Raw genomic sequence first — 109704 nt, forward strand, 5'->3', positions numbered from 1 at the left:
TCCAAGTAATTTATGACATCTTTCTCTTTAGTATTTTTCTTTCTACTTAATTGATTGTATCGGGCGATACATTGAGTAGGTACTTAAGTCGGTTTAAAGTTTTCTAGATGACATTTAAAGCTGCGCTTAACGGCAGATGAAATAAAACGTAAAACTATTTTCGTATTATTTCATAAATTAAGAGGTACAAGGAGATCACTCCTTTGCAGTAATTATGTAAACTTCCAAATTATTTTCTGTCTTTATCAATCTGGTATCACATTGATTCCGTTTATTATAGACTCAAAACTTTTTTTATCTAGTCTTGAATACATTAAGCCCTTAAGCGGTCAAGAAAGTGCAAGAGACACAAATTATGTGATTCTCTTGCCTTGTTGTAATATAATCATATATATCTGATCTGAATATCATGTAATAATCACAATGATACTGAAATATTAGACTTAAAAACTAAACACAGAAAGAATAGTATAAGAGGCACACTCAATAATTAAGAAAAACAAAGATGAATAGGTATATATTTATTTAAATACGTCGATATATTAAATTTAAAAATTTGTTTTCAAAATAGCAATTAATTTATAAGAGAAATACTTATAGGTAGTTCTGGTAGTGTAGAATATTTTTCATCTGAAATTATCTAAATATTAATAATAACTTTGAAAAAAACATACATACTATTAATAAATAATATAAAAAATAAGAAAGTAATTATTTTACACGGCCCAGTAGTATACGTTCAATTTAATAAGATTTAAATGAAAGAGTATTATGTTAGCTAATTTTCAGTGTAAGTTTACATCCAATACAGAAACCCTAAAATCATCATGCACGCTGCGCCTATGAATTATCGCAGAATTCCTCTGACAGATTTCCTAAAACCCTTGCTAACTTCACACTGGTGCTGTGTGGCTGTACTGTTGTGAATATAAAATATAACATTCACGATTTAAAACAAAACACAAAACGATTTCCGGAGTGGACCAGAGCACCTACTAGAGTATATATGGAGTGGACTGGAAATCGAAACGTCAAACATTAGTTATTTAAAAATGTAATTTTCTTTACAACCAATAGTTGTGGCTTAATTCCATATAAACTATAAACATAATATTTAAGACACGCCACACACAAGAAAGTAGGTAATTTCAGAACGTTAAAATTCACAATACTTACACCTAATGTGGGGGAGAGGCTTGGGCAGGATTTTTTTAGACAGGTATTACAAATACACTATTGAAGTTATATTTTTAAAATTTACACTGGGGCAGGTATAAACTATTGTAGTATGTAAAATCAAAATAACTGATTACATGAGTTGGTTTTCTTAAAAGAAAAAAAATTCCTGAACGCCTACAATTTGCCCAAGGTACAATACGTATTATACTTTGGGCCACCAAAGTTTGTACCTTGGGCCACTGGTAAACATAATTACCAAAACTTTTATTTTAATAATTAACAGACACGTTTAAATTTACATAGGAACAAAATCCTTTTAATATTTGTTTTAAGTTTTGTTTAGAATAAGGACCATTTTAAGCAAAACGAGTTACCAATAATATAAATCAATGATTTATTATTATTAAACATACGAACAAACAATTTAAATAACGTAAACTTAACTCATCCAAATACTTTTCAAAATCCAAGTTAAATCCTGTTGACGTTTTGAGGATCCATCTTTCTTGGGAACTTCCACGACTCTTTCAATGATGTCTTCCTTTTCAATTTCATATGCCGTTATATCAATCAGGCAGAAGTTTTCAAATAAGCGGATTCTCTTTAGGTAATTAACTATTATTGTTGGAGTTAAAGATACTATTTTAGCAACATAAAATCGTACGATTCTTGTTAGGTAGAATCTACCAGTTTCCAGTGTAAACTCTATTCGTGTGTCTGGTTTGTTATTTTTAGACATATGTCCTTCCCAATCTATGTCTGACTCATGCTCAGAAGACGGATCCGAACTATCATCGTAAGGGATGCTTTCGACGTCGTCGTTGTCAGAAGGTGATGAATTGTTGAGATCCTTCGATTGGGGAAGTACTGGTGTAGTCTTTTTAATTTTATTGCCTGTTAAATGATGCTTTCTCGGTTGGGTGTCCATAACTTTTCTTTTCACAGCTGTTTTCTTCATATTTTTGTTCATTCTTTCCTCGTGGTCGTTTTCTATTTCATTTTTCTCAGGTGTATCAGTTAAGACTCGACACTTGCCCCTTTTACGACTTTTTTGTATGTTTGTTCTTGGAGGTGCCTTAGGTAAAGGGCGGACTACCTCTAGTGACTTGTATGGTAGCTCAGGCTCTTCAGTCTCAGCAGTTATTTTATGATTATTAATAGGGGGTCTGAAATAAATTTCTTCATTGATATTGGCAGGATTATCTCTATTAGTGACCGAAAAACTATAGAACTCTATAGTGTTCTTGAAATACATTTTCATTCACTGGCCAGATCCGTGAAACTCTGAATCCAGATTCAATATTTGTGCGATTAAATGCTAGTTTATATGTCTGACCAGAAATTTCAGAGACATCGTAAATAGATATTGGTTTTCCTTGGTTTCTTATCATCCATTCGGTGCACGCGTTGTTATAATAAGTTTTATATGGGCCAAAAACACTGTGATCGAGGGGTTGGAGCTTATGGCTCGTATGAGGTGGAATAGTCAATATTACGATCCCATGTTCTTTAGCTAAGTTGATGATTTCGGGGGTAATATGACTTTCATGATTGTCTAATATTTTATCATCGACGGAATGCTTTGTGATATGTATAAAATGCCTTAAATATTAACCATTAGGATGAGCCGTTCCCACCGAATCAGCAGGTGCACCTTTCAGCATATAGGGCTTAAAATTCACTCTGGAGAATATGTACATAGGGGGGACAGCATTCCCTGAAGCACTTATAGCAGCGATAAATGTTTCATTAGTACCCCTTTCTCCACTTGTAGCGGAACCAACTTGTTTAATACCCTTGCAAGCTACAATTTTTCCAGGAACGTGAACATTAGTGTTACCACCCTCGTCAATATTGTATATTTTACTGGGTGTGAAATTATGCTTATTTATGACTTCTTTTAATTTTGAAAAAACAGATAATGAGACATTGTGTTTGTTGAAGCTGGTTCCGCGAGATAGGCTAGTGGCTTGTGGCTTTCTTAAACTAAGTTGCTTATGGCGACTCATAAAGTCAAGAAACCACTGTTTTCCGGCATGATAATTATTGTTCCATGACGGTGGGACTGGCTTATTGTTGGCTTTAGCGTATTCAAATGCTAAAGTTTGCAAAGAGCGACGTGAAAGTCCATAATGCATATGACTCGCTTGAGTTAAATACTGACATAAGTCGTTCTCCTCATCAGTGAAAAATACTTTTCGGACTGAGCAAGCACCATAAGAGAGAAAATTGTTGGGACCACGGATCAAAAATCTTTTAAGTGTCGTCCGTGACACATGGAATTCCTTTGCAGCTAATCGACCGATATTTGCTTTTATGAATTGCATTGTATGCTTTTAATAAGTTTTCATGATCTGTTGGAGCTCTTTTTACGCCGGTTTTGCTTCTAGGCATCTGTAAAGAAAAAGAACTGTTTTTACCTCTTTTTATTTATCCACCTACAAGAGATTGTACCTTGGGCCGCGGCCCAACGTACAAGACGTGATAGTGGTCCAAGGTACAAGACTCGGCCGAAAAGAAAACGAATATGAATTTAATCTAAAAAACTGTTTTGTTATATTTCTCACTATGTTGTTTAAGTACCTGTTAGAATAAGCATACACACCCAAAACAATATCAAATCAAACCAATAAATTACATAAAATGGAACTAAAAAAAGGACTCCGCAATTATACAGGGAGCTCAACTTTTTGACAAAGTTCGTTATATATGTGTTAATATAGGAGATAACAAAAAAGTTGTTCACAAAAATAAGAGGTAATTGTAAGCCTTACATCTTAAAATTAGTTACACCTAGACAGTGTATTCCATAATACTGTAACCACATCAAAGATGTGTTTTTTTCACGAAACACCCTGTATTTTATTTTAAATTTAAAATCCGCTTCACTTCCTCGTTGCAAAAATAGAAAGTGAATTTTTAAATGCATTTCTCTTTCTCAGTATTTTTGAATGCATCAGAAAGAGAAATGCAGAAAGAAATAAGACAAAAGGCAAAGGAAGAAAAAATGAAAGGGAATTTACTGAGAATTGGATTCAACAAACTAACTATAAGAAAGAAAGAATGGCAATGAAACAGTAACGAAGGAAAACTAAAAATATACATACATACATATATATAATACACTAATAGTAAATGATAGATTGGAATATAAGGTAATGAATGTGGCAATGAGTTATGAAAAAAGTACAATCAATGATAATGGACAGGAAAGAGAAGTGCTAAAAAGAATAGAAGAAAAAAACAAGGAGAATAGAATAGAAATATTCAAGTTGGTAACCTGGAATATTAGAAGTGTACAAGTCAAAGAGAAAAAACTGTAGATGGAGTTTGAAGAAACATGATATACTCAGAATAACTGAAACTAAGAAAAAAGGACAAGGAATGGTAAAAACAGAAAATGATCATGTATTTATATATAATGGAATACAAGAAAACAAGAGAGCAGCGACAGGGGTGGGGTGCATAATGTAACCAATGCATTGGTTAGTGATAGTGTAGCACTATCTTGCAGGCTCGGGAGACTGAGGCCTCGGAAGCCCTAAAGAAGACATCGAAGAGGACGTCGAAAGATCAGAGCAATGATAATCGACCCGGAAGACTGTTGAGTTTAATATTAATTTCTATAATAGTATTAATTTTTGTAAATGTATATATAAAATATATATAAAATATATATATATATATATATATATATATATATATATATATATATATATATATATATATATATATATATATAAAGCATCACCTTGTATTTCATATCACCATCGTAAACTTAAGTCAATGTAATTTAAATCCAGCTTCAGGCAATTTTTCTAGTTAAATTTCAAATTAATCTTTCCTAATGCAAATCCTACATATAAATAAGAATTTATGGACACTTCCTGGTGATAGACAATGGAACAAATGGACCAACCATGAGACTTGAGGTGCCTCCTTCGGCAATTTCAATAGCAGAAACATTTTCCAAACATTTAATCATCGAGAATTAATCGCTATAAAGATCTAGCGCTGTAGATCTAAGATTGATGTCTAAGCAGATTGTCATTGTATCATCATTTATTGATGATGCCATGGCTTTACTAAATCAAAGATTGTCAAAAATTACTGATTTGGGATTTTCAAAAATTCATTAAATAAATATTTAAATTTCGCACATTTAAAAATTTCGAGTATGTACGGCTAAAAAATGACACCAATTAGGCATACCAACTTAGGTCGTAGTACTAGCAATGCTGCAATTCAAAAATAGACACGAACAAGTTAATCCCTCTCAATATTCCCTCCCTATCACAAGAAATATTAAAATTTTTGGTTCCTTCCAGTATATCTTTTTCATCAACATATTCCAAAGCTTAAAAATCTATCCACCTTTTTCACATTTAATGAATAAAAGTATTTAATTCACTTCAAAAAAATTCTGCTACAAGACTTCATTGAATTTAATACGCTATGATTAAAAATCTGACCCGATTAGGTTCACTACTTTTATAACCAATATTCAGCAGATACTGAAGTACAGGTATTATTCACGTTGAATGTGGATTAACTCAATTGTTTAACCGCAACCGCCTAAAGATAAACTTATTAAATCTAACTATATCAATCAATACCGACTGACCAATTGATTCTTATTTAGTTGTTCTGGAATTTATGATAAAAAGATTATAGAGTGAATTATAGAAAATAAGGAAATCTTCAGCCCCTTACAGCTAGAGTTTTGAAGAGATAGAGGGTGTTATAAATGTCTTTGACTTGGATATCCCTTTAAAAAATATTAGATTAGTACCTACATAATATAGTGTGCTACATGTACTAATTTAAATCTAGAAGAAGAATCAGTACCTACTAGCAGAAAATAAAGATAACATTAAATGAAAGAGAGAAGAAAATACCATCGAAGGCGGATGGAATATCATCCAAACGACAATTTGGCATAGGTGATGCCTGATCAACAACACTTTTTAATCTAGCTTTGGAAGATATTATCAGAAAACTCGATATGATACAAGATCCTCTCAGATATGCACATATGCGGTTGATGTTGCCATAATAAGCCACTGCAGTTGGTCTAAATTTAAATGAAAGGAAAACAAAATATATCGCCACCAAAGTAGATGTCACTTCTGTACGCTAACCACTGTAGTGGTAAAGATTTGGGAGACATTCGTTGGACTTTCCAAATCTGAATTTGTATCAGTCCGAGTGTCTGACGAAGCAGGGATGCTGAAATGACGTCATACCACTTTATTGATACCGAATCGAGCACAGGAAGTTTAACGAATTTGTCCACCTAGGTCATATATTTGGCTATTGAATTTAACAAAGCGATAGCAGCTATTGCTAAAAGATTTAATCTGTTGCACATTTAGTATAGCCCAGAGGACAAAAAACGATATTATTAAATCATTTTCGTTCCTGGCCACCACAGTAGATGGTACCTCTGTACATTTTCCTACTTAGGCTCAATAATATTTTTTAACATCCCATTTATTTACAATCTGTAGTAATGATTACAATAAGTAAATTGTTTAATTAAATTACAAGAGACTTTTCATAATTTTAGTAACAAAATTATTTGTGACTCCTAATAAATTAAAAAAAATTTTGAAAATTTAAAATCTTATTGGTAGATCGCTTGGAGTGTGGCGCTTAAGCCTTCTGTTTAGACATATTGTCTGAAGTGGAATAAAAATGAAAATATTTAGATTATCTACATCGACATTAGAGACCGAAGGCGGGGTCAGCTGATTCAGAACATTACATCTCCGCGCAATGGAGGTTTATTTTATTGATGATATTTGTTTCTTATAGCTTTTACAAAATTCCAAATGTTTGAAAGGGGTGTAGAGTTGATTAAGAAAAGTTATCCAATTATTTTTTTGTTTTAAATTGAAGATGAGTTTAGCCTTTGCTGCAATATTGTAATAATACAGATTATTTGTAATATTTCCTTGTCACCTAAACAATTTAAGTACTTGGGAGCGACTTTTAACTATATCAGAACATTCTTCGTCCCACCAATAGGACCTTGGGATAGAAGGAATGAAAGGGTTTTATCAGGCGTGGATACAGATGCTGCTGAAGATATAACTTTAAATATTTTTTTTGTTAGTTGAACGGATCAGTTTACCAAGTCCGCCAAGAAAGGAGAGAAAAGAGTTAAATCAACTACAGAGTGGTTACCCTTGGGATTAACTCTAGCGGGCGATCCATCATTTAAAGTAATTAGTTCCAAAACATATAAAGCTTCTGTTAAAACCTTTCCCCCACTGATCTTCCGGAATAGGCCCCACCTGTAATGGTGTACAATTGTGTCCCTTTGTATTAAAATTACTATTAGACTTAAGCCAAGTTACGGAAAGTATGATAGTATTAACATGGTTTTTATTAAGGTAATTTAGTAAAGTATTTTTATTGGATATTATTGATCTACTATTCCACTGCAAAATGACTAATTGGTTTTTGATTGTTTGTTTATTATCCATTTTTGAAGTTTAATCAGTAAAATAGTTTTTCACTTGAATCTGATTCACTATAACTATAAGTATGTGTCCATAGCATCATTTGGATCACTTGGAACAAGGGCACTTTCTACAAAGTCCCTGATATTAGATTCCATGAGACTATTTGGTGCAAATTGAATTTTTTTTTAAATTTATTTATGAATTAACATTATAGTTTTCTCTTTATAGTCCATAAAATTTTTTCTATAGGTGTTAGAAATGGGTTTAGGTTTTTGACTAGGCTTATATGATTTTTTCACAGGCATCGTATCAGGTGTAGGAGAGGTTGAGTGTGTTCGTTTAATTGTATTATTATATTAAAAATTTTCGTTTGGATCTGAAGTCAAGAGAGTAGCACAGCTTTCTGCATGGTCTTATAGAGATGTTCATTTAGCCCCAGCTTTTCGATGTTTTCTAAGAGGTTCTTCGGAATAACTCCAGTACTAAAAAAATTATAGGTATCGTCTGGGAACTTTCCATTCTCCATTGTCTCCTAATTTGTATTTCTAGATCTCTGTACTTTGATCTTTTCGATGTATTTAACACGCAAATTATTGGTGTTAGGTATTGCCACATCAATAAGTGTTGTTTGCCTAGTAAGTTTATTGACTAGTATGAGATTTGGTCTATTATGTGCCACTGGTTGGTCTGTGAGTACAGTGCGGTCCCAGTATAGCTTGTAGTTGATATTTTCAAGCATTCTGTCAGGGACGTATTGATAATAAGAAAGATGGTCGGTTTGGAGGAGTCCCAGTTTGTCAGCTAGTTCTTGGTGGATAATATTTCCTACTGAGTCATGGCATTCTTTATAATCAGTTCCGACAAACGCCTGGCAGCCCCCGGTAAGATTTTGGATGATTTCTTGGGCTTGGCATTCATATCGGCATTTGTCATTTTGGATTTGAGGATCTTTAACAATATATTTCAGGTAATTTTTAGTTGGAATAATCTGATCCTGAATGGCAAGCAGAAAGCCCTCAATCTCGAGAAACATCTTTCCTGATGTCAACCAATAGTTCGACGCTGTATTGTCGACATATTCTTGGCTAATCTCGTTAAGATGTCGCCCATGCAGAGGTTTACTCATCCATTTTTTCTTGCTAGTCAGGTGGTTTATGCGCATTTCTTGTTACCTCATTTTAAGCGGCGTTGTATCATCTACTACGCAAATCGCTCGATGTAAGGTAGATGTCTCAGCTTACACCTGAAAATAAGTTCTTAAATTAGCAATCTGTTTATCCAGTTGCTTACCTATGTCCATAAGTCCTCTTCCCTCTTGATATCGCGGTAATTTTGTTCTCTCTACTACACTGCGTGGATGGTGTTTTTGCGCCTTTGTGAGAAGTGTTCTTACTTTCCACTGAAGACTCTCTATATCTGTTTTTGACCACTTTATAATACCAAATGAGTGCTCAGCGCGGAACAGGCGTACGTATTTAATGCCTTAAAAAAATTTTTACTATTAGGATATGACCGATTTAGTTGTCTTACTCTTCGTACGAACTCGGAAGTTAGTTCGGTTTTCATTTGTTTATGGTCATTGCCTTGATGCTTTGGCCATCTTGTATATCGAAACCTCCGGGCTGAACCTTTCCTCTGACTATATTTAGTATACGGCACTTGTCTAGTTCAAAATGCATACTGTAACAGAGTAAAACTCGCGACGGTCCTGTATACACTTTAAAAGACAATTTATCAGTTTTGTTTTTGTTTAAGTTAAGAAGTGCGAAATGATTCATTATTGAAGACGCATTATCGTTTTCGATAAAGAAATCAAATTAGTTAGTCTGAAATAAACCTTAATTGGAATAAGATGTCGGTTTTTAATTATTAGTTTATAGTTCAGGTGTGGGGTAATTCACGAGCTTTATATCGTTTTGAATTCCTAACACCGAAATACGTCGAAGAACTAAAGTAACCGACATCATGGAAAAAATAGCGACATTGAGCTGGCAATGGGTAGCACCTGTAGCAAGACAAGGCACCAACAGATGGTCTCATAAAGTGACATTCTGGAGACCTCGAGAAACAAAAAGAAGCGTAGGAAGACCCAAAAAGAGATGGATAGACGTAGCACAGCTGTAGCTGGAAAGCAGTGGATGAAAATTGCAAAAGATAGAAAAGCTTGGAAGCAATTGGAGGAGGCCTATGTTCAACAATGGATAAATGAAGGCTGAAGAAGATATCGTTTTGAATGCCGTTTATGGTTGTTTTTTTTGCGGTGATTGGATAAATATCTAGGCAGAAAATGTTTGTTTGTGTGACTATAAGGTGTTCTTACTATTTTAGTGTTATGTGTCTAGTTTAAATATAAAGTTTAAACTAGATATTCATTTATTTGTTAATTTAAAAATACGTTTTGAATTAACTAAATTATAGCTTGAATCAAAGGTTTAAGTTGTAACTTTACAAAGTTATACATATTGTGTTGTCTGGATACACGGTCTGGACTGGATACTCATTTTGGACAATCACGACACAGTAAATTTTTAATTTAAATTTACGGTTTAAATTGATTACATAATTAGTTCATGGTTTAAATAAAAGGTTTAACCTATAACTTTAGACATTAATACATATTGTGTTGTCTACTGAACATAGTTTAAATATACGGTTTAAACTATAACTTATAAGATATGGGTAGATCTAGAAGTAGGTCCAAAAGATCCTATTCATCAAGCAGTAGAGAAAGTTCTCATGAGAGATATCGCAATAGAAATACAATGCGAGACACTGTAGAGAAATCCTATATGCCTAAGAGAAAATCTGAATCTGAACACCCAAGACAAACTCGTGTGCGTTCCACAGTAAGATCTTCATCCTTTCGGCGAGAAACGGGACGATATTTACGAGATAACCCTGATCCTATACGAAGAATAGCCAAACTAGAGGCATTGGCGGAAAAACTTTCTAGAAAAAGTGATGTTGTTCAACGGAACACTCCTAGAGATACTGAATTTTCCCCCGACAATCCGAACTTGTCTGCTGCAAAATGGCTAGACAAAGTCGATCAATTCAGAGAGGTCAACGGATGGGATGAAGTATTCACCATATTCCATATGCAGTCAAGACTCGTCGGAATGGCAAACTCCTGGTACCATAGCCTCGCTGAGTACAACCACACATGGAATGGTTGGAAGAGACTTATTTTAAAATTCTTCTCGGATCATAATGATTACACTGCTTTGCTGAGGAAAATGTTGGATAGAAAGATACATAAATGTGAGACAATGACAGTGTACTACTTTGAAAAGATGGAACTCCTGTGGAGTTGTCGTATTCAAGGTAAAGAAGCTGTATCATGTCTTATTGATGGCTTGGATGAGAGCGTTATTCAAAATGGAGTATGTGCAGGACAATACGAGTCTCCGGAGTCACTGTATGAAGAGTATTTGTCGGCAATAAGAGAAGATTACCAGGTGTTTAGAAAAGAACCACCCAAAAACGAGTTTCCAAAGACCACAAAGCCAAGCCTGTCGTCTAAGGTTGTGGAAGTGAGAAAATAACAGCAAGGTACCACAACAGTACAGCATGGTCGTCAAGCGTTCAATCCAAGGTGTTTCAGTTGCGGTACCAGAGGCCATGTTGCAGCGAAATGTTTCCGAGAAAAAGTGAAATGCAAACACTGCCATTTTCTAGGACATGACATCTCCAATTGTTTCAAATTGAATTGAATTGAAATTGAAAAATGAAGCCAGGTAATTCCAAGACTACTGAGGGTGGGTACAAACCATATTTACCAGTTACTAAGAGAAATATGTATATGTAATATGTGTATGAATGAAAACAATTCTGCTCAGTCCAATGCCTGCTACTTTATTGATTGTAGTGTAAATGATCATGTATTTAGGGGTTATGTTGATTCGAGTAGCAGTGCTGTTACTTTACGTTATTCCAAAGCCAAAATGTTGAATTTAGACCTAAGATCTGTAAAAATAATGTAACGTAGTTACGGTGGTGGATGCGTTTTTGCAAACTCTGAGATTTGTATTGATTTACGTGTCGATTTAGCATTAGCCAGACTTACAGCTCAAGTGGTTTCGAATGTTTTACCACCAGTATTGAGCAATTGGATAAAAGTACAACCATGAAATTGGCTATAAAATTAGCCGACGACGCTCCTATAACATACAGACGACCCTATCGACTCTCCTACTTAGAACGAGGAAAAGTACGTAACGTAGTACAAGAACTTTTAGACAATGACATTATCCGTGAATCTAATTCACCATATGCCAGCCCGATACTACTAGTCAAAAAGAAAAAAGGGAGAAGCGAGGTTATGTGTTGACTACTGCGCATTAAATCGGAAAACAGTTAAGGACCGATATTCCCTACCTCGAATTGACGATCTTCTAGACCGCCTCAAGGGTTGTCATTGGTTTACTAGTTTGGATCTGGCAGCAGGATGCCATCAAATCGCAGTAGAAGAAGACTCTATTGCTAAGACAGCATGTATTACACCCGACGGTCATTATGAGTATCTACGCATGCCCTTTGGATTAGTCAATGCTCCAGCGATTTTCCAAAGGACAATGAACCAGATTCTGTTTATTTCGTGTTACTACTGCTCTTGCTTACCTAGATGATATTCTCATACCATCGGAAAATGTCGAAGATGGTCTTAAAGATTTAGAAACGGTGCTAGAACTGATTAAGAAGTCTGGCATGACATTAAGACTTCAAAAATGTCATTTTCTACAAAATATTATCTCATATTTGGGACACGAGATACCCGGAGATGGTATATAGCCCGGAAAGGAAAAGATAATGGCAGTGTCAAACTTTCCTACTCCCACCAACTTTCATCAGATCCGCCAATTTCTGGGTCCCAGCAGTTACTTTCAGCAAGTTTATCAGAAATTTCGCATCTATTGCAAACCACTTTCTAATCTGACGAAAAAGAATATCACATTTAACTGGTCAGCTGATGAACAACGTACAGTCGTTGATCTAAAAGCAAAACTAACGTCAAGGCCACTGCTGGCGATATACTATCGCGAGGCAGTTACGGAACTTCTCACAGATGCTAGTAAAATAGGAATCGGAGGCATCCTACTACAAGTACAACCAAACGGAGAGTTAAAATCGATCCAATATGTTAGCAGGTCAACAACTAAAGAAGAACAAAACTACCACTCCTACAAGGTGGAAACGCTAGCCGTAGTTAATTCGCTGAAAAAGTTCAGAGGATATTTGTTAGGCATTCGGTTTAAGATTGTCACCGATTGTAATGGGTTGCGTGCTACACTAACTAAACAAGATTTGATTACAACGATTGGTAGATGGTGGTTATCTACTCAAGACTTTGAATTTAAAATCGAATATCGTGCTGGCTCAAAAATGAACCATGTCGATGCCCAAAGCAGGAACCCTGTTGTGGTCAATGAAGAATATCATGAGGTGCCGATTTTACTTGTAAATGTAAGTGAGTATGACTGGGTGCTTTCTGCACGACCTACTGACAACCGCTGTAAAATACTACATAAAATCTTATCTGGAGTACCTACCCGTTAGTGCAGAAGAACGGAAGGTTCGTCAGAAGTATATTCTAAAAGACAATAGAATTTATAAAGAACACACCCAAAGGAAGGCGTTGGATGGTACCCAAGGCAGCAAGAAAGAATATTTTAACATACTACCATGATGGTGCATGCCATTTCTGGTTGGATAAGACCTTGGAGGCTATTTAGAAAAGATACTGGTTTACTGCAATGCGAAATTATACGAAGAATTATATCTCGTGTTGTTTAGGTTGCCTATATAATAAGAAACCATTTGGTAAACCGACTGGTAGTCCAAACCCAATAAAGAAAAGGGCAATACTAATGGGTACAATCCATTTGGATCATCTGGGCCCCTTTACGAAGAGCAAAAGAAAGAACAGCTATGTTATCGTGGCTGTGGATGGGTTCACGAAGTTCACCTTTATGAAAGCAGTGCCTGAATAAAATAATAGAGCTTTTTGATGTTCCACGGCGCATAATCTCGGATAGAGGCATATCATATACAAGCCAGACTTTCAAAAACTTTTACGCTAGCCTCGGAATAAAACTCGTGTTATGTGCCACCGCTACTCCAAGGGCAAACAGTCAAGTAGAGCGAATGAATCGCGTCATCCTTAATGCTGTGACTACAACAATCGAAATCGGAGCGCGTTGAGATGAAGTGGTTAGCAAGGTTTGGTGGGAATAAACTCAACAATTTGTTCTTCTATCGGCAAATCGCCTTACGAGGTGTTCCTGTAAACAGTAATAAACAGTAATAATAAAAAGGTTCCATTTTTTGGTATATGCCTGGTTAGAAATAACTGAGTCGATAATAAGTTGTTCTTTGCAACCCATGGAGCCCTTAGCACATCCTTTCTGTTGAGACTCTATAATATTGTTTAGAGCACAGTGTTGGTAGATACGCTGGGTTACACAGGATGTGACCAATTTGTACAAAGTTGAAAGACAAGTAATTGGGCGGTACTTGGCTGGATCTTGGGTGTTATTTTGTTCCTTCGGTATTAGATAAGTGGTTCCATGAGTAAGAAATTATGGTATTTCCTGTGAATTAGAAATAATATGATTAATTATTACTATTAAAAGCTCGTGAACACTCCAAAACTTCTTTCAGGAGATTTCCAGTTATGAAGCTCTTTGATGATGTTCGATACTTCTTCAGTGGTGAAAGGTTCATAAGGAATATTCCTGTAGTGTTGACAGTTGTTTGTTGTGTCTTCAATACATCCAGCATTGTTGTTATGTTTAGCTGGCGTCAAAAGTTAGTTTCCCCAAAACTCATGAATTTGTTCTTGGCTTGGATAGGATTTATTTACATTTTCTACAGTGGAATTCAGTTTCCTATAGAAAGCCTTCTATGCATGCTCAAAAAGTATATTGTCGCATTTCCGGTTGTTACTAACTTTGTATCTCTTTAGGTGACCTGAATAAAGGGAGAGTTTTTGTTATATTGTGTCTAGGCAGTTTTGAGCTGTGTTGTTTTCTGGATCATGTTGTGAGTGTCTTGGAGTGTTTATAATTATTTCTTCAGCTCTTTTAATTACTTGTCGACTTCTTACATACCTGTACATACATTCATATACATCATACATACCTGTTATCATTAGCATTACTATTATACATGTTTTTCATCGGGCGGCTTATCGCCTCCCGTTTCTTGTGAAATTGCTTATACCTTAAAATCCAATTATGCCCTCCGGAAATACAAATATCAAAAACATTAATTAATTATATTTATGTTTTACAAAAGTTTAATCGCCAGCTATTCACAAATCTATTCACTTTGACTAACGAAATCCAACAGCTTAAAGATCTACTGAAGTTAAACGCGGTAGTAGTACTCGCAAGCTCACTTTTCAAAACGGAAAGAAAACAAAGGAAATAAGAAAACGACTAATAAGAAAATACCAAAGAGTAATTTGACGGAGAACACTGAAAAAAGTGGGAATAAATATTGCAAAAAAATTCATCATATCGAAACCTCCAGAAGATCTTCAACCTGAGGACGATGTTTTGTGTTTCATATGCATTGTACTATACAGCCACTCCACGAGCTAGGAAGTGTGGAGTCAGTGCAATATTTGTTAGAATCTGGCTCATAAACTCTGCATTTTCTTTGATGGAGGAGTATTTATTTGCGATTTTTGTAAAGGAGATGTTCGAATTTGAAAAAATAAATTTCAACAACAAACATTTCCATTCATTGAATCATTACTTTCTGAGAAAGCAACAAAAATATTGGAGAAAACCAAACCAGTTAAAGAAAACGAATGGTTTGAGAAGGAGTGCCAAGAAACAACTGATAACAAAAACAGGGTATACCTAAAGACAAATCAAGCTGGATACACAAGAAGAGCAAAGGAAGAATACCGGACCCTAAGAAGAGAAGAAAAACGATTACATAGAAAAAAAAAGACAATTTGAGTAAAAGCAGTTGGAAAGCACAGAATGGCTAAGAAATCAAAATGAAACTCGAAAGTTCTACAGAAATCTAAACAAAATGCGCAAAGAGTTTAAGCCAAGAATAAGGAGCTGTAAGGATGTAGAAGGAAACATCCTAAATGATACGGCCTCAATCCTAAACAGATGGGTTGAATTTTTCGATGCAAAATTTCATGGCCATCATATCGAAGAAGCAGATAACACCCTAGCAAATCTAAATGATTGGAATCCTTTCAACCCAAACGAAAGACCACCTACCATCGAAAACGTTGCCCAAGCCATTAAAAAGCTTAAAAATAATAAATCACCAGGAATTGATCAAATTTGCAGTGAGCTCTACAAGAATGGTGGCGATGCCCTACTACAGACACTGCATAAGCTTTTACTTCTTGTTTGGCATAATGAGACCATGCCTTGTGAATGGTCTCAAGGCGTGATATGCCCGATACATAAAAAAGGTGACCAGCTCCAGTGTGACAACTATAGAGGTATAACCCTGTTAACAACTGCTTACAAAATACTAGCAAATATTCTTCACGAAAGGCTGCAAGTTTACACAGTGGGCATAGTTGGTAAATATCAAGCTGGATTCACTCCAGAAAAATCAACAATTGACCAGATTCATTCAATAAGACAGATTCTCGAGAAAACATTAGAATTCAATATTGAAACCCATCACCTATTCGTCGACTTCAAGGCCGCATACGACAGTGTCAAGAGAACAGTGCTATACCAATCAATGCATTAGTTTGGTATACCAGAGAAACTTATCCGACTAACGAGAATGACAATGTCTAACTTAAAAGCCACTGTTAGAATACAGGGAGAGAATTCTAGATCCTTTGAGATAAAGGATGGACTCAGACAAGGGGATGCTCTGGCTTGCCTCCTATTTAATATTGCCTTAGAAAAGGCAGTCCGAGATACACGAATTAGGGACGGCGGTACTATTTACAATAGATCGATACAAGTCTTAGCATATGCTGATGACATTGACATAATAGGGCGTAGCAAACGAGATGTTGAGCAATATCTCCTAGAATTGGAAACAGCGGCGAAACAGGTCGGTCTAGTCATCAACGAAGACAAAACCAAGTACATGTTGGTTACAAAGAATCCGATAGCAAATGAGGAACGAGAAACAGTCTTTGGAAGCCATACCTTTGGACGTGTTGACAACTTCACATACCTTGAGTCGCTATTGGAAGCCATACCTTTGGACGTGTTGACAACTTCACATACCTTGGGTCGCTATTGACTGCTACCAATAAAACAAGCGAAGAAATCAAAAGGCGAATAAATCTTACAAATAGGGCATACTATGGACTCCAAAAGCATTTCCACTCAAGAAACATTCAAAGAAGAACTAAAATTATTATATACAAAACATTGCTGAGGCCGGTCCTCACATATGGAGCAGAAACATGGACTCTAACGCAGAAAGATGAAAGACTTTTGGGAATATTTGAGCGTAAAATACTCCGCAAAATATTTGGAGCTATAAACGACCAAGGGCAGTGGCGCAGAAGATATAATTTTAAATTATATCAGCTCTTTGATGAGCCAGATGTCATAACGTTCATTAAAACACAGCGACTTAGATGGGATGGACACATAATACGAATGCCAGAAAATACGATTGCTAAAAAGCTAACCACAGGAACACCTGTAGGAAGAAGAAGCAAAGGCCGACCGCGAATTAGATGGTTAGATGGAGTTGAAACCGACTTACGGATATTAAAAATCAGAAGATGGCAACATGTTGCCAGAAACCGAACAGAATGGCGACGAATCTTAGAGCAAGCCAAGATCCACAGAGGATTGTCGAACCAAAGATGATTATGATGATGAATCATTACTTGCATTGACTTCTATCACAATCACAAAATACGTTTACTGCACCTATTTGTTTGTTACTTTCCACTTTGTAAGAAACTAATTTCCATTTTGCCTTCCTTATGAAGGGCAAAGTGGAAAATGCGTATGTTTGAGAAAATCGAATTTTTCTCCTTTTTGAAAGAACTAAACAGAACTATTCTTCTGTCTTATCATTAAACATACATTGCGAATTTGACAACCAGGTTTTTTGTACATCCCAAACTGCATTCTAATAACAAATACCTACTATAATTGAAGAAATATATATATATATATATATATATATATATATATATATATATATATATATTTCTTCAATTATAGTAGGTATTTGTTATTAGAATGCAGTTTGGGATGTACAAAAAACCTGGTTGTCAAATTCGCAATGTATGTTTAATGATAAGACAGAAGAATAGTTCTGTTTAGTTCTTTCAAAAAGGAGAAAAATTCGATTTTCTCAAACATACGCATTTTCCACTTTGCCCTTCATAAGGAAGGCAAAATGGAAATTAGTTTCTTACAAAGTGGAAAGTAACAAACAAATAGGTGCAGTAAACGTATTTTGTGATTGTGATAGAAGTCAATGCAAGTAATGATTCATCATCATAATCATCTTTGGTTCGACAATCCTCTGTGGATCTTGGCTTGCTCTAAGATTCGTCGCCATTCTGTTCGGTTTCTGGCAACATGTTGCCATCTTCTGATTTTTAATATCCGTAAGTCGGTTTCAACTCCATCTAACCATCTAATTCGCGGTCGGCCTTTGCTTCTTCTTCCTACAGGTGTTCCTGTGGTTAGCTTTTTAGCAATCGTATTTTCTGGCATTCGTATTATGTGTCCATCCCATCTAAGTCGCTGTGTTTTAATGAACGTTATGACATCTGGCTCATCAAAGAGCTGATATAATTTAAAATTATATCTTCTGCGCCACTGCCCTTGGTCGTTTATAGCTCCAAATATTTTGCGGAGTATTTTACGCTCAAATATTCCCAAAAGTCTTTCATCTTTCTGCGTTAGAGTCCATGTTTCTGCTCCATATGTGAGGACCGGCCTCAGCAATGTTTTGTATATAATAATTTTAGTTCTTCTTTGAATGTTTCTTGAGTGGAAATGCTTTTGGAGTCCATAGTATGCCCTATTTGTAAGATTTATTCGCCTTTTGATTTCTTCGCTTGTTTTATTGGTAGCAGTCAATAGCGACCCAAGGTATGTGAAGTTGTCAACACGTCCAAAGGTATGGCTTCCAATAGCGACTCAAGGTATGTGAAGTTGTCAACACGTCCAAAGGTATGGCTTCCAAAGACTGTTTCTCGTTCCTCATTTGCTATCGGATTCTTTGTAACCAACATGTACTTGGTTTTGTCTTCGTTGATGACTAGACCGACCTGTTTCGCCGCTGTTTCCAATTCTAGGAGATATTGCTCAACATCTCGTTTGCTACGCCCTATTATGTCAATGTCATCAGCATATGCTAAGACTTGTATCGATCTATTGTAAATAGTACCGCCGTCCCTAATTCGTGTATCTCGGACTGCCTTTTCTAAGGCAATATTAAATAGGAGGCAAGCCAGAGCATCCCCTTGTCTGAGTCCATCCTTTATCTCAAAGGATCTAGAATTCTCTCCCTGTATTCTAACAGTGGCTTTTAAGTTAGACATTGTCATTCTCGTTAGTCGGATAAGTTTCTCTGGTATACCAAACTAATGCATTGATTGGTATAGCACTGTTCTCTTGACACTGTCGTATGCGGCCTTGAAGTCGACGAATAGGTGATGGGTTTCAATATTGAATTCTAATGTTTTCTCGAGAATCTGTCTTATTGAATGAATCTGGTCAATTGTTGATTTTTCTGGAGTGAATCCAGCTTGATATTTACCAACTATGCCCACTGTGTAAACTTGCAGCCTTTCGTGAAGAATATTTGCTAGTATTTTGTAAGCAGTTGTTAACAGGGTTATACCTCTATAGTTGTCACACTGGAGCTGGTCACCTTTTTTATGTATCGGGCATATCACGCCTTGAGACCATTCACAAGGCATGGTCTCATTATGCCAAACAAGAAGTAAAAGCTTATGCAGTGTCTGTAGTAGGGCATCGCCACCATTCTTGTAGAGCTCACTGCAAATTTGATCAATTCCTGGTGATTTATTATTTTTAAGCTTTTTAATGGCTTGGGCAACGTTTTCGATGGTAGGTGGTCTTTCGTTTGGGTTGAAAGGATTCCAATCATTTAGATTTGCTAGGGTGTTATCTGCTTCTTCGATATGATGGCCATGAAATTTTGCATCGAAAAATTCAACCCATCTGTTTAGGATTGAGGCCGTATCATTTAGGATGTTTCCTTCTACATCCTTACAGCTCCTTATTCTTGGCTTAAACTCTTTGCGCATTTTGTTTAGATTTCTGTAGAACTTTCGAGTTTCATTTTGATTTCTTAGCCATTCTGTGCTTTCCAACTGCTTTTACTCAAATTGTCTTTTTTTTTCTATGTAATCGTTTTTCTTCTCTTCTTAGGGTCCGGTATTCTTCCTTTGCTCTTCTTGTGTATCCAGCTTGATTTGTCTTTAGGTATACCCTGTTTTTGTTATCAGTTGTTTCTTGGCACTCCTTCTCAAACCATTCGTTTTCTTTAACTGGTTTGGTTTTCTCCAATATTTTTGTTGCTTTCTCAGAAAGTAATGATTCAATGAATGGAAATGTTTGTTGTTGAAATTTATTTTTTCAAATTCGAACATCTCCTTTACAAAAATCGCAAATAAATACTCCTCCATCAAAGAAAATGCAGAGTTTATGAGCCAGATTCTAACAAATATTGCACTGACTCCACACTTCCTAGCTCGTGGAGTGGCTGTATAGTACAATGCATATGAAACACAAAACATCGTCCTCAGGTTGAAGATCTTCTGGAGGTTTCGATATGATGAATTTTTTTGCAATATTTATTCCCACTTTTTTCAGTGTTCTCCGTCAAATTACTCTTTGGTATTTTCTTATTAGTCGTTTTCTTATTTCCTTTGTTTTCTTTCCGTTTTGAAAAGTGAGCTTGCGAGTACTACTACCGCGTTTAACTTCAGTAGATCTTTAAGCTGTTGGATTTCGTTAGTCAAAGTGAATAGATTTGTGAATAGCTGGCGATTAAACTTTTGTAAAACATAAATATAATTAATTAATGTTTTTGATATTTGTATTTCCGGAGGGCATAATTGGATTTTAAGGTATAAGCAATTTCACAAGAAACGGGAGGCGATAAGCCGCCCGATGAAAAACATGTATAATAGTAATGCTAATGATAACAGGTATGTATGATGTATATGAATGTATGTACAGGTATGTAAGAAGTCGACAAGTAATTAAAAGAGCTGAAGAAATAATTATAAACACTCCAAGACACTCACAACATGATCCAGAAAACAACACAGCTCAAAACTGCCTAGACACAATATAACAAAAACTCTCCCTTTATTCAGGTCACCTAAAGAGATACAAAGTTAGTAACAACCGGAAATGCGACAATATACTTTTTGAGCATGCATAGAAGGCTTTCTATAGGAAACTGAATTCCACTGTAGAAAATGTAAATAAATCCTATCCAAGCCAAGAACAAATTCATGAGTTTTGGGGAAACTAACTTTTGACGCCAGCTAAACATAACAACAATGCTGGATGTATTGAAGACACAACAAACAACTGTCAACACTACAGGAATATTCCTTATGAACCTTTCACCACTGAAGAAGTATCGAACATCATCAAAGAGCTTCATAACTGGAAATCTCCTGAAAGAAGTTTTGGAGTGTTCACGAGCTTTTAATAGTAATAATTAATCATATTATTTCTAATTCACAGGAAATACCATAATTTCTTACTCATGGAACCACTTATCTAATACCGAAGGAACAAAATAACACCCAAGATCCAGCCAAGTACCGCCCAATTACTTGTCTTTCAACTTTGTACAAATTGGTCACATCCTGTGTAACCCAGCGTATCTACCAACACTGTGCTCTAAACAATATTATAGAGTCTCAACAGAAAGGATGTGCTAAGGGCTCCATGGGTTGCAAAGAACAACTTATTATCGACTCAGTTATTTCTAACCAGGCATATACCAAAAAATGGAACCTTTTTATTATTACTGTTTATTACTGTTTACAGGAACACCTCGTAAGGCGATTTGCCGATAGAAGAACAAATTGTTGAGTTTATTCCCACCAAACCTTGCTAACCACTTCATCTCAACGCGCTCCGATTTCGATTGTTGTAGTCACAGCATTAAGGATGACGCGATTCATTCGCTCTACTTGACTGTTTGCCCTTGGAGTAGCGGTGGCACATAACACGAGTTTTATTCCGAGGCTAGCGTAAAAGTTTTTGAAAGTCTGGCTTGTATATGATATGCCTCTATCCGAGATTATGCGCCGTGGAACATCAAAAAGCTCTATTATTTTATTCAGGCACTGCTTTCATAAAGGTGAACTTCGTGAACCCATCCACAGCCACGATAACATAGCTGTTCTTTCTTTTGCTCTTCGTAAAGGGGCCCAGATGATCCAAATGGATTGTACCCATTAGTATTGCCCTTTTCTTTATTGGGTTTGGACTACCAGTCGGTTTACCAAATGGTTTCTTATTATATAGGCAACCTAAACAACACGAGATATAATTCTTCGTATAATTTCGCATTGCAGTAAACCAGTATCTTTTCTAAATAGCCTCCAAGGTCTTATCCAACCAGAAATGGCATGCACCATCATGGTAGTATGTTAAAATATTCTTTCTTGCTGCCTTGGGTACCATCCAACGCCTTCCTTTGGGTGTGTTCTTTATAAATTCTATTGTCTTTTAGAATATACTTCTGACGAACCTTCCGTTCTTCTGCACTAACGGGTAGGTACTCCAGATAAGATTTTATGTAGTATTTTACAGCGGTTGTCAGTAGGTCGTGCAGAAAGCACCCAGTCATACTCACTTACATTTACAAGTAAAATCGGCACCTCATGATATTCTTCATTGACCACAACAGGGTTCCTGCTTTGGGCATCGACATGGTTCATTTTTGAGCCAGCACGATATTCGATTTTAAATTCAAAGTCTTGAGTAGATAACCACCATCTACCAATCGTTGTAATCAAATCTTGTTTAGTTAGTGTAGCACGCAACCCATTACAATCGGTGACAATCTTAAACCGAATGCCTAACAAATATCCTCTGAACTTTTTCAGCGAATTAACTACGGCTAGCGTTTCCACCTTGTAGGAGTGGTAGTTTTGTTCTTCTTTAGTTGTTGACCTGCTAACATATTGGATCGATTTTAACTCTCCGTTTGGTTGTACTTGTAGTAGGATGCCTCCGATTCCTATTTTACTAGCATCTGTGAGAAGTTCCGTAACTGCCTCGCGATAGTATATCGCCAGCAGTGGCCTTGACGTTAGTTTTGCTTTTAGATCAACGACTGTACGTTGTTCATCAGCTGACCAGTTAAATGTGATATTCTTTTTCGTCAGATTAGAAAGTGGTTTGCAATAGATGCGAAATTTCTACTACAATTGAAGAAATATATATATATATATATATATATATATATATATATATATATATATATATATATATATATATATATATATATATATATATATATATATATATATTGATATATACGAACATGTAGTTATTTTATAGATTCCCGTTAATTTTTTATTGTTCCTATATCTGAATTCAAAATAAACCCGACCTCATTTTCTAAAAATAGTTTTAATATTATAGCTACAGCACAACTAAAATTTTCTATAGAAACATCCTCCAGCCTCTCTAAATATAGTTAGCCACCCTCGTAGAAGTAAGTAAGGGTAATAGTTGTTAACTCCTCCCTCCATAAGTGATGAAAATTAAGTTTGACGATTTTCTTGTTGGCATGAAATTTCCTCTGATCCCAGATGAATAGCCTTGAAATATTAACGTGTTAGCTTACAAACTAAGTTAGGAAAATATTGTTTGGTCATTGATCAATGATTGCTAGGTTTTATGAAATTGGGAATTTTCAATAGTGCTACTTATGGTAGGTATTTATTTAGTTTCATTTAATGGAATGATTACTAGTGGGTAGAAAATTTTCCTCAATATTTTAAAACAGTGCATTGAACAATTATTTGTATGAAAACGGAAAGAACGATGGAAATTCGCTAAATACCAACTTGGTAGATCAGAGAAAGTTGCTAGAGTTTATAGTAGAACCAGTAAAAGAGATCTGAATGCAAGTAGTAATATTTATAATATTATTTTTTCATATGTTGAGAAAAAAGAGAACACAGATTTTTAGAAATGGAAGTTTTTAATTGTTAATTGCATTACATTAGATCCGCATTAAATGTGTGGTTAATTTGAATGGACCAGGAATTAGGAATAGATGATGATTATTCGTATAGTTTTTAAAAACAATTTTAGTATAACAAACGAACAAAATTATATTATGTTTAATCAATCACAAACTAAGGAGAACGTGCTAAAAATATTAAAAACAATAGAATTATTGTTAAGCAACTCCTACTCTAAAGCTGGAAGTGAAATGTGTGTTGCAGATATTCAGGAGTGCATTTATCTTTATTTTTTGAGCCTGTTTTAAAGAAACTATTAATCCACGCAATACTTAACTTATCCTATGATGTGCCATAAGAAAATTCAATTCAATAATTTAGTGTAGATATTTGTGGTATTTTTAGTATTATTTAGCATTAACATTGAACTTTTAAAAATAAGATCAAATATTTAGCTAACGATTCCAAATAGTATTTGTACGCTTCCATTAATGCAATTTGCAATTGGCTCAATCAGAATAATTACGTTACCGTCACGTTGTACAAGGAACCTACAATTTGTATTGAAAACCTAGCTTTAAATAGAGATGTAACTGGTCCAGTAGAACGAACACAACATTGTTACAAAAACTGTTATTGCTCCTTATCTTTAAATAAATTTGAGAGAAGTTATTGTCTAAGAATATTTAGAAGGACTAGAAATAACTTATAAGAACTGAAAATGGACAAATCAAAGTACTGAAAACAGAAAAAGTCATCCAAATCAGGCAGACATTTTAGAGTTATTAGTTAAAAATAGTCTACCTCATTGTTTTAAATAACTCTTATGGTTTTAATGCATTAATAAGACTTTTTAACTATTCTCTAGTGAACTTTTTCAACGAAAATTTTGCACTTCTCAGCATCTCTGTGCTATGCGAAAATTTATCTTGGTACTCCCAACTCATATTTATTGAGTTGGGAGTTGGGAGTACAAATAAAATTAAAAATCTTATACAACTTTTGTTTCTATTTTAATTATTAGATAGTTTTGATTTTGTATTAATTTGCGTATGATTTTTAATTAAGCATTTATTGTTACAAAATTACAAAAAAAAACGTTTCACGGAAAAGTTATAATAAGTTACGTATTCCGTTCCTTTGTCATAGTAACAACTCTACTAACAAGATTTAAGTACAGAAGGAAGTATATAGGGGGCGTAAGTGTCGTAGGCGATTGCGATTGGATTGTCGAATGTTGATTGATCAGTATACTCATGTTGTAGTGGGTTGTGTTTTTTGTCGTGCCATATTATTATTGTTATTATTATTTAAGTTATAGCCACTATAAATTTAAAGACTGTAGACTCTTAGTGATGTATTTTAGGATACAGAGGTTATTATTTTTAGCAGTCCTTATTGGATTTGCATCTACAGCACAGGTAAGGGAACATGTACTTACTTCATTTGTGAAAATTTTTATGATGTTTAACCTTTCAGAATTATTAGCTGCACGTAACATTGTTAGTTAGATTATACATTAAGTAGTTGTACATAACATGAAAAAGTAGGATATACCTCCTACATATTTTTCAATTGAAGATACTTAGTTGCAGATAATACCTCATTATTTACATTTTAGTGTATTTTAGACATAAATCAAATTTTTTATGCAGGAAATCATAAACATAACACGTTTTCGCGCTTTCCTTTTTATCTATTTAAGTTTTTTTATTAATAATGTAAACACAAGGTTCATAAAGTGTCAGATGCACTTGAATGTGTGTCACAAAAGATATTTTGTAATAGACATTGTAAGATTATCTGCAGATAGAACCTTTGTAGATGTTTTCCTTGTAAATAATTGATTGTTATATTTTATTTATGGAGAAATATGCTGATACCTGGTTTTTTTCTAATAAAAACATTAAAAAACATCCTTAATAAGACAGATAAAAGTTAGAGGATATAGCAATCTTTAAAAGACATAACATGAGTCAGGTGTGTGCTTCCTATTTTTAAACTTCTATGAATTGTTTATATGAATAATAATGTAAGCAAGTCTATCTGTTGTATTATTCATTTATTGGATAATATATCCTAACAAATATTGATTATTATTTTAGCTCAAATTGCTCAGTATCTATTTTTCTGAGTTTTGTCTTCTTTGCTGGCATTAACCATAGCCCATTATTGGTTTTATATGTTTCATATCATTTCCTTATGTTATTCCCTTGTTAAAAGTTCTACATCTTAAAGCTATGTATTTTTCAACATGTTCATCAATGTTTTCAATTCTCCCTCTTTCTGTAGGCCATTTTATCAATATTTTCCATGTGTATCACATGGCCAAGACAGTATTTGTCTGCTTTAATAATCTTATTCTATCAGCACCTTCTATAACAAGATCAAAGTTCATTCTGCATTTCTTCTAGTTTACATTATTCATTATGGATGTTTTTGTAAATTTTATGCATGAATATTTTAAGGCTTTTGATTACATATATAACTTAATTTTAGAGTTTTAATTTGTTGCCTTCAAGATTAGCATAATAGGGATACATACCTAATATGAATCTGACTTGAATGCTTATGAAAATCTATTTTTTTTTCTAACTCTTACCTTCTTTAGGACTGGCCATGGTTTTATTTTATGTCTATATATTAGGAGAATATCTTTGAAGTGAATATTGTTATATTGCTTTTAAGTGTGTCCCTCAAAATACACATTACCAAACATTTTTTTAACTTTGACATTGTATCTTAATACTATTAATATTTGACACAATTATTAAGTAAAAATATAATTTTTTACTAGAGGATAGGCAAGTAAAATAAAACAAATTCTTTATTAATCACACTGAATAGGTTATACAGATGTTTAATTTATTATTGCATCACGCTTGGTCTTGGGATTGATCACTAATTTAGTCAAGTTATCAAGAGGAACTCAGCAGGAACCTTCTAATACTATCACAAATTACATAGATGCTACTAAAGTATGAAGATCTTCATTTAAGCCATTGAACCATATTGTATATAATATATACTGATTGCTGATTTGTAAAACATAGTAAATTTGATGATTATTTTTCCTAAGTATTAATAGGGTTTTATAACTTCGATTGTTTTTTATCTGGTTTGGTGTTTCATTCTTTTTTAGACACTTTAATACTTCAAGTATATAAAGGGCAATTCAAACAATTAGAGGTGCATATCATAGATTTAATGACATTATAATTGACTGGTACAAACTTGACGGCAAACTAGTTCAACAAATGTTTCCTCATAAATTTTTTTAAAAATAAGTTTTTTCTCTACTCTCAAGTTTCGCTGGAAAGTGCTATTGCCAAATAAAAAACATAAATGTGTTTACCACAACAACCAACGGCTACACAGTTTCTCCTTGTCTTTAAGAGTTTGCAACAAAGATAACTATCTGTACTATAAGTGTCAAACCCATGTTGTCCTATAGAAGGTTACGTAAGATTCGTATTTATATATGTATTTATAGATGGTTTATAGTGGTGAAATTGGTTAAAATATAAAACTGTCTATTTAGACACCAAATTCTGTTACTTTGGTTTCTCAATTTATTTGGATTCAAATTGTTGGATATTTTAATTGAATTTGACCAGCCATTGCAATTAATTGCAAATTTAATTGAATATTTTGGGAGTGAAAAGAAAACGGTGGTTCATTATTACCACTAGAAGCCATTAGAATGAAAAAATACATTTTAAAGCACCTTTAATTATATCCTTTACTAGGTATAAATTTCAGAATGGAGTATCAAAATGTGGGCTCGTTGATGGAGTTTGGAAATAAATATAAGTAATTATCTAAATATAAATATAAAAAAAAATATAAATAACTTAAATGGTCAGTACAAATATATACTTGAAAAAACATAGAGTAAAAAACTCTAATAGGTTTTATTCACATTCTAGTTGCCCATAAATATTCCTACAATAAATAATGTTCAATGTGTAGAGTATATGCCATATAATGCTAAATACATCTACTGTAATATATATTGTTATTGTCTTCATATCATTCTGACTTTACAACCCTGCGTGGGTCCTAGCCTTCTCAAGAATTTCTCTTCAGTTGTCCCTATCCATCTTCTTCCTCCGCCAAGCACATATTTTCATATTTCCCATGTCTTCATCGATTGTCTTCATATTGTTTGTTTTCTAAATATACATATAAAATATAACTTTGATTTTCATTTTTAATCATTTTTATAAAAAGTAAAATGTATGTTTTATATAATTTTATTCCAAAAGAAGGCAAGAGGTCATAATTCAACATTTCATTTTGCTCCCATAGTTTCAATATTACTGTTTTTATGTTCACACATTTGCATTGTCAGCTTAAGAACACAGACCACAAACTAGGAGAAAAACTGCTTAAGAAATAAATGTCTATGTTGTATATGTTTAACTATGCTGTATATGTTTAACCTTGAAATTGATTCCAATATTATGACAGACGTCAGTTACAATTTCCAATCTCACCAAATCCAATAATGACATCATATAAACTTGTCATTAGTTATAGCTAATGAAATGATCGCTGTAATAGGAATGGCATGTCAAGAAAATCTAATTATTCCCTATATATTTTTTCAAATTTAAAATCTGGGAACAAGGGGAAAATTGCATCCAACTTTTATTGTTTGACTTTTCCTATATTTATAGTTATCATTCTGTACTTGTTTTCTAGTAGGAATATTATATTCTTGTATTTTTCTTGGTAATTGCATATTATTTTTACTTTCTTTTCTCATGTGGTGCGAAATTTTTTGAAACTACTTGTTATCTTCATGTTATAATATGTTTTACTTAGTTGTTTTTCTACTTGTCATAATTTTATTCACTTTTGTTGTGGTACTTTCCCACTTAACAGGTGAATACACCTGTCTGTTTTTAGATCAGTTAGGAACATTTATTAACATTGATCTTTTATTTCGTATATATACCTCAGGAGATTTTCTGCCATCATATCAGAACTATAGGATGTTGCAGTCAAGAATAGTTTTTTAAATTAAATTAGCTAACTGTGGGCCAAATAACCCGATGTTTCATAATTTGACCACCTTATAAGGTACCTATTGATATATCAATTTCTTGTAACTTTTTTTTCATTCTAATAGAATACAACACCATGGGTCATTTGACCCAGGACATATAACTCAATACTAAAATATGTAATAACAACTTTAGAAGATATGCTGCCAATTCTTATGGGTATACAAAGCATGGGGGTTTAAATTATGGTTGCGCCTTAGATTTATCACCCCTATCCCAGCCAAACTGTATGGCATTGCAAAACAATTAATCTACATAATGAGTTGAAACTTTTTGTATAAATGCCTTACTGTGTCAAATTACCGAAAATGGAGAAAAAGTTTTCTCAAAATAAAAAATTTTCCCTGCTTCTGGTACCAATATTTTTGTACAGCATTAGGTCACAGGTCAATATTTTTATATTCCCTACCTAAGTTATAAACCCTGTACAAAATTGTTAGGCTAAAAAAAACTTACCCCCTTGAGTGGTAAGTTTATCTTACCTGTGACTCACATGTACCTCTAAAAATTGACAGCATAGTTTCTAAAGTTGTTATTACATATTTTAGTATATAGACTATAATTTTGTAGTTTCTAAATCTTCATAAATGATGTTAACATATGCTCTTGTTTCCTCAAACATTAGTATACACACAAATTTTCTTTCTATAATTATATTGTCTTCATTTTATTTTGTTGCTAATGTTTTCAATTGTCAGTTGATATACACTTTTTAATAAAACATTATTATTGACATACAGTCATTCTGTATCATTCCCAAAAATAAGACAAGAAAAATGAAAATAGAAGCGAACCTTACTTAGAATATAATATCATACCAATGATGCTAATAGTAAATGCATGTGCTGGCTTCTTAATCAATTAGGAAGTTATTAAGCTGTGTTAATGTATCATACTGTGTTAATACAGTAGATTATACAATAAAATAGAGACTTAAGGGTTAAGAAGAATTTAATGAAAGCATTAAGAATCTGTCAAATGGACAGAATGGTGTGTCAATCTCAGTTGTTTTGTTTGTGTTGTTACATCTTTCTAAGAAGTAGATAATTCATATACAACTGAAGAAGCATAGATAATCAGAGCATCAATGTTTTATTGGAAGATTGATTCTTAACATGTTTAGCCCCAAAGCATTGACACACTCCTTTTCTTTCAAACCAAATGTAATGTGGTCATGTTTAAACACAATAATAGTGTGGGCCAAATTGGTATGCACTGTCCATAGTAAAAACATGCTTTGCTGTGAACCAGTTTATTGCACATGGAGCTGAATGATATTTTTTTGCTGATATAATTGTTATTCATTATTTAGGTATTTTTGTTTGTTATGCATAATCTTAGTCCATATTGATTAAATATTGTCAGTTAATTTGGGATTTCACATTAGTTATCTATGTTTGTCATTTTCATTGCATTTGATAGTGGGGCAGCACCAATAAATCTAATTTTTAAAACAAATTACACAGAATCCATAAATATGCAAGTAGTAACCAAATTTTATAAAGAATAATTCAACCAAAAAGCAATAGTTTAAATTAAGGGAAAAACAACAGAAGCAATAATGAAAGTAGGTTCCTCAAAAAACAAAAAGAAAAGAACTTAAATTTATAATTCATCTAATTTGTAGATTGTAGAAAGCTATAATATCCTAACAAGATAATTTGTACCCTAATATTTTTCATCTATTCGAACTAAACCAAATATGCCCTGTTGTCAATTTAATATATTTTTTAAGTACCAATTTCAAGAAGGCAGTTTGTTATTTCTGGGGAAAAATTTACAACTATTTTTTCCCTTTGTAAGTTGGTTAACTTCTGGTTAGTCTATCAAAGAGTTCAATTTCTTAATAGATTTTTTAAAGTCCCAAACCAGTTTGACTCAAAAGTAAAAAAACTTCAAACCATTTAAAGTCTCTTGGTTCTTGGTGTAATTCTGTACACAACACTTCACTTCGAATCTGCCTTGGAGCCTTCAGGTCAATGAACTTCCCTCTGGCTATGTCGCCGGCAACTCCTTTTAAAATATTCGTCTCAAATCTACTAAACCTCCATGGAATAAATTGAAAGCAGATTTTAATCTCTCGTTAACTAATTTTGATAAGCATCAGACAAATCCACACTTTCTAGGGCAAACCTTAAAGAATTAATTGCGAATAACAGATTTGACCAAATTGTATACACAGATGCTTCTAAAAGTCCTATAGCTGTTGGATGTGCTGTTACTTCAAACAAAGATTTACTCATATCTTGTAATCTCCCGCTCTTCTGCTGCATATATACCGCTTACTATCACCAGAATATAAAAAGTAGTAATATGTACAGACTCTTTAGCATCTATCTACTCTCTCAAATGTATGGGGTGGAGCCCTGGACCTTAAAGAAAGAGGTGAACGATCGACTTGAAGCATTCGAGATGTGGACCTACCGAAGAATATTAAAAATAAGTTGGGTAGACCGAATAACAAATGTTGAGGTCCTCAAAAAGATGACAAAGGAAATGGAAATCATGAATATGATTAAGATAAGAAAGTTAGAATATTTCGGCCACGTTATGAGAGGCGATAAATATGTGTTGCTACAAACCATAATGAAGGAAAAAATACAGGGAAAATGAAGTATTGGAAGAAGACGCATCTCCTGGCTCAACAATCTGAGAAAGTGGTATAATTGCAGTTCCGTCGACTTGTTCAGAGCTGCAATCTCAAAAGTGAAAATAGCTGTGATGATTACCAACCTCCCTAGAGGAGACGGTACCTAAAGAAGAAGAAGACTCTCAAAAGTATGTACATGGTACATCCTTTGGTTCAAGCCATGCAAAACTCTTTCGATAGTTTAATCTCACTGGGAGTATCCACAACCATGATCTGGATTCTGTCTCATGTAGGAATACCTGGTAACGGTCCCTGGAATCCTTCTAATATGGAGACTGAAAACATACAGATTTACAGTTGTATTTTAAAAATATCATCTAAATGTCTTGGCAAGATCACTGGAATAAAATCCCTTCCAAGCTTTGTGATCCATCCCAGCGTTAAAAAGCTTGAGTTTCCTTCTATTACACGAAAAAACAAAATCTTAATTCGCCGACTTTGAATCGGCCATACAAGACTAACTCATAAACATTTAATGACTTCCCAACATCCACCTACATATACACACTGTACATTTCAACAACAACAGACAAAAGAATCTTTTGAGTCAAAACCTACAAAATATTCTCAGCTCGCCAGACCAATTCCAAAACCTAACCTAACCTTAATAATTTCCTCTATGAAACCAGGCTTTTCCAGGAAATTTAGAAGAAGAAACGTAATTTAGAATTTGATAATTAATAATTGTACCAATATTTAATGTATTTCTTTATTGATTGTAATGTTACTGAATATTCTTGTAATTTAATGTAATAAAATTATACCTGTGTCAGTGACCTACGCTGTAGAGACACATAAAGCTAAATAAAAAAAATCTTCTGCCTGTGCCATATCCTCATTGGATGTTGGTGATCATTCAGCCAAGAGATTTGCCATCTACCTGGCCCTCTATATCCTTATAACTTGTAGATTGTGGTATTTATTATTTCTCATCACATGACCAAAATGTGATAGTTTTCTATATTTTACTATGCAGATCAGCTTTTGGCCTTGACCAATTCTTTGTAATACATTTTCATTGGTAAGTCGAAGTGTCCACAAGATACACATCATCCTTCAGTATTCATTTCGAATGGCGTTCTTACTGCATTTTCTTACTTGCTTGTTTCTGCTCCATATAGAATAGTTGAGAATACATAACAGTTAAGTACCATTATATTAAGGCCCAGATTGCTTAAAACAGTTTTTATTCTATAAAAGATACTACTGGCTTTCTCTATAAAGCATACTTTATCTAGCATACTAGGTATGTAAAATTTTGAACTCTTTCTAGTGGTATATCATTTATAAAGAAATGGTAGTTTACGTTGGGGTGTTTGCTGATTATCATCGTTACAACAGTGGATATCCTGAAAGAGTTTTTCGCACTCTGTTGTGTCCCTTTAATTCCCAGGACTAAGCATAAACCATTTTTTGTTCAAATTAATTCTACGTCTAAGAAAAATGTTAGGTCAACAATAAACATTCCCAAAGAGTTTGTGTTCAATCAGCTGTTGCACTTTCTGCATGTAAATTGTATGTAGGAACAAAATTATAAGTGACAGTTTCAAGAGTTATTCAGTATAATTACAAGAAACAGTATTTCTAGTAAGGTATATTCAATATCTTCTTGAATTGAAATAAATAAATCTGAATAACTGCTGCTACATTTCAAAGTGCTTAGCAAATGTTTTCTGAATTTATGAAAAATATTGAAAATCTTTTGGGTAAATAAAGTATTTACTCAGAGGTATAAAAAAATAGGGAAGGGAAATGAATATTAATTAAAAAAGACTGATATGTTTTTGTACACCCTTATGACAAATTAATGATGGAAACGATATTTTTGAAGTGTGTAAAATATTTAATTCCTACCTGAGCCCTTTCGTCTTACAAAGCCATCCTCAGAGCTATGGCCAAATTTATAAAGTACCACAACATAGAGAGCAAATTCTTAAAAAAAACATCCAAAAGACAGCACATTAGATTCCACAAAAACACATTAAATAGTTTTGTTCATGGTAGGGGTGTAAGTACTCAACTATCTAAATGGAGTTGAAGCAACAGACTGTGTGTGTTTTTTCTAGAGTCTAATATGCTGTTTTTTTGAAGAATTTTCGACGTTTTTTAAATAACAAAAAAATTTGTCTTTTCCAATGGGATCTATAAATTTGACCATAGCTCTGAGGATAGCTAGAGATTAAATATTTTACAAACTTCAAAATACTTTCCTCTTCCATTCATTCAAATGAATATTAGACATGGTGTGAGGGAAATGCACATTGACTTCTTAAAAATGTAATTTAGGTAATGATTGTGGGAAATTGTTACGTGATAGATGACAGAAATATTTAGGAGCCATGATCAAAAGAGTAGTTGATCTATTTCAGTTGTTAAAGTCATTTATTCTTTTGTATTTAAGACCAGAAATATGGCTATTCCACAAATAATGTACTCAAACAGAGAACAGCACTAAACGGACAACATATAATTGAAAATCACAAGCAGTTGCAAAATAAGGCAGAAAAAAATAAGGAAATATACATACAGTGAAGCTGGGAATAAAACACAAGGGATTTCAAAGCAAACATCTGCATTTGTGGGAAAAGTTTAGTAGCCAAATTGAAAAGATGTACACGAAAGACAAAAGTTATTGAAGAATAACAATGGATGCAACATTATGATAATCTATGGTATAAGTATAGCAGTTGTAAGGAAGAGGAGTTAAAAAAAAAACTTTATATGGAATTGACCAAATAGCAGGACAATAATTTATGCAAGTGATCACAATATCCAAGAATAGAAAAGTAAGAGAAGCAGACCAAATAAACAGTGAGCTTTGAAGATATGGATGTATCTTGATAGGCTAAAGAATGCCAGATGTGAAATCACATACATTTTGTTACTTATGCACAATTTTATCTTGTTTTAATTAGTAGGTATATACATATATATATATATATATATATATATATATATATATATATATATATATATATATATATATATATATATATATATGATGGAACCTAAAGTAGTTCACAGTTGAGACAAATTCACTATTTAAAATTATTTTTGAGTTTATTTTTTATCTGTTAATGTTGTTTGTTTATTTAAATCTTGTTATTACTGGATAAGTGTTTGTTTTAAATCCAAAACAAAATCATCAAAATTTTATTGAATAATCGGCGCCTTAATATTTTATTCAATTAAATGGAGGTTATTTTCAGAACACATTACACAGCTATATACTTACATATAATTTCTTATTTCACTCTATTTTTGCAAAATACTGATAACCTTTGTTATCCACAACCTTTATTAATAGTTTTAAGAAAATATAAGAATATTAATTTACTTAGTTTTTAAAATAATGTGTGGTATTTTCACTTATGTTTGTACCAGATGGATTACAAATTTGTTATCAGCTGTGATCCCTAATAGCCCATTTGGAACCATTGTCAGGATACATTCTGGTTTCTAGGCCACAATTTTTAATCTCAAGACACATAAACTGCTAAATCGAAATCGTACATCAGGATTCAATACAGTTAAATGTTCTTTAACAACGAGAAAACTATCGTCATATCTAATGGAATTAGCAGTTAACGCACAGGTAGAGAAACTATTTAAAAACATTAGATGAGACAATAATAGGAATAGTTCAAGTAAAATTTACTCATGCTCGATTCGGTAATGTATGATAGCAAATTTTTTGTGACAGAAGACTACAACGGTCTTTATACAAGATTTTTCAAAGCAGAAAAATATAAATATTGATGGTACCTTCTTCTTGTCTCAGCGTTGTATAAGAATTTATAAAAATGGGGAATTTTGTGGGTCCAAAACCACTGCTTAGTAAATTCACATACCCCACATGGATGAACATTTTGGGGGTTCGTAAACAGGGATTAGTAAACCCACATATCGTATGGCTAAACGTTTATCGCAGCGAAAGCAGTGATTAGTAAATCAATCACACATACTCCGTTTTTTTTTTTCATGGAGTCACTTGGTTGTCTCCAAAAAGTGTTTGCCGCCTGAGATCTAATGTCTCGCAGTGATGCAAGATATGGTTTATTGTTTCAGATTCTCTGCTACAGTCTGTACCTCAAGTCTCCATGAAAAAGTCCTCCTCCAATTCCAATCTGAGGGTCTTTTGAGAGAACTTTATGCAGCCTTGACATTTTTGCAGTCTGTTATATTTCCTCCCAAAACCTTTTCCATTATTCTCTTTTTATCCGTCTCAATTCCTTATTATATTTATACAGAGCCACTCACCTAATCTTTGCGAAATCCAATTTCCGGCTGATCTCCGTCCTTTTATTTGCGAGGGTGTCATTCCTCACTATTTCTGGACAGTTGATTTCTAACGCTGACATTACAACCTCTTGAAATTGTTCGGCGGTCATATCTAGGGCCAATGTATGCCTTATTGTCCCTTTAACCCCGCCTAAACAATATTCCAGGTCTGCTTGATATGCTTCCCAGTTTGTTTTATGAGGATTACGGTAAGTTTCCTTGATAGTCTCATTGCCTGTTTTATTTCAAAATAGCTATGTGGATGTTGTGAGCAAAACCTCATCTGCCACATGCCATTTTTTAACAACTCTAGTCACGTGAGTTGTTGCCACTGATCAATTACCTTTTTTCGTTGTGAAGTTACGAAAGTTTGTTTGTTTCCTGCGTTTAGTATGTCTAATTCATGTTCCATAACAAACTGTAGTTATGACTCACCTCTTTCATTGGTGTTCGTACTCCCCCAGGTCAGATGGTGCGCATTTGCATCACAGCCAATGGTTAATAATTACAGTCAATTTTTTCTGCAATCTCTCACTAGCTGTTTAAACTGGCTGGATGGTGGTTGTTGGGGATCATCTTATAAGAGTTATGCTCATCCGAAAAGTATTTTCTTTATACTTCCTCCCTCCAAGATCGTTATCTTTACCGTCGTTTTTTGCTCTAGAAAATCCAGGACTCTTGTATCAAGCTTACATTGAACCTTTTTATAGCAACTGTCTGCCGAAGCTGCCTTACTCTACTGGAGGTTCGCCTGCTGGATTCTAATTGAAGCCATCGCGGCTTCGGATTGTCTTTTGAGTATATAATATGCCTTAAATTGATCAGCCTTCAATGCTTTATACGAGGCTTTGTCAATCGTGTAGACTAGGGTTTGCGCGTTCTCCCCGATCCTCCTCCGATTTTTCAACAACCAATCTTCCGTTTTAAGGTTTTGATTTTAGATCTTTAGGCGGATCTTGATGTTTGCTTCATTAGCCCCTTTCTCGGGGATGCGTGTGAGGACCATGTTGCGCTTGGGCATATTATTGAGATCAACTATATTTAAGTTTGCTCCATACCACAAGTTCTCCATAGTCCCCACCACTTCAGTAGTCAATTTTTTTGTATACTAGTTAGCACAGTTCATCCACAGGGTCCCTTCGCTAAACGATGTTTTATGAAACTGCAGAAATAGACCAATCAAATAAGTAAAAAATAAACCTTTTTTCATCATAACTGTATAGACGGGTTTGGCAGTTTAAATGTGGATTATGAGATATTACAAAACGACTCCCATCTAGAGATTCATCAATTTTTTTGTGGAACTATTTTTAAATAAACAATCAAAACGTTAAACTCATTATTTTGTTCGTAACTTAAAAACTTGCCTATTTAGAGATTTAACGTCAACAGACAACTTTTTTAGAAAAAAAAGATAAACAAAATAAGATATACTAAATTAAAATCGGTTTATACATAAACAAAATTAACAAAAAATGTACCTGGACTTGAGGGTTTTATTGTGTTTAAATTGTGTGCGAATGATGACCAGATTGGTTAGTTTTTTCGAAATTTAATTTGTTTTATAAGATTTTTTGAAAAAAGAGCTAATTTTTAAAGCTGGTCCATTTAATTTGAACTAAATTCTAAGGAGTTATTGTAATTATTTATAAGCTTAAAAAGTGCTATTTATTATTAAATCATTTTGTTTACATAATTTAATGTTTTCCCATAGGTTATTAATATACGTCTTAACGAAGAAAATTAGCTCTTTTTTCAAAAATTGTATAAACAAATTAAGTTCCGCAAACAATATTTAACCAATCTGCCCTATCTTTTGCACACAATTCAAACATAGCAAGGCTCTCAAGTTCAGGTACATTTAGACAAATTTTAATAAATAATAAAAAAGTTATTAACAACATTCAAAAGCAGCGATTTTCTTGTTCATTTTGCAATAACTTTTTTGTTTATTAACCGATTTTTATTTAGCATATCTCATTTTGTGTATCTTTTTTTTCTGAAATATACGTCAAATCTCAAAATAGACAAGTTTTTAAGTAATGAGTAAAATAATGAGTTTGACGTTTTGATTTTTTATTTAAAAATAGTTCCACTAAAAAATGATGAATCCCTAGATTAGTCTTTTGTAATATCTCATATTACACATTTCAACTGTCAAACCCGTCAATACAGTTGTGTCGAGTAAAAATCTTAATTTGCCTAAAATTGATTCTGACCTCCGATAGGAGCCTAATCAACTGCTTGTTTCAGTTTGTTAATGATCAAGTCTGCTTTAGCCTGATCTAGTTGAGTATCAGGATGTTGTCTGTGTTCTGAATACTTTTGTCATGTTGCCTCTTTAACAATATTTATAACAGCGGGGAGTTTCCTGAAGACTGGCTAGAGTCAACTTTTGTTGCCATACCGAAAAAACCAAAAGCAAAGTCTTGTAATCAACATCAGATGATAAGTCTAATTAACCACATTTCGAAGGCATACACCAAGGTTATTTACAACAGAATAAGCAAAAAATGCGAGGATAACATTGGAGATTCGCAGTTTGGGTTTCGGAATTCTCTTGGGACAAGAGAAGCACTTTTTAGTCTACAGGTACTCATCAAGCGCTGCAGAGATATGAACAAAGACGTGTACATATGCTTTATCGACTACGCAAAAGCATTCGATAACGTAAAGCACGAAAAGATAATTGAAGTTCTCCATAAGATCGGAGTCGACTACAGAGACATTCGAACAATAGCGAGTCTCTATTGGGGCCAAACAGCTAAAGTGAAAGTAGGATCTACATTGACCAATAAAATTGAGATCAAGAAAGGGGTACGACAGGGCTCTATCTTGTCTCCTATTCTCTTTAATATATACTCAGAAGAAGTATTTAAGACAGCGCTGGAGGAAAACACAGAAGGCATAAAGATAAATGGAGAAATAATTAATAACATAAGGTATGCTGATGACACTGTGATTCTAGCAAGTAGCATGGAGGAACTGAGTTGCCTAATGAGTAAGATACAAAAAACAAGTGCACAATACGGACTCAGACTAAATATCACAAAAACCAAATGGATGTTAGTAAGCAAAACCCAACAACAACCACAGCAACTGATATTAGACAATGAAAGAATTGAACACGTGGATTCGTACATCTACTTGGGAACAACAGTAAACTCAAATTGGGATCAAGCGAAGGAAATACGTATAAGAGTAGAAAAGGCAAGAGCATCGTTCACTAGCATGAAGCAAATTTTCACCTCTAAAAGCCTCACCCTACCTCTCAAAATTCGACTTCTGAAATGTTATGTATTCCCGGTTTTGTTATATGGAATGGAGGCGTGGACAATGACCGCAACATTGATAGAAAAAGTAGAGGCCTTCGAAATGTGGGCTTACCGACGTATATTACGTATATCCTGGACTGAGCACGTGACCAACGAAGAGGTACTACGCCGGATAGGTACAGAGAGAGAGGTAGGAATAAGTATAAAGAAAAGAATGTTGGAATACTTGGGTCACGTTATGAGACATAATAAATATAGAGTACTACAACTGATCGTTCAAGGGAAAATAGACAGCAGAAGGGGTCCAGGGAGGAGAAGACACTCGTGGCTCCAAAACTTGCGGCAATGGTTCGGATTATCATCTGCTGAACTATTCAGATCTGCCGTAAACAAAGTCAGAATAGCCATGTTGATTGCCAACGTTCGGAATGGACAAGGCACATGAAGAAGAAGATGTTGCCATTAACTAGTCGGTTCATTAGAGCTCATTGGTTTTTTGGCAACTCTTTGTTGCGGGAGGGGCGATGGTTTTACCCTCGGATGTTGCCCATACTCCTGCTTTGGTTTTATTGGGATTTGCTGTAGTCCATGTCCCAGCAGCCATTTGTGTAACTTTTATCATCCTTTTTTGTTGAGCTCCAGGGGCGCTATTCTTGACCACTCGCAAGTACATTGTCATTCTCAAGATCGAATGATGCGAACGAAATATTGTTTTCCGTATTCTTGAGCGCTCTCAACAATTGCGAACGTTCGAAACTCGCTACGAGTCGTTGTAATCATTCGCATCGTCTTCGCAAGTGAAGATTGTAACGTTTTATGTTAAAAAATTATTATGATTATGTTTATTTTTATTCTGAATCAAAACCTGTTGAGGGTAAACAACCAAATAATGATTGTATTGTATTTTAAAATGAACCTATGTCCTTTCAAGAACAACTATACGTAAACAATCAAACTTTTAATATTGCTCCAATAAACAAACTTACTATAAAAAAATACAAACAATATCTTTTAACAAATTTAAAAAACTCGCCAAGCTAATTAGATACCTCTTGTGCGTTCTTTTGCGACTGTTCTTTGTTCTTTTGCAACTACCAATCTTTCGAGTAATGAAATTTTTTTTCATAATAATTTTTCTTTATCTTATTTTTTTCATTTAAAGATATTTTAAAGATAATTTTCTGCTGCGTCTGAAGTTCATTTTTTTTCAAGTTTTTTCTTGGATTTTTTTTTGATTTAGTTTTAATTTGGCTTCTTTCCAGTTTTATTGCAGTAACTGTTGGTTGTTGTTGTTCCAATTCTTCTCTCTTATCTACTACATCTGGTTCAAGTTGGTGATCGGTCAGCAAGTAATCTACTTCATTTAAACCAAGATTTGTATCTGATTCAGCAATGTCCGGTTGCCCAGCCAGTGATATTACTGTTATGGTTTCTAACACTTTTTTTTTCGAATGGGTTTTCTATGTTTGGTCCACCTCCTGCACCTTGTGCTTGTATTTATTAATTGCACATTTTTTGCTTTCGTCCCGCTTCTTATGTCTTGCAATGCCTAACACAGAATTAACATAATCAATATTACATCTACAATTATAAGATATATTTTATTTATTACTTTTCGCTATGTTCGCCAGTTTTTGTTGACGCCATCGCCACAACTATTAAGTATATTTGCAATCTGTTGCCATTGATTCTGAGCATCGTTTTGAGTAGGTAAATGTATTTTAAAATTTTGCACCCAGCACCCAGGGATTTTTTTCATGAATTCCAGCAATATTTTTTTTTGCTCGTCTGAGGCATCGGTTAATCGTTTTACTTTTACTGTTGCAATTTCCATTTTCAAAAGTCGAATATAAAAAGCTGTAACTATAAATAACCTAACAATATTCCGACAGCAGTGAAGACAGGCGTTTTAGACATTACAGTGTTGCTAAATGTATTTAGACGTCAACAATGCGAACGGTCGCATGTTTTTGCGAACGTTGGTCAAGAATACCATTTTTAGGAAAAGTTCGCAAATCAAACCTTCGCAACATGCGTATACGCGCTAATTACGAGTGAGTGATGTCGAGAATAGCAACCCAGAGAGGCGTTTTTTATACGCGCAGAGGTTGTTCCTTTGGGAATGCCTTCTGGCTGAGTATTTGAGACAGATACAGATCCGCGATTGTGGTCGCCTCTCTGCCGCAACATACATGTATACATTATATATGCACATTCAGTCACGGAAATGCAGTGTTAAATGATACTTTAATTTTACATGGCCATTTTACAACTGCCACTTTTATTGCACGAGTTAACATTGATTTTTTTTGCTATTATTATCTATCTAACTATCAATAATTATCAAACGGAGTATAGTGATGTACCCAAGTCTCATATAATGTAATGCTCCTTATATGTCAGCAGCCTTGACAAATTTAATACGAAGAGTTCGTTGATCTTTATTCACTAAATCTGTGGCCGATTTTTTTCTTCGGGCATTATAAAAAAACTAAATAAATTCCTAGTTTTAAATGGACATTCGAGGATCTGCATAATCCTTCAAAACCCAAAACTAAAAACACATGTGTCCATTTGCTGAGAATTTTGGATAAGAACAATATTTAACAACCAACAACTTTTTCTAATTATTGAAATTGCCTTTGAAGGTTCTTGTATTTTTCGCTAACACAATTTAACTCGTACACATTATTTATTTGATATGTAGAAATAATTTATGTTACAATTTATTACTCTTATAACTCTCGGTACTCATTTTCCTTATATTTTTGTTCTGAATGCCCATTTTTCCTCTTAAATCTATAAAGAAATTACACAAGTGTAGTGTTCTTACTGAACTTTAAACGACACTATTCAAACCAGATAAACTCAAAAGATTTATTATTGTGAGACAACTTACAAATTTTAAAAATAAATAATAAAAGTACTTAAAATATTTACTCTCTAGTTGTTGGGACTTTTATATCTATCGATATTTTAGTGCTGAAGATAAAAGCAATATACAATAGTATTTAGGATGAACTAAGGTATTGCTATTAATAAAAATATAGAAAAAGGGCGTATCCATGACGTGTTTTACAATATTCAAATGTAAATTAAGATTATGAAAGGTAAACAAGACTGGATTTGTTTCTATTGACGCCTGAGAGTGGCGGCTGATAAGGTAAAACATAATAAAACGATCCAACCATTAACCTTACCTTTAAGCCAGGTAGAAAGCCAAATATGCAACCTATAGAAAAAGAAAAAGGCCAACACAATATAGTATTAGGTAACCTCACAAGTTTTTAAATTTCATTGTCATTTCGTTTCGGAGAAAACTATCATTGGTTATTTTTTAGGAACATTTTTGTTAGAATATTCAAAGAATTATTCAAAATTCAATAACATCGTACATAGTTAGTACAAATTCTGTTCCCATTTTTATACTTTGCCGGGTTATCATTGGATCTTTTAACAAGTTGTAATCAATCTTTTACTGTTAATAAGTAATAACAAATTCGAATTCTTCTTTTCGGATATTTATCGGGAGTATTGGTTTAATCACTCTAAATAGTAAATAATTTACCATAGAAACCACGATAAAACGTCTAAAGAATATAGAAATCGGACATTTCCCCATTCAGAAATCTTATTTATGCCGATATTGTAATACAAAACATCAAGCCTTTCTTACATAAAAATGTCGTTTCTTGTTCGTTTTGTCCTTCGATGATTTTCCGCGTTTTGAGCCAATCTTATGTTGAATTATTGCTTGAAACCTAAATATCCGATAATCAGCTGGGTTTTATGCAAGACAGATCAACAATACATGAAATTTTCATTATAAGGCAGCTGATTTAGCAATTTAAAATCTTAAATAATAAAAAAAAAAACGGGTGTGGCAGTCCAGTGGGACTGCCGGTGGAAGTTACACTTCTATACACGCATTCGCCGTTACAAATTTATTTGTAAAATGTAAATGTAAATGTAATGTAAATGTAATTGTAAAATGTAGATTTTTATTTTCATATATGTATGAAAGGAGTTGAATGCAAATTTTTTTACACATACTCTGCAGTAAAATTCATTGTTTATTTTGTTATTAATATAATAATACAATTGTGTTTTCATCTTGTTCAGCATTTGTGTTTGGGCATAAAATGTTATGAGTATTATTGTAGATATGCTTTTCTCGATTTGAACTGTCTTTTAGCAAAGCAAGTTCCATATACGAGCTAGGCTTTTGTTTATATTTAGTACAAGTTTGTTTTTCGTTGTTAGAAAAGTCTTCTAATTTTATTTTAGAAAACGGTAAAATGATATTTAAAATACCAAAATTTAGACCTAAAATAATACAATATAAGTTAAACTGCCATATTAATAAGTATTTAAAAATGACCATAATATAATACATAATTCCATATAATAATACAATACAAATTAAAATGCAATATCCATAAGTATTTAAAATGACAATAATGTAATAATATTAACAAAAAAGTCCTCCCCGACTGGGAATCGAACCCCGGTCTCCCGCGTGACAGGCGGGGATACTGACTACTACACTACCGACTACATAACTTAAATGTATTTCAAAATTGACAGTTCTGGATCATACAGTGATTTATTGAGATTATTATTTTGAAACACAAAAGAATAATATAACATGAACAATTATGAACATTTAATAAATAATACAAAACATAATATTAATAAATAATTTATTATATGTATAATATTATATGTATATATATATCTTTATATATAATATTATATTATATATACAAAAGGAACATTTTTATATTCGAGAGAGGAAGAGAGAGAAAATATATCTTTTGTCTCTCTTTTACTCATTATCTTACATATGTAATGGTTTCACAGATTCACTCCCATACAAATTTCCAACGCGGAGCGCGCGTATAGAAGTATAACTTCAATAATAGCATTAAAATTAATGTAACAGATAGTATAACTATATCAAAAAATTTGTTTAAAAATTCCTTTATAAAAGGTATAATAATAAAAACCCTATCGGGCTACATCACAGAACGTTTTCGGAAAAACTATTCCACCATCAGTACTATCTAGATGTAAATGTTTAAAGCCACTAAATACAAGGGTAAAAACCCTATAAATGTTATGTGATTAACTTTGAGTTACATTTTTGATGTGGTTAGATGGCTACAAGTATCCTGTTCCAGTTTTGTTGTTCGACTTGAGTAACGAGTGTTTTTCAGTATCATTTTTATATCTTTTGCCAAATAAATTGTCCAGGAAGCTGGCAATTTGGCAGTATAGATGTGCATTGGCAACAAAGAATTATGAAGGTGGTGATATGAAAGCTACCATTTTTTAGCAATCATTTTGTGTACTGCTTCAACCACCCACATGACCTTAGTAATTAACCAGAAGCATTATATTTGTCAACTGTAAGTTGAAAACTTTGTTTGGTTGGTATTGGTCAAAAGCTGGTGGTTTTTTCGCAACAGATAAGTTTTTATATATTTATCTGAAGGTTGAAAAATATATTTTCTTGTATTATTTTAAAACGTTCTTTGAAATGCACGGCTTATTAAGTGTTTAAAGATGATTACCGGGTTTTTTCGCATAAGATGAGATTGCATGTAAGTCCCTACGGCTAGAAAATATATTTATAATCTCATGTTTTTCAAGAATATACTTTGAAACGTGCCATTTAATGGCTCATAACGACAAAAAACTAGAAAAATCCAGTAAAAACACCGAAAAATACAACGGGTTGTTCGCATGTTTAAAAAAAATTTTAAGCTTCTCTGAATATAGGAAATACATCGTCTCATTTATAGAAGGTTCAGATTAAAGCAGAAATCTGAATTGTGTTTCGAAACTATTTTACGGATTTAATATCAGATTTCGCTATTGCGTCCGTTTCGAAGCCATTTTATCGTTGCTTCCCAAAGACAGAAAAGATCTATTTTTCACGTTGAGAACGCCTATGAATAACTGTTCTGATGAGCTTTATTAAAGCGAAATACGTATAAACAGATACATAGACGATTTGTACGTGAAATGGAATCTTTACTGTCTTTTTCATTTTACATCGTCTGTTATTTTATAAAAATTTTTAAAAACATGCTGTTTAATGATTGAGAAAGGTAAAAAAGTTGGGTAAATCCAGTAAAAGCCCACGAATAACACTTGAAAGCCCAGTTTTTCGGATATAAGAGGCTTGTATTTGTTTTTTAAGGCCTGAAAATATTATTTTTCATTCATTTTTTTTTTAATATAAATTGGAGACACATTGATTCAGGTCATATAGGTCTCAAAAACTATGATTAATACCGCAAAAACCCTTAAAAACCTTGGAAAAGCATTGTTTTTGGGGGGTTTTAAGGTGTTTCGAACAATTTTTGAATGCCCCAAAGGACTCAGTTACTTTAAATTATATATAATCTATAAAAAACCTTGATTTGATCTATTTGAAAGTCTACAAAATGGGAAAAATCACCAGAAACCCCCTAAAAAACTAGTTTTTTCGGGTTTTTGAAGGTGGCGTACCTTACCGAAAAATCTGAAAAAATCAGAAATATATATTTTTTAATAAAATACACAAAACAGAAAAATAATTAGACCTGCAATCATCTCCAAAAAAAAGTTATACGCTTTTTAAAACAAAAAACACTGAACCTACGGGTCTGTAAAAAATAGAAAAGTTTTGTAAAAGTCTCAACTATGTGTGAATTTTTCAAAAAATTTTAAATTCATTGCAACCCACCGAAAAAAAAAAACGAAAAAATGACGGTTTGGGTTAGAGGGGAGAGTGTGACGGTATAACATTGCGCTGAGCCTTGTGTCTTATTTTTAATCACTTAGTACGTGAAAAAATAAAAAAAAATAATTCTAGGAGTGAATCTTAACGGCGGGTACCCTTTGACCTCAAACCTTCTGTAGAGGATTTGAATATGAAAGTTTTCGATTGTTTAGTTGAAAACTTATGGGAAAATCAAATGATTTCGATATTTTGAAAACTTTGTTAGTAACGAATGGTACAGGCGAGCATGTATTACGATTATATTGTGAATGAAGGTTCATCGCAAAGACTTAACAGATACGTATCACCAGTGGTGGATGAAATCTACCAATTTCTGGGTATTTGTCTACTCATAACTTAGAGAAAAACTGAATTCAACTGAAAATAGAAAAAAATAGTGATTACTCGGGAAAACTAGGGATTAGGAATAATTAGGCAAATTTCACGATTTATAGTTTTACATTTTGTTAAAAAATTTGACATGGGACTTTTTTATAAATTTGACAATTTTTTAACATTTTTCGGAGAACTTTTAAGTTATCAAATAATGTAAACTGTTAAAGATGAGGTAGATTGTCGACCATTGTAGACAAGTATTAAAAAAAACCTATGTATCCTTTATAAAACCTCGTGATTGAAAGTCGTATGATTTTCAATGGAAGGATATTTTTTATATCTTTTAATAAGAATATTAATAAATTAATAGAACATTCGAAGCCGAGTACTCAGGCACGTCGGCTGCGATCCAGTGAGCACTGCCGTTTTAATTCAGTGCGGTCCTGAAAGGGTTCAAAGATGGCGAGATAGCTGGCAGTCAACGTCACAAGTACGACAACATTCTTAAGATCGAGCAAGAACAAGCCTAATTCATAATATAAGAACAAGAAAAGGATGTTTCTGTACAAATGTTCTGTTCAAATGGTTTTAACTGTGGATTTGATTTTTCAAATTGAAACGCAACACCAACAGCATATTTAATTTGGATCATGTAATTAGATAAAGTAACGCACCTTCCGCTTTTCTGCACTAAAAATGCTGTTCCTTGTGTATCCTTTTCAAAAATGTCTTATAAGTTTTAGCTTGTTTCTTCCGACCCCGAATGGCTATTAGGTCTCCGAGAGTAGACAGGACACGACAAGTGCGCTGAAACTGAAGGCAACCATATTCATTTCCTTTCAGAGTCCTCTTTCGCTTTGGCTGCGGACAGCCAACGGGCTACCGGTGTAACAGGTACGTTCTAGTGGCTGCCGCAGCCAGGAATTTTTGATTGCCTAGTGCGCGGGTTTCCATAAACCGTCGGAGTTTGAGAGGCTGCCTAGTGCGCAGGGGCCCTTAAACTATTCTCTCAGGTTTCTAAGCCATGACATTCTTCTTAAATCTGACTCTATTCTTCCGTCTATCCTGATGAAGTACATGGTGAAATTTTAGCCGCAGTCCGAGGCTGAGGCGTGTATAAGAAAAGGGCCTGAAAAAGGCGCATAATACTTATCGGGAAATGATAGAACAAGGTTTGAACTTGTATTTAGGTCATTGATGAATTCAAAAATGTTTTTTATTCATGTTTTTGAGGCTTCAAAATCGTAATTTAGCGTTTTTCTCAGTTTTAAATTATTTATAACTCAAAAATGGTCAAGTTTACAAAAAACCTATACTACAAAAGACCTATTTTGTTCAGATTGGTCCAAAAAATTCAAAAATAATCCGGACCGAAAAAATTTATTGTTACAGTTTGTTAAAAAAAATTGTTTAAAAAAATTTGAACAACTTTTCGCCTGGTCGACTTCTTGAAACTTATTTTGGGGTATCCATATTTTATGCAAAAAATCTCATTCATTTTTCCGAACTCACCCGAGCTTCTTGTCTATCTAATGCGATGGCCATTGGTTTATTTTTGTTTGCATTTTGCCTATTACATTTTTATTTTTTAACTTTAGAAGAAAAGTTTTAGTTAGTCTACGTGATTATCCAAGGAAACATTGACGGTATTGTCCAGAACGAATGTTTTTTATATAGGAGATCTCAAGAAGCATATCCTCCCTTTGCGTGTCGTAGAGATATCGGACATTGCAAATGATGACCGCCAAAAAATTTGCCACTTTAAAGTTTAGTTGACCTTTAAATTACTGATACACATGTACTATTGCTGTTTAAATTCCTTCTATTTGGCCTTTAACATTGATCCAGGTGACAGATTTCTTGAGGAACTAAAACTTTTTCAATTAATTCAAAGTGTTAAAAAACTTTTTTTGATATTTTTTAGTGACGTAAATTACTGAAAAGGTACAGGTGTACCTCGGTATAGATTGCATTGTAATTAACGAAATATATGTGAAGTATTACTTTTTTTATTGTAGATAATAAAATTCCAAAGTATAATTTAATATTATTTATATAATGGTTACATGTTGGTCTGTTTATTTAATGTTAATCACACACCGGCCTTGAACAGATTTAGCAATTTTTTTTGTCTTTAGCTTTTTGTGATTTTCTTAATGGCCTATGTAACAACTCCCAACCACAATGGCGATTCCAGATTTATTACGTTCTAGCCCTTTCTGAACTTCTGGTATTGTACCAATAGTTGATGTCCAAGACACGCTTCTATAGCTGTTTTGGTAAAGTAATTTCCTACTACCTTTGGAAGGGTAGCGCGAGTCTGGATGGATACGCGTAACTTTATTAAGATTATGATCCATATATGGCCAAAGCTGCCACGTCTAGGATGTTGGAAAAAATGCCAGTGGCCAACGTCGGCCAAAGTTCTTCGCTTAGTGGTATATTTCGACATCATCCATTGTTATCAACTTCTCCTTTGGTTGTAGAGTTATGTTTGGTTTTGCAGATAATGTGTTCAATATATATGTATATAGATATGTAATTCAATGTATGAGCCAAAAAATTGTCCGTGGTTACATTTCTACTAGATCCTTTGTATGGAATCACCAAATCGAAAACCATGTTTTTCCCAACATTTACTTACCGTTCGTCACCTGATGGCTTTCCAGTGTATAATTGTCGTTGTAATGGATAAGCATTTTGCGCGTCGCATGCTCAAAAATCTTAATACCCTATTTTGCTAGTTTAGAGGGAATATATTAAATCGATTTTTATACGCTCTGTATAGTTACTCATCTACAGTTATACATTTTGAGGGCTTGTACCTTTTTTTCAAAGTACTGTTGAGCATGGTCGAGATTTCACGGAAACAGCTTTATCTGTTGCTTGACGTTCAGAACGTGTTTGATAGTCATCAAAACGAATAATATTCAGTAGTAATTGGAAATGATCTCACGACATAGCAGCATAACAAGCGGTACAGCATTTAGTTTCCACAACTCAGTTACATCTTCACTATTTGATCTATGTAACCCAACTTCGATAAGAATGCTCAGAAAAGCGTCGAATTATCACCTATAGTCATTTCAGGCGTAATTAGGGATTTGAAAAGTTGTTTCATCGTAAATGTTTTGCTAAAGTTCGCTGCACTAGATGTGTGGCGTAAAATATTCCACCGTAGAGCTGATGTTTCATGGAAAGGAGCATTTTGCCATACGTCTGCCGTCAAATTCCCTTCGTCTGCCGCTGCTCTTGTTTCATCATCGTTGTCTTCATCTTCACTGCCTTCTTCATATACAATTGTGTGCTCTAATTCTATGTCCGATTCTTCAGTTGCATTGTTGAGCGAGTCATTTGTCTGTTAGCTGTTAGGGATGCGATGAATTTTACCATAAAAATAATATAAAGAATAGAACCATTTAAATCTTACCTAGGCACAGTTGTACCTTTTACATAAGCTACATGTAAAAAATGCCAGTAACATAAAGGAAACTAATAAATTGAAAAGTAATGTAACGAATCTACAAGTAATTTATGAAATTTGTATATTTTGTTGTTATTAGTATTATATTACCACTTGTTAGCAGTGGCTGTTACACAGTGAACGAATCGTTAATAAAATTCTCGTATTACATTAGTTAGTTGATGAATTGAAGTTTTATTATATTCAACAGAAATTGTATTTTTAAGTCGTCTATCTTGGCGCAATATGTATCCTTGTGGTCCGTGTTTTTTTAAATAGTAGAAAAAGAAATCATTAGGCGAAAGATCAGGTTAACTGGCAGACCAATTTATTCTGAGGAGTCGGCCATTAACAGTTCCATTAAAAGTACAAATACTCCTGAACAGTCGCGATTTTCTATGACGGCCATCGATTTAAAACAAAATTTCCTGATTTTACCTGGTTTAAACGGGTAAAATTTTATTTTTCCAGAGTAATTCCAAATAATGTACAAAGATAGAAGTACTTTGAAGAAATATTATGACAAGCATAACAAAAACTACTCATAGAAGAAAAAAAAACGACTTACATGAGCTTAAAGTGTACTTGGAAGAAATTGGAAATAGGAAAGAAATTGAAAATGCACCAAAACCTTTAAAAATGGTAAAAGCATAGAAACACTAACTAATAAAAAAGTTGAATTAACAGTTAAATAAGGTATGGATTGAGAATAATTGAGAATTTTCGCCAATAAAGTACATCTAACAGATGTATTGCCCATGTAGAGGTCTAATTTTTATTGCAGAAACTATGAGATCGACAAAAAGGAAGAGAAATTAGCAGGAGCATATGCAGGAGATCCGCTGGATCTTTGCACACTGCCATCATTCGTTTTATAGGAAATAAACCAAAACATGTGAGCCAAACTTACGTCGGTTAAAATAATTAGAAAATCTCTAATATTACAATGGACGTTTTTATACTTTCCTTTTATTTCATTTACTTCTTGCATTTTGAAAACTGGGTAGGTATACCTACATATTTTATGAACGTGACTTTCCAATTTTTGGAAACCTATACGTTATCCAATTACTTATACAGTAAATAAATATTTAAACCGTAGTAATTAGAAATTAAAGTGTTTTCATTACATATAGGCAAACAACATGGGTTACAATCTAAAAAAACTGAATAGAAATCTACCTCCGATCATTTTGTTTATTCAGTATTAAATATGGTTTTCGTAATTAGTAGTAGTAATTAGTTCGTAATGTCGAAGAGTTTTGAGCCTCGTAACGTGTATTATTCATACAAAATGACTAAAACTGTAATAAAATAAGACTGGGGACTAGTTACGCATGTTATCAAAGTAAATTAAAAAAAATGTACATACAAAGATTAACACAACAAAATTCAAATAAAGAAATCTATGTAAGTATAATAAATTGAAAAATAGAAAGCTTTTGAACTGGGTAAACAACAGTTTATTTTAAATATTAATTTAAGCATCGTATACAATCATAAATTTAAGATTTCTTCACTGTCAGAATCTGAGCTACTCATATTAAGAGTGTCTTTATGACAGGTTGAATGTTAGTAACCATATTTTTTCTCGGATATACCACTTTTTAATTCCATGAGTATGTCTCACACATAAATTTCTGTGTTACATTGGTTTAGTACCTCTTTGGTACTATGTGTTCTCTTAGTAGCTCATCAATTATATAAACATGTTTTTCTGTTAATTTTTGCAATTTGTAATTATTCAGGTTTTGCGAGTTTTGTTATTCAGCTAATAATTTCCATTCTAGTTGAAACAGTGGAAGGTTGCTTTTCTAAAAGAAGGCATTATGGACATATGGACATTACAATTAATGATGGCTCTTATAAATTGGAGGTTATATGTTCACTTATCCATTTAGTGAAAATTTCATTGTTCATTTCGCGCTGACAATTCGCTACTTTAAACTTTGAGCAAAATAATAAACTTGCTTCAGTAACAAATCCTTTCGAACAACCAGCTTGAACAATTATAAAACCTTTACCATTATACCCTTCTCGTTTACGTACACTTTTAGCACTATTGTTTTTCCAGGAAATTGTTTTTTTTCCTTTGAATAAATCCACGTTTCGTCCAAAAAACAGAGTCACTAAGATGCACACTATTAACTTGTCTCTTAAAGCAGCAATACTGGTGCGCTCAAATATTGCTCTTTTTAAATCCCAATTATTTAACAAAATGCCAATGCAACAGATGTTTTGAAAATAAATACAACTTCTTTATCCCTTAATTCAATACTTATATTTTGCAGAGTAACATGTTTCTCTAAAAAATAGCAGAATAAAGTGCAGAAATTACACTATTAACAGTTCAGTGTAAAGAAAATAAATAATTTGTTTTTATAAAACCATAAAGTATTGCCAATTAAAAACTCACAAGAAAATTGACTTATATCAATCAATGTATTCAGCACAAATTTACTTAAACTACTTTCATCAAACTTTTTTACAACATACATTTATATAAAGTATTGATTAAAAAGTACCTTCTGGTTTATTATCAAATTCAGATTGAAGAAATTTGTACTTACTTTGTTGGTACATGTCGTATACTGTATTCCGCACTGTCATTTTTGATTCCTAGTTTGTGTTGTTTTTCGGACGAGGTCTACTTTTGCTTGGCTTTGAAAGAATATGATTATTTTGTTTCCTTTTTATAATTGTACTGTTCGTCGTGATATTTTTAATGCGGCAGGTACTCTCTTAAATAAAGAATTGTTCAATGATATGTATTTTGATAAACGAACATACATTTCAATGTTACCTGTTGAACAGATGAAAACGCTCTAAAGGTCCTCCATTCAATTTTTCTAATTCGAAATACACATTTAACACAAATTATTGTGATTGAGAATTGAATGATTTACCAGGCAATAAAAACCCTTAAAAATATTTCATATCACTCCGTTGACGTGGGTTTAGCCGTATTTAAATATCTAAATGTCAATTTAGAGATTAGAAAAAATGTTATAATATTCGTCTTCTTCTTCTTTACGTGCCATCTCCGCGACGAAGGTTGGCAATCATCACTGCTATTCTAACTTTTGACACTACAGCCCGAAAGAGTTCAGTTGAGCTGCATCAAAACCATTCTCTGAGGTTTCTCAGCCAGGACATCTTCTTCTACCTATGCTCCGCTTTCCTTGAATCTCTTTCCTGCATTATTAGTTTTATGAATTCATATCTGTCACCACGTGTTATATGACCCAGATATTGCAGTTTTCTGATTTTGATGGAATCCAGTATCTCCCTGCTGTTCTCTATTGTTCTTAGTACTTCTTCATTGGTTATTCTGTCTGCCCAGGAGATTCTCAGCATTCTTCGATGTGTCCAGATTTCAAATGCTTCCAATTTATTGAGACATTGTTTATTTAAAGTCCATGCTCCGCTTTCCTTGAATCTCTTTCCTGCATTATTAGTTTTAGGAATTCATATCTGTCACCACGTGTTATATGACCCAGATATTGCAGTTTTCTGATTTTGATGGAATCCAGTATCTCCCTGCTGTTCTCTATTGTTCTTAGTACTTCTTCATTGGTTATTCTGTCTGCTCAGGAGATTCTCAGCATTCTTCGATGTGTCCACATTTCAAATGCTTCAAATTTATTGAGACATTGTTTATTTAAAGTCCATGTCTCCGCACCATACAAAAGAACAGAAAATACATAACACTTTAGTACTCGTTTTCTAAGATTTAGGCTGAGGTCTCTACAACATAACATTTGTTTCATATTATTGAATGCACTTCTAGCCTTTCCTAGTCTAACTCTAATTTCTTTGGTATAATCGTTATTTCATTAATGTTTGCCTCTAAATAGTTATAATTCTGAACTCGTTCGATATAATATTTTTCTTTGATATAACCATGAATTTTATTTTCTTTATGTTTAGTGACAGACCAAATGCTTCACTCGCTGCAACAACCGTATCTAAAATTCTTTGTAGATTTGTGATATTTTTCACTGTCAGCATATCTAATTTCACGTATGGGTAGGCCATTTATTTTTATGCCTGCTACTTCATTTTCTAATGCTTTTTTGAATGTTTCCTCTGAGTATGCATTAAACAGTGATGACGACAAAACACAGCCCTGTGTAACACCTCTTTTGATTTTTATTTTATTAGTTTTTAATTATTTATTCTTATGACAGCTTCTTGTTCATAATACAGATTATTTATTATTCTTATATCCCGTGTGTCGATGTTCTTTGTTCTCAGTAGTTTTATTAACGGATTATGTTTCACTGTATTAAATGCCTTGTTATAATCTAGGAAGCAGACATATATGTCCTGGTTTACATCTAAACATCTCTGTATTAGCACATTTACTGCATATAATGCTTCTCTGGTTCCTTGAGCATTTCTAAATCTGAACTGAGTTTGTCAAATGTCTTCTTTTAACTTTTTATGTATTCTACGATGAATAATCTTTAGGAATACTTTTAGTATGTGGCACATTAGACTGATGGTACGGTGATCACAACATTGTCTGGCATTTTTCTTTTTCGGTATAGTCACGAATGTTGATAGAAGCCATTCTTTAGGTAGTATACCTGTTCTGTATATGATATTAAATAATTCGATAATAACATGTATATTGCAGTCGGCGATAAGTTGCAATATTTCTGTCGGTATTTCGTCTGGTCCTACTGCTTTCCCACTTTTCATTTCTTTAATTGTGTGTTTTACTTCACTTTCTGTTATATCTGGTTCAGTCTCTTCAACGAAATATTCGTTATCTATTTTGTCTCGTTTGTCGTTTTATTTTTGTGTTTATATAGTCTTCTGTTCATCAAGTTTAGTATTTCGTCCGACATCCAATCTTTTTTCTTTTCTTTGGTTTTGCGTAGATACTTTTTTGAAGGTTTTATTAAGTCAGTCTTTATGTTTTCCCAGTTTTTGTTGATGTTTTCTTTATTGCATTCCCCTTCAATCTGTACGGTGTTTAGACGTTCATTTAGTTTTTCTTTGATAAGTTCTTTCTTCTTTTGCTGTCTTCTTTATTCTTTTCATTTTAATTTTCATATGTCTTACCAAGAGATCCAGGTTGTGTTTTGACTGCAGTAATACTATTCTGATATATTTCTTTGATCATTATGTAATCTATTTGATTTCTCATTATCTGATGTTCATTATCTCTTGGCGATTTCCACGTGTACAAACGTCTATTAGTTAATTCAATGAACGTGTTTGTAACAATCATATTATTATCTTGGCAGAATTGTATTAACCTATCTCCTCTTTGATTTCTATTACCTAATCCAAAATTTCCCACTACGTTGCTTGTGCTACCCTTTCCAATTTTGGCGTCACTGGTCAGTGAGCTGGATTGCTTGTGGTTGTCTTTCTTCAATCTTGTGAAATCCCTTGTTTATAAATGACGATGGGTAATCATTTTTTGTTGAAACCTTTGTCAGCACGTTTTTTTTTTATTCCTGAAATGAATTTTCATTAGAGCAGGTGTTTTGGTTCATTTACGACATGTGAGGTATCATATGACAAGATTTAGCGAATAGAATACAATAACAAAGGAAAATAAATATGGCGGCATGACATAGGATCGATTTCCGGAGTGAAAATCGAAACATCAAACACTAGTTAGTTAAAAATGTGATTTTCATTACAACCAATAATTGTGGATTAATCCCATACAAACATTATATTTAAGTTTTAGTTCCCGTTAGAGACAGCAATGATGATCTACCGGTTAGTTGAAAATTATGTCCGTAATTTTCATACAGTTAATTTCTAATAATTATTTTATATATTATTATATATTATAATAATAATTTATTTCTGTTTTATATTTATATTAAATTATGGTTTAATTTATGATTGTCTGTAACAAAATGTGGCAAATTTATTGTTGTTTCATGTTTTATGTTATGTTGAGTATGAATTTTCATCAACTATAAATCATATGCTATTATAGCCAAATAAAAACCTTTTGTTAAAAATACGCCCCAACAATGTACCTCAAAAATGCCGAAAACAACTATTTTTAAAATGTTTACAAATACCAAGTTATTAGAATATTGAATGCTTGCCGGTTAATGACGCTATGATTGAATTTTGACTGTTTTCATTTTAACACACTAAGATTAGATCTGTTTGTTTTAAATTTTTTATGGTAATGAGTTTTGGTTTAAATTCTATGGAAGTCGAGATGTTAAGAAAGTTATACTTTTCCTCTAAATTATACTCGTACAATATGATATTAAAAATGCAACATTTAGCAAAACAAGGAATTTGAACGAATTTTTTGTATTTTACCGCAAAATTGCTAATTAGATTCTGGACAGTTGTAGGAAGCAACTGGCGCTCTTTTATTCTTTACAATCTTCTTCTTAAAGTGCCTATCCGTTCCGGATGTTGGCGATCATCACGGCTATCTTTACTTTATTTATTGCAGCGCGGAACAGTTCAGTGGTAGTCGTGTTATACCACTTTCGTAAATTTTGAAGCCAGGAAATGCGTCTTCTTCCCGGTCCTCTCTTACCATTTACTTTCCCTTGGAGAATCAGCTGGAGAAGGCCGTAACGTTCTTGATTTCTCATTACATGTCCTAGATATTCCAACTTTTTAGTTTTGACGGTCATGAGAATTTCACATTCTTTCCCCATTCTATGCAGGACCTCCACATTAGTAACTCTGTCAACCCAGGATATACGTAAGATGCGCCTATAACACCACATTTCGAAAGCTTCGAGCCGATTCATAGATGCAACAGTCAGTGACCATGCTTCCATTCCGTAGAGCAGAACTGTGAATATGTAGCAGTTCAATAGACGGCATTTTGTTTTTAATGATATGTCTCGACTGTTGAAAATGGTTCTCATTCTAACGAATGCTGCTTTTGCTTTTATTATTCGCTGTTTAATTACCATTCTTTACAATGGTAAATTAAATTCTTCAATTATAGTATGATCAATGCACATACCTGACTGATGACAAATCAGTAGAAATAAAAGAACAGTTCTTCGAAGATCTACAGCAAGCCTACAGAAGATATCCCAGAAATGGCATTAAGATTATAAAATATCGTATAAAATATTCTCCACTATATCGTGCGCACCTATGGCACCATATGCAGAACGAATAATAGAAAAATATCAGGTTGATTTCAGGGATGGTAAATCAACAATTCATCAGATTGCAACCCTCAGATAAATTCTAGAAAAAACACGGAATATGGCATATATACTTATCACAAATTTATAGATTACAAAGAGCTAGGAGTACCAAATCAGTTGGTAAATTTAACAAAACTAACTCTGAAACAGTTGAATGTAGAGTACGAATCTAGGGGGAACTGATTCCTGAGACCCTCTCTCCTGATACTGTTCAATCTGGCTCTGAAAAAATTAATTCGTATGTTACAAATCAGAACGAATCCTTGCCTATGTTGATGACATCAATATTGTTGGGAGAATGGAAAACGCTGTGCGAGATGTGTATGTACCACTAAAAAACCGGCTGCAAAAATGGGTTTAATAATAAACACCAAGAAAACGAAGTATATGAAAATAAGCACGCAACCACTAATCCTTCAGCCACTTGTTATAGGAATTTGTATACCTTAGAGCGGTCGTCAACACTGAAAATAATACTACCGCAGAGATAAAACGCAGAATTTGCCCGGTTAGATACTATTTTATGCCCAATCTCCTTCTTAAATCCTCAAAATTGTATCGAAAAATACAAAGGTAAAACAAAGTAATGAAAAGATGTGTTTCGAAAGAAAAGTACTAAGGCTAATCTATCGAGAGGTGAATGACAATGGAGTGTGGTGATGACGATACAACTTAGAACTTTATAGAACATACCAGGAACCTGATATCGTAAAACATATTAAGATAGGACGTCTAAGGTGGATAGGGCATGTAATGCGGATGGAACAAAATGACCCAGCTAGAAAAACAAGGTTTCTTGATAACATCGATGAAGACATGAGAAATATGGGGATAGTTGCTTGGCAAGAAAGGCGATGGATAGGGACGACTGGAGAGAAATTCTTGATGAGGCTAGGATCCACGCAGGTTTGTAAAGCCAGAATGATGATGAATAGGTACATTACATTTTCAAAGACATCCCTGAATAGAATAAATAGTAAATATATCGAAAATTATGTTTCAAACTCTCACGTGTTTGGAAATAGGTAATAGTAATATTAAATTCATGTTTATAGACAAAATAAAATGAATTAACTAATATTTTTAACCATTTCTCGTAAAATATAGTGATAGGACTTCTGAGGTGAGTAGGGTATGTAATTTGGAACAAAATTACCCAGCCAGAAAACACTCCTTGATAGACCCATTGGGCAGAGAAGAAGAGGAAGATCCAGAACAAGGGTCCTTGATAACATCTATGAAGTCATGAGAAATATGGAAATACGTGATTAACGTAGGTAGGCGATGGAATGGGGAAAATAAATGCGTGGAATAAAGATCTCGATACTGGATTTGGGGAACTTACTAAGGCCTATGATAACATACTATAACTAAAGGAAATTTTTTTATTTAAAATTGTAACAGTAGCTTAACTTGCTAGGGGGTGAAAAATATTCATTGAAAGTGTGCCCCCCTACAAACAAAATTCATTTGCCTTTCCCAGTTTTTCATATTAATTAAAAGTTTTTAAATTGTCACCATGTATATTATTTCTATATTACGTTCAAAAATTGTATCGCAATGACTTTTCATCACGTCTTATGGTTTCCATACTGTTTAAATTACAGAAAGAAAATGTCACCACTTGCAAGGAATTAATTAATTAACGGCGCAAAATAATGCGATTTTTCTACATTCAGTTACAGTTTTAATTTCGATAAATTAGTAGGTCTTATCTTTGTTTTCGATTACATACTAAGAATGCATTATATTTTATAAAAAGAGATACGTAATAGGGGTCAAAGTGTTTTTAGTGTTTACCTTTTTCAATATCTGTGAATTTTTCGATGACGCTTTAACCTTGACACTCCTGGTCATCTTAATACATTCTTGCATAGAATGTATATTACAATCAAAGTCAAACATCTTAATTATTAAAATCCATGAAAATTGCATTATTTATTGAAAAATCATTTAGTCTAATACAAACACAAATGTTAAAGGTCCCAATTATGAGGACAATGGAAGAAAAGTCTTGTTTTCTTACACAATATAAAATATTTCCAGTATTGTATACTTTCTATTAAATATCTCTATTATCATTCTCTTGGCTTTTTCCCAATTTATAAAAGAAAGAAGTATATTGTATAGGAAATTTTTTATTTATTTTTTCTCCGAATACTACCCACTTTTTACAATGTAAAATGATCTAAATTTAGGATATCGAGAACAAACAGTGAATAATAAAAACATATGGCGCTACTGTCATACTTAGAAATTTATTTATTCACTGATTTAGTCACAATAAAGTTAAAGATATTTTTTACATTACTCGGACTTGGGACTTGATTCATTATTTCTAAACGAGGCAGATACCTCAGCTATGTCGGAAGTCATTTCTGCTTCACTGAAATGCTTTTCCAGATGTTTTGAGTGGTCACATGCTCATCTTTATTGTATTCCAGCAAATATCCATGATTTATAATTTATTTACACAAAGTTTATAGCTTAAAATATAACTTTATTTTCATATAGTTGTGATTCCGGATAATTGTCCCCACCTTCGCAATTTCTACATTTGAAATTCTGTAGTCTCTGTCTGATGATCGCAGACACTTTTCGTTGACTGCCAGACTTGTATCATCTGCTGCATGTGCCAATATTTTAGTAGATATATTACATATTGTGCCTCAGTTAGGCGAAGCGCTAAAAAGCACTCAACCACCAATTTTCCGCAGCAAGATGAATCGCTATGCAACCTTTTGCATTCGATTCCGGAAAGTGTCAGGAAAGTTTGTCAGTAAAACTTATTCGAAATCAGTCGACAGTCACTACTCGGGGGGGTTTTCGAGGTCACTGAACATGAATATGATAACAACGATGGTCCTCGAACTACCTGGTGCCCAGGGTGGACCATGTCTCCTGGAGTTTTATGTTATTTTAATTCGAAATCAGTCAAAAGTCAGTACTTGTGGGGTTTTAGTGCTAGATGAACATGAATATTACGACGGTGATGGTCTCCAATGCCCAGGGTGGACTTCGTCTCCTGGAGTTTCATGTTAATTTCATTCTAAATCAATCTACAGTCATTACTCTGGGGGTGTCGAGGTCGAGGTTTCGAGGATATTTTCACAGACTTCTTCTAGGATATCATAAAGTGCTACTTTATCTTCTTGGGTTGCTTCTTTTGTAGGGGCATATAAAGTTTAAATAAGGTTGGTGACAGGCAACATCCTTGTCGATGTCATTTATTGTATTTTATACCACTTTTATTCTACATTCGCTGTCTTCGTAAAGTGATTTTACGGCATTTATGTAGGTGTTATCTACTCTGTGATTCGTGCCATTGCTTTCCACAGGTTGTTGACTGGAACACACATCTTAGGCCTTTCGAAAATCTACGAATAAAACGTACAATTCAGTGTTAAATGCCATTTTTTCTATGAACTGATATGTATTATTGGTCATATCTATTAGATATTAGTTGACCATATAATAAATGTAGTATTTTAATACTTCTCTGTGAAATGCCTTAAAACACGTTAATTTTTGATAATTTTTCAGAGATTTTTGTATTTTTTTCTTATTAATTATCTTCTCCACCTAAAAATAGCATGATTGACATACAATTTTGGAAAAGAATTGAATGTATTGATGTGTTTGTTCTACCCATTTCTTACCTCTCCTGATTTTGCCATCAAAACACGAGAATGATTTTTGATTCCGCCAAGAATTGGCGGGACTAACCTGGATGCTGTTGACTACGCGCAGAAAACAATTATTGATTAGTTGTGCTCGCACATTGCTCTCCTAACCGCTATTTGGAACCTTTAGTCAGTTCATGTGGAAGTTATATGACGATTTGTTGGCAATTTACTTATTATTTTGGTTTTCTATATACATCCTCTAAATGTAATTATACTTATTCATGTGAGTAAACGGCACAAAATACCAAAAACCTGGTTGATTACTTTTCGAATCTCACCTTAACTTATTTGCATGCATATTCTGCTAGACCATTTCGTTTGAATGAATAAAGCATATCTAATCATTTGAATATCATTTTTGTACACATAATATTTCCTAATGTAATGTCTGCGTCTGTTTTTGGCTTGTGCTAAATGTATTATTGTCACAATACCGTTTGGTGTCTTATTAATTATTGAATAGATCGACATCACAGCAAATTTGATATTGTATTCATTGTGGTTCCAGGAATAATATGTCTAATGCGTTTTATTTCTGAACGTTATGCGCTGTACTGTAAAAATAGAATCTATCACCTAAAAATGTATCCTTTAGTAATATTCATTTGAAGGCAAATAATTGTTTTATGTGTCTTTTGCGATTTATGCATTACAAGAAAATCTTAAAAAATCATCTTAACTAAAAATTTGTTATTTTAAAGGAACCATTAATCACTGTAATTAATCAAGAAGTAACAAAATAAACACTTAACTGTAACAAAGACATCATTTAATTATCCTTAATGACATATATTATAACACTAATATTAAAAATATTTTGTTACTTGTGTTGGTGGACATAATTCTTTTGTAGATCTATAAAAAAATTACATTGTTGTCATTTTTTTTTGTTTCCAAGCAATTTCAAGGTTAATTTGTCAAATAAATGCTTAAATGTGTGACCTTGACATATTTTCGTCTGTGGTACATCAGCTTTTCGTACTAACCCTAATGGTGTTTGTCACTTTTTTGCTCAAATATATGACTTGTGATTTTGATATACCAGTATCTTCTCTTTTGATTGAATTTCCACTTTAGTGTTGTTGATTTTAACCAATAAAAGGTTAGGTTCTTGTGCCATTGATTAACATTATTTTTATTGTTTGTGTTGTTTTTTCCATAAAGATTATATTCATAACCTTAAATTTCTCTGAACTTTTTCTTCGAAGGCTAAGAGCTCCATCCATAATTTATTAATTAAGTTATTAGTGTTCTTGTTAGTTTCTTTCATACAAATTGACTCGTGTGTTACTCAGACACTTTCTTCACTTTTTAACTTGTAGCTTCTTAAGAAGCAAAGGATACTTTGTTGGTATTGCACATCCAAGTCTAATTTCATCAATGCAATAATTTTGGGGTCCATTTCGTCACAGCTTGTTCTATATTCTTTACTTTGCATCTCTCACCAGTTACACTGTCTTAGCATCTGTATTTTATATTTTAACTTTGGTGTTACCAATAGTGTTTTACATGTATTTTGTTTTTACATGTATTTTTGACTTAACACAACGAGAAGAAGGCATTTCGTTTAGGTCATCAGCTAATCTAACTAATCATTGCTTGCCTCCCAAATACACACATTTTTTAGAGTACTATGATAATTTTAATGAGTAGATATACTTGACGCTCCCTACTTAGTACTTAGTATGGTTATATTCTTCTTAAGATGCATATCTGCTACGGATGTTGGTGGCTAACATGGCTATTTTTATTTTATTTGCTGCTGAACTACATAGTCCAGTGGTAGATCGTCAAAATATCTTTTTAAGATTATTCATTCCTTAAGCGTTACAATTCGTAAGGAATATAGCTAACGCCATGGGGTTAAAAATCTTATTCTTGGGTGAGATGGAGTATTCCTCTATGTCATTTATAGCTTGCTGTGTGTCTTTGCTGCTGTCGTGACTCTTTTCCTTTTCTTCCTGTCCTTGCACTGAACTTTCCAGTCTTTAAAATTCATTGTTCTTATATCTTCTTCTACATCATCCAGCCATATTCTTCTAGCCCTTCCTCTACAACTGGGCCATAGTGATGTCCAGTTCGTTATCCTTTTCAACATATCTAATTGAGGGTCTCTATCTATATGGGGGATATCCTATCCATTTTATGTAATTAACTATATTTTCTCCCTTTACATCTTCTTAAATTTCGGTATTTGTTTTCATTCTTCTTTCTTCCTCTCTAGTTACATTGTGATGTATATCATCGTTGATCTATTCCATATGTAACAAAAGATCTTATTTATATAGGTTCATTTTTATTCTCTTACTTAGAACCTTACTTCACAGCAGATTTCCATTCATTCTATATGTTTTTTGCCTTTCAGAATTCGTTCCTCTGTTCTCTATTTTCCTTTGTTGTGTCGTCCTTTCCTATCGTCATGTATTTTGTTTTTTGCTGGTTTATCTCTAGCCTTATTCTCTTTGCTTCCTTATCGAACTTTTCAATTGCTCTTATAAGTGGATCTTCGTCTTTGCTATGACGACTAGATCATCTGCATATGCTATTACTTGAAGTTGATTTGTAATAATATTTTTTTTTGTTTTTCCTCATTATTGCTTCTAATATCAGGTTAAACAGTGTCAGGGAGATAGAGTCACCTTGTTTCATGCCTTTGTTCACTTTGATCTCCTTAGAAGTTGTTCCGCTGAAACTTATCTTTGCTGTGGTGTTCTTTAGACTCACTGTTAGCATATTTATGTTTTTGTTTACGAAGTTTGTACTCCTTATTATTGCTTCTAATATGAGGTTAAAGCGTCGGGGAGATAGAGTCACCTTGTTTCACGCCTTTGTTTACTTTGATCTTCTTAGAAGTTGTTCCGTTAAAACTTATCTTTGCTGTGGTGTTCTTTAGTCTCACTGCTAGCATATTTCTTATTTGTTCTGGGATTCCAAGATGTTCTTGCTCTTTCATCCGATTAATTATATCAAAATAAAAAATTATAGATTTTGAAATATATAAATATTACGTGTATTTCTCTGTTCTATTCTCTCGATTTTTGAATTATTTGCTCCACTGTATATATGGAATTATATATAACTCATGTTTAGTATGTTTGCTAGAATTTTATATGTTGTATTTAATAGGGTTATGGCTCTGTAACTGGTTCATATCATATTCAAGGTCTATGCCTTTATGACATGCAAAAACATTACGTCTAGACCTAAAGACAATTCTCCTCTCGTCTAACTGACAAGACGAATCCTAAGTTGGGGGCTAGTCTGAAGAGATCGCAGCGTGGGTAACTGCTATAGTAGGTTAACACTCTTCCAAAAGTACATAAGTCGTCTACAGAACATTCTGAGTTCCAACATCGAAAGATTATAATACTTATGTTTGTCTATCTAAATGCTTGTTCTACCGGCAACGACCAATCCCACCGATATTATCAACGCAAATAAGAGCTCGTGCGACAATCCAAGCGAATTACGAATTGCTAATAGAGGTCTTGTTTTGATCCCTTCGATTCTTCTCGAAACACCAAGAGATATCTTTTGACTAGAAAGGATACGGCCTTAAAGGGCATTCAGGCATAATCCCACGGCATCTGTTCTTTTTTGACTTATGAAATAACATTGAATCGTGTAATCTACTATCATCATCATTCTTTTTGCATTTATCCCTATGCGGGTTCGGCTTCCCTAATAATATTTCTCCATAAGTTTTTATCTTGGGTCATAGTAATATCAATCCTTTTTACCGACATGTCTTGCCTAAGCGTACCTAACTTCAGATTTTCAGATTTGGTCATACTCTCCTACTCCTTCTAGGAACTTGCAGATCAGCAATTGTTCATATTCGGTGATTAACGCCTCGACGTTGAACATGGCTGAACCATCTGCGCCTATACTCTCATTTTGGCATCAATTGGTACCACCCTTAGACTTCCCCTAATATACTAATTCTTAATTTTATCCTTTTTTGTCATATTTCGCTACATGCATTTGTTGTTCCTCTTTCTTTTTAACTGTCCAACATTCAGCTCCATCCATCATAGTTGGTCTTATGGCCGTTTTATAGCATTTTCTTTTCAGTTTAATTGGAATTTTCCTGTCACACAGCACACCAGTCGCTTCCTTTCACTACATCCATCCCACCTTTACTGCATACTTTTTATATCTACTTCCCCATTACTCTGTAATACCGATCCTAATACTTAAAACTATTTCTCTTCACACTCATTTCACAATCCAAAGTTACCATTTTATTTGTAGTAAGTCTATGTTTAAATGAGTATTCCAAATACTCTGTTTTTGTCCTACTAACTTTTAAAGCTTTTTTCTTAAGAGGTAATAGGTTTTACAAGGTCATTGAATACCATAAGAGAGTTTGTTTCTTTAGTCCTGTATTTCTTCATCAACTGACATATAATGAAAATTGCATCTGTTGATCGTGTCCAGTTTAATACTATTTTTTAGGATTCTTTCATCCATTCTTTGTACGTGCCTGTACCATCTTAGTTGGTTGATTCTGTTGTCCTCTGTTATTTTATGTTTAACGCCCATGATTTCTTGAATTCTCTCGTTTTCTACTCTGTCTAATCTTGATTTACCGGCCGCTCTCCTCCAATAATCCATTTCTGTTGCTCCTTCAGTGACTATATTTCGCTTCCATATGTAACAATGCGTCTGACAATGCTATTATAGATTCCAAGACCAAGACTATTTGGTCGTCTGCATACTGTGTACAATGAGGTGTCGTTTAGAGCAATTCCCATCCAGTGCATTTCCTTTTCCACGTCTTCAGCGCCTGCTCCAAGTAGAACTTAAACAAAGTCGGGGACAGACAGCATCCTTGTTTGAGTCTTTTGTCTATCACAAACCCTTTGGATATCTCTTGACCTATCTTTATTTTACTCGTATTGTTCTTATAGAATTCTTGCACTGCCTTGATTAAAGTTACGTTGATGTTTATTTTTTTTTATAGCTTCTCTAAAGCTGATCTACGTATAGGAGGTGCCGGTGTATAGATTTCGTGCCGCCAGCCTGCTCTTCGGACTCCGCATCACTGTATTCTCCCTCTATTCTCTTTTTGGGCTGTAGTTGGGCTGGTTAGCTGCCTATACAGTTTGTCGTTTCCGTATTTTAGTAGTTTGGGTGGGATATTACCTGGACCTGATGATTTTCCGTTTTTCAACATTTGACATACTTCTCTACTGTCAATCCTAAATGGGGATGATATTGTATACATAAGAATGTGTTTGTGGTATTTGTAGATATTCTGCCCTTTCATCCGTTAGTAGTTTTTCAAAGTATTCGTCCCATTCACGTAGGCTAATAGGAGAGATGATACCTTAAATCTTTTCTTTTCGAAGAGATTTGAGTACTTTCCAGCTTTCGGTACTTCTGCTACCTCCCAGGTAATTGTTAATTTTGGAGCAGTTTTTCTACCAGCATTTCTTATTATTTTTGATTATTGCCTTTCGTACCTCTCTGAGCTGTTGTGTATTCGTGTTTACTTTGGTCCGTTTTGACGTTCAGATATGTTGTATTTATCACGTTTGATTTTTATTTTATCTTCGATTTCTTCATCCCACCAATAGGGCTTTCTTTGTGCCGTTTCATATTTGCCCAACACTCCTTCTGTTGCACCCTTTAAACATTCTTCTAGATAGTTGTATTGGCCCTCTGCACTATCAAAGTTTTCATCTAGTCGTTTTTTGTACAGTATTTTTGAGCTTTCGTTGTTAAAGGTTTCCAAGTTGTACTTAATTTCCAGAGTTGTTTTGTTTTACTCCTTCACGTCTTCTTTTCTCTTTACTAGTCGATGGGGGATAATTTGTCTAACTTCCATAATTCTATTAAATAAAGCTGCTAGCCAACTTGTTTCTGTCTTTACTAATGCTACACACTTTCCCAGGAATATCATGGCACAACTGGTTTTCCGTTCTTTATTTTTTAAAGTGCTTGAACCGCTTCCTCGTTTATTCTTTTGGTGACTGTTGTGGTTACTGTCTCCGTTAACTCAACTGAGTTTTTGTCAAATTCTTCATTTTAAAAACTGTCAAAGTACTTTTTCCATCTCTTGTTTACATCCTTTTCGTTTTATTATTTTCATATCGGATACATATCTGATTAAATAATTTTACTTTCTTTGTTCTATATGTGGCTATTTTATATATCTGTTTCTCCTTCCCTGGTATCAAGTTGATCGTATAGATGTACATATGCTTCTGCTTTAACTTTTGCTATTACTACTTTCGCTTTTTTTTTTGGCGACCATATAGTTTTGAAGAATTTTCTCTTGAACTTGTTTTTACCACCACCCGGTCTCTCCATTCGTAAACTTCTTTCTGGCGTATTTCAATAACAGTAGTAATGATACTCCTCCATCTCCTTCAAATTGTATTGGGACTTCCTTTCATGTTCCAACACATTTTTTCTACTGTTCTTATCCTGCTTTCTCTGCTTTTAACATCCACCACTTGATTTTTTATGACCCTCTCCGATATTTTGGTTTCTTCGATGTCCAGCAAAAGCAGTTTATGTTGTTGATTTACTCTCTCACTAACTATTACCTTGCAGTCATTATACTCATGTATATCTTCTTTTCTTTTCATGAAATAATCTATGTGGGAGTCCACTTTTGTACGTAATAATATTGTAGCCTCAAAATAAGCTAAAATATAAAGGTTTTAAAGAAATGAACTGGTCAAGAATAAAAAGAGTATGAGATAAAAGTGATAGTATTTGTTATTAATCAAATATCGTAAATAGGGCCAAGCAAATAACTGTATGAGGGATTGTTTTCGATAAACAATAAATAAGATGCTGATCATTAGATTAACAAAAAATAATGTGTAAAAGTGAGCACAGACCCTTCTAATTTCTACATAGTTACAATGTCATTTCCTTTTAGTAAAATTCTTCAGTTCGTCTTCATCTGTCAGAACCCTTTTTACATTTTTCCTCTAATTTTCCCAGCACTTACTTGTTTTTATTGAGGTATCTTACGACCCCCGGAGGGAGTGTAGTGGTCATCGTGATGTCGTGTATTGTCCGTCTCCAAAGATCCCTGTCTTTGGCCTTTTCTTTTAAACTCATGCGTATTTCCTTAATTAGATCTTGTTGGGAATCTCTCTCGTTATCTTCGGCCTTCTTACTACTTTTTAATTCGACATCCTCTCTGATATCTTTTTCAGGGCTTCCGAGGTCTCAGTCTCCCGATCTCCAGACACTACTACACTGATTACTAATCAATGCATTACTGCTACTACTGGGAATAGCGGACGGTTTATATATATATATATATATATATATATATATATATATATATATATATATATATATTAGTCCCGAGATTCGTATCATATACATAGTGCTTACACGAAGTGTCTACAGCGAACTCTATTTCTCACTAGTGGTTGATTTTAAGTCAGGATTTTTCCCATTCCTTTCCCTTTGTCCATTTGTCCAGTACTGTCCTTTTCCAACTTTTTTTTTTAGCTCTGCCTACTTTCCGTAGACCATAAGGATTCTAATGTCATCTGGAGTCTCCGGAGTGTGTGGTCCAGCCCTCTCCATTTTCTTCGCCTTATTTGCTTTATGACATTGTGTTGGTTGGTTTGGTTCCATAAAATCTCATTCGAGATTCGATTAGGCCATACTATACGAAGGATTTTTCGTAACGCTCTATTAATGTACTTAATTTTAGTTTTACTAAATATAGTTGGATAAATCCTGGATTTCAAATTCTTACCTGTAAGTCACGCTGCGTACTACCGTTACAATCAATTATGCTACCCAGATATACAAATTCCACAACTCTCTCAATTTTATGATTGTTGATCATAATAGGTTGGTTGTTTCTGATACTAAATAGCATTTCTTTGGCTTTTTTGGTCTATGTTGTACATGCTAAGGCATATATCATCGGCGTTATCTAGATCTTCCAGTCTATTTGTTAATCCCCAGTAAATTCCTCTATAAGGAAACAGGGTATTAGAAATAAATTTTAGACTTACAATCTATTTTATTAAACCTAGGTCGACCGGTTTCGATCACTACAATTGGTCATCGTCAGGTCTCCGGACAGGTTAAATTAAAATGCTAAAACAATTACAAATCATAACTGAAAAGAGTTCTATCAGGCATGTTGAAAATAGTGCAAATATTACTTATAGTTAATTGATGTTGTGAATTAAACTCTCTCGTCTCCTCAAGACAACATGAGTGTTCAGTACACGTCTTTCTAACAACAATCCTTGCATAGGCATCTAAGTAATATTGGCTCTATTTGCAACGTACCTGATAGAACTCTTAGTTACGATTTGTAATTGTTTTAGCGTTTTAATTTAACCGGTCCGAAGACCTGAAGATGTCCAGAAAATTGTAGTGGTCGAAACCGGTCGTCCTATGTTTACTAAAATGGATTGTAAGTTTAAAATTTATTTCTACGACCCTGTTTGAAATGGACTCACATGTGCAACCCATTCATAATTTCCTCTATTAGAATTTACTTTTGTTAGTACGGTAACCATTACAATGCTGAATAGTATGAGTATGAAACGTATCCCTGTTTTACTCCGTTTAGCATAGCTATTAAGCCAGCCGTTGTGTCGTTGTATAGGACTTGGCTTTCTGTATCACTGTACAGTTCTTTGATGAGATTTATTATTTTTTCTGGTATTCCTATTTCCTATGTTTACTTTTTTACATATGCTCACACATATGGCCATATATGTGAGCGTATCGAAGGCTTCTTGAAGTCCACAAAGCATATATACGAAGGGTGGAATTCCTGTGAGTGTTCAACTAATTAACTGTGTTAATTTGGTTTATGCATGATCGGTTTGGTCTGAAGTCAGCTTGTTCCTTCCTTAACATTGGTTCCACACTATCTGTCAATCTGTTGTTTATAATTATTGCTATTAATTTATTTATGGAATATTTTCGCTTGATTTTTACCTAGTTTTCGACCTAGCCTTTTCAGTCAAGTATCCAAGGTAATGCATTTTTCTATTTGTTACAAGTTTATCATTAGGCTAAGTGGTTCCTGAAACAGTTGTCTATTAATAAAAAAAACCTTTATCACAAATTTTCTGGCCCATTTATATTTTTGGTATGTTTTGTTAGTCATGATCCGGGTCTGACATGAATTGGCAAATGATAGACTGCCAAATAATATTATTCACTCCTTTTGGGATATTTTGAATATATGAATGATTTTAGATTTAATTTCATAATCCTCAATTCGAGCTCCTTTTCGAAAAAACGTACACTGAGTACCACACCTGCGCATTAGTTTCTTACCAAATTTACTGCATTTTTAACCATCTGGAAATTTATCTTCTTTCAAAAATTTTATTAGATATAATATTTAAGAGTTTTGAAGACCGAGAAATCAAAAGTTTGTAATACATATTTTCTTTTTTAGAATAACCAACGAAGTAGCAGTGATATCACTTTTAAAGACGAAGACTCTGCAATCGAGGGCAGTGGATATAATGGAGAGGTGACGCACGACCTGGAATCAAGTGGTTCTGGTTTTGGACCAGATGACGAAGATGACCATGATAACGATAAGCAGGATAGAATAATAGGTTCGATATAGTTTCTTAATATATTACAATATCTAATTTCAAGAATTTGCTTTATATGTGGGGTACTTAATTAATGATTGTTTTAGAACCAAAAATAAATCAACCTCCAGAACCAAGTTTCCCTAGAAACATACCGGAACTGGAAACTGAGAAAGACAAAGACAAAGAAACTAAAGGTTCGCCTAACACTACGTTGGATCCAACTGTCAGAATGAATTCAAATGATCGTCCCACTTCATTCTTTACACAACCTGGCATGATGGCTGGTAAGTTTTACGATATATGTATATGTTCTATAATTTAATGAGGTGATAAATGTATGTAATTTAATAGGAGTATAGAAATAGCTGTCTCTTATAGGGGAGAATTAAAGAGATTAGGATTTATAACTGTTCTGAAATTTTCAAAAAGATATAGTGAAATATAATGTATTTTACAACGAATGGCTAATATAGTAGGATTTCTAAACAGGACTCTTGAGGCTCTGATGGATTTACTTCCTCTACCTCTTAAATATAGAGCAGGAAGCCATGATGGCAGCCTATCGTCTCAACTGTTCTGTATACTGGTTGGAAATGACTGCTGGGATGGGCCATTGAGACATTTAAAGACGAGCCATCGAGTGTTGTCCTGTGCTCTCTATGGTACAGGACAGCATGACCACTCAATTTGAGTTCGCATCCTCCTTCTTGGTTCAATTTCCTAACCGCGATGGGTGCATGGAACGAGAACCAGGACTGATCCGTCGGAGAGGGCTCATCTGGTTCACAGATGGGACAGAATAGACGAGTCGACAGTTGCTGGAATATACGGTAGCGGAATCGGTTTTGAGTTTAGCCAGGCTCTCGGCTCCCATACATCAGTCTTTCAAGCCGAGATATTTGCAATCCTGGTATGTTCTCACGAGATAAAAGATATGGCTTACTCAGGCAGAACCATCTCTATCTTCTCTGACAGTCAAGCAGCCCTAAGAGCTTTGGAAACACCCAAAATCAGCTCTAAGTTGATTCTTGGTTTGACGTTGCGCTGACCAATAGAGTTAAGTTTTTATGGGTACCGGGACACACAGGTGTGGAAGCGAATGAACAGGCTAGCAAGTCCCTGGTTCGGGTCTCTTCCTATGGGACCCAAACCTGTGATTGGAATTCCCTTCAGTACTGGTCGGGTAGTCTCGAGGAGCTTCTTTTGCGGAGGTTCCAGAACTCCTGGGTCAGTTGTGGAGGTATGAGACAGGCTAGGCTCCACTTTGTGGAGCCTAACTTCTCCTTCTAGACCTAAGATGCTCTCTGGTGGTCAGTATGCATACTGGCTACTGTAGACTCAGGCGGAACCTCATCTGCTTGGATTGGTGGATGACCCACAGCGCCATCTATGTGATAAGAAGAAGAAAACTTCCTCACATGACCTCTGGAAGTGCCCGACATTGGCCTATCAGAGGTAGCAAATCCAAAAGAGGTAGCTTATGCAACCGAGCCAAATTAGAGGTTACCCATAAAGAGACATCTGACTTTGCGAGTTCACAAGATTACTAAAGGATTAGACGTTCGGAACGGCCTGAAGAGCTCAGATTAGGAGCTTCTAGCAGATATGGGAGCCAAGAGCAGCCTGGACCCCAGAAACGCCGAAGACCAGTTCATTATGGGCTTAGTCCATATGATAGGAGCGGTACGACGGACCTGCCTTAGGACGTAGTGTCTGAAGGAGTCGTAAATGAGCCGTCCCGATCTGCCATAAACCACATATTTCAAAACGTCAAGCGTCATTTAGGAGAAATACAAGAATCGTGTTTCTGTTATGTCTACATAATTTTTGTTCCTAGAGAAGACCTTTCAAATATTACTGACTAGCTTGTCAAATATTTTGAAGAAAATAATCTTTATGTTCATCCTCTACTCAAATTCACTTCGTAAGAAGACGAACGGTTAATTCGCCTCTAAAACTTTCTAAAACAATTAATGTATACATATTTGTTAAATTTACTTCACATTGTAACTTTATAAACGTCACATGTTTGTTATTCTTCTTTAAATAATTATTTCAATTTATTTTGATTTTATTCATCTATTAATTTTATCTTTTTTTTTACTATTTTTATTTTAAAAATATTTGGCGATCAATTCTTCATTTAACTTTCTATTCATTAAATATTTTGTTATAATCTAAATTCCAATTTTCATTTTGACTTAATATTATAATTCCTTTATTCAGACTCCATTATGCTCTATGCCGTGAAACATAAAATTTTTGTGCCAGGCGTCGGTCGACAAAGTATAACTGCAAATTTATTAATAATTGTTAAATTTTTTCTGGGTTTTTTTGGCCTAAAATAAACTTTTCCTATTCCCCTTGTTTGGTGGATCTTTCTAAAGACCTCATGGTGTACCATACAGATGGATGACAACTGCAGCAGCATAGCAGATATATGCAGAACTCAATAGTTGCTTAGAACTACATTGGGCTCGATCCCGACATCTCCACCAACCTGAAAGCTCCTCTTTCAGCTACAATCCATCCAGCCAGTATTAGAAGCCATCAGCAAGTTGTGTCAACGACATGAAGCCATAAGTATTAATTTAAAATTTTTGTAAAGCTTTTGATTAATATGATTAGTTGATATCTTAATAGATAGTTTATTTGTCCCAGCCAAACTCATTTTTCAGATTTACTTCTAAGATAAGATGTTCTCACACCTGAGAGACTGAGTTAGACAAGGCCTAAAAATTGGCTCCCAAAGAAAGTTGTGAGTTTTATTGTTACCCATTGGCATCCACAGTTTCTGATGGTTACACGTGGGCGCCAATGTGTAACCATCGAACGATCCATCAGAAATGGTGGGTGCCAATATGTAACAATATAACTACCTCCGAAATTTGGGAGCCAATTTGGAACAATAAAACTCACAACTGTCTTTGGGAGCCAATTTTTAGGCATTGTCTAGCTCAGTCTTTCAGGTATGAGAACGTCTTGTCTTAGAAGTAAATCTGAACAATGAGTTTGGCTGGGACATATGAACTAATATTACATATTTATTGTGCATAAAAAAATATAAAGAAAATTTAATATTAAATTAAAATCAAAGAAAATCTTGTCTAAGGCTTTACAAAAATTTGAAATTTATGCTTATAGCTTCATGTGGTTGAGAGGACAACTTGGTGACGGCTTCTTTTATTGGCTGGATGGATTGTAGGTGAATGAGTACAGGTTGGTGGAGATGTCGGGATCGAGCCCAATGTAGTTCTAAGCAACTATTGAGTTCTGCATATCTGCTATGCTGCTGCAGTTGTCATCCCTCTGTATGGTACACCATGAAGTTTTTAGAAAGTTTCACCCGACAAGGCGGACGAGGAAAAATTTATTTTAGACAAAAAACCCAGAAAAGATTTAACAATATAAATTTATTTTCAACTGAAAATCCAGCTTAAATAATTAAAACACAAAAAAATAGTCCACCTCTCCAGAATTGAAGTGACAACTGACAACTATACTTTGTCGACTGAAGTGTGTGGCATAGAAATTTTATGTTTCATGGCATAGAAATTTAATGTTTCATGGCATAGATCATAATGGGTTCTGAATAAAGGAAGAATCTTAAGTGAAAATGAAAATTGAAATGAAATTGAAAATGAAAATGCACCATACGTTTTCGGTAGAAATATCGATGTGGTTTTGTGAAATACGATTTTTTATTAAAGTTATTCTAATTGTTGCATCACTGACTAGAAACCCCTTTTTGGGACTTGGTCTGTTCCAGGATTCTTCTCCATTCTGATCTGTTTCGTGCTTTTTTATCCAATTTTTGATTTAGTTATTTACTATTTTTATTGGCAATAAGCCACAGTTTAACTTTACAAAAAAGTTTTTTTGTGATTTCGTTTTCCACTGGATATCGTTCTTAAAATACAAAACATTAATAGATTAAACAAGTTTTCTTTTTGTTACTTGAAAAAAAATTCTTCTAATAATTTAATTTTATCTGACTCATTCATATTGACAATTCAGACATATATTATACATTTTAAAGTAGACGACTTTAAAATGATATTGTCAATATTTCTTGGAACGACTTTATTTGAAGATTATTCATTCGATTACATGAAATCAACTTTAACTAAGAATACCGTCAGAAAAATCGTAGCATGTGATTTGTCTTTAAAAAGAAAACCACATGCAATGATGACAGTAAAATTCCCGTGTTAGTGAGCCGATAGTAACGTCAAAATAAACGTGCAGTTCTAATTTTCACATATACTTCTGCTTGAAAATTTAACAAAATGTCTGTAAATTTAAATATGTCTGGATGTGATTTATAAAAACATTCGTTAAATTTCGAGTGAAATTATTCACATGCGTTTGTAGTAAATATAAGAGATGATGAATTTGAAGCCCACATGTATGGTGGATATGTTGAATCTTCACCAACATCATTTGGATCTAAATAAGAAATGCCGAAAAACTATATTCCCAGGACAAACCTAAATTTTGAATTTTTCGGTACCAATTTTGTGTTAAATAAAATTTGCAACAAAAAATAATAATGTCTGGCCACACTAACTGGCTGCATATTGAATTGCTATTTCAAAATCAGAAATTATTCGTTTCGGTTTGAAATTTAAAGTTAAATCTGTACATATTGTTATTAATGTTTCAAAAGTACTTTTGTACGATTGCTGTAATTTATTTGTTAACAAACAAAATAGTAGGGGAACATAAAAACCATTTTTGTAGCCATGTATAATAAACATCTGACAAAAATATTTAGAACAGTATTGAAAAGTTCCATCTACATTACACAAAAAGTAAAGAATTGTGAAACCACTAAAAATTGCGGAATTATTTTTCGTAGATAATAAAAAGTTTTCACCTGTATTTGTTTTAAATTTAAGATCACTAACGTAGAACTTCTTCCTGTGACTTGGGCAATGATGGTGTGGATTTTTGTCTTGCAGCATAGATATTTCTTCGAATGCAAGAAATGTCTTTCGTTTCGCTGAAATTTGCCTTCCTCAATTCCTTGTGGACAATCTTGAAAGGTCTTTCACATATATCTTCTATAGCTTTCCTCTTTGTAGAATTACTAAAAATTTGCTGGTCAACGTGGATATCAGGAGCATGATTATGCTCTACCGATGCTTTTTCAAGAATAACGTAATTTTCATCACCTTCCTTTGTGTACACTTGTTGTTGACACCCTTTTTTGATGCATCACCATCTAACTTTTTCATCTTTGGAGACATGGGCCTTTGAATATTTATATTGATTAATTATTAATAAAAGTTCTCCCCTTTGACTAAACATAGTCGTTGGATTCGCCATTTAAAAGTTAAACACTCACGGACAAAACTATACCGTAATACTTTCAACTGAAGTGAATAACTGAAAATATTTATATTCTTACTTTCAACTATTGGCCAAAGTGGTTTTATTATTATTTAAACAACTATTTTGTATATTCTTTTTACACGACAGTATTAAAACAGAAAATATTAGATGTTGGCACTTTAAAACTATTTAATTGTTGTCATCTGTGTCATAAATGTTGTTACCAAAGTGATTATCATCATTTTCATTGCGTACAAAAGTACCTGTAGCTAAAGTTGTTCCAGTTTTTGTTTCGTAAGATAGGCTTAAGTAAAATTCATGTTATATCGGTATTGCAAGAGTTCCATCAGGTCTTCAGGTCTACTTTTTGTATTTAAGCTTAGGCTTTCCAATTACTGGTTGAAACATGAGAAGCTGATAAGGAATTCTACCTGCTTGTTGTTTCTTCATTGGCAATTTTTGGTAAGGCATAATACCTTCTGCTGATGTTGTCTTATTAAAACGAGTGTCTGGGTTTGCTTTTTCATAATGCAATATCTGCGTTCCTCGTATCCCTGGTACATTTTTCCGGAAGTACTGATTTAGTAATTTAAGATTAATAAAGTATGCATCCAACTTAGTCACATTAAATTTTTTACTTACTAAGGCTGCCAGATTTATCCAGTCTTCTGGTTCATAGATATTACGGTGGTTCTTCTTCTTTTTAAGTTCTATGATTCCAAAATCTTCACATTCATCTATTCAGATCATATTCATTGTAAGAATGTCCAGCGACGAGAAAGTGGTGATCAACAGTTTCAATTTTGGTATTCTTAACAATATAAAGACAAAATTTGACAATTAGGTGACTTTTGTTTTGCCTCCACAGTTGTCACTGGGCGTTTTCACTTGTTAGGTTGTGAATATTCAAATTGTACGTCCAGAGTTGGTGCAAATAATAGGCCTTTCAATTTGTCACATAAGGTGTCGGCATCATCTTTCGCAAACCAAAGCATATCGCAACTTGACTGTCATTCTTTAATAATTTGCACTTCTTTTAGCTTCTTTAGCTGCCTCTGCCTTCCTTAAATGAAGTTTTTTTTCAACTTCCGCTGCTTGCTTCTCACAGGTGTCGGTATGAGGTCTGTGAAAGCTTAGATTGAATTTTATTTAAATATAAATCTGTAAAAGCAATATTTTTCAGGTTCCACATTTTTTGTTCTCTACAAAATTTTTCGTATAGTTTATACATAATTGGCACATTCAAGTCTGGGTTTAGGTATCTTTGGTTTTGAGATTTAGCCCTACTGCAATGGCTTGAGTAAGTCGGAATGTTTCTTATATGCTCCATAATTATCTCCACTTTGCTTGTTGGAATTTTGTTTGGCGGTTCCATCTTTCCTCGTTTGTTATTCCTTACAACATTCCTTATCCTTTTGTTAGAAATGTCAAGAGTTTAAAAAAAATCCTTGTACACTCAATGACCACCCAGGTTATAGTTACATGATATGTCTTTATGACTGACTGCTGTCGCTTTCTTTCTCATGGCAGGCTGCAATTCTAAGGCACCATTTAAAAACGATGTCTGAAGCTCCCAGTTACCTAGCTTCCAATATTTATTAAATATTGATTACCTCTGTTCGTAAGGAATCCTTCCGTTGCAATGAAACCTACAGCGGTGATTATATTCACGTAAGTTTTTTGACTCTGTTTCTCAATTAAAACTCTTAAACTTCTTAAACCTCAACCTTTCTCTTAAGGTTGAGGTTTAAGAGGAAATGTGTTGGACGGTCCAGGTCTCCCTTGTTCTTCTGTATTATCTGAAAATATCTGTCATTCCTCCTCAGATTGATTAAATAATAACTTTTAGCGTACCTGAAGAAGAATTACGAGATTGTTCATCATCATCAGGATTATAATCTCTGTCTATTACAGAATCATGGCCTACTCCAAATTGAGGTCTCTCACAGCTGCCAATTAAAAAATCTTATACTGTCATCATTTGCATCTTCATGATTCTGTCTATTACTTTCCTCGTGAATAGAATATATAAAACGAATCATTTAAAAAAAAGTGTAGAGTTGTCATTTTTATTATTACTGCTATATTAATTCTTTCATATTAATAAACTAATAACTAAATCTAAATAGGACAGTAAGTACAAATATCTAGTAATTACACCTTACCTGCATATTGTAGGTTAGATTGAACTTCTTCCTCACTTTTTTCGTTTTAGGAAGAGTTTTAGAAATTATTTTATTATTGTAACACATATATTATACTTTGAAAAACACCAGCAGTAAAATAACTTATATTCTAACCATTTACGAAATAAATATAATCAAAATCGTTCTTAATAACACTTATGTCAACTACAACTAAACTGTGATGATTCATGGTATAGGGAACTAAGTGCCTTTGGTCCCCTAGCGTTTGATAAGTTTGAACTTATCACTACTCAGTGGTTAAGGGGCACCACGCTAGATGGCAACACGTATCAAAACAATCACTTGGATTTATTCACCTCTAAATAGATTAGTATTATCACAACTCATTCATGCACCAAACTCATTTTTTTTTTTTTTTTCAAAAATGTAACTTAGACCCCTTGTCCTCTAAGGTCCTCATATATTTTATTTGGGCCTGATTGATTTTAGTGTCATTATTTTGTGTAGCTCGTTCTATTTGATTGAATGCCTCTATTATTTCTCTTCTTGACCTTGCCATTATGTCAACATGATTTGTATACTTTATTCTAATTGTTTATACGTTAAAAATAACAGTTATTTTACAAAACGATTTTTGGTTATAAAAATGATTTTTTTTTGTACTTATTAAAAGTAAAATTGTTTAACTTTCATACGGTTTCATATGTTACGACAAAAAAGTAGTACAAATTTCCTCTGGTAAACAATTTACTTAACTTTCAAACTAATTGATGCATCGGGTTGAAATTTAAAATTTTTGTTAAGCAAAGAGTAAGTTGATTTTTACAAAAGATATAAACAATTAACTAGTTTGCCTTATATTGCCATTTTTGGAGCTACAAATTAATTTAAAAAAATTTTATATGTCGTTTTGAAGGTTTTTCTATTTCTTAAATTGTTAATAATTCAAAATTATGCCGAAATTTCTGCAGAAAACGTATAAGTTTGCTTACTGTAGATATAATATAATTATCAGAAAATCTTGACAAATACCTGGATATTGAGATGCCCTGAAACAAATTTATTTCCCTGGACTATCATTTCTATTGCCTAAATTATGTCCAGGTGAATTAATTTTCTGGTTTCTCAAATAAATGTTTTCTATCATTCTTTTTATTTATATTTATTTATTTTAATGTTTTGTGCTACTGTTTCGCTTTTTATTACCATGTACACCTTCTGATCTTATTGTTAATGTCTAAACCATGTCTTCTTTGATGATATTAAAAGAGAAAAAATATTTACACTTATAATCAAATGATTGCATATTTCCTATTGTTTATTTTTAACGACAAGGTTAAGGTAATAAAATCTTAACCATTTTGAAGCGTAGTAGAAATATTTTTATTAGAACCATAATAATATATATTAAAAAACTAAAATGTATCGGTATCTTATTTTAGATTTCTTTTTAACTTTAATTTTAGTTTAACAGATTACATTGGTAAATGAGTAATTTTGTATTAGTGTAATGGAAATCTAATTTTCGTAGTCTTTATTTTCATTTTAGAAACTTTTTGTGCCTATATAAGTAGGTATTGCAAAAACGACATGAAATGTGTTTACTAACATATCCTATGCATTAATTACAAGAATATTCGGAAAGAAAGAAATACATACAATACGTAAACTTGGAATTTTTAGCGCAATAATTGTCTCACATCTGCAAGTGAAGCATGGACATTATAGAAAAAACGAGTAACACAAATAACAGCATGGAAATGAAATATCTTAAAACGATTGCTGCAAATACCAAAATGTATAGATCCAAAAATAAAAAAATTAGACAACAGATAAATCAACATTAGAATATATATATATATATATATATATATATATATATATATATATATATATATATATATATATACATATTCAAAATATTCGAAGCAAAGAGAACAACGAAAAAAAAGCAGATCAAGAAAACAATGAATAGATAAAATAAACGAAATTTACAATGACACAATGAAACAATGAGGAAAGACGATCGAAGAAACGAGAGTAATGAGTGCCGATTGGAAAAACTGCAAGAAATAAATAAATAACGAACATTAAAATAAGCAACCGTAAGCGCGAAATAATAAATACGCGGCTTTTGGTAACCAACAACCAATTAACAGCCAATCGGACCACTCTTCTTCTTCTTCTTGTAGTGCCTATCCGTTTCGGATGTTCCGTTCGGCGACCATCATGGCAATCTGTATTTTGCAAACTGCTGCTCTAAAAAGATTTGTGGTTGTTGTGTTGAACCACGTACGTAGATTTTTCAGCTAGGAAATCCTCCGCCTTCCTGGTCCAAGTTTTCCTTTAATTTTTACTTGTAGAATTAATTGCAGCAACCCATATATCTCGCTGTTCCTCATGATGTGACCGAGGTATTGGATTTTGGCTGTTTTTATTGTGGTTAACAACTCTTTTCCTTTTTGCATTCTTAATAAAACATCCTGGTTAGTAACGTGGTCGGTATAGGATATCTTCAGGATTCGACGATACAGCCACATTTCGAAAGTCTCAATTCTCTTGCAGGTAGCGTCTGTGAGATTCCACGACTTAATTCCGTACAACAGTATAGGAAAAATATAAAACGGACCACTCTACTGAAATAAAACAACGCATAGGGAAAGCAAGATCGGTGTTCGTAAAGGTAAAGTCTCTTTTAAGAAATTATGATTTACCAATTGGTAGAAAAATCTCTATCATTAGATGCTGTGTGTTTTCTCCGTTATTGTACGGAGTAGAAGTTTGGACACTTTCTGAATATTCTTTAGGAAAGCTCAACGCTTTGTAGTTGTTAAGGTCCTAAACCGTCGATAAAACTGGCTCCATTACATCGGAATGAAGAAATAGTCAAAACATTGCATTGTTTTTACTTTGGTTCAATAATCGGCTTCGCTCAGGTCCAGGACATTTTTAAAAAAACTTGAGCTAGTTTCGTTCAAAGTTATCGCAATAACTGAAAATTTATAAAAACATTTAAGCCTCGTTAAGCATTCGATTTGCAATTTGGGCAAAATTTGTCATTATGGAACAAATGGTGCCATAGGTTATGTGTGATTTAAATGCGCCAATCTTCGAGCTCATAGCGCATGTTGTAGGCATCTTCTCGCTAGGTTTTGATCGTACAGAGGTACAAACATGGAATCAGATCACCTATTAATAATTGCCAAATACTGAATAAACCTACATGAGGTCAATCCTCTCTAGGAATAATCAAAACGATCGAAAATATCTACCAAAGCAACACAATAAAAGTAATATTACAAGTACAATTGAAGCTGGCAATGAGATAAGACATTGAGTCCTCTGTTGTTCAACCTGATCATGGATGAAATATTAAAAAAAGTAAGAACTAAAAAAGGGATACCAAATGGGAGAAAAACAACTTAAAATAATCAGCTATGCAGACGATGCAATACTACTCTCTCAAAGTGAAGATGATTCACAACGTATGCTGCACCAATTTTGTATAACCGCCAGAAACTTTAACATGTTAATTTCCCCAAAAAAGACAAAATGTATGGTTATAACAGCAAATTAACTAATACATAAATTGAAACTGGAAGGTCAGATAATAAAACAAGTGATGGCGTTTAAATATCTAGGCATCACACTATCTAACTACAAAGGCTCGAAACAGAAGTGGAAAATCAAGTAAATAGAGCAAGCAGAGCCGCAGGTTGCCTGAATGAAACAATATGGAGAAATACTCATAAAAATATCGTTAAAGAAATGAAAGGCAGAATTTACAAAACAATCATCAAACCAATAATGACATACGCGTCAGAAACACGAACTGACACATAGAGGATAAAAAGAATGTTAGAAACAGCAGAGATGAAAACACTTAGAAAAATTGATGGTAAAACATTATGGAACAGAGCTAGAAGTACAGATATACTAAGTAGATGCAAGGTGGAGAACATCAAGGACTGGGTAAGAAATAGAAGAGTAGAATGGAATGATCATATAACCCAAGTCAATGTCTTCGTTGGTCAAAGCTTCTATTACTGCCTAAGGATATATAGAATCGAAAGCCTTCCGAAATCTATGAAGTTTAATGCTAGGGGTATTTCATGTTCTGTAGCTGTACGCATTAGTTCTCAAAGCGTATGGCTTAGATACAGGGTATTGAGTCCACTTCTCAAGCCAGCTTGCTCTCTTGGCTGTGCAGCATGTACTGCATTTGTTAATCTGTTGTTGATATTTGTGAATATCTTGTATATGATTGGTAGTAGACGTACAGGTCTGTAGTTTTTGATATCCTCTTTGCTACTTTTTTTATGAATGAGACTTATTTTTTCTGTATTCCAGTGGTCTGGTATGCATCTTGATCTTGGGCAGTTCGTAAATATGCCTTCTAAGATTTTCCAGGTTTTTTTACCAGCGTATTTAAGCAGTTGACCTGTTATGCCATCAATTCCAGCTGCTTTACCGTTTTTCATTTTTGTAATTGTCGATTCTACTTCTTCCGGAAGGACTTCTGGTACACCTTCTTGGTTACTGATTGCTTCTTCAAATGTTTCAGGGGCTTTGTATAGTTCGCTGTAGAATTTACCCACGAGTTGTATTATTTCAGTTCTGTCTGTAATTCTTGCGTTTTCGTTTGTTAGAGCAACAATTTTCTTCTTCCCAATGATTAATGCTTTTCTTGTTTTCTTATAGTTTTTCCTGTTTTCGATTGCATTTTCTATCAGTCTTCCATTATATTTTCTTATGTCTTCCTTAATACTTTTTCTTATTGTCTTACAAAGTTCTGTGTATTGTATTATCTGTATGTTGCTACTTTCTTTCATTTCCTTTCTTTGTTTTATCATTATTTTGGTTTTATTAGACAGTTTTCTATGTTTATTTTATTGTTGCGGGACTTCGATTTCTTTGGCACTATCAAGGATGATTTCCATTAATTAAGAGCTTTCGATTTGATCATGTAATCTTTCGTCAATTGTCCTTTGGTAGTGATCTGAGTTTTCTTTTAGAATTTTAATATGTATACGGGTTACTGTTGATTTTGTGATTAATTTTATTCTTTCTAGTTTCAGATCTAGAACAATTTTTGCTATGATTAATCTATAGTCGCTACATGTTTGAAATTTATTACACTCTTTTATTGTAGCAATCTTGTTAGTTAGAATGAAGTCAATTTCGTTCTTAGTGGTTCCATTTGGTGCTACCCAAGTCCATTTTCTATTCGATGTTTTCTTAAGAAATGTATTTGCAATAGGTATTTTTTTTGGCAGATGGCCGATTGCTGAATTTAAGAAAAATCTGCAAAACATTGAAAAACGAGTTTTGTGGTTACGTAGTAACTAAGGAAATACGAATCACGTGGTTTTGTTTAGCAAAGCAGCTCCTCCCAGTAAACATTTTGGCCTCGTTTGACCTTCAACCATGACTGTATAACTTCACAGTGTCTTAACAATACAATTATACCATTTTTATCCTTGGTACTTTGACGTTATATAATCATGGTTGAAAGTCAAACAAGGCCCAAAATGTCTCGAATGTTTGCTGTGGGATTATACTGGTTTTTACATAAAACATAAATTACATAAGCCGTAGCATGTCACGTGGGATCTATCTTAAAACAATTCCAGATTTATTCACTTTCTGGTAAATTTAATTTTTGTAGAAAAAACAATATTATGTAATCATCGAATAATTTTTGTCAGTACATTTAGATATTTCCGTAAGTGAAAAAAATTATTGAAATTTATTTGAGTAATAATTACAAATAAGATGAAAATGTGAAATTTTCAGAGGGAAAAATTTTCCCTGTTGACATTCGATATGAAAAAAATTGTTATTGTAATGACGCTGTTTTTCAACTGACTTACATATTTTAGATTTCTTAGAAATATTGTTCTTATAAATAAATAGTAACTCAATCTTCATTCACTTAAGAATTAGCATAATCCCTCTCTTGATCATTATTTACTTGTATTTCAAACAATTGCAAATTTCTTTGTTAGTTTGAAATAAATATTTTTGAGCAGGTAAAGAATTACGAATTGCCGTCTGAATGCTGTATAAATACAATAAGTAATAAAATATTTCCAAATGAATGAACGTTTTCCATCTATTAGTGAGAATTAACCCTTAGGTACATTATCAAAATGACTCTTTTGTTGACGTACCATGGTCATCAAATTATTATAAAAAGGGATTTGTTAATGATTAGAGAGATTAGTAAAATTTTGTTTATATTGCATTAGCTTTTCCTATTCTCATAATTTTCTACACAAAAAAGAATAAAGAAAAGTATGATTATTTTTATTAAATTTTAATTTGAAAAATCAGTAAACGTTTGAAATTAATTTAAAATGTGTGTAGTAGGATAAATACATTTTTTAGCGTTTACATATATTTTCAATACTTAGAATTGTTAAAAAAATATTCAATCAATAAATATTAGGAAACAAGACTGGTATACACTACATAAAATATTTTATAAAACTAAAAAATATAACTCAAAATCAAAACAGCAACTTAATCTTAAAATGTAAATAAACAAAAACACGATATAAAAATGATATTGAATGATCCAATCATTCAATCCTAAAATTAGAATTTGTGAAACTTCAACTATAACTAATATTAACTTTCATTGAAGAATACTGCCGATTGAGATCGAACTGTACCGATCGTAAGTTCTAGTACTTGGCATCGCTTGCAACAATGTCGCTGTTCAGAGAATTAAATTTCGGAAAAATTAAAATATTAGAATATGATGTACGTGCTGCCATCTACAAAAATTGTTAAACGTTAGTTTATTTGAATGCTACTAATTTTAACTGCGGCGTGAACAGACCTTCTTAATACTTTAAATATGTAATATAAGGGTCATTTGATCTGTTCATATGGCTAGTTTCAACTACTCTTTACATGGTTTCACTGATGATGGTCCGGTAGAACTGTAAACGTTCTGATACTTTGAATCCTTTTTGGATGGTTTAAATTTTATAATAAATAAATTTACACCATTTTACACCAGAGGTTTTTACTTCACTGTATGTTTTTTAACTGTGGTATACAGCCAACCACTGGGATTTTTCACTTTCAATTTTTATACTTCAATTCCTTTCTTCTTTGTTTTTTGTAGAGCTAGTATGTGAACGCCATATTTACTTAAATCTTTTGACAGTTATTTTACCGCTCCTATTAAAACCTTATTTAGTCTGATTCTATTATAGTTAATGATGCGAAATATAAAATTTGTATTGTATAATATATGTATTTAAATAAATAATGCCCTAATTAATTTATATGATTGTTGTAGCTGTGGTTGGTGGCGCCGTTGTTGGATTACTATGTGCAATATTAGTAGTGATGTTCATCGTTTACAGAATGCGCAAAAAGGATGAAGGTTCATACGCAGTAGGAGATCCCAAACAATCGCCAAACTCAAACTCGTACAGCAGAGCTACAACAAATAAAGAATTTTTTGCCTGAAAGTAGTCCTACTAAAGAAATTTTCAATAATGTGGAAGATCTGACATTGCTCATTCAAGAAGTTCAAGTAAAAGATATGAAAGGGATCTTCCACTTGAAGCTTCGCGACATTACATACATACGCACATAATGCAGTTTTACAAATTACTTTTTGTTCAATTTCGTTACAAATTTTCTTATCTGAAAACTGCCCTAATCATTGAGCCGCCAGTTTTATTTGTTTGAGTTTTTAATTTGGGAGATGTACATAAATATACATATATGGAATGTAACAAAAGTAACTAAATGTTGTACGTCCATTTTAATCTTGAGTTTATAGTACATTTTTCTTTAATTTTGACTATTTTAATAAAATTTATCTTTTCCTAAATGTACTATAAACTTAAATTTTACTTAAGTACCTAATATTCAATAAATTTAGGAGTAGTTTTATTGATATTTTCCAAAATTGTCTAGGAACTAAGCTATCTATGCTTATTAATGCAACTATTTATGCTTTACGTTATTTAAAGACATATAAGTAGAGTACAGCTGAGTTTATGACAATTTGATATTGTAACCATAAATTACAATTTGACATTTGCAGCTAAACCCCCACTTTTAACACATCTTAATAAATTCTCAGTGATAAAAGTAATTGGTTCAGTATTAATTTATACTTGATTTGCTTTAACTGCACATTATGGCGAGGTGTGACTCCATTTCTTTGCAATCGCAGTACTTGTCCATTTTTTTATTTGTACTAATTAGCATGTAAAAATACATTCCTATAAGCCAGATTCACAGAAATTACAGTCCCTGCTCACAAATCATTAATTTAATCACGGAAAAAGTCGAGTTACTGCACACTTTTAGCACATTCTTTGACTATCTGTTAAGTTTTTGATAATTCAATCAAAAAGTGCCACCATTTCTAACTTAATTATGTAGCATGCTTATTTACTAATTGTTATGTAACATATTGAGCAGCTATGTATCACTGTGAAGATACTTTTAAGGTGCTTGAAATTCAAAAAACTGAAATTTTTATGATGAGACTAATAATTTGAGCAGGAATTGGCACCAAAATCATCGGCACGCTATGCAGTTTAGCCAGCATGATGTGATGATGAGGCAATTAACTTTTATAGTAACTAACCTGTACGAAACAAGTGCTTTATAGGTTTCTATTCAGGTACATCCATGAAATAGACCATCGTATGCTATTGTTTAATTCATATTTTCAGCGAAATAAAATGTGGGTCTTTTTCAAGCATTTGGAACACTTTGGATGAATTTAGATCTACATTAAAGGGTTTATAAAAAAGAACTAATATATAACCATCATGTAATCTTTTTAATATTGGTAAAATTGGACACCGTCGCTATGGTAGACTATATTTTATTCCTTTTTTGGATTATATCAAAAATTTATTTGATTAAGTGTATCAATGTGACAAACTTTGATTGTTTTACTTGCATTGGATGCATCATACCTCGCCATAACGATGAACGAGTAGTTAAAATGTGTTATATATAGACGAACAAATCCGTCGTGTTATGTTAGTAGTTAGTTAGAATGAAACTAAATGTTTGAATAATCAATTCGTGTAGTGGTGTACGTTTAATTCCATTCGCAAATTTACTCTCAAGGCATTCATCGACTGTTAAAATATTGAATTTGTCTCTACGAGGAATTGACTAGTTTGGCAGCTTATCCCAGTAGATTACACATGGCATTTGTTCGTCTAACTGATCTAACACATATTTGACTTTTATATTGAGACTGAATTCAATGATATTCTGTTAAATGTGAATTTTTTTTTGTTTGTAAAAACTGTTAACCATTGCATTTCGTGTTTTTAAGGTTATTTTAATAAGAGCAAACTGTAGCAGTAAATTCAGCAAAGAAAGGCAGTGGCGCGTAGTTCATACATGTATTAAATTGGTATCACGAAAATCATGGATCCAAAGCCTTTTTGCTTCATTGTAAACTCACAGGTGTTACATTGAATGTGTACATCTGTAAGTAAAGTAGAATCCGGTGGTTGGGGTTATTTACTTTAGGTAATTAGAACGAACCATATTAATTATTAATTTAGAAAAAATTCAATTAAAAGTTTTTTAAATAAAATTTTTAAATTAATTTAAAATTAAAAATTTGGTTTGTCTCAATTAAATAAAGTAGAATATATATAAATTAGACAAGAAAATAGTTTCAGAACCACATCCAGGTGTGGCAATTCAGTTCCGTAAATTTGTCAATAAAAGCCAAGTTCCAATCTCCCCCTTAAATCTGCACAGCATTGCTCAAACTGTTGGAAGCAACCTTATTACTCCTCCATAGTTAACATGATCAGCAGTTGTTTTTTTTAACCTCTCCTCTGTCACTCCAGACATCAGGATAGCAGGGTCGATTAAGACAAAAAATCTCTCCTGATGCCCTGCTATCACTCGATTTCCATTCTTCCTCCCACAAATTCATCGGGAAAACCACACCCATACGAACCACCAAAGACTTTACTGCCATCTCCTTCGCGTCGTCTCTCATTCATTTTCTCCTATTTAATTCGTACATACTGCGATAATCCAGCTGCTCATGCCCACAGTCCATCCAGCTTCGAACACCCTCCCACCTATGCGCAGTTTAAGATCCCGTTATATGCCACATTCCACAGTTTAGGGTTCAGGACGGAACCCTGCAAGACTCCAGCCGTTACATCCACCTTCACACCATTTTATACCACAATCTTCCTCTCGGAAAGATAAAAAGATAATCAGCGACCACGTTCCTCAGATGCCCCAGATAGTTCCTTGCTTCCAACTGCAATGTATTGAAAGCATTTCGGACGTCAAAGAGAATGAGGATTTCCCATCAGTGATCAGCCCCAATTCCCCGTGCCGCCCTAAGCACATCGGTCACCGCATCCACTGCCTCCAGACATCACAATCACCTTCTCGATACGTGCACGTAGCATTCTCTCGTACAACTTTCCGACGCAAGGAGCCACTTTCGCCGCCACAGCCAGTTCATCCAACGTAAAGGGAACCCCACACACAGCCTCGATGTCTTTCCGCACACCATACCACTGTCCTTGTGGAAACAGTTCGGTGACTGTCTTCATCTTCTGGTCCAATAGTATCTCTACGGAGCACAGTTGTCGAAATGCTTAATTCAATCTTATACCATTCACCCCAGATGTCCTCGTCCAACTTACCACATAGTCCCCTCCAGTACCTCTTCTTCTCGGCTCGGATCCTCCTATTCAACTCCTTCTTTCTCGCACGGTAAGACGTATTCACACGTTCCACCTCTTCCGCGTGCAGCGTGCAATCAGCAGCTGCCTTGATAACGTCCACAGTGCCATGATGAGTTCCCTTGAGGTGCATATTCATCTTTGGGAATAAAAATGTACAGGGAGCGCTAGTTGGAGGGTGGGTTTGGTAATGTTGGATCCCCTTTCATTGTGTAAACTCTTGCACAATGAAAGGGAATATGCGGGCGCGTTGTCAAGCTCCTTGTCGTGTCTACTAAAAGTTTGCTCTCAGGAGCTTCTCCTTTAACCGTTTCGCCTATTTAAACATGCTATGAACATCAAACTTGACTAAAACATAAAGGAAGGTTCGCCTTCGCAAACATATGGGTAGGAATGACGCAGTGTTGGCCGTTTCCCGAGTTAAAACTCAATTTTAGGAACTTCATTGCCACCCTCATATGACAGTTATTCCTGTTTTTCGTTCACTAATATGTTCTGCGAAAACTCAAAACAAGTCTACTCTGAATCGTCAATATTTATTAAAAGAGTCTACCGTAATCATATGTGCAGCTACTTTTACTAGTTTGATTCAGTCTAAACTGTTAATAAATCATTTTTTAAAATCTTGTATCGCATACAATCTTTGTGTATGAGATGTCCCTCGCATATTCCGAATTACTTTTCATCTTTCATTAAAATTAAATTTTAAATATAAGTTTCATCCATATATCTAGAAAAATTTAAAGAAATTGGTCTTTCCTGGTATAACTAGCTGAGACCGTACATATTTCTTATCACATCGCAGTTAAACCGTTGGTTTATTAATATTTACTATTAGTAAAATCTTAGGACTATCAGTCATCGTAAATACAGAGTATTTATTAAAATTATGTTTATGGATCATTATCTTAATGATATTTATTTACATTCCATTTAAACTATCTAAATACTAATGACAAAAAGTATTTATATTAAACGTTATAAGTCTGAAACAATGTTTGCACGGCAATGTAAGAGATTATTTGGTGATAGGAATGTTTAGATGAGATTTATTAAAAACACGATTTGCTTTGTTGTGGTATCAGTTTGGAAAATAGTATCATAATGACAGCTAGAACAAAAACGGCACCTGTAAGTTATTTTCGAATTTCACAATAGTTTAAGTAAGTACGTTTAGTTTTTAGGAAATGTTAAATAACTGGAGGCACAAGTTTTTTTTTAGTTCTTGTATATTTTTCATGTTTTATGATCTGTATTCTGGCAATTCTGCACATATCCAGTGTTTTCATATAAGAAGTAAGCCTTGCTTAAAATTGCAATAAACCTAAATTAATAAAGGTTCGTACTGCTTCATATTGTGCCATGTTTGATCCTAAGGGATCTATTTAAAACAAAAAGTACTTTAACACAATAATTAGCTTAATTTACCAAGACATTTAGAGTTATTTGGTCCATGGAACTCAAATCAATTCAGATTATTCGTAAAAACCATTCAAAAAATGACATGCTTCTGCGCAACAACAGTTCATTGCAGAGTTTTGGATCTGGTCTTTGTATCATTGCAGAAAGTTTATTTTCTGGTCCTGATTTTGGAGTTGTTTCTAGACTAGACAAACAGTTTATCTTAATCACCAGTCACAGACTGTTAAGTCCGCTCAAGTATATCCTTCTGTGTAACACTTCTTATGACGAGGACACCACGTAGGTGGATTAATCTCAAGTATAAACTGAGCCATTTTTCAAAAGTTCATGTTGATTTGTTTCTAGAATAATTTCAACTCGTATAGACATTCCTTGCTTAATGAACATTAAATGCTAATTGTATATTAGGATTTCGGATATTTGGTTTGCTTTTAATGTTCTTGTGGGATCTATGTACTGAATGATTGAGTACTACTGTCAAAAGGCTACAATATATAACCGATAAGATCTCCTTTCCTAAATAAAAACTTGTCATCTACCTATCAGTTTGATACACTAAAGTCAACCACAATTTTCACTGCTTAGGTAACCTTGAAGAAGTATTTAACTCAAAGCGTATCTACTATATCTACTAGGTTTTAATTCCTGAGAACAATATTTCAGTTGAACGACTTTATATGTACTGGAACTTGCCTCGTTCATGATATTCACCTAATCGTCTTTATCTACACTTGTTTGTATTCACAGTAGCTTGTGCCTCATCTATATTTGGTTTTACAGTGTGTATGTACGCATTGTGTATAAAATTATTTATTTATTTATTCAGAAATAATAAAGATCGACGTGTGCCGACATCCCAAAACCGATTCTGAATCAAAGACCTCAATATGGCAGTTAACTCCAGAACATAAAATAAAAACATTTTTTTTTAATCATAAATATGTGTGCTCGTATACAACCCCCAATTATTTTCTGAACAAAACACTTAATTAAGGTACCTTCACATTGATTTTTTTTGTTTTACTTACGAAATCTTGCAAAATGGCGGACGGGTACCATTTTGTAAAAGTATTTGAAATGTAATTGTATGGGAAGTAATGCTCAATTTTTTAAATTTGTCATTACTCAGTATGTTTCTAAAATTTTTGTGCGACTATATGGCGACTGTTTAATTTACAATGGTTACAATCTACAATGGTAAATATATGGAATACCCGTAATAATTCAGCTTTTACGATAAACCCTGGAACAAGTTTATTGCTTTTACTAGCTACTCATATTTCGATAAAATGAATTTGTTTTTGTTGACAGCTGTCGAAAAAATATTAATTGCCATTTTTCTTAAATGAAAATAAGTAGCATGTGATACATCATTTGAAATATTTTGTGTTACTAAGTGTTTTCTGAGATTATATATGTTGCGTGCGACGTTTTAAAATGACGATCGTTCAATAAGTTTTATGGCTCAGACAATAATTGTGGAGGTGAATTTTACACACACACTATATTTATATTTTATGATTTATAATTTTTTACTTTACTGGTATACTGTATGGTATGTATTTAAATGCCTTAAAAATTTAAGGTATGTGAATTGAAAGTTATAATTGATGATTGAGATATATTTTACTATTTGATAGCAATTATTTGTTCTTTTTAATTTTTTTTATTAATAAATTTATAAGTATATTTAAATTTGAGGCAGTCGGAGCTAGTCATGGCAAAACGTACAGGTTCCAATGCATCTAGCATGCCACTAGTGATCATTGCATTTGGCGTAACACCAATATAACTAATGTAAGAAGACAATAAATTTGTTGTAGAAATATATACGGCAAATAAACCAAAAATTAATGACGTTGGAGCCAATATATTCTGCTGAGTTAGTCTCGCTGCCACAAATTCAAATAAAACCAATAGTTGAACACCTGAGTGTAGATTTCAATGTATAAGTATAAGCAGCTATTATCAAATTGGTGACAAACAAACTGTTCTATATACTGAAGTTTTGACAACTGTTTTATAGTTATATTTGTCTCTTTGTTGGAAGATTGTAATAAACAATACAGTCTTTTTGACCAGTTGAAGTTAGCTTTATGAAATAGCAATTTAAGTCTGTCAATGTCAGTAACACAATATTTCGGTAAACTGAATTTTTCCTTCCATTAGAATTACTGTTTTGAGCAAAAATATGTTTTGACAATTTTATTAGAGATTACTAGGGGTATGTGATCGCGAGAGTTTTCGAAGAGAAGGAATATGAACGAATTAAATTAGTTAACATTCTAATTGATTTTTTGGTACCTTTAACAATTGAGATGATGAATGTGTTTGCGTCAAGTTGGCTGTGCCAAATTTCTCTATTGTGTATAAAATTATTTCCTTTAAAGTTATTTGCACGTTATCAAATTTTGACGTTGACATTTTCGCGTAGGGTTGCCTTATTGTCAGGATAGTAAAGTATGTAGGAAATTATGAAATAGTAGTGTCATTGATGACGTGGATTAATTTTAAAGGAAACAATTTCGGTTTTACTGCAGATTCAACAATATCTTTTTCTTTAAGATAACCTGTAAGGTTTGTTTTGCTGTAGTTTTTATACTATAAGTAATAATTTTACCACGTTTTTTATATTTTGATTGAAGTCTTGACTTGATGTGTAGAGCTACAATCGGAATACCATCAAGAAAATTGAAAAAATATCTCACGATCTCATATCACTTGACAGGACGTGATATTTTTATCAACATATTCCTCTACTTATTTTATAAATTAACCCCTTTATTTTAGGGTATTTTACACATGGCCTAACTGTTTAAAATATTGTTATATTTAACAACATTGTATCCACATAGCACAAAAAAATTTCGTTAAAATCCAAAGAAATTTTGTTCGATTAGGAATAAAGCTGATTTACAAATTTAAAACTATAATCTTCATTTCCTAGATGAAAAGCTTGATAATGTTTGGTATTAGCACAGAACATCAATCTTATATAGAAACTTTCTTTTGGCTATATTGGGGTAATTAGAATGCCAAAATGCGATGGCAATCAGTCATTCATAATAACGGTTAAGATTTATTTATACATGTTAGTCATCTCACAGAGTTAACTACCAAATTGTAGGTTACATTTGTCTACCATGCTATCCCACTTTTCCGCATTGATTTGTACATTTTTTATGTAAAAATGTCTTACTGACGTTCACAAATATTCTCTTGAATTAACCAAAGGTTTTCCTTTACTTAACGATATTTTTGTTACATTTATTACGGCTTATATTATTACCCTTATAATTATATCAGTGTAGTCTGCTATCTCGTGGGCCTATGGTATACACAGAAGGTAGCAGAGCCAGTTCTACGCTTCAACTGCGTATTTTTACCTCTCGTTTTACCCAAGATACTCATTTTATTCAGGGTAAGTCGACCTGGGGCTTATAGATATTTTTAAGTATATCTAAATGTTTTTGACGGCACTGGGGATCGATCCCCGCCCTTCTGTGTGATAGGAACTCCCCTAACGCCTGAGCTATCCGACCCATTGAATTTTATAAGTTTGTTGCCTCAGTTTTGTTTTCAAATCCTTATAATTCAATATTATATCGAAACCATTAGTAGTAGAATTCAAAATCGTCCTGCCACTACATAAACACCTTAAAAATCTTCCTAAATTGAGTTTTATAAGCTTGTCTGCTCAATGAAGATTCAATATTATAGCGAAACCATTAGTAGCATAATCCAAAAATCATCCTGTCACTACATAAAGTCTTTAAAAACCTCCTGAATTGACTTCTCTGTCTACTCTGTTTTGTTTGAAAATCCTTTATAATTCAATAGTAGCAGAGTTCAAAAATCGTCCTGTCACTACATAAAGTCTTTAAAAACCTCCTGAATTGACTTCTCTGTCTACTCTGTTTTGTTTGAAAATCCTTTATAATTCAATAGTAGCAGAGTTCAAAAATCGTCCTGCCACTACATAAAGGCCTTAAAAATCTTTTTCAATTTAGTGTTATAAGATTGTCTCCTCCGTTTTGTTTGTAAAGACTTCTTAATTCAATATTATGTACATCTAAACCATTTATAGCAGAATTTAAAAATCATTCTACCACTACATACAGGCCTTGAAAATCTTCCTAATCTACTTAGTTTTGTTTGCAAATCGTATATAATTCAATTATATCGAAACCACTAGCAGCAGAATTCAGGCTCGAACTTTTTTGAGTTAACCTTGCCTAGTCAAGAAGCCTTGAATTATTCGCGTAGTAATGACTTTGATTGTTACTAGGCTGAATTGACTAGCATGTTTAAATATTCAAATCATACAAATAAGGATGTGTTTATGCGCTCTTCTGTTAAGCTTGGTGTTTTGGCTATTTATTATTGCTGATTTACATTGTCAAAAAGAAGTAAATTGGTTTAATTAAATGTAAAATAAATACCTTAAGGAATTACTAAAACATATAGGATAAATGTATTAATACTTCAATTTTTCACAGAAATAGTAAACATTTTTGGGCAGCACGTTTTGAAACGTTAAATTAAACTGTAGCAGCTTTGATAAAAATCTGTTTTGTTTAGGTTGTGAATCGATAAATATTTAAAAACTATAATATTTGGAAGCATGGGCATATTTGAAATGATATTTTGAATAGCATTATCTGTATGTTCTCTACATCCAAAAATAGTGGTATTTATGTCAGTTATATTATTTGTTATCTTTTTCACCGAAATATATTTCAGTGAATAAAGTACATACAACTTTATTTTGTAGTTATGCTTAGTAATTGTTATGTAGATTTTAATTCTTAATTCCTAACTTGTTAGGTTGTTTAAACTACTTAAAACTCATTTAAAAATTCTTTCTGGCATCAAAAATAATCTCAAAGTGCAATATGCTAATTGAGCGTTTTAAGGCCCTTATTTGACTTATTTTCAAATAATGTTAGAGCTTAAACATAGATGTGTTATAGAGTAAGCTCCTAGTAAGAATTAATACTGCGCAAGTAATGTAGAATCCATGCAAAGATCTGATATCTACTTATACATTTTCTATTATGGTTTCTCTGTACATTCATGATCTGAAATACCGCGGTTTGTTCTCAAAATATACAATATTCAGTGTGCAGCATGCAATAATAAAATAGTTTCAGAATCATATTAAATTCCGTTGTAGTTCCAATGTAGTCTTAAAAACTTGCGCGAATTTTTCTTATTTGGGACGACTTACTGTAATGCCAAAATTGGTGTATTTATTGACGATGATATTGTAGTTCACACGATGTAAGCTTCTTAACATTGTTCTTTGAAGTGTCATAATGAGACATCTATGTTTTAACAAAAAATGACTTACGATTGTTTAGTTGTGAATTAAGGATTTTTAACAAATAGTCGATGCAGTAATGGTTGCTGCTAACTTGAAGTAATTAAATCCATTGAACATTTTTATTTTTAACGAATAACAATATTTATATCAAAGATAAATTAATTACTAAAATAACTTTTTTATTAAACGGATTGTAGCTATTCGAGATTCAATTGTATATTATTAGAATAATGTTGTACAATCCAGTTGTAAATATATAAAGACGTATAAATGTTTTGTTTTATTTATCTTTACCTCATTTTCGCCTCAGGTGTAATTTAAGGAAAAGTACATTTTTTAAGATTTCTTTAAAATTTATCAACAGGGTAATTGGAAAGCGGCGAAAAATGTTAAGCAATGTAATGGAATATATATATATATATATATATATATATATATATATATATATATATATATATATATATATATATATATATATATATATATATATATATATATATATATATAATCTCAAATCGATCGGTCGAAGTCTTCTTCCCCTCTTTGTAAGGAATTCTGCTTGTTCATTAGCGGATTAATACCTCTATGGAAGGTATGGTGATTTATCTCTATTTTATGCAATTATGACGACACGGGCCTCCCCCATTCTGCTTCTGTAGTTATTGTATTCTTTTTCTTTAGTGCGTATTCCCTGTAATCCTTCTCAGTACTCTCATCTTTGCCGTTTCCAATAGCCTTTGTGTTGTGGCTATGTCTGATCTCGTTTCTGAGGCATATGTCATTATTGGTCTTACACTGGCTTTATAAATTCTTGACTTCATCTCAGTGTTAATGTGTCTGTTTCGCCATATAGTGTTATTAAGGCATCCTGCCAGTCTATTTCTTTTTGTACTTGATCTCTCACTTATTTGTTCAGGTCTCCATAGCTGGACAGTGTTAATTTTATTTCCATTACTTGTTCAATACTGATGACATCATTTTCTATTTTATATCTGATTGGTTCTTCGCTGATTACTATTCAGTTTTCTGAGATAAGATTGTTTTATTAAATACTTTTGCCTTTATGTTAAATCTGTGGACCAGTCTTTGCAGACTATCTTCATCTTGGGTTATCAATATTGAGTCGTCTGTGTAACAAGAGTATTTTTGCTTCTTTGTTTTCTATTCTGTATCCTTTTCCTTTGTTAATGCTTTTGATGATTTCATCCATGATCACATATTTCTGTAGGTCCTGTAAGTTGTCTTTGGTAGATGTTTTCAATAGTTTTTATGATATTTAAGGGAACTTCTCATATTATACAGAAGATGGATTACATCTTTGAGTTTACTCTGTCAAATGCTTTAATTTTGTTAACTGTTTTGTCATTGCTACTCCACAAGACACTTTCTGTGCAACAATATTAGATCCACTATTTTATCAGAGTTAAAAGAAATATGCATGGCCTAAATCTTCAATTTTCTGATGTTTTCCAAATAAATTTCTCAAATTCTCTACCTCGGTTAATACCTATTCCCAAAAGTAATACCAACTTTACTATACACAAAAAAAAGTGAGACCCTAATAGACCTTATCAAACAGTCATTGTTAAAAGAAATTGAAACAAATCAAAATCACTAAAAGATATACTGGCGCATCCAAATCATCAGAGGGAGTTGATATATCCATACACTGTAGAGTTATATGCGATATTACAAGCACTTTCCATATAAAAGAGTCACACTATCATTTATATAGCAATTATCCAATCGCCTTACAGATCAAATCAAAAATAGCGAGCCTAAACGAAAAATAGATCACCGTTATGTTTATCCCATCGCATTTCGGTACAAAAGGAAATGAAGAAGCAGACCAACTAGCCCGCTCGGCATGCTTAAGCCAGGGCTCCACTTACATTAACGAGGTTTCTTCTGATTTGAAACAAAGTTTGATTGACATTTTCCGCGAAACATATAATTCTGTATATATAAACTATATGAACCTGCAAGAAAGAAGCATAGAATATTAAGGGGGCCTTAGGAGAAAACATGAATGTTAAAAATACAATAAGTTATTTATTTAACCCATAAATTATTGTATGTAACATTACTTGTATTATATTTTATGTCCCTAATAATCCTTGTGATTACAGCGAAAAAATAAATAAAAAACAATTTTTTCAGTAAATATATTTTATTATGTATTTTACTATAAAAATATCCCGTGTTTAATCGAGAAAAGAGAAAGTTTGAATTTTTTATTCAATGAATACCCCGCCCTGAAACAAAGTTTCCCCACTACAGTCAGGATTTGAAGTTAAACCGAACTTCAAATAATAAGATTTCGTATCAGGATAACAGAAACGCATGAAGATGTATGAAAATGCGTCCAATTCTGTGTTGATTTGATGAGTTTACCGTACATTACAGTTTCCAATGTTACCAGCACATTTACGAACACTTATTTTCAACCGAACTTCAAACAATAAGATTTTGTATCAGGATAACAGAAATGCGTGAAGATGTATGAAAATGCCTCGGATTCTGTGTTGATTTGATACATTTACCGTAAATCATTACAGTTTCCAATGTTACCGGCCCAATTACAGTTTCCTTCTTTACTGATTTTAATATATCAGCAATTACTAAGTAGATGGCGCAAAAAGATTGCTAAATTCTCAAATAATAATTAAATATAAATTTAATAATTAGATTAACCGTATAACATGTTTACAACATTAACATGTTTAAAAACAAAATTTCAGTATTTGAAACAGATATTAACAAGTTTTTAATTAAATTATACTATTTAATCTTTACAGCATTACTGCTTTCGCCATCTGTCGTTGGGAATAAACTTATATATAAACGACGATCTTTCATCAGCAAAGCGTACTGAAATTTTTGGTAAAACTTTTAAGTAACGCCGACAGGTAACGCTAGCATTAAATTGAACAATTTTTATTGTATTACTTTAATATAATATAAAGAAACTGTCTAAAATATATTTATTATGATGTAACTATCTTATAATATTAAGAAAATACTAATATTCTTATATATAATAATTGATTTTTAAATTTTTTTTTAAATTTTAATCCTATTGACATGCCACCATTTAGTAGGCGTGTCGATAGTATATATATTCTGTAACTGAGGCGGTATAATAAACCGAACAATATTCGGATGATCTTCTCGCGTTTATGTTATCCTGATACTAAATTTTGTAGACAGGTTGAAAATTGCTTAGCTCTGGGATGTTGGCACCTCATTGATCGAATTTCGTAAAAATAATTATACCGTCTGAATGGTCACGTTTTGGTCACAAATGGTCAGTTGGTTTCAGCTTTTGGTCAGTTCTGGTTAATTTTTTATTAAGAGTTGAAAATTTTCAAGGACAAAAAAAGATGTTGGCACCTCATTGAACGAAATCTATAAAACAAATTATTGTATTCGATAGAGATTAAAATGCTGACAAATGGTCAGATATATTGAGCGTTTGGTCAGTTTGCTTTTGGGGTGAAAATAATTAATAAAGTTACAATAACCTTAGCACGCAAGCGCAGTCTATTAAAAATTTTAAAAATACCAGGATTGCAGTGCCTTGCCGCAATAAACATTTTAAAAATACTAGGAGAACAGTAGGTTCCCGGGCTTTCCTAAATCACTATGTTACAGCTAGTATTTCTGAAATATAATTATACCATTCGAAAGATCACAAATTAATCTCCAATGGTCAGATATTTCCAGAAATTGGTCAGTTCTAAGTAATTTTTTATTAATTATTGAAAATTTTTCAAGGACAGTTGATGTTAGTTTGTCAACTAAATCTTAACATTTTTACAGGACACCAAGTCTTACAGTGTTGCGCGATTTTGAATATGTGATGAATTGTAAGTTTTCACCCAGACACATTGTTTAGATTCTAATCATAGGAAGCGGTTATAGTAAAACTTTTTGATATCTAGACAGTGTAACAGTTGTTAATGATAATACGAATTGTAATACATTTCTTTGTTTTGGATATTGCGACACGATTAATACAAATATATTCCAACGGGATTAACTTCGTTGATAGGTTTGGCAAATATGCATCTTAATACACATGCTCTCAAATATACACCGTTGTCGCGTCTAAAAATTAGTTTTTCTGGTCTAATATCATTCCTATATTTTTGTAGAATATCCAATTTATAATTTTTAAATCTAATCTGATTTGTATGCAGTCATTTTACTTATTCTTTTATTAGAATAAATGTAAAAAACTATTACTTAGACGCACAAAGTCATAGCAGTTGAAATTAAGAAAATTGCTAAGAGTCATTAAAGATTCTGAAAATTCTGAAGTGTTCTGAGACATACTGTGTTCTGACTCAAGTATTCTGCGACTGTTTTCTGTTAAAATATTGATATGAAGTAAAAAAAATTTAAATATTAAATATACAGGAAGTTAAGATTGATACAATATAAACTGTCAATTGTATTCACTTTTGGAACAAAATAAAGTAGTCTTAACCGTATACTCAACTGGTTCGTTTCATTTATAAGTTTTAACAGATTATAGTGTCTCAGACCATTTTTTCCGTCGGTAAATAAGATAAACGTTGTATACTAGTAAGTTTTGAGGTTCACAATAGCAGTGAATTACATGTCTACGGTGCCAAAGCTATTAGGCCCGAAAATTACAATGATTGGGTTTCGCAGTGCAAAATTATCTTGTTCTATATCCTATTCATTCTACAAATTCCCAATCGTCAATAGAAGCACGTGTAAGCCAAACAGGGTCGTACTGATGTACGACCTATGTATTATATGATTTTTAAAAATATTTACTTTTGAAACTGTTAGTGTAAGAATTTCTTGAAATTTAATCATTATATCACAATTTAACTAAATTCTAAAAAATAACACGACCAGTAAATAACTTAAAAATAACTGTAACATAAATATAACACAATATATTAACTTAAATACACAATAAATACATTAACGATACAATTTGAATTTAAAATGCTCGCAAGTTGGGATCTGTAACATGAGAATCTTTAGGGCTTAGCTAGAATAGGCTTTTGACGAATGAGACGGCCAATATCAACACGTGCTCATGTTTACCTACTGATGGGAATTTGGTAAACGAATAAACTTTAGAAGGATTGTCCACGTGTTTGGACGGAACTGAAACCGAAGTAGACAAACAAGAAAAGGCTAAAGCCAAGTTAGTTCTTTTGCTTGATCCATCGTTATATATACATATTAAACAAGCAAAAACCGCTAAAGAAATTTGGGACGCTTTAAAAAAAGTTGTTGGGATTGTTATTTCTATCGATTCAATCAAAACAAAAGTATTGGACATGGAAAGTGATGTTGGTAAGTCCGTTTGCAAGTGGTACTAGTAACAGAACCAATCACAATAGACAGTTTGAAAATCACAGAAGTGATGACAGATGAATAACAAGAGAGATAGAGATCTGCCGAAAATTAGATGTTATTGTTGTAAACAAACCGGTTACTATGAAAATAAATGTCGGAAAGTTAAAACATCCGAAAAACATGCGTTTAGTGCCGCTGTTCTCAACGGATACTTTAAAAAAACTGAATTCACAAATGAGGGTTTCAGTTGTTAAAAAGACGTGGCATCAAAGATGAAATAAAAAACAGCAAGCGCTCAACGCTACTAGTTTAAAGTGTCAGTTGTGTGAGATTTTAAAGCATGCATCGATAGATAAAATAATATACACATTATCACTTGTCAAACCAGTGCCATTGCGACTTTACTCTATTTTACCTTCTTTTTGATAATTCGCATTTTTAACAAAATTATCTTTAACAATTGATGATAGTAAAATTGTATTAGAGATAAGTTTTCTTATCAGATGGTAATTGGTAGTTTGATGTATTTATCTGTTTTGGCCAGAACAGATATATCATTTACAGTCAGTTTCTTGAGCCAATTTAACAATGTATATACTGAGTCTTATTTGAAATGTGCAAAAAGAGTATTGAGGTATTTAAAAGATACTATTAATTATTCTCTGGTTGACACATTCTCTCATTGGGCAAGCAATACATTAGATTGTAAGATCCTTTACTGGATATGTATTTAAGCTTTGTGGCTCTACAATATCTTGGCAAAGTGCAAAACAAAAATCATTAGAATCCGTAAAGTAATTTTCGAAACCAAATTCAGAATTCTACTTTAATCTGTGCCTTCTAAGAATTGCAAGGCAAAACAGACATTGATAAAGATGTTATTAGAGACATGGGGAATCTAAAAATTGCATTCCACAACATATCTCCTCAACTAAGCAAAATTCTTAGCGAATTGGTTTGTAGTACTCGTACAGAGTATATCGGAATAAAAAGAAAAAGACAATTAAGATTTAATTTCATGTACAGGGCGCCTGCGCATCCGCTAACGAAAGAGCGACTGCGAAAGCCGTTCTGATGAGGCCTATTGGGCCGAAATACGTATAAGCGGATGCGCAGGCGCCCTGTACGCGCCCAGACTTGAAATCAAATCTTAACTGTCTTTTTCTTTTTAAAAATCATTAGCTTTATCTAGCTACGAGGCAGAATATACGGCCTTGTCAGAGACTGTTTTTCTTAGGGGTTTGCTAAGTGATTAAACAAGTGCATTAAACCTATCAGCAAATCCAATGTATCATAAAAGAAGTAAGCATATTGATGTATGATGTCATTGTTTGAAAGACCTAATATCTGACACAATAATTAATGTAAAATATATGTCTACTGATGTTATTCCAGCTAATGTCTTGACTGTTAAAGGTCTAGTTGATAAAAAGCTGCATAGATTATTGAGACTGTTTGGTCTAGGAAACCTATAAATTTTGTTTAATTCATAAGTGGGGTTGTTAAAATATTGATATCAACTAAACAAATTTAAATATTAGCACCATATGTCATTTACAAACTTGAGATTAGTACAATGTAAACTGTAATTATATTCACTTTTAGAACAAAATAAACTTAGTCTTAACTTTATACTGAACTGGTTTCTCAACCGTTTTAACAAGTTTTAACATTTTCTACTTCAATTTTCAGTTAAAAATTTCCATTTACATTTGTGAGACGGATTACTCGCCCATAAACAGCATTATAAGGCAATGAAATATAATTCTAAAAGATAGCAACATAGATATCTTTAACACCAACACCAAAGCCGTTAAATCTAGCTTTCTACCTGCTTCGACCTCTATATCATAGTGTGTATGTCTAGGATAGATACATGGATGTTTTTATGTACCTACGTGTATGTGTGTGTATCTGTATATATATTGTTTTATGTGTATGTATAATTCCTACTTGGTTTTATTCTCTAAAATATGTTTGTTCTAAAATATAAATAAATAATTTACTATTTTTGTTGGGAATAAGTCACAATTTCACTTTAAAATAAATTTATTTAATGTTTCGATTTCCACTTCGAAAATCGTTCTCAAAAGTCAAATTATTCCCAACAAAAATAATGTATTGCATTAACTTGATATTAGTAGATACACAGTTACATGATTAGCTCATCTTTCATCATTTTAGTTGTATTTTTTTAAGTCTTGATCCAATTTTTTGAGATCAAGGTTACTTAGATCGTTTTGTATTTTTATTTTTATCTACGTAAATATATCTAACGAATATTAAAATCATTAATAAATGTTGAAGTCGTATGTAAAATGAATAAAACATTAATCGAAGCCACGAGATTAGCTATTATGTAATATTTAATTATTTACTTAAAAATATAATTTATATAAAGCAATTTTATATTGGTTTAAAGAAATATTGAGAGACGAACAACACTGTACACATCAGCTGTTCCTATTTTAGTATCAAAGAGTATGCGCATGCGTCTATACAAGTAAAAATGAACCAATTTTCATTACGGAACACTACACAGATGATATTAGGGTAGTGTTCAGAAATGAGATTGAGAATGATGAGATTAGAACAGCTGACGCGTACAGTGTTGCTTGTCTTTCAATATTTCTTTAAACTTAAAGATTAAAGACTAAACTAAAACTAAAATTGAATTTTTAAGTAAATATTATATAATAGTATAGCTAGATGGCTTCCATTATTGTTTTATTCATTGTACATACAACTTTAACATTTATTAATGATTTTAATGTTTGTTAAATATATTTACGTACATGCTATCAAACACGTGACCTTGATCTCATGTACCTAGTATACATACTAGTATTAAATATGAATAAGAATATTGTTCTGAAGCTATTTTCTTGTGGCATCTTAATGTAATTTACTATTTTTGTTGGGAATAAGCCATAATTTTACTTTAAAATAAGTTTATTTCCACTTCGGAAACCGTATTTTGAGAACGATTTTCGAAATTTTCCAACGAAGTGAAAATCAAAACATCAAATAAACTTATTTTTAAGTAAAATTGTGGCTTATTGCCAACAAAAATAGTAAATTATTTATTTATACTTTATAACAAACACATTTTACAGAATAAAAACAAGTAGAAATTTCAGATACACACATGTAGAAAAAAAATAAATACATATACACACATATATGTGAATATATACACATACACGTACATAAAGACTTCCATGTATCTATGCTAGACATACACTCTATGATATAGAGGTCGAAGCCGGTAGATAGCTAGATTTAATGGCTTTGGTGTTGGTGTTGAAGATATTTATGTTACTACTTTTTAAAATTATATTGCACTGCTTCATCATGCTGTTTATGGGCGAGCAATCTTTCTCACAAATACAAAACAGCCCTCTATGACTGAACTTTAAGCTAATCTTAGGTATCAAGAACTTTATTTTTACAATTTACAATTTATTATTTACAACAACATATACAAAACAACATTACTTGTATTCCCGTCTCTATTAAAGTGTTACAAATTTAAAAGTTACAAGCATACTCCTGTAAAGGAGCGGTCTCACAGAACGTGAAGTGGCGTTCTTCATCGGCGAAGAGAAATAGAAAATACGGAATAGAAAAAGAAAGAATATAAAGACGAGAACAAACACAACGTGGAATAACGTATTTCTTCTCAATATTTGTGGTTTACGATCCCTGTGATAGGACAAAACTGTCTATTTACAGCCGGTGGGTGCTTTTACTTAATAAAATTTTTACCACCAATACTGATGGCGTACAACAGACTTAACCCTAGATACGGACCATTGGAATGGTCCGACTACATTTTGGGATAGGTCGAATGCATTTACCAAAAAGCAAATATTTACTAATTTCACGATAACGTGGGGTGCCAACTGTTGTCTCTTTTCTGATCGCTAATATCGATATCGTTTCTCGTTTTAAAATCGTTTCTCTTTGCAGAAGCGAAGAGTATCATTCCACGAGCTATCTGATTCCTGCTTAAAACACTCCTGTTATGATAGAAATAGTTACAACTGCGCAACCTAACGTAAGAGAATCTAGGGAGACCTTAGCCAATGTGAATTTTTAACTGAAAATCCAAGTAGAAAACAGTAGCAGAACACTTGAATCAGAATACAGTATGTCGCAGGACACTTAATTTCAAGGATCTTTAATAACTCTTCCCAATTTTCTCAATTACAACTGTTGTGAATTTGTGCGTCGAAGTTATATTTTTTTACATTTTTATAATAAAAGAATAAATAAAATGATGGTATAAAAATCAGATCAGATTTAAAAATTACAAATTGGATATTCTACAAAAATATAACAATGATATTAGACGAGAAAAACTAATTTTTAGACGTGACAACAGTGTATATTTGAGAACATGTGTCTTAGGATGCATATTTGCCAAACCTATCAGCAAAGTTAATCCCGTTGGAATATATTACTATTAATTGCGTCCAATATGCAAAACAAAGAAATATATTAGAATTCGTATTATCACTAACAACTGTTACACTGTCTAGATATCAACAAATTGTACTATAACCGCTTCCTGTGATTAGAATCTAAAGAATGTTTCTGGGTGAAAACTTACAATTCATCTCTTATTCTAAATCGCGCAACACTGTACGACTTGGTGTCCTGTAAAAATTTTAATATTTTAATAAGAAGCCAATATCAGACAGTCCTTGAAAAATTTTCAATAATTAATAAAAAATTACTTAGAACTGACCAATTTCTGGAAATATCTGACCATTGGAGATTAATTTGTGATCTTTCGAATGGTATAATTATATTTCAAAAATACTAGCTGTAACATAGTGATTTAGGAAAAGCCGGGAACCTACTGTTCTCCTAGTATTTTTAAAATGTTTATTGCGGCAAGGCACTGCAATCCTGGTATTTTTAAAATTTTTAATGGACTGCGCTTGCGTGCTAAGGTTATTGCAACTTTATTAATTATTTTCACCCCAAAAGCAAACTGACCAAACACTCAATATATCTGACCATTTGTCAGCATTTTAATCTCTATCGAATACAATCATTTGTTTTATAGATTTCGTTCAATGAGGTGCCAACATCTTTTTTTGTCCTTGAAAATTTTCAACCCTTAATAAAAAATTACCCAGAACTGACCAAAAGCTGAAACCAACTGACCATTTCTGACCAAAACGTGACCATTCAGACGGTATAATTATTTTTGCGAAATTCGATCAATGAGGTGCCAACATCCCAGAGCTAAATTGCTTGAAACGCGGAATGAGACAAACAAGTGTTTTTATTTTATGTATATATAATATTTGTTGTTTTTTATTTGTTTTAAAAATGTTTGTTTAATTAGAAATATTTAATTAATTCTCAAAAGATTTTTTTACACAGAAAAAAAACTTTTAAACAGATAATATGAGATTATTTAGAATTTTATATTGACGTGACAACGTCTTAAATTAGGTTGTGGCTCGGAGTCACTCATGAAAAAGTGTAACGCCCGCTCACGTCTGTTACGATATGTCACCGAACGAGAGAGAGGCCCGCCGTACCGGCGAATGCCTTGCGTCTCTCTCCCACTCAAACATGATCGGTCCGCTGCGCGCGCAGCACTAGAGAATTAGGCGCGTTGGAAATTAGTTAAGTTTAAGTTTACATGTACAATGTTTTAGTAAACAAAATATATTTCTATAGTTAAAATCTGTGCAATTCTTATTTTCATTCAATTCCTTGTTCCTATTGTGCAATTTAATAATATTCATATCAATAAATATTCTACCGAGAAAAAGACGTTGTCACGTAAAATCTTCGCCCGTAAAACCGACTTTACAGGCAACCGATTTTTTTTCCATCCATTTCCGTGGATGGCAATTATATTATAAATTTTGCCTGCTTCGCACATAATCTTTAACCTTCCAGGTGCATATTTTAATCAACTTTTTAGATTCCCTGGGTGCGTTCCTTCCTTTTACTGGGTGGTTTCGTTTGCTAACGACCTGGGAGGCCCCATGGTTTTGTTGTGTTATTTATTTCTCCCCTGTCGGATCTTGTAGTCTGCTATACATGATCAGTAAGTTAGTCTTTACTCTCAAAGCTGTAGCCATCATAGGTGTACAAGAGATATCCATCCATATAGGCCTTTAGGTAATGTAACGGTTTCTCCTTGCCTTTTACTACATCCTTACGCCGTTGCCCTATTTCTCGGTTCATCCGTTTTTAGTTCACCACTTAACAACTCATCAGTACCAAGTCGTTGGTCAGTAAGTGGGAGATTGCTTAAACTGACAATCTCTCGGTGAATGACTCGCCACGCTGGTAACCGGATTGTCTGACTGAGGACGAGTGAGGGGAAAATTAGTGAGGCGCAGGTCACGCAGTTTGTGTATAGGGTGCGCAAGATATATCTGCCATACACACCTCCCGCGTAAAATGGACCCTTTCCACTCAAAAGGACTGCTTCAACACTCAGGGTGTGGGTGAGATGGGTTCTAGGATAAATAATCGGGTAAGGCTAAGATAAAATGTTAGGTAAGTACAGCGGTCAGCTGCTCTTGTTAGTCGCCTTTTACAAGTAGGATATCCTGTGGGTGTATTCTTCTTAAGTGGTCCGCATTACAAATGGGGTGGCTGCAGGTATACAGAAGGTAAAAAGGAAAGTTCTGCAAGATACTGTTAGCAGTGACTCATCGGACTTCAATATTGAAATGCCAGATTTACGGCAAAATGATGACACAGATCTTGACGAAGAACTGGAAAATAAATGTGTTATTTGTGATGATTATCGAAGAGACAACAAACTATGGTGCAGGGTGCAGATGCGTGCTATGTGGTTTATGAGCCCATGCTGAATGCTCGGGTTATGAGTCTGCTGAAGACCATAATACCAATACATTATTTGTTATTTGTGCAAAATTCTTACTTGACCGGTATTACCCAAGATTTGACCGGTGTTTGTCACCATGGAGTCTAATACCGGTCAAGACATGTTTTGTTAACTAATAATTGTATCAAATATTAATTTCGTTTTTTCTCAATTCTTGTCACAACGTTAATAGAATATACCTCATGTTACTTTTGCAAAGTATTTAAAGAATAAATATTGATAATTACCTTTTTTGTTGATAGTTATGCTAAGGTGCTAAGCTGCAACGACTCCTATTTTTTTTTTTCATTTTTTCAATTTTCCAATTGTCTGATGCGTAATTAATTTTTAATTGAAATTATTTAGTTGATAATATTTAACGTCTGCCTGGTTTTTAATAAGAAAAAACATTAGTTTAATTTATTTTATTTTGTAAACATGAATTTAATATTACTATTACCTATTTCCAAACACGTGAGAGTTTGAAACATAATTTTCGATATATTTACTATGTATTCTATTCAGTAATGTCTTTGAAAATGTAATGTATCTAATCATCATCATTCTGGCTTTACAAACCTGCGTGGGTCCTAGCCTCATCAAGAATTTCTCTCCAGTCGTCACTATCCATCGCCTTTCTCCGCCAAGCAACTATTCCCATATTTCTCATGTCTTCATCGATGTTATCAAGGAATCTTCTTCTGGGTCTTCCTCATTTTCTCTGACCAATGGGTCTATCAAGGAGCGTTTTTCTAGCTGGGTCATTTTGTTCCATCCGCATTACATGCCCTAACCACCTTAGACGTCCTATCTTAATATATTTTACGATATCAGATTCCTGGTATATTCTATAAAGTTCGAAGTTGTATCGTCTTCTCCACACTCCATTGTCATCCACTGCTCCATAAATTCGCCTTAGGACTTTTCTTTCGAAACATCCTAACATGTTTTCATTATTTTTTGTTAGAGTCCAGGTCTCTGAACCATATGTTAGAACTGGGCGTATTATTGTTTTGTAGAGTTTTATTTTTGTATTTCTCGATATAATTGTGGATTTAATGAGGAGATTGAGCCCAAAATAGCATCTGTTGGCCATACAAATTCTGCGGTTTATCTCTGCGGTAGTATTATTTTCAGTGTTAAGGAGCGCTCACAGCTATACAAATTCATTCACTGTTTCGATGACGTCGTTTTCTATAACGATTTGTGGTTGCGTGCTTATTTTCATATACTTCGTTTTGTTGGTGTTTATTATTAAACCCATTTTGTAGCTGATTCTTTTATTGATACATACGCCTCTCGTACAGCGTTTTCCGTTCTCCCAACAATATTGATATCATCAGCATAGGCCAGGATTTGCACTGATTTATTATTAGATATATATTGAACCAGTGGTTGTGATTTGTGACATATTACTTTTTCCAGAGCCAGATTAAACACTATACAGGAAAGAAGGTCTCCCTTGCGCAGCCCGTTATTTGTTTTAAAAGGTTCAGACAGTTCCCTCTGAATTCGTACTCTACATTCAACTTTTTCAAGAGTTACTTAGTTTTGTTAAATTTACCAACTGATTTGATATTCCTAGTTCTTCTATTCACAGAGTCGTAAGCTGCTTTGTAGTCTATAAATATGTGATGAGTATCAATGCCATATTCCAGTGTTATTTCCAAAATTTGTTTCAGGGTTGCAATCTGATAAATTGTCGATTTACCACCCCTGAAACTGTACTGTGACGTAGTACTGTGGAAAATATTTTATACGCTGTATTTAGACGCGTAATTCCTCTGCGGTTATAGCATTCAATGATATCTCCTTTTTTGTGTATGGTGCAAAGTAATTATTCCAATATTCCAATCATTGGGGACGGATTTCTGTGTCCATATTTCTTTTGTCATGTACCATGTACCTAATGACTGAACCTAATAAAACTAATAATCTCTAATGCTCTAAACTAACCTAATGGCTCTAAATAAAGCATAATAATAATCTATTGTTATTACATCTACAAAATCTATTGTTATTATTTATTATTTTTCCGTCCTCCTCTAATAGGCGAGCGGTTTACCCCTATAAGCAGAGCATCAACCGACTAAAATTCTTTTTGCATTTCTAATGCACCAAACCTTTTTTATTCGATTCTATATATTTTTCCAAGATAAAATGTATTTTTTTAAATTTTTACAAGTGGGCCGGCAATTGTTATTAACAAATAACTTATACAAAAAAGCAATTTCACCGAATTGTTTCGGAATCAATTTTTTTAGGTGTATCTCATCAAAATAAACACTTTGTCTCTCTTGATAATTTTTCGAAAAATGCTTCCTTTTCGAGTTATTTGCATTTTTTTGTTGAAAAAATGCCGTAATTAGTGATTTTTGGGATTTTTTTTCTAAAAAACTACTAAATGAATTGCAATTTTACAAATAACTTTAAAA

At 33.1% G+C, this 109704-nt stretch overlaps 1 protein-coding gene across 1 annotated transcript; it reads left to right on the forward strand.

Moving 5' to 3' along the window:
• The first annotated feature begins 25039 nt into the window (after positions 1-25039).
• On the forward strand, positions 25040-95323 carry LOC140452499 (uncharacterized). Its single transcript, XM_072546802.1, has 4 exons — positions 25040-25247; positions 69949-70114; positions 70201-70380; positions 84896-95323. The coding sequence occupies exons 1-4, from the start codon at positions 25182-25184 to the stop codon at positions 85066-85068; spliced, it is 585 nt and encodes a 194-aa protein (XP_072402903.1). The 5' UTR covers positions 25040-25181; the 3' UTR covers positions 85069-95323.
• Positions 95324-109704: the final 14381 nt, after the last annotated feature.

Source organism: Diabrotica undecimpunctata, chromosome 10, assembly GCF_040954645.1.
Source record: "Diabrotica undecimpunctata isolate CICGRU chromosome 10, icDiaUnde3, whole genome shotgun sequence".
NCBI classification, from domain to species: Eukaryota; Metazoa; Arthropoda; class Insecta; order Coleoptera; family Chrysomelidae; genus Diabrotica; species Diabrotica undecimpunctata.

Coding starts and splice junctions, on each gene's coding strand:
- LOC140452499 (XM_072546802.1), top strand. CDS start 25,182: ATGTATTTTAGGATACAGAGGTTATTATTTTTAGCAGTCCTTATTGGA. Junction 25,248..69,948: donor GATTTGCATCTACAGCACAG/GTAAGGGAACAT, acceptor TTTCTTTTTTAG/AATAACCAACGAAGTAGCAG. Junction 70,115..70,200: donor TAAGCAGGATAGAATAATAG/GTTCGATATAGT, acceptor TGATTGTTTTAG/AACCAAAAATAAATCAACCT.